Source organism: Ischnura elegans, chromosome 5, assembly GCF_921293095.1.
Source record: "Ischnura elegans chromosome 5, ioIscEleg1.1, whole genome shotgun sequence".
In the NCBI taxonomy this organism is placed as follows: Eukaryota; Metazoa; Arthropoda; class Insecta; order Odonata; family Coenagrionidae; genus Ischnura; species Ischnura elegans.
Window position 1 is genome coordinate 53,209,669 of NC_060250.1, and position 144,179 is coordinate 53,353,847.

Sequence of the window (144,179 nt, forward strand, 5' to 3'; positions counted from 1 at the left end):
TATAATGTGACGCAGAGCATAAATTTGTCGACCCAGCTCTCCGTTGTAGTTCTAAGAAATTTTTGCTTTTCACGAGCGCTACACATCAGAATTCACAGCGATAAAAATCTTCTAGAATTAACGAGACGTGTATTCTAGACACCACACAGGGTGAGGAGATTATATCTCAGCCATACATCTAATACTCGAATAGCACACAAGAGTTATGACAGATAGAGTTTCAGTTCCCCACATGGTTTTACGCGCTAGCAAATTTTCCGATGGTAAATCACACTCACTTCACGTCAAAGCCGACGAGAATTATAGCGACGACATGCTTACTACTCAATTCCTTAATTTCAAAGTTTTATTACTCACAGAGATATTTCATAAAGATATTCCGCAAGGTTTCACTCCCCAAAAAAGAAGTTTAAGCATTTTCAAGGCATTGCATTACTGAGAAATATCGGCCTCGGCGGCGGCGGTAAAGTCCTCGCCTGCCAAAGCAAAGGCCGTGGGTTCGAGTCCCGCCTGGATAGGTTATCCATAACGCGTGTGTTTGTGAACATCCTACGTTTTTGTTCGTTAGATTCACCCGTTGTAAAGGTCTTAAATGCTTTTTTTTTCGGGGCGATGGAGATAAATAAATTATTGCGTAGCAATTAATTGTAATTAATAAAATAAATAACAACCATAATACAGATTCGCATCGCTTGGAAAAAAATTCAAGATACTAGAAGGGGATATGACTGATCTTGACTCTGCTCGTCAGGCCCAACTCCGGATTGTTGATTAGATAGTGATGATTTGGTTGTGAGCATTAGGAATGAATCTACTTATGAAAGAGGATGTCTCTTTGTATGTCCGCTATGCATTTCCATATGGCTTCACGGATTTTAACCAGAGTTAGTATGTAGGTGAATCTCACACTATCAAAGTTCAAAGTGGTACTTCTGGTTACGTCCGACGCGTCCTTTGCGTCGTTTTCTCATTACCCTTTGTTACGTCACGTCATATAACTTCTGCGGTTGGACATTCTGTAATGGTAGGCACACCTTTTGACACGATCATTGAGAAAACATAACTTAAAGGACTCTCACTAAACTATTAATCTCGATGAAAACCTTTTTGCTGGGGTATGTGTACACACGACATTTTTGGTCCAAACAAGTATGGACACACACATCGATCAATAAGGGGTATAAAATGATCCTGTCCACGGTATACGGACATCGTTTTTTCCATTGTTTGCTGTTACATATGTATGCCATCATCATAACTGCTTTTTACCTTTCACTAAAAATCGTGTCATGTGACCACGACTTCAAAGTTACAAGCTTCTCACTTCTTTGGGTACTATCCTTCACGAGTAATTCCGGGTCATCTAGTATATTAATAATTTCCAAATCTCATTGCTCACAGGTTACGCTATAGACGAGCCGCAATGCATAATATTTTCATTATTAACTCTCTTACATTCATCTATTCGGAAAAATGTCTTTGAAATTCAAAAAATTATCAAGTGCGTTATAAATCTCGAACCCAGACTCGTGGTTTGCTGAATACTCAAGTAGAGACTTTGGTTGCATTAAAAATATCTTTAACCAATTTTTAACTCGAAGCTTCGTTGAATTCTAGACAAGTACTTACGATTTATCAAATTTAGAGGCGAGGGGTATTTATTAAGTAAAGCCCATATCAAATGTAATCTCCGATATCCCCGACTTTGCTAAATCACATTTATATCTCGAATACTTTACAAATATTGCTCACAGTGGCTCTGACCAGATATTTATACAATTATTTTGAAATTACTGCGGTTGGGTAGAACGCTTATACAAATTCCATGACACAATATAGTAAATAGTGGCTTAGTTTGATGGAAAAAGTAAAACTTCCAAATGTATTGAATAAATACAGAAACAATTTTAAATCGAAGTTTTCTTCCAAATTAGGTTCCATCGAGAAACCAAGTGAATAGTTTACATATTGGAAAGTAAAAGAAAGTAATTTTCTTTTTATCTAGCTCCTCCTTCCTTAGTTTCCATGTTTCCGCACCATAAAGCACTACGCTCCAGATCAGAATCTTCACTACCCTTTTCTTTAAAATGTTACATAGCGATCCTCTAATTGCTCCTTCCTGTTCATGAACGCCTCATCAGCTAACGCAATTCTCTTCTTGATGTTCTTACTGCTATACCCGTGTCCCTCCAATGTGCTCCCGAAGTTTTGAATTGTTCTAAGGTAGATAATAATCCCAGCGTTCATTGTAAGAGAGAACAATAGAGTTCGCTCCAATAATAAATACGAGATTATATTAATATTATTGCCATCATAGAGCAAATAACCAGAAATGTCGCTCGCCTCCTCCAAATATATACCATATACAGAGTGTACATGGCAAAATTAGCAGTGCTGGAGGGCACTTTCCGTAACTTTTTTTAGAAGTGAAATATTACTGTGTGTGTAATTATATTACAAGTCATTATTTTATTTTTTATAATAAAATAATAATTTTAATTTAAATATAATTTATTACAAAAGTTCTCGTTTTGGATATGAATTAAATAAATGTTATTTGACCTTGTCTTTTGTTATCCAGTGCCGAAACGGCGTTCCGGGGTGATACGGCACCACGACACCACTGCATATACCAATGGTGTAACTAGGAATATGCTTTGGGGGGATGAGATGGCCTGGGGTGGAAAATCTTTGAAATATGGCATGCCTAAATATACATTTTACATCATTTTGGCACTAAAAGTTTTAATTTAAGCAGATTCAGTTATTATATTTCAAAACTGGGCAATATTTTTAAATAACCTTTTTATTTCGCTGATGCTTTGGGTGGGTTCTAACCCCTCACCCCCCCACCCATAGTTGCATCACTGGCATATACCATAACAACATGAGTGATCGAGAGGAATGATGCATCCACTTAAATTTCCTCGACCAAGTTCAGCGAAAGTGAGTGAGGGTGATGTGGTAATGGTGAGGAGGTTGTGGATAAGTAGCGAGGAGGGTCTGAGCCGTTGGCACGTCCATTAGCGCTCCCTCCACCCACTCCCATCATCCCCATCCCCCCTGGGCCACTCATCCTCAAGGCACTCTCTCTCTCACCCCGTGGGAAACACCGCGGAACTCAAAGGAGGCGAGCGAGATGGATGAGGAGAGAGGACGCGAACGAGTAAATACACACAGCAGCGCTCAAGGTGGCCGAGGCCGTCATTGAAACCAGGGGTGGCAATAGAAACGAAAGTCAAAACCAGTAAAATTTCAATAGTTTCGTCCTCGGGAGCGAAATGTAAAAACGAAACGAAATGGATTCAAACCCGGGGAGATAAACTCAGGGTCGAAACGAAATCGGAGTCAAAACTACTTCGGGTAGAAACTAAACTAAAACTCAGGGACGAAACGAAACGTAGACAATCCTTCGCACAAGACGGACCACTTGCTTCACCTTCGGACAGTTTAGTTTCGATCCATACACCGAGTACGAAGCATGGTTGAATGAAGTAGAGGTTCAGCCTATCGCCATTAAATGCATGGGGCACTCATATATATTTACCACTAACAGGAGAACGGTGAACACAAACCAGCCATTCGATTCTTTAGTTCGATGTTTTAACCTCTCTACACGTATGTCAAACGCAACGGGTCGAAAGCATTCCCTCTTATTCCTCTCCGCTCAAATTCTGGGATAGAAACATAACTATGAACAGCGGATTTCCGATTAAATTTATTTCGTTCCTGGGAGTAAAGTTTGGTCCCGAATTGAAACTAAACTTCTTGGTGATTTTAAATATCGTGCGAGAACGAAACTAAACCTAGGCCTTGTATTTTTGTTTCCCTCCAGGTCGAAGTGAAACATTATCGTTTCACTTGCCATCCCTGATTGAAACCAAAGTAGTCGGTATTTTTAGTGAAAAGTGGATAAAAAAGGAAATTCCTGAAAATGAATGTAATTTATTAACATCCTCATGCTTTGTTAGCGTTGAATGCAATGGAAGTAATGTTTTCACCCAATATAAACAGCATGGAACAAAACCTTTCGTCGGAATTGGCTTCGGCTTTCCCATAATTTGAAAAAAAAGCAATGTGTAACCCAAAAATACTCGAAAGCAGGAGATAATTGCCCAGTCTAGTTTGATGTAAATTTGCAATGGGAGAAAACTTATTAGTCTGTGAGAGACTATGAGTGGTCCACGCATCCTTGCACACTGAACTGACATGGTTGAATGGAGAGTGCGTAATTGGCACATATAATCCACACACATACGTCCATTCATACAATCAGCAGCAGTTTACAAAGAAAGGAGCGCGAGATGAAACCGAGCGGCGTTTGCAACGAGTACGTGTGTGTGTGAGAGAGAGAGAGTGTACGAGGAGTGAGTTTGTTATGAAGCGTAGCGTCGCCGCGTAAGTAACCGCGGCTCCAAATTACCCGAATCGAAAATTGGCGTTGATTGGCGCTCGGGCTTCATGGGAGGGGTTGGTTGATGGGCATACGGTGCTGGGCCCGGCGTTCCTCCTCCTTCACTGTCGACTGCCCAACCCACTTCCCTCGCCGCAAATGGAATACAAATGAGACACCGCAACGCCGCCGCTAAAAACTAACAACCAGGGGTGAATAGGGGCCCTCGGCTGGGGATCGTGATGGGACCCTCCGGAAATGGATTTTTAACGCTATTCTGGTTCTAAAAAAAAACTAGACAAAATTTAACAAAATAGCAATTTTGTTAAAAAAAAAATACTGTAAAAAGTGAAAATGTCGCAGCTTATTAAATTTAATAATATAAATCTAAAAAAAACCTCTTCAAATAAACTTTTCGTTTAATCCTTTTAAAATAAAATCAGGTTCTCTTTACTCATCTGACTCCTTTGTTTTATATACTTTTATGTGACAGTTTTACTCTGAGTGTGTTGTAAATAAAGCAACTTATGAAAACGCAGAATTTTATACTAAAAAAAACTTCGCCTTAAGTATTCTGAGTCTCTTTTGTTTCACCGTTCATAGACGGCAACGGTGTAACAAAAGAGACTCACGACGGACTCAACAGAGTCTCACAAAGAGACTTAGACACGATAGACGTGAGCGATGTGGGGACCCTCGGATATCGCCGACCAGGCCACTCCGCCCCTGCTAAAAACACAGACTCTCTCACTCTTGGTACTGCGAGATCTTCAACCCAGACGAAATTACAAGTCCGATCCTCACGGTTCTAAGTGCCTCCTTCGGGAAGTGCAATGCATTCAGTAGGGAAGAAACCTTCAAGGTTTCACCCACAGCGATCAAGGAAGAATTATCTTGTACCAAAGGATAAATCGACTTCTTTTTCTTGACCTCAATTACTTAGTGATAATTAACTTCTTGGGGTATGGGTCTGATTGTGAGAATGATATGAAAAATTGTTTGCCAACGCATCGGTATACTTCTTATACCTTCTTCAGATGGCAAGAACGGAAATGGAAGACCTCGAATGAAATATATGGAACCGGTAAAGAAGGATGCGAAAGAGAAGAAATACGTTGGTGTGAAGAGATAAGCTGATAGGAGAATTAAGTGAAGAGCTGCATCAGACCGATCTTAGGATTGTTGACCAGTGATGATGATCTTCTTCAGGGCTATGAATGATACTGGTTACAATAAATTGATACACGAAGGCATGAAATATAGTAAAAATGTTTTCACTACAATAACATAAAAAAGAATCCGATAGAAATATATAAATATTATATACAAATATAGAAAGAATAACCAAAGGATGCAATTACAGGGCCTTTGTGACCATATTTGCCAAAGATTTCAACATTCTAACAGCTAAAATTGCAGCAATAACAGTCATGAATGGTTTTCCGCTCATATTTTTCCAGTTTTTCTCGGAACTATTATGAAAAATATCCCATAATGCCTACTAAGGAGAGCAAGACGACCAACTGCATTGGGGCAGCGGGCTACATAGTGAAGGACAACTGTTCCACTTTTATGCAGTTGCACTAATATGGGAACGATATTTCAAGAGTGTATCGGGACTAGTTCGACCTTTCCTATGTGAGTGAAGGAGAAATCGAAGCAAAGGCAATGAACACTAAAACAAGGAGACTAAAATTAAATATTAGCCCTCTCTAATTCAGAGCTAAATACTTCTGCGAGAAATCAAATTTAAGATTCCTCATTTCGAAAACTTGAAAATTTTTCACTCAATCATGATTATCGTTGCAGCTAATTTTTTCTTCATTAAACTTTACACCACAAAATAATACGTGGCTTAGATATTTCCTAGATAGAGCTGAAAATTTATAAAAATGTTGACGCTGGTTAGAATCAGCATTGGGTTATAATGGGTCATATAAAAGAAACCCTAAAACAAAAAAATGTAAACTATTAAAACTAAAATAAATTGGCTTACATGTCACCAGCATGTGATCAAAATAGCGGTCCACTGGACACGATATTTTTGAATTAGTAAACTGAAAATTACCATTACCAGAGTAGGATTTTTTTATCCCAATGAATATTTTCTTTAGGATTATTTTCTTTTATTGTTTTTTTTGTGTGCAAGTAGCCGCTTTTTATTGCACTGCACAAGATATTTTTTTATTAGTAAATTGAAAATTACTATTACTGGAGTAGGATTATTTTATCCCAAAGGATATTTTTTTGGATAATTTTCTTTAGTTAATTTTTTTGTGGGAAAGGAGACTCATTTTATCTTTTGATAAGTGGAGAAAGGTACATGTGATTTCGAACTCTAAGATATAGTGACGACATGAAGAGAAGAATCGTGTTTGAATACCAATTATCCAAGGAAAGAAAAATCATTTTCCTCGATGCATCCGCATTGCAATCGCTTCTTCAACTTCCCGATACAATCCCCATCTCCATCCCTTTCTTAATCGTACTCCACTCCCCTCGGCTCCACGTCCGTTAGCTGTTAAACGTTCCGACGGCGGCACGCGGCTGCATCACAGACGCAAAATGAATAAAACATCCGACTAATTGCGAGCCTGCAACACCGAAGAGATTTTATTTTTCTCATTTTTTTATATTTCAAATTGCATCATCAGCATCATCGGCGTTTCCTTTCCCTCAAACCCTTCTGTCTTCCTGACATTTTTCCCCGAATACGTGACCGAGCTTGCGGTCGTAAAAATCCTCTCAACTTGCAGTCCAGGCATGAGTCTCCGATATTTTATTTTCGGAGGAAAAAAGAACTTAAGACAGTCGCCCATTTACTACACTTCGTGCTCTCTCCGTGCGCAGTTTTCGTAATATTTATTCACAGCTTAAAAATAAAAAAATGCTACAAATTTGTCGACCACTCACATCCCATTCCATTAGATTTTCCGGAGCTTGCTTACGGAAATAACGGATATTAACGGTACCTACACGTCATGATTTGTAAGTGGTATCAAAGCTATTGGCTACGCCATCGTACATAAAAAAAACTCAAATGCATCCGCAACAACTAGTTTTTTATTTGAGCATTTGGTGCATTAATTACAATAATTTCTTTTAGATTAAGCTTTGAGTTTTAATTTTTTGTATCGCCAGAGCAGGCACAGATTCATCGTATTTGATAAGATGAATATAACAATAGATTATGTTAGTCTCTTAACCCGAACTTATAGAAGACACTGGGTTTAGGGAAGGTTTAGCGTAAGTGAAAAATATGATTTCAACTCAGACACTTCGTTTTAATGAACATCAGATCCGAAGAGTATTGTTGCTCAGAGAACATAAATAAATATATTTTATCGCCAAACAACGCACAGCTGAAAATTACAATTAACAACAGATTACTAAGTTATAGCGAAATGGATAGGACATGAGACTGATGTGAATAACATTGTGGTTTAGTTTGAAGTATACCGGGACTAGCCGCGGTGATAACTTTTACGGGAGTCACCCGCAATGCACAATCGTGCGAAAGATCCACACAGAAAAAATCATTCGCCTTGACCGGGATTCGAACCCGGATTTCGGCAACCTGATTATTTTAAGTTTCGAGAAATACCTAAAATAATTTGTGAATTTCGCCCAATACATTATATTTACAGTTTCTAATCTAATGCCATAAACTTTGCGCTTAAGTTTGCCAAATAATGCAAAATATATTTGCAATGAAACTGAAATTTCTTGAGTGCATAGCTTATGCTCTATTTCGGTATTATTTTTTTCATGATCGCTCCTGCATAGTTTCGACCAATTATTTTCCGATTCTTTTCTCACCAGTTTTGAAGTTTCAGCATACAGGGTTAACTCTTTATAACATTCATTTGCTTGAATGTCGTTAAATTCTTTTTAATTTCGTGTCCAATTCAGAGCTGTGAATAAAATTTTTCATAAAGCGAAGTTTAGGTACTATAAATTATTTAGGTGGAATCAAACTTTTGGAGAACAAACAGTCAGTATCACGTACAAGAGTTAATACAAGCAATAATAGCTACATGAATGTACTCTCCATTAAAAACAGGTGCAAAATAACCACGGTACCATCAAATATTAAATAGAAATGATACCCTAAATTTTCAATGAGAGGGTCGGAAATGTTCAATAAATTACAAATCATTAATAACAAACAGTGACTCTGAGGTAAGTTACCAGATTTCTCAGATTCACCACATGAATGCGGCGTCGCGGCAGGGCAGTAGCCCGCTTACTTACGACAGATGAGGCCATAAAATGTCAATGACCTACCTCTCTTTCGCTTTAAAAAAATTTCAGAATTTTATTCCACCGCTATTTCTATAAGTTCACTTAATGGATACTTCATTTATTACATATTTCATACAATATTATAACTCCAAATGTAACCGAAAACAATTCCACTCCTACAGAACATACTATCCAACTAATTAAACCCAAAAAAATTAACTTAAATTTGATAATTCATTATCATCATCACCGGTCAACAATCCTAAGATTGGTTTGACGCAGCTCTCCACTCAATTCTCCTATCCACTAAATTTTTCACACCTACGTACTTCTTCTCTTTCACATCCTTCTTTAGCTATTCCATATATTTGATTCGAGGTCTTCCTTTTCCGTCTTGATAATCATGCCTCATTATTTTCTCAGTTACAACTAATTGACGTTTAATACACAATTACATGCTGAAAAGAGTCTACTTTTAATAACCAGACAATTTCAAGATGGCGACTAAAATTTTCAACAAGCAAGACAAAATACGCGGCGGTAATGTTGCAGCCTCATCAGAAAATGTTTGCTCCACCTCCATCAGTATTGGCTGACATGATATTTTTCTGCGCTAGAAAAGAAACCGTGAGTATGATTCTCGACTTAAATGTCAGGAGTGTTAAGTGTAACGAAGCTCTTAACGGTACGGAAACGTGGACGCTGAGGAAGGAATACGAGAATAGCGAGATGCGTTCAAGACGTGGGAGTCAAGTGGGCACCCAGGATCAAAACTAAAGGGGGGCAAGCCGCGGACGTTCGAGTTGTAACACAGAAAAGGTAACAGAAACTAAAGTTTCAAGAAAATTATAGCAGCACTTAGTTTTTTTTAATTTGCTCAAAAATAAAATATTTTAATTTCGTGTTTTATACTAAAATCACTTTCTTTTTCGTTTTGAACTACATTTGCTTTTGCTTTTGGGGGGTCGGCAGCTGCCCCCTCTTGCCCCCCGCTGGGTGTGGTAAGGAATGGTGAAGTGGACGGAGAGGAAAAGGAGTGAAGAAGAGATAGATAGACATAGTGTGTTAAAGTTTCTGAATTATTAATCAAAAAACCTTGTAAATTTCACATAAATAATTTTAATAGCGGCCAGTTTCGTCTCTGTGCGAAATTGATCTAACAATAGCGATGTTTGACGATGACGACGACGACGAAGTATTTTGATTCAACATAACGCCGTGTAACATAATGTAAACAAGCCACCATGTTGTTTGTAAATAATTTAAAACTAACAATGGTAGTGAGGGACGGGGAGATTGTTGTGAACGGGAAAGGGGGAGTCGTGTATGGAGAGAAGGAGGAGGTAGACGTGTTATCAAGAAAGATCGGGAGAAAGACTAAAGTAGCGGTGTATTGAGAGAGCGGAGGAAGAGATACGGCAGAATTCGAGATCGGCAGGGAGAAGAAGAGAACGCAGAGAAAAGGAAGCGCTTACGAGAGGAGAAGAGAACGGGAGAAAAGGGATACGGCAGAACTCAAGATCCACACTGGTGCAGTTCATGGCGGTGGTTCAGTGAGTGGTAGTACGGATAATATAAATGGGATTGTGATAGTCATGGTGACTTTTTGATGTTGTTTTTTGCTCCCAAGTTTCAAAATATAGAGCTTGTTTTTTAATTATGCTGAAATTATTTGTTAAGTAGCGGATATTTAATAACGTTACAGCAGTTTCACGAAGTCACGCCTCAAACTATTCGTTTTTTTAGATGTGATGCGTTAGGGACAGTGGGATTGTATGGAGAAAAAACCATGCGATAGGTAGGAGACTAAAGACCGCGTCAGAGGTGTGTATTCCGCTAAACGGGGGAAGAAGAAAATATGATTAAGGGATGGAATCAAAGGGAGCAGGTCTTATTTAGATCAGGGGAAATCCAACGTGGGAGACGAGACAGGGCAGGATGATTAGCAAAACATTCCATGTTTATCAAATTTAACTGGAAGAATACATTTATAATAATATTGTAATAAATACTTGTAATTTACTACAATTATGACATTTATTACAATCTGGGTTTCAATGTTGCTACATCACCTTCAAAAAGACACTAGATCATCTGGAGGATGATATAGTTACATTGAAATCAATATCGTAATAAGTTTAATAATCGTGGAAAATTGGAAGTATTATTTTCAAAATGGAAAAATTCCACTCTATTACGCTTGAATCTCCGGAATTTATTTATAATATTTATTTGCGATAAGATTTTCTCAGACAGGAAAAACAGCTAAAATTGTTACTCGACAATTTTTAATACGTTTGCCTTGTACAAAAACCAAGCCAATGGGCACAAGCCAGAACAATGACCAGAAGACAATCCCTTCAGTCCTACAGGTCTACATTCACAGATTGCCTCGGAAAGGACAGTCCAAAGGAAAACACTGAGGACAAATGAATGCCTTAAATCGCAAGTGGCAACCATCCTCCATTGACAGAACTGAGTATTTCTACTAGTTCGAGCACTGCAGTCGCGAGGAAGGAGCCCAGTGGGATTGTTGCAGTGATCAGGAGTAGACACTGAGATCTATATTACCTTAAAAACGATAGAATATCCGTAGACGGCCGATAAAATATCGGACGTCCACATTCCAATAGTGAACAATGGGAAGGAATGGGAGCTTGCACACTGACAACCACGCACCGGTGGTAAAATGCAAGTTACCTGCCGGTCATTTCCACTGTGGATCACCGGCTCAACCACATAGCAACGTATCGTTTAACCGGCTAAAATCCGGCGTGTGTGCAAGCAGCGCTTCTACGGTAAAATATTGGCCGGTATTTTACCGGCCGTCAAAATCGGTATGTATGCCTAACAGTGCTGTTTTCGGGTAGATAAATCTAAATAAATGATTTGCGAACGTTCATTGTTAATTGTTGAATACTCCCGGCCGCAAAATACTATACACGAGAGTAAACTTAAAAGTAAAGTCTTTGAAGTCGCCGCATGAAGCACTAGACGCAATTCGCCAACACCATCGTGTTCCCTGGTTCCTTCATTACCACTCTAGGTCGCCGTCAAGCACTGTTGACCGCTCACTGTTGGCATAGCAGCCGTCTCCATGGAGCTTACCCTCACATCTCCGTCCACGTGTAAAATTCGGTCCGTCATAAAATTTTTGACTGGGTAAAGTTGACACCTATCGACACTGATCGCGAATTGGTTTATGTTTACCGCGAAAATGTATGGATGCTAAAAACGTTCGTAAATGGTGCCTCAAGTTCCTTTCCGGCCACGCAAATATCCACCACAGTTAGGTGGGTGCGCAAACAGCTCCCCGAGGACCATTATAGGCAGCCCGTGAAATGTGCGGAATAAGTTGTGCACCGTTTTGAAAAGGAAGGACCCTAGTAGCACCAAAAGGATTGCATCTAGATATCATAGTATACACTGTATACATATTATATCTGTATAAAATACATGCAAATGTCCTCTACCACGCAGATAATATCTAGATATTTTACGTATTATATTTGCTGCCATAATATGGATTTTATATAGATTAAATACGCAAAACTCATCGTAAATCTGCATATTATACATATCTTATGAATCGTAAATCTGTATATTATACATATACTGTCTGATGATCCCTGGTTACGCCGTAAGGATATTATTTGTATATTTTAAAGATTTATACATCAAGGACCATGGATCATCAGACATGTATAAAATATGTATAAAATACAGATTTGCAAATATCTATAACGATGTATTTCGAAATCTTAAAATTATACAGATATAATCTTTTTGTACTCCTAGGGGAGATGATATTTAGGATATTCAATGATCTCCACAAGTTGCTTTCCCTGAAGAAACACCAAGGGATCATCAGACAGTATATGTATAATATGAAGTTTGCGACGGATGACGAGGTGTGAAGGGAGGTCAACACCTATCTTCGCAACGCGGGCGGAAGCTGTCATGACGACGGAATTCAAAAGGCTATCGTACGAATGAGGATAGGCATCGAGCACCAGGGTGACTACACCAAAAAATAGCTGGAACCATGGCCTTTCCAACGATGTAACCAACAATGTAAATAAGTGTCACATTTAATGGCAAAAAGTTGAAGACCTTACTTTAAGTTTACCCTCGTAGATGCTGTTTTCGGGGAAAATGGATAATTAAAAAAATTGCAGAAGGTGTCAGAGGTTTGCATATCATTGTAGAACTGACTATATAGGAGTTAATGGTATTTGGTCATGTGAGCGGGAGAGAGAGTGAGAGAGACATGATTGTTATCGTTCATTGTTAATTGTTGAATATTCACCTAATTAAAAAGCCACATTGATGCCCTTTTCGGGAAAAATAGATAATTTTAAAAAAATTTAAGAGGAAGGCTGAGAATTGCATATCGCTGTAGGGGCTAGAAGAGAGTCAATTTATACGTGGGGGTGAGAAGCAAAGGGGTACAAGTTTTTTTTTCTTAACTTAGTACTTACGTAAATTAGGCAAAGAAAATATACGAGAATTTAGCAAAATGAATAGTTTGAGGCGTTACATCGTGAAATTGCTTCATGTTGAATTAAAAACCTTGTAGATATCACAAAAATAATATTACCATCGAGCAGTTAAGAATTGACGATGGCGCACAGCGACAAAACTGGTTTTTTATGTTGAAAATTACGTACTCAAGTGAAAAATGCAGTTTTTTTTAATTCAATAGGCATTTAGTAGCGCATTGGATTTTCCACTTGGTCTCAGCACAGAACGCAGACTCAGTCGTATCTCTAGACCACCAAGCATCAGTCATCACCATCATTAGTCAACAATCCTAAGATTGGTTTGACGCAACTCTCCATTCCTCTCTCCTATCCGCTACCCTTATCATAGCGACATATTTCTTCTCTCATACATCCTTTATAACCTGTCCTAAGTAACTCATTCGGGGCCGTCCCTTGCCCTTCTTCCCGTTCACCTGCCCTCCTACGATTGTCTTCATCAGGCCGTCATGCCTCATAATGTCGACAACTAAGTTGTTCCGTCTTCTGCTTAAGGTTTTTAGAAGACTTTTCTCTTTTCTCCCACTCTTCTTAGCAATTCCCCGTAACTTACCCTGTCAATCCATTTTATCTCCATCATCCTTCGGTAGCACCACGTTTCGAATGCTTCCACCCTTGACTTCTCTGCCAATGTCAACGTCAAAGCCTTGCTTCCCTAGAGAAACTCCAAATCGATGGCTAAGTTATAACAACACGTATCTCCAAAATAGCAACTTTTCAGGAGAGAAAGAAAAAAACGATTTATTTTTGTAATTGTATATAATTTTAATTGAGATTAAAAACCAAAATTACAGAAAGATGAAAAAAAGCTTGCACTTGCAAACAAAAAGTCGTTTTTTGCTTGAATTATATTGTTCATTAATAATATCATCAATATCATCCCGAAGCGGCCAAATTTTGAGATTCGTGTGGTTAGAACTTAACCATATATATGTAGCATCTGATGAATCGAGCATCTGCATATTTATTTTATCAATTTCTATACCCAACTCTGTTTAGAAAAAAACCTCACTTGTACCCAATGACTTTTCACCTCATATGATTTTTGGTATTCTGACAATGAAAGAGAGAGAGCGAAGAGGGAAGAGAGTAAACAAGTGTGCAGAGGGATTGTGGTAGAGATAGGAGGAGGAGGGGGAGGAGGGGTGAGTGAGTGGTGGAGTGGAGTGGGAAGGGTCCGGCTGGCGAGCGCGCGTCCGAACGGCAGTGATGGGGAGGGGGGGGGGGGAGAGTAGGAGGTGGGGTGGGGGGAAGAGGCGCATGCCGCAGCCCAGTCGTGATTGGTGCGCGCGTTGTCTGGGAACCCGGTGTCCCCTCGCTTTCTCACGGCCTCTCTCTACAACCTGCCCACACTCCCTCCCACTCCCCACACCAAGCAGCCTCGTGGACCGCCGCGTTCCGACGGCAGAGAGGAGGAAGAGAAAGGATCCTCCGTTGAAAGAACAAAAAGAGAAGAAAGCATCGCCACTCCTTCTCCCGACTAGTCACAAGGAGAAGAATGGGATAAGGGGACCAGTCGAACGGAAGGGATAATTTTTTTTATAAAAATCAAATGCAAATCAAAATATTTGTGTAGCCTATGAAATGCAACTGCATCCACTTCTAATTTATTTTTTACCGAACCATTTCACGCAGTTATAATCCAACAGCTGCGTGGAGTATAGAGAATGGCTCATTCAGTAATTCAAATTAAAGATAAGTTCCGGAATGTGACGTTAAAGATCAAAAGCTATAGAGATAAGGCCATAGGTGGATTTAGGGGCGTGAGGGGGGCACTTCCTCCCCCCCTAGACCCTAAATATGTAGATTAGATTTTTATACGGTTATCATTACGTTCGCTTTGTTTTGTATATTATGGAGCCTTGTTCATTTGATTTCATTTTATAACTTTATATTAAAATAAAGAGAATATTTCGCATAATAATTGTTGCAAGTTGTTTTTAATCTCACATATAAGAAAACCGTTTACCTTTCAGCCTCTGTACCCCCCAGAAAAAAATTCTGGACGCGACCTCGGATAAGGCGATATTTTTTTGAACTACGCAAGCCAGCATCGTGTAAACATCATGCATTCATCCAGTGGCACAGCGAGGGCGGGGTATGGGGGATAAACCCCCCCCCCCCCCCCCCCCAGGGCTCAGATAAATTTTAATGTTTAATCCATGTTACTTCTTTGGATCAGGATTACTTATAGAGTAGTGTTAGGATTTATCAAATATCCCTCAGAAAGCCGTAAAACTTACCATTTCGAACCATTATTCTTCAAATTTTTCTGGAGGAGAGTCCCCGCAACTCCTCCTTACCTTAGTGGGTATGCAATACCCCAATTCCCGTATGTATTAGTTGCGCCTAAACTATAGCTTGCGCCATCTACATCAACATACTACCCCGCAAGCCGCCTCAAAAGGCGAGTGGCGGGGATGTTAAGACTCGAGCAGTTTCTATTCAGGATAGTCATTCAGGATATAGTAACCAGTTCCCTCTCTTGTCTTCATCGCTCAGGGAGGAGTTTTGGAGTGTCCAGAGGCCTCATCCGGGATTTGAACCTTTGGGCATGTAGGCTTCGGCAGGATAGTCTACTCACAAGGCCATCACGCTCTCCTTTTGGTGTTCAAGGTAGTAACCATAAAATGTACGTCTCAAAAGGTGCAGTGAAGACATTATACACCCCCATGGAGAAAAAGGACATCAGTATAGTAAAAATAAAATTGAGTTAGCTTCTCGTTAAAGCATAGAAGACAGTTGAAGAGAGCAGGGGCGCAGCTAGGAATTAAGGCCGGGGGATGGGGGGGTTTCAGGTGCAACTGATACCGGTGTGTGTGGGGCTGTGGTATACCTACCAGGATAAGCGGTAGGTGCGAGATTAATAAATTGCGGAATTTGTAGATAAATGGTTCAAAATGGTGAGTTTTACGGCTTTCTGAGGGATATTTTATTTATCCTTACACTATTATATTAGTAATAGCAATCCAATTAAGTAAAATGGATTAAACTTAAGTATTTCTCTGAGCTCTGGGGGGGGGGGTTTATCCTCCAAAGTCCCCCCCTCGCTGCACCACTGGAAGAGAGTGCCCCATCTTAGGGTTTCAAGAAATTACCGACCCAGCGTTTGAATCTGAGTGCAGCGCTTCACGAGGCGGACACTTGGGACTAACAGAGACGAAGTTAAGGACGAGAAAAGACGAGATTTGGGCTTGGAGGAGGATACATATATAGGGCCCGGGGGGCGCACGCCCACCCCTTTAGGGTCTGCATTGCCTAACATTGCAGAACCACAATTGTAACTTTTTTACATCATAAATCATTGTCTTGTATATGTGTATTATCAGCTGAAATAACATTTTCTGAAATTTTACTTGTAACTTAATTATTTATCATTAGGTACGATAAAAGTAGATAAAGGTAGCTCAGGATATGTTTTGCGCCCCCCATTGAGTTTTTTTCTATCCACTCCTGGGATGGAGAGATTGAAATTGATGGAATGCAAAAGAAACGAACGTAATGGAGGAGGAAAGAAAACTAGTGGAAGGGAATGGGAGACAGAATGTTGGGCTGGAACTAGTAACAACAACAAAAGCGCAAATGACACCTAGTGCCATGTTGGGTAAGCTGGTAAGGGAAATGGAGGAAACAAGAATTACAGATGGAATGAAATTGATCAAGGCTTTCCAGTGAATTGAAAATAAATTTTTTTTAATTCAAAATGCGCTTTTTAAAGAAACGGTATAAAATGCACAAAAGAGTAATAAATGAGCTTTTCATCACTCGCAGAATAATGGGTAATTATGATCTGCACTGACAGCTCAAGCCGATCCGATAGTGGGAAGTGGTTTAAAAGTCAATTACAAGATTCCACGGATGAAACATGCGAAGCGAGGTAAGAAAAATCGTGTAGAAAGAAAGTACAACCTCGGAGCGGAGATAAACAGAGTTAATTCGAAAAATCCCTACACCTGCAAATACCTTAAGTAAGGGCGAAAATATCAGGTTTGGGACAGGGAAGAAAAGGATCAAATAAGGGTGCAAGACAGTGGCGTAACTAAGAATATGCTTCTGGGGGGATTGGATAGCCTGGGGTGGCGATAGCAATCCCAGGCAACCCATGACAATCTCAGGCAAAGTCCGGGAATATTTTTGGAAAACGACATGCCTGTAAATACATTTTACATTGTTTTGGCACTAAAGATTTATCTCTTAGCAGATGCAGTTATTACAGGCCTAAACTAAGACAATAGTTAAAAATATTTTTTTTTCTCCGTGGCCCCCCCCAGGCAACAGGGGGGAAATTTTTGGAAAACGACATGCGAGTATATACATTTTACATTGTTTTGCATTTTTTAGGCACTAAATATTTAACTTTAAGCAGATGCAGAAATTACGTGCCAAAACTAATATAAATAGTTTAAATTTTTTTTTCTCAGAGGCTTTGAGGGGGGGATCTATCCCTTCATCCCCCCACCATATTTACGCCACTGCCTCCAAGGAGTATCCTACAGCTTGTTGGCCTACCAATCCTCCTCCCCTCCTTTCCTCCTATCAACTTCGGGACAACTCATCCCGTCGGGTTAAAAGAATAAAAAAAAATATTTCGCCTCACCCCCTTCCTCACCACTAATCCCCCAACCCTTCACCCACTCTCCCGGCCTGGGTCCTTTCCGCCCCATCCCACGGCTCACGAATCACATCGCCTGCCACGCTCGTAACATAATACACGCAGCGCACGCACGAGGCGGCCCGCGTGTGGTATGGGGCGGGCGGGCGGGCCGTCGAATGGGAGGGAGTCGTGCGAGTGCGGTGGTGTGAGGGAGCGAGCCGGTATAAGGCGGTGGTGTGGGGGAGTCAAGGCTGCTGCCGTTGCCGCTGCTGCTGCCACCTCTGTGTGGAGGCTCACGCCACCACGGTTGCGGCCACAGTAACTCCCATCAATGAAAGCGGCCGAGGGCGCAAAGTGTCCCTCGTAAACGCCGCGGAAGAGGTGGGATAAAGCGTCCATCTGTTTTGCTAGCCTCTCCAATGCAAGGGTATTTACATGGAGCGAACGCATGTTCGCTGATGTGCAGTGGCTTAACTATTGTTGGGAGGGATAAGGGACGGGATGATAGATCCCCCCTAAAATTATTAAAAACTATTGTTATATTTTGATAGACAATAACTTCATCTGCAAAAGGTAAAATATCATTAATCAATATCATGTCTTGAGACGAGTCACTGCATACTGACCGGTGACTATCCCCCAGACCACCCGTTGCCTGGGGTAGGGTCGCCTACCCTCGCAACCTAACCTACCGCTAACCTATCCTCCCCCCAAAGTATGTTCCTAGTTACGCCACTGCTGATATGTATTCACCAGTCGCTGGAATCAGGGCCGGATTGAGGATTTGTGTGGTCCGAGTCCCATTTTGGTGGGAAGTCCACTGTTTCAAGGTTAGCAGTTTGTAACGTAGTAACTGAAAAAGCAAGTAACACAATTTGCAGCAATCTGTTTATTCACGTCAATGTTGACGTCTTCATGTTAACCAAAAACGAAAGCCAACTTCACTTCGAATTCCCTCAAATATGATGATTTTTTTCTGTACTTCCGATTTTTAGAGATTTACCTCTATATTGGCGGAAGGCTCATGCTTGGACAATCTGAACGTAAAATGACGTGGACGATCCCGTGTTGGCCGAATCAAATGGCCTAAAGACCGTTTCACACGGGGCACGTACTTGCACAATCTGACGTGTGTACGGAGGCGCAGGCAAAATTGCGTCGTGTAAAGCAGTAAATTGCGAGAACACATGCGGGAATGCGTGGACGTGAGATGGCAAAATATCCCGTTATAATTTCGTTCAAGCATTCGCACTATTCCACGCCATCTAAGAAATTATTGCAGTTCAAACTTGCGAAATTCCTTGCTCCGTGTAAATCGGCCTTAAGAGTCAGATTCCGTGCACGAAGCTCCGGTGGTAGCTTCCATCGGCGGTCGCGGCTTTTTCACTTTTGTCCTTCTGGTACTGGGTTGTTTGGGTTCCAGATTAAAAGCTTCAGGTGAGTAGCTCAGGGAGCGGACCCTTTGGCCCCCGCCTTTGATCCGGCCCTGGCCAGAATGTTAGTTCGACTCCGCGACGTGTCTAAAATGGTGTAGGTATAACGCGTGAACCTGTATTATGACATGAATTGCCATAAAAAGAAATTCCCGTTACTCAGGAATGTATCCCTGGACCTTTACATTTCCGGGCCACTACATAGACCTCTATGCTATCCTGGTTCTTTAATTTTCGTGGTAAATTAATTCTATTGACCAAACTACTATCTAGCAGTGTCAAATCCAGGTAAAATTGCCAACAAGAGTTAAAGAATCTGGATAGCGTAGTGGTCTGCACAGTGACTTAGAGAGCCTAGGATCCGTGGTTTGATCCCCGGCACTTTTTACATTTTTATATTGCGTATTTTTCGCCAAACTTTTGGCAACATTCAATTTTTGTGTTCATTCCAAGGACTTCTTTTAGTATAAAGTTATATTTTTGTTATTACAGGCTCGCAATACCATATTCGGATCACGTTTTGAAATAATTTCATGTCGTTGAGTATATAAAACGAACCGGTTTGAAGCTAATTGAATGTTAAAAAAAGGAATACGTCATTCATGGATAATTTCAGGTTTAAATGTATCATTTAAAGCTGAAAAATTATTTTCAGTTAGAAAAGCAAGCCTCAAATACGACGACCCAAATTCAGACCATCCCCTCCAGCAAAAGAGAAATTAAAGAGAAACATATGGGCACAGAAATGTTCTTTCATTATAAAATAGTTAAAAGTTGACATTTAAATTGAATATCGTTGAAAAGTGTGGTATGAAGAGTATATAATATTAAAATCAGAATTAAAGTTAGTTTTTTAAAAACCTAAACAACACAAAAAATCTAACGGCACAATACGTTATTTTTAACGCCAATGAAGCCTGAAGAGCGTGAAATTCAACACTGAAGGTGAAATCACACTGAAAGTCCCGCCGAAACGGAAGAAGACAATATTGCAGCACCGAGCGAACACTCTTCGAAAGCGCTAAATTTGACGCGGAGGGTGCTAAAAAAGCTGTTACAATGGAAACTACGGTGAAGGCGACTTGGAAAAATAAACAAAACCGAAAAGATGAAAAAAGGATGGGAAACGAAATGGAATTGGAGGGCAGAGAGAGCGGGGAAAGAGACGTGGTCAAATGCGGCACACTCGCTGTTAATGCGCCACTAACGCTGTCAAATGCGGCACTGTGTGGCGAATACGACCGCTGTATTGAAGAACGCGGGGTAGTCTAGTGCCAAGAAAGGGTAGCGCGGAGAATGGAGGAGTGTGGGTGGGGGGAAGAGCTAATGAATATGAGCGAGGGGGTGGGGGAACAGTTTAAGGGTAAGGCGTGCACAGCATGCTTAGCGACGACGTAAATAAGAGTTTTAAGAGGCGTGAGATATTGCGCGGAGAAGGGTTCACAAGTCATGATTCGGACGTGGCGACCCACGAATTCGTCCTCTCAACCCGCAGACGAGAGTCAATGTACACACTTACGCACTCACGAGAGAGCGACATGTGAGGTCGTATAATAATAAAATAAAATGTCATCGGAGCTTTGCCAAAGTCACTTTGAGCGGCGCGGCCACTAATATTACAAAAGAGGATCCTCAAATCGGCCTCACGTTTTTAACCAGCGCGTCTTTAAATGGGTTTACAAAAGTCGACACTATCGCCGCTGACGGACAAAGTGATCCGAGTTTCACGGGTAAATAAGGTATTATTAGGGTTGTCAACCGGAATTTATAAACATGAATATTGTGATATATCAAATTCATAATTTTTCCCAGTGGCGCAGCGAGGGGGGTTTTGGGGGATAAACCTCCCCCCTCACCCCCCCCCCCCCCCAGCGCTCGGAGAAATTTTTAAGTTTAATCCATTTTACTTATTTGGATCAGTATTATACAAACTTTATATTAAATATCATAAACAAACACATGTAGAAAGATTTCGTTATAATACTTATAAAAATATGGTAGGTATGATTTTTGACCAGCTTTCTTCTACTTCAGCCTGATGTGCGTCGTTTCCATTGAGGGTAAAGTAATAGAGGATGCCTTGAGCCGCAGGATATGTTGCCTAATTTCTACAAATGTACGGGAAGAAATGAACCAGTGAAATTTGAAATTACAACCAGGGATTATAGAAATTTACAGCAAAAGCTCGATGATCCCACCGACATTTCTAATAACGAAAGACTTCCCTTAGTTCCGTAAAAACTGGATCCAATCCCTACGCGCTTGAAAAAAGTTGGTTCTTAATAATGTGAGGTTCCAACAAAGTTAGTCAATTAGGCTCATAGATATTGTATTGTCTTGCACCGTACAAACAAATGCGTGAAATTTTTTACGTCTGGGACTTAAATTAAATTAAGAAATCCAGGCTTAGGAGAGGATTCCAAAATCATATAGGTAATTCTTGAATGAATACAATATTTGGTGATGTCAGCGGCGCGCCAAATATTATATATTTACATACATCAGCGTCAATTTTCACAAAGTGACCACATAAATTTCATGCTTAATCTTAAATTTAGTGACTGCCGTAATGTTTTGATAGTTTGCTTGACACGCATGATATTTAGATAATTAATTACAGAAGTCGATCTTTCTCTACTCGTCAAAAATGCAAAACTAAGACCTTGAAAAGTGGCAAAAAGTTTAAACTTTATCTAAAAATCGCGGAGGGAAATGGCTTATCTTTTTCTGTAGGACTAAAACCGCTAAAATCAAATCATTCGAAGGAGATTTCTTCATTAAACCCTTTCTCTACCTCCCTTTCCGCGTGTCTGTGAAGGTTTTTTTTTCTATTATTCTATCATGCACACTATATTTCGATTTATTTTTTTACGTTTAAATTTCATACCTGTTACTGCGTCACTGTAAAATGGCATAAATGCTGTACATGAGAAACTACTTAAATAAATCAATAAATTACGGAAACGGTCTGGTCGCGTGGCGTCGGACAAGGATGAGATAATATACCGTCCGAATTTTTTTTAACGAGGTCTACCCGGGATACGGCACGACCTTAAGGGATGGATGGACCACACTCGTGGGGTGCCTACCTTTCCGTGACCCTGCCTTCCTCTTTTCGAAAGAACCCCGTTCGCTCAAATATAAATACCACCCACGGCGCCTTGACTATGTGCCTGACCTCCAGACCGCCCGTCATCAGACGCCAACCCTTCAACCCACCACGCTCAACGGGATGGATATCCACCTAGGAAGGATAATAGGCACCTTTCGACCATCGATATGAATGTTTCACCCTTCAAGGTATAGTTTATGTAGAAGTGAAAGGGAAAATTAATTCACGAAAGGAGCAGCTTACACCAGGGTGGGCACTAGGGCGGATTGGAAGAATCTATTTTTTACTATGGAAATATGGCCCATCGAAAAAAAGTTCTGCACCTAACTAAAAAGAATCCAAAAAAATGCTGAACAATCAGGTCAACCACTGACTCTCCATGACCTTTCAAGGGGGAGGGTTATACTCTAAAAATGCGCTTTTTTGCGGAGAGAATAAATCACCATTTGGAAACAGCAAAGTTTTAATTCCATCAACGCCTACGAAATTTTTGACCATTTTTTTCTTATTTGCTCCGTATAGCACTTTTTTTTTTAACTTTTTTCCAAATTAAATGCGTGAAAATATTTTCCTAAGTTATTCCATAACTTAATCATGGCGGTAGGAAACTCACGTTATGGAGGAGTGTGACCGACCATAGGATCTGGCCTGAAGACTGCCTTCTAAGCATTAGAACGACGCCATCACCCGTTATACTCCGTTATACTTGGTCCATGTTTTTATTTGGCTACTCCGTGGAAACCTGGAAAGAGCAATATAGTTTCAAATATCTATTTCCAATATCAAGGACTTACTTATGTTCAAACTTTTAAGACGATCACAAACGATGGTACCAGACCATCTGAAACATTTTGGAATATAATACATAATTAAATCAAAATATTTTGGAATATAATACATAATTAAATCAAAATATTTTGGAATATAATACATAATTAAATCAAAATTCTGTTATAAATCCAAATTTTAACGAAAAAAGCGACCCAGTTTTCCATGAGCGAATATAATAATTAGGTCATCCATACAGGGGAGACCTGATCACATCGCCGCACAGAGATCCTGGTCACATCGTCTCTTCATTCCTATGTGGCAGCTAGACATTAACTGTGACAGCAGTAGAGATGCCTTGCGTAGAGGCATTCGAAATTTGGTAAAGAAGACGAAATGTATCCACCAGTGGGAAATTAAGTAATTCTACGAAGAGCGGGAGAAAAGAAAATTTTGATGACAACCATATGAAGAAGACGGAATGGTCACGTTGCGATACATAATGGCGTGATGCAGACATTCGTCGAGAGGCAAGTGGATGATTGACCAAAAACTTAGTATCGGATTCATGGGCGTACCCAGCGAGGGGCAGCTGCCCCCACCCTAGAAGGGAAAATCGCAAAAGTCTTTAAGCAAAATCAGTACTGAATTGAAACGAAGGCATTCAACAAATTTTCTTTACGGAAATAATCTCATGAATTAATAAATAATTTTCTTAAAATGTTGTTTTCATTCACCTTTTCCATGCTGAAATGTCACAACTTGGCTTGCCCCTCTCCTAGACCACGGCTTGTCCCCCCTAGTTATGATCCTGGGTACGTCCTTGATTGGATTCCTTATATAATGGAATGAGATGACATTAATCAATATTGTGATAAAAGGACTCCTCGACTTACGAACATGGCACGTTGGCCGTAGGTCAGATTAGTCGTAAGTCGGATATGACATACACAGCTCTACAAGGCAATATCCAGACGTTGCTGTGCCGACTGACGAAATTCGCTCGGTTAAGTACTAATCCTTTTTTCACATGGCCCTTTCATCCAAATATCACAAGAATATTATCACTAATAAATTTTTAAAAAATTGCGATAAAACCACTTCCCATAAAAATTTCGTGGAAGGAGCACGTTGTCGTAATGTGCGTGCGATTGAGGCATTTTCAGCAGGAAATTTCAGAAATGTTTCAAGACTTATTTTATTAAAAATTATTTTAATTTAAATAACATTAAAATGAAATTATTTCAATAAATACATTTTAGAGTTTCACTTTATTTAATAACAATAAAATTTATTTTAAAATTTGTGATCAAAATTATATTCCAACCTGTCCACCATTCGAACGTGTAATCTCAGCCAAAAATCTAAGGATCGCAAATCTCATGCCAAATTATTTCGGTCGACCGCTCGTGGGTGCCTTCTAGGGTGTTGTGGAGGAATCGTCGATTTTTTTCGATCAATCGATCTTTCGGTTCAAATTTCAATTTTTGCCGATAAGTAGTGCTTTTCGTGTCGATTAAAAATCGAAAGATCGAAAAATTGATTCAGATCGTCGTAAGCCGGACGTACGTACATCCTGTTTAGCCCGAGCCTAACTATGCCATGCTGGTCTGCCATGGTTCCCAGTTTCACGGTATTTTTGCGGGAACTAAATATTTTTTACCATTCGAGCACACAATTAGCGAGGGAAAATCGATTTCAATCAAATCGTCGATTTTTTCGATTAATCGATCTTTCGGTTTCAAAGTTCGATTTTTGTCGAAAAGTCGAGCTTTTCATTTCGATTGAAAATCGATTTTTAACCGACATTTTTTCCCCTCACTAGACACAATCTCGGCCAAAAATCAAACGATCACAAATCTCGTTTGCATTTTTTCCGGTCGACTGAACGTGGGTGGCTGCAAGTGTGTTGCGGAGGAATTATCGATTTTTTCGATTTACCGATATTTTGGTTCAAATTTCGAGTTTTGTCGACCAGTCGAGCTTTTCATTTCGACTAAAAATCGATTTTTAACCGACATTTTCCCTTCACCAGACACAATCTCGCCTAAAAATCAAGCGATTGCAAATCTCGTCCTTATTTTTTCCTTCCGACTGAACGTGGGTGGCTGCAGGAATGTTGCAGGTTAATTATCGATTTTTTCAGGTTATCGATATTTTGGTTCAAATTTCGATTTTATCCGAAAAATCGAGCGTTTAATTTCGATTTATATTCCAATTTTTAACCGACATTTTGCCATCTGTACCCGCAATATCGGCCAAACATCAAACGATCGCAATTCTCGTGCCAATTTTTGCGGCCTACCGCTCGTGGGTGGCTGCAAGGGTGTTGCGGACGGATCGAGAGAGTAATGGGGGAGGCGTCACGAGGCGTGGTCCACGCGCGGGAGACATAACATAACGTGGTGGCAGGTGCCGTGTGCGTTGAGGTGGGTGGCTTTTCCCATCTCCACACGACGAGGAAGGGGCGGGCCCAGAAAGAGTTGGGGGTGGTATCTCGGGAAAGGAAGAAAGAAAAAAAGACAAACACCCCCTTGGAGGGGGTGGAAATTACCATCCCATCGCTCCCAAAAAAAATAATAATAAAATAAATGTACCATCGGGACGGTCCATGCTTAAATATGCTCACGCACGTTTGGTCCATAATGGGCTGGTGTTATGCTGATGTGGTTATTTCGGCTGTACCGACGAGATGACGCCGCGAGGGATAATACGGAAAGGGGAAGAAAAATATATGTGCGGGGGTCAGTTTTGAGGGTTAGGAAGACTGGAGGTGGTCCAATGATTCTCCTCACAAACACGTACAAAAAAAAACGTGGGGTAAAATAAAATAACACGCCAACCACATTGACTGGTTTATAACGCCGTTCATTTCGTATAATTGGCGATTTAATTGCTTTCCATTCCTTCCCGACTCCAAAGTGTTCATCATTATCGCCCCCATTAGATCCTTAAGATAGCGATCTGAGAGAGAGGAAAATTATAGCTTTTACCCGTTTTAATCAATGAAGTTTTTTTTAGCATATGATACGCCAGGCGATATTCAAATGTTTATATTTTACCTCCATTAAAACTGCCACATCGAAGCAATATATAGATCAATCTTTTCAAAGGAAGCGTGTATACTTGTTCCACGAATTACTTAAATCAGTTCTCGAATTAGATGGTTATAATTACATTATTAAACATGGTGACCGATGTGGCAGTTTTAACAGCGAGGAAAGTTTACATTGATGTATTAAATCTGCATTAACAGTTCGAAAAAAATTAGTACGCACTAATTTCATGATAAAAGATTGATACCCCAAAATTCCAAAATAAAAGTGGAATTTATCGCATTGATTGGTGATAAGATTATAGTGATATAATATAGTCAAAAAAATGTACGAGACATGTATAAGTAATTGAAGGTTACATAATTGAACAACCAGAAGCTTAAATCTAAGAGAAAAAGCTTTCCCTATAGTTTTGACTTTCTTTTCAATGTTGCGAGCGTTAAACTTCACTAACGTCATGATGAATTGAGACAATACTATAAAAAATATTCAAAGAGAATTTACCAAGCTTCCATCAAATGAGCTCTATGACTGTACGCTATCAATGACGAAATTACAACACAAGATCACAACTATTAACATTATTACGGGTTTCAGTAAAGTTCACTCTAAGGACAATTTTTCTACGCCAATTCTTTATTTCATTCCTGTCCTGGAAATCGACGGTACATTCTGATTCGATAAGCTCAACCATTCTCATTCACGAATGAAGTGCGTGCTAAGTACTATGACGGTTGAAACACAGAATATGTTACTCTAGGGTTGAAATACTCAATTGTGAATTCTATACTAATGGGGAATTCCACTGAAAATGGATAGTTATGCGATAAAAAAATATCATCCACACAGAAAATTACAGTGAAAGCTGCTGTTCTCTGACCTGCGTTTTATTCTTGAAATTCCACTTTGCAAATTGAATACTTAATAATCTTGCGCTCCAAACGATCCATCGACATGTTTGCTGATCGAGACGTCAGTGGCCAGAAAACAGTACGTATTCGTCTGGCTGGTAGATTATTTGTCCGAGTTTTAGACTACCATCAGAATGTTCCCAGAATACGCTTTCGGAGTCAGCCATCGCGCAATACGTGCACCGTAAAATCTTTAAAGCATTCGCAACTGTTTTTAAAATACCCTTCAAGTTATGAATCAGTATCGTCGTAGCTGTTTGTTATGTTCGTTACTGTTTGTTATTGCCATGTAGTGGATCTGCTTACTCGCATTCTGACGTCAAAGGGCGTTCTTGTAGCGCGAAAGAAATGAGTAATTTCCCCGAACTTAGAAGCTCTGTAGCAACATGAATATTGAGAATTATCAAGTCATATTTTTCACACGTTAATAACATTAACTTATTAATTTACACATGTTAGAAAGTAACCATTTTAAGTTTATGAGAGCACCCCATTAGATTGGTATCCATTTTCTTTCCCATGAAGGGTTATAATAAAACAATCCTAAATATGTTATTCTTTTGAGAAATGAGACAGTGAGTGCATCATTCAGGCCCACGCAACCGCGATATGGAATCCATGAATAGTCCATTGAAACGCGCATTACCATTTATCACTTCCCTATCTCCTGGAACTTACAGTTCCCACCGCCAGGAAGCGCAACCTCCCAAGGCATCGAGAAGGAAGCATAAAATTTGTTGGGAATGCAGAAGAACGAATGATACTTTCAAAAGTGCTATCAACTGTGGTTTAAGAAATTAACTTAGCATTCTGATACCGAAATCCCACTTTCAGTGAATTACTATCTACGCAAAAATGGTACAACGCTTAACTTTAAGCATTCGTATAAAATCCTGCCGAAGCTCCATAGGATCGTGTAATATATCATTTTACTCATTGTTTATTCGACTACTACAGTGGATCATTAAATATTGTTTAAACGCAAATTTTTAGCTTCTGAAGGTCGAAAGATGGAAGAAATACACGCGAAAAACTATGAAAGCGGCGAACGGTCGTTTTCTTCATCTCGTCAAGGGCAAAATACTTTATTGGTGGATTTCATCGAATTTTTTATAGAAAGAATGATGTCTTCGCATTCAAAATAGAAATTTAAAATTAAATTTTACCCATTCTTTGATTTTTTAAATGGCCGAAAGGTAGATATCAATTTTCGAGGTGTAGAAAATAAAATTAATATCTATCGCAGTTTCGTATGCTATATGTAAAAAATATTTCGAAACTTTTCATGCGAGGAAATTTTTATATTATTCCCCTAACTTAAAATAAGCCAAAAAGACGAAATTCGTCGTTTTGGTGGGGTGCATTGCCACGGCTAAACAAATGCTTATAACTCAACGTTCTCCCTTTTTTGCGGCAATAGTAGTCTCTCATTTAGCTCATTATACTCACGAATATATAATTGGAAAGATAAAATCAACAAATTTTTGAAATAAGGAAGTAACGAGCAGTGTGTTACAATGCGTGTATTGACTGATAATTGCATAATGCTACATACCAATTTGATGATCATGAGGGGATAGAAATTGCATTTATATAAGCAATTTTACGCGAACACGAAATTAGTGTGTAAATTCAGAAGAGAGAGAATAGATGCATAAAAGCATAGATGCACCCTTTGTACATGCATGATACCAGGCAGCAAAATTATCATGCCATAATATTTTAGTTAAAACTATTCAAGAATTTTAATTTTTAATGCACCAATCCACAATTTAGCATTCAATTAACCTCCATATAATATTTTGATTCGAATGAGATATCTTTAACTTTTATAAGTTCCCAACCACAATTCTGTACGTGACTCTAGGCCATAGATAATGTATCTCCGCTGGTCAAGTGTATGTTAGAAATAACCAGGCAAAAAAGAAAAATCAGGCTCTACTTTCAACAATCGAATAGGTTATGCTACCGTGTTTTATTTCAAAAAGGTGCGTTGGTCGTGGACAAGAACCCTACAAGTAGAACCACAGTGAAAGATAACGCCCATTTCCATTGAAGAAAGAAGAAACATGCTGACTTATGAAAGTGTTCTGATCCATGACACCACCCGTGATATGATAAGATATATGTAGGAGGAGGGCTTCAAGGGACCTTACAGAGCTAATTAAAACGAAGTAGATGTAATGAAAACCTTCCACAAAAACAATACACGAATGTATCAACTGAAAAGGTGATCAGTGAAACGGTGCCAGAATCTATTATTTCGGGAAAACAAACATTCATTTCAAAACGTTCATGCATAAGATTCCGAGAGACGAGTGACAAAACGAGGCGTCTTGGTTGATATCACGCCCGCACGAAGACTTGAATGCCATCTGTGGAGTTCCGTTCAACGTTCCCTCTCGACCGCGGAGACGGATAGCTCTGGCAATGACCACGACCGTGGAGTTTCCCAGCCCACACACACTAACTACCTCCTTAAAAAAATTAAAAAAGAACAAAAAAACGATCGACACGCGCACTCCCCATCGGAAACATCCCCCTCCTCGCCTCCGCATGGTCAGCTACGCGTCGGCATCCACAAATATTCGGCATCGGCGGCGCCTTTCAAGGCAAGACAATATAAATAACGCGCTCCTGCGATTTTCCCCTCTCCACCAGCGAGATTATCGTGCGGACGCTCACGAACCACTCCTATGGAGCGAGATGACCACGCCATATGGCGCGGTGCAAGCGTTGCCAAAACTGAAGAAAATAACCACAAATAAAAGTCACGGAATTTGGCGTCCCTACCCAATGGCCACCGAGAAATCCACCGCTCTGCATGTATAGTTAATAACTTACTAGCTATTCGCATACCTTTCTTGTCATGTTTCGCTACGCTACGCTATCTACGCAACGCTACGCAACGCTATCTAGCAAATATAACTATTAGTAAGCAATAGAAAACGAAAAGTTAGCGTAGTAACTGATTCATGCATGAGTTATTCATGCATGAATCAGTTACTACGCTAACTTTTCGTTTTCTATTGCTTACTAATAGTTATATTTGCTAGATAGCACGTTCGTCCTCGGTGGCGGTGGAGTAAAGTCCTCAACTGCCAAACCGTAGGTCGTGGGTTTGAATCCCGCCTAGGTAAATTATCCCTATCCATGGCATCAGTGGCGTAACTAGGAATATACTTTGGGGGGATGGGATGGTCTAAGGTGGCGAGCCCCCCCCCCCCCAAACTACGTGGGGACCGGGAAAATTTTTGAAAAATGATATGCCCGAAATACATTTTGCATTATTTTGTCACATAAAATTTATCTTAAAGCAGATGCAGTTATTATTAGTCAAAACTATAAAATATCTTTAAATATTTTTTTTTGTTTCTCTGAGGCTTTGGGGGGGGGGATCTATCCCCCTCATCCCTCCCCATAGTTACGCCTCTGCATGGCATGGATGTGTCTGTTGTGCTTTGTAAATGTTGGAACCCCTGATGTAAGGCCGTTACGAGCTGTCCAAGGGAAAATCGGAAATGAACAAAATAATATAAAGTCATCTTAGCACTCTCGTAGTTTCCGGTCTGAACGCGTGCCATTGTCCTGTGTGCTCGACTTGTGTCCGGCAAGCGTGCGCGTGTCTAACTAAGGCTAGTCCTTTACCTAAGTAGCCTTTTCCCGTGACTTTTGGGGATTCCCCGGGCTTGCCATAATAGCTATCCTCAACCAAAGTTACTCAGAATCTTACGGGAGGGAATTATCTTCAGCTACGGATTAGAATTTCAAAGAAATTTTGTCTCGTTCAAAGAGTTTCTTTTAAGGACAATGATGGTTCAGCCTGGTGAAGGTTTCGAACGTTGAGGGAGAAATTGTGCGACTGCGTTATTATGAAATATTACCAAGGCCATGGAATTGCTGAATATTTCCAGTCACCAAATTTCCAGTCGTCCTGTGTGCTTGGCCAGTGTCTGGCAAGCGAGCGCGTGTCTGATTAAGGCTAGGATTAGTGCCGCATGCTTTGCGTTGAAACATCTCGTGCCACACACCCTGGTAGTGCCTTGAACGTACCTCGTTGATGAAGAAGTAGATGAAGAAAGATGTTTGCATCGAGAGCGGTATAAGTAATAAATTTCTGTGAGCTACTAGCGTTACTATTAGCGTATGGAGACGGTTTCCGTCAACTCTGATTAACTGTACGGAGAAATACGGATTAAAACATCTTCGCGGGTAAATTTACCATGATACTATTTTTGTTTCGAAGTTCATTTTTTTAAATCCAGGAATGACCGCGTTATGAAATCGATATCCTCGAGTTTCGAGTGGGAACAAAGTTAAATTCATATTTGGCGCCTTTAAAATGGCCAAAATCACAAAAAAAGCACAAAACTTCTATGCCCTAGTTCTAAATGAAGACTCTTTAGAGAAGAATGGAGAGAGCTAAGCTAAGAGAAATTTATTGTGTCAAATAGTAAAAAATCCAAAATCCTCTGATAAGAATAAAGCAATCTACGTTCACTAACATTGACTCATTTATGGTGCTAAAGCCCGAAGATAGACTTTGATAAGTGAGGTTAAGGTTTCTCAGGAGTTAATCCAAAAGATTTCCCTCGGTTTGTGCCCGGGACTTCACGATCATTAACCTAATGCTCTAATCACTACATATCTTTCCACCCATTTCTTTACCACACAAGGGCGTACCCAGGATAAAAACTAGTGGTGGACGAGCCGTGGTTGTTCAAGTAGTAACACAGAAAAAGTTAAGGAAACTAAAATTTCAAGAAAATTATGATAGTGCTTTACTAGTTTTTAAAAATTTTTGCTAAAAAATTATTTTCATTACACGTTTCATACCAATATGGCTTTTCTTGGATTTAAATAAATTATGTTCAAAACTTTTTTTTTACTACATTTACTTTTGCTTCTAGGGGGGGGGGGCAGCTTGCCCCCTTTCCCCCCGCTGGGTACGGCCATGTTACCACAGATAATCCATCCCAAGTCTCGCAGCATATCATTCGTTAAATATTACACAGGAGGGACGGGAGAAAACAGCCTCCCTCCAGCCTGTGGCTATCCACCCTGAATCTGGGATAGCCGGTTGGATTTAATGCTACATTCCACTGTAAGCACTGGTGAGAAGGGAAGGATGTGCCCGAAAGGACCTCGGAAATTATGTGGACGCATCGCGGGAGCGACTGGAGCCATCGCATTCCCACGTGGCACTGCACCAAAAACAGAAGAGGAAGAGAGAAAAGCAATCCTTAAAGCGGATGGAAGTCAGCCCCCCCAAGGTCCTAGGATGGAGATTGAAGGAAGGGTCGAAAAGGAAGACTGATACAAAGGGAAGGAATGAGAGACCGACACGAGTGTGCATATATATGTATACATATGTATAAATAAAGGAGCGAGGATCGGAGATTCCCTAACGGAGAAAATTCAAGTAGCCAGAATGGGAGGAGTGACGGTGGAGGGGAGGCGGTATGACAAAGAAGGGAAAGAAGAGAGAAACATGGATTGATAGTGGTTAGGCAGCTTGAGCGCAGAGCGCAATCACAGCATCGGTTAGTGGGAGCTTTTATCACGTGCAGAAATTTCATTTTTCTTGGTTAAATATGGAGTAAAAGTAGATTGCAACGGCAAACATCAGGAAATTTCTCGTAGACGAAGACACAATAGGCCTTCTAAGACATTATATGCCGCGAAATTCCTTCTTAACGCACTGCATTTATTGAATGTCGTCGGTAATAGTGGTACATTGAAAAGCGGATGACAACATGAAACATTATCTTTTAATGCTTTTAGTTGTAAGAAGACGCTTCAAAATTTATTGGTTAAAATTTATTGCTTTCATTGTATGCGTCACTCTTTTTGTGTTCTGAGGTGCCATACAAGTCGTATACAACGACGTTAATTGCTCCTGTATAGCTTCCAATTGGAGGAGATATGCCTAGCAAAATGATGACTAGCGCTCGAACGGAAGAACTCTCAACCAATGGAGTATTGCAGACGTATGGGTCTTATTCGGTGGAGACGGTTCAGTAATCGGAGCTCTTTCTATATAGATACTGTACAAGGTGAAAACACGTATTAAGACACATTCCGTCTGAAAATACGAAAGATGGGGTATTTAGGAAAACTTCCCCAGCTTGTAGCACATAAGTGTCCATTAAATTACAGTACGTCTCCTTGTTGATTTCGCACTGTACCCATATCTACCATTCTTCACCAAGCCGTATATACTTGCCTCACCATTTACAGGAAATAGCGACGACTATGGTGAACTAGATAAGTAATTCCTACCTGGAGTGCAACGAGACGGTTAAGGCCAATGACTCACAATACACAAAACTAGCTGTCTTTGCAGTAAAGCAGATAAATGCTATCGCTGGCCAAGTTTGCAGCTTTTTTACGAACAAGAGTTGGCTCAGCTATTCACGAGTCTTATGGATACTCACCAAGAGGACTAATACGTCTATGGCCTGAAGCGACATAGCGCCACAAACGTATGAGAGTACCTTTTGGGATATGATCCGGGAAGGAACATCACTTCCTTCGGGGTACTGCCGCTAACAACGTCCTTTATTAGGTGGTTCCACGTCTGGCTTCGACTACGCGTTTCAAAGCAAGCATACGACTGAAGCTGCTCTGATACACGAAAGATACTGTTATCATAGACGATACACTTTTTAAAAGAAAATACATGAAATATTTTATGCCTATAAATCCAAAAAAATGACCACAGTCCAAAGTTAATTTTTTTCTGTTGAGAAATAAAACCGTTGCACAGTTCCTACCCCGATGATGCGTTTTCATTTCTAAAACGACCTATTGATTTATAGTGACTCCGTAGTTATTTTTTTGAAACTCCGACGTTGTATAATTACGATGGATTTTGTTTTATATTGCACCTTATAAAAAGTTTTTCGTTAAAATGTTAGAGATACACCAATTGTAGTAAAATTGTCTCTGAGGGAAGGCCAAATAGCAACATTTGTCATAGGAGTCACAAATAATAGGATATATATATAAAGAAGTATGAAAAAGTGTAACGAAGAAAAGGGGAATAAAGGGAACTGTGGGCTACCATACGCTTTAGAAGAAGGGAGGAAGGCCAGTAAGGAAGATAAATAGATAAGTATTAAGGGTAGATAAAGACTAATACAAGGAAATAGCAAATCAGGATATGAAGGAACTACGTACCTTGGGAGAGAGATAATAGAGGGTTGCATCACTCTGATTTATAGATTTCAATATTGCGAATAAATGAAGGATAAAGCACGTTTTCAGCGTCAGTTTGCAGAATACTATGAGAAGGATAAACGTGTTTCAGAACTTCAACTAAAATTAGAGTTACTACATTTTAGAATAAAATAAAATTACTTTGTTCTATTTCACACTTTATTTTAAGTAGCACGACGAAATATAGCAATAGACGAAATTTCAGCATCTCATGCTATCAACCTGATGATAGCATGAGATGCTGAAACCCGGGTCGTGCTATTTAAAGTAAAGTGTGGAATAGAACAAAGTAATTTTATTTTATTCTATGATGAAGCAGTTCCACAAAGTAACGCCTGAGTCCGTGTCTTATATTACTACATTTGTTGGACATATTTCAATCTGAGACGGGACAAATTAGCATCTGATGAGTGATGAAGATGCAGTGGCTGCACCACCTCTATCACGATCCTTTTTTTGATGCTTCCCCTCCGTCCACCCCTATCCCTCCCCCCATCCCAATGCATCCACTCCGTTTCCTAAATAGGGTGCATTCGCCGGCCCCACGGACGCGCAACCACGAGAACCAGATCCCACGGCGGTCTCTCGAGTCGTGGGCATCCGCCTCTCCGCGCAACAGACAGAAAAACAACCAGTGGAAAAAAACACGGGAAACGAATCACCTCAACCCATTTCAATCGAATATATACATTAAATAAGTACCAGTAGGTGTGTAAGGAGCGGATCTCGGGCGGATATTTTTGGGGGAGCAGGAGGATCCCTGTCCCCCCGACAAAAATGGTAATTCGTCCGAAAGAAAGGATGAGACCTCTCTGTATATTAGTACTTTGAAAACAAGGACATTTAAAGTTTAAATAAATTTCAATATTTGATAGTACTTAAAATGTTCTTTTCAGAGGCTAATTTAAACTAATTTTCCAGAAACACTTAGAAGTAATGGAATATCCCCAGGATCACTTACGGGTGTTCCAATGCCCCTAAACCTCATGCAGGGTACATCTAAGCATCGTTGGATGCGGAGGCGACTCAACCATCGGTTGCAGATGTCTCTGATACGGAGGGAGCCTCGATGACTGTCTTGGAGACTGCCCTGTGCCCATAGACCAACAAAACGGGGTAATCGTTCTCCCCCCAAGCACGAAGCGATGAGGAAGGTGGTGGATCCCGAGAATGCCGTGGATGACCAAGCCTCGAGCGTCGTCATTGACTCTCACTTTGTCGAGAATTCCTAACATGTCTTCTCCTCCAGTGTTTTCGATAGTTCTGATATTGACAGCGACGACTCTGTAAACTGTGTACCCGATAAGATAATGAAAAAAGCCGTGAAGTAAATTCATGACGGGACCGATATCGTGTCCTATCTACAATCTTCTATCATTGATCCCCGGGAATTATATAGATAGCTTAAATTGGAGACTTGTTTTTTGAGTAAAAAAGCACGATCTAAAAAAACGATACATTCATCTTAAGCTGCGTCTGCGCCAGGAGTTTCCGGTGCAGATATCCAAATAGTTTCTTTTGCCTCTGTTGATTATCATTCTACTCACTAAAAATCTGAAGACTTTTTATAATTCCTTTTAATGATTTGTAACTCTTTTTCGTTGGACTTGAACATTTTAATTTTGACCTTACTACTTATTGAAATCTCAGTTTGTATATACTTCTTACTATCTATTTAACATATTTTAACCAAATCGTCTGTTTTAACATTTGCATGCACTAAATTTTCATTTCTTTATTTATTTATCAAATGTGGTGAGTCCCGTGGTTCCGACTCAAAGGAGGCTGCCTTAAATGACATAGGTGGATGAAAGGAGTCTCTCCACACCGTAGCAGCCTCCTGACTTGACCGTTCATCCTGGCATCACATATTTTGGACTTATCGGCATACGTGCCAATACAATGCTCAATAGCATCATCTTATGTAAAAGAGCCCAGGCCCAGGGGAAGAGGGGGCCGGATTGTGGCCTCATCTGGGCCTGGTAAAATAAACCAAAAGTCAAGTCAAGTCTAAATGTACATTCTATCCCGCAAGTCGCCTGAAAAGGCGTGTGGCAGAGGGTGTTAGGACACCAGTCGTCTACGTATAAAAAGCAAATACTCAAACAAAAATATGACTAGCATTTATTAGAGTCCTTAATGGTTCGGGGGAACAACGACTTCTCATATCTATCTGTTCGGCAATATATCTCTCCTAATTTATCGCTTCTGTCGGATCTGGAAATATAGTGCGGCTCTAAGATGATATTCTCCACGTCGCACCTAAATATATCCATTTTCAGTTGTTCAAACAATCCAAGTCAAGCGCGTAACTTCTGAGTCTCTCCGACTCCCAGCCTAATTGGCTTAACATCTGGGTAAAGCGGTCTGTACGCCCGTAGCGGTTTATGACGAATTGTATTTTCTAATAGGTAATATGGTAATTTTTATGGTGGCTCTTCAGTGCAAGTTTTTATTTTGCCATCTCAATAAACACAGATGCTTGAAAAATCCATCATAAAGTCAGTTCTCAACGCTGTCGTATACTCGCTGAAAGGTATAGCATACCACCCAGCCATGACCTCAATCAGGCTGACCTGAGGCACCTGAAGGATTCAGTATCGGCGTTTTCTCCAACACTTTGTAAAATATGCAGCACAGTTTAAAAAGCATAGAGTTACTCCTAATTTTGTTCCCATTTTCAAATGTAACACATTCATCAAAATATATTGGGTTAAGAAAAATTTGCTGATATCACGAGGTACCAAGCTTAAGAATTTTTGAAAGATGTGAAAGTAAGTCCATAATTTAACAATTAGAAGAGGCAAGATAAAATTCTTATATTTAAAGTTTGGAGCTTTCGATTTAAGCTCCATCATCTAAGGACCGCAACAACTAATTTTCTAATTTTCAAGGCCACAAGTGAATCGGCAGACACTTCGCCCACTTTTTCTGCGATTGTATCAGGTATTAAAATTGAAAAATCCTTAAGGATTAAGGTTCAAATATAAACGATCACATTTCGTACTAACCTACGCATTATTAATACTGATTTCTTCTGCCAGATTATTACAGCCTCGTTATTATTACAGCAAAAAAAGTAATTCCGCTTGACGGAAGGTAAACTTAAACGATTTGAAAGCACAGACTCCAAATCATAAAGAAAAAGCTATCTATTTCGCCCACACGTGTTAAGCACAAGTATGGAATCGAACGAACGCATAACCACCTGAGTAAATCGATGAAGAGCGCCCACGAGCCGGGGCAACAGTTATCGAAAAGCTCATTATTTGCTGACTTTGGTCGTGGCGTAATGCTGCGTCACGCGCCAAAGAAAAACCGTCGAGCACAGAAATTCGACTCCGCGCACATCATTCACTTCCGCAAAATCCAAGCGTGGGTCTTCTGTCAGCTGAGCACTTAGAACTTCCCAAATGTGAAGAACTGAAGGCCAATGGAAACGTATCGCTTAAATTCCTCGGCTGGCTAACAAAAGGTCGAGAGTTCGAGTCCCGCCTGGGTAGGTTGCCCCTATCCACGGCATGGTTGCGCGCACGCGTCTTATTATTAAGTTTGTTGAACACCCCGATTTAAAATGGCCAATATATCGATGGCTAGGTTTTAACAACACGTATCTCGGCCGGTTTGAGATGGGTATCTTAAACAAAGTGTAATAGCATTAAAAAAATAAAATGCAAGCACGGAACTACTCTTTATTCGCAAATGAATGCTTCTTTTTCAGTTTTATGAACTTTTGGTTTTTAATTTTAGTGTGCAGGTAAATAAATTAATCGTTTTTTCCTCTCCTGAAAATTTGCTATTTTTAAGATACGTGTTGTTAGAACTTAGCCATCGAATTGCTGTATTCGATGGTATGAGAATCATCATAATTAGCCAACAATCCTAAGACTGGTTTGACGCAGCTCTCCATTCCTCTCTCCTATCCGCTAGCCTTTTCATAGCGACGTCTTTCTTCTCTTTTATATCCTGTATAACCTGTCCTATGCAATTCATTCGGGTCCATCCCTTGCCCTTCTTCCCTTCAACCTATACTTCCAACGATTGTCTTCATCAGGCCATAATGCCTCAAAATGCGGCCAACTAAGTTGTCCCGTCTTCCGCTTAAGGATTTTAGGAGAATTCTCTTTTCTACCACTCTTCTTAGCACTTACTCGTTACTTACACGGTCAATCCATTTTATCTTCATCATTAAGTAATAAAATGATTCTTGAGTCAGTTGGCCTAACGAACAAATTGAGGTGAGAAAACGTTTCCGGTTTAATTTATAATCATTTATTGACTGATTACTTGTAGAGAATCCTAAGTTATATTTTTAATGAGTGGATAGTACAAACGCTTTCTAGCAACGACAGCAATGAAAGTGGCCTTTATTTATGACGTTTCAAATATTCTTTCTAGGAGAAGAAAACCTAATTCCATTCCGTGGTTAGCCGTGGAAAATAATTTTTTTAAATATACCACTCCGTCATCAAAGTTCCTGATTTTATATGGCAACAGTAACGAGACTCATAATACTAGATGATAGGCCCTTGCTGTCAATCCAAGATGTCAATGCGAAGGGGAAGAAGAGTGTGAGGCAGCCATATGAGAACCTGTCACAGTAAGAAGGAAATTTACCTTTTAAAACCCTTTGAGCCAAGCGAATTACTTACGCAACAACAACTTGCAGCAAGTGTGTACGGCAGCCATAAAGGCCGTTTTACACGGGGCACTTCATTGCGTAACCTGACGAACGCACGAGGGCGCAATCAAAAATGCGTCGTGTTAAGCGGTGAATTTCTAGAACACATGCGAGAATGTGTGGTTGGGAGACGGGAAAATTGCCCCTGTTCTAATTTCGTTAATTCATTCGCGCAATCCCACGCAATTCCGTGCCCCGTGAAAAACTGCCTTAAGAATACCTGCGTCAGAGGAGACGATTTGTTTTGGCTAAAAAAAAGCTTCCGAGTTGAAGAAAGCAAAACAGCTTCACCGAGGTCTCACAATGATGGAGATTCTGAAGAACTTTTACATTGAAAGAACGTTTTTACCCAAGCACAATTTATAGCAAGTGTTTATGGCAGCCATTAGAATACCTACGACAGGAAGAACCAATTGTTTGGCTAAAAAACGTTTCCAAGGAGACCAAAATAATGATAGTACGAAATGAAAATTTTCTTTTATAAAAAATACAAAGTTTCTGTCACGAGTATACGCTAGTAGAGTTTCAAAAATTTATAATTGCAAAAAAGGAGAATATCAAGTTTTAAGGGATTACAACAACCTTACTTCCAGCATGGAATGGTTCATATGTACCTACCAAAGCCATGAAGAATTTGAATTTTCAAATAATACGTTCTTAATTTCCTACCTACTTCATCTGCCTCCTCTTTCTATTTTAGCTCCTTCTTCTTCTATTAGTAAATTTTTATTCAATTAACTTTTCAATTATCTCTGATGTAAGTAAATTTGTCACGACTCTCTATAAGTGTCTTTCCTTTAAATGATCGCAGCGCTGCCATGTTAGAATATTGCATTGCCATCTGGTTCTGAGTTATCCTGAAAATTTCACCTTGATAGATATTCGGAATTTAAGTTAAAATTGAGTTACAAGATTTAACCCGGATGAGAAGACAAACGACCAAGCGAGTTTTTAAAAACGTTATAAAATAGGCGAGGCTAGCCAGCAAGTAGTGCCTCGTTCAGATTATGATTGTTCCAGCGATCGTTGGAACTATGGTGCATTCACACCACGATGGTGAAACCTGTGCTGCTGGGACAACTCCATGCAAAAAAAGGAGCGAAGGAAGCTTCTCAAACTTTTCGTCTTTCTCTTGTCGCTTCCTCTTCCGGTTTCGCAGCGCCTAGCCATCATAAAGTGGCAACGTTCGGAACTACGTGTACTATTGTCCGGACATGCGTTCACACCACTAGTTCTGCCAACTATCGTTAGGACGATCGCTCGAACAATCGTAATCCGAACGGGGCATGCGAAGAGCGGAAATCAAAGGCAGTCGCCTCAAGAGGAAGGGCCCGCGGGACCGTGGGTTGCGTCTTGCGACGATTAGCATGTCTCCCTCCGAATGGCGGGAAGACACGGAGAAGGAGACCGCGGCCGGGGCGCGGGATAATCATCGCGAGGGGTGAAGCGGATCTCTCCAGGGAGGTGGGGTAGGCCCTTGGGGATGAGCCGTCGCCACCTGTTTGGGGCCCACACTCGGAATAATAAAAGGCGAGGAGGGGGTGCAATCAAGGACTCGGCTGGACGCGGCCCAGTTGTCCGCCCTACCCACATACCACGAATAGACCCCTGCAGCTACGCATACACTCACGAATAGCAGGTATTCACGATCCCTCGCCATTTCTTCGACCAATACGCTTGAACACATATGCCTCTTTCCAAGTTTCTAGTCTGATGGCGCGTGATTGTCTACATCTACATACTACCATGCGAGCCACCTCCAGGGTGTTTGGCAAGGGGTGATTAATTCACCTGCATACCTGTGGATTCCCACAAGAACATCACACGGTCATAAAAATGTTACGCACACCATCAAAACATTCCAAATACCACTTCCACATTCATGCTATGACAAAAATAGCCAAATACTCATTAAGGAAGTCTTGAGGCAAATAACCAAATACATAGGTATATAGCACTACAAAAATCCATTAACTCTTAAACATTGCCACAGGTAGCTATTGCGTTTGGTACTTCTGATATATCTTTACTTCATTACTGAGCAGGTGGTTGCAAAAAATTAAAAAGGTTTTCGATGTGGCGAGCAGATTTTCAAATTTGTTGGCAAAAAATCCATCAATTTTATACCCTGAAAGATACTTAATTTAATGTTCAGAGATGGAAAAAAATTGGATTTCACGGACGGAATTTTAATCTTGGATGCCTTCCAGGTTGAACTGATTAGATGTCATATTTTCACGCCTCGAGAGTATATTGATAAAAACATGGGAAAAATTATAGTGCAGATGATGCGGCTATTGTGGAGATTCATTTATTTTTCACGCCTTAATATCTGGGATTTTTCCAGGCACATGAAACCTTTGCTTCAAATAACGTCCCCATCCTCCGGCGAAACCCATATCAGAGGCAATTTTCCAGTGGAATTTTAACTAGATGGACACGAAATATAATAAACCTTTGTCATTTTCAAGTGCTTCATTCAAAATGTATTTTCTACCAAAGAGGATAAGCTGGTATTCCCTAAGGTGGTCCAAGTTTTCAGAAACGTTTCCACTTCGTAGACGGTTTAAAAACAAAAAAACCATCATCGCGAATCCTCGAGATAACAAGGTGAAAAGCGAAGTGGAAAATTTCCCCGTAGGTGTATTCCAAGAAGATTAAATGGATTGACTCTCCTTCGGAGTAATATTCTCTGTGCGGTTGGAAGGCTTGAATAACGAGATCCAGCATCAAATTTTAAAGACCCTAATACGCCGGGGTATCACTTTTCATAACAACAAGCACCACATAAAATTAACAGCAAGAGAATTGAATTAGAAAAGGAGGCATACGTGAATAGGAAAGAGCGAAATATTAGATCATTGCGCTAGAGATCAAGGAAATGACCAGAGAAGAGGATGATCTGGAGTGTAGCGCTATACGGTGCGGAAACATGAAGACTTAGGATAAAAGGACGAGAAAAGACAGGAAGCCTTCAAGATGTGTGTATGGAGAAGGTGAAGAGAAAGTAGACCGAGAGGAAGAGAAGCGATTAAATGCTGCGCATGGTGGGCGAGGAGAGGAAACTACAAGACAAGATGTGGAGGAGAGAGGATTGGATGGATGGCACAGTGAGCGGGGAGGGGAATTTGAAGTTCGTGGCAGAAGGAAGAATGTTAGGTAAGCAAGGAAAGGAAGATAATAAAATTTATTGATAGAACAGATATCTACCGATTTGATCGATAGATTTTTCTTCCTCATAGGAAAATCTACTAAAATTGGTAGCATATTAATTGCGTAAGCTTGGTTTCGCTGATGGTAGGACCTGCCCGCCTTGTGACGGTGCAGGACTCCTCGTCCCCTCCCTTTCTTCCCCGTCCTTCCCCTGGAGGCGTCGTCGGGCTCTCATCGCGGCGGCGCCTCCTTTCCTTGTTCCTTCCCGTCCTTCCCCTTCTGGTGGCAGAGGAGAAAAGCTGATCGCTTATAGTCCCTGCTCCAGGAGTGTATCCCGCGAGCCCGCCCTAAGGGTTTCGTTCCCACTGATAGAGCAGATATATTACCATTATTTTGAATTGAAAAGAGAGGTAGAACCAGAGCAAGTTGAGCTAACCTGCTTAACGCACCATGTAAATCTACGTTAACCAATGGGGTACTTAAATAAATTATGACCATCTGTCCATATCACACTGGAAGATTTATGTTTTTAGTTCCCTGAAAAATCAAAACCTAGACCGTAGCCTAACCGTGCGTCTTTAGCGGTTTCTACGCTAATCCATTATTAATCCATACCCTGAAGTTTTTGTTTTAATCATGCTATCAGTGAATGCAATGATTGGACAAAATAAAGGTCCAAGCATCAAAATTTGTTCATGAGGAGTCAGATGGAGCTAGAACTAGACCCGCAGCCAAGCAATGCAAGACTACTACCTCAAAATCATGCCGTCAATGATCTCCTTAGGTGTGTAAACACTTAATCGTCAGTGGCCCATGCTGGGACCAACAACCTTTCAGATTGTATTCAAGGGCGTTTCTGTTAACTATAAAGTCGCAAAATTGCCGCTTTGGCATATTACGATAAAAATACGAAATGATAAAGCAACCAATTTAAAAATTGAGCATTAGATCTTCACAAAATTAATTCCATAGTTAACTCTCAATAAATTTATGACGCAACCAAGTTCCAAATACGTTAGCTGAAGCGGTTATAAATTCGTCCCAAACTACGTAAATTGCTGAGCGAAAGTAATTCGTTGACTTCAACTGAATTATTTTCTGAAAATATAGGTGGCGTCTTAAATGAGCGAAAATCTTCGGCTTAAAGAATGGCTATAAGACAATATATTTTCTAAGTTAAACTGCTATTGTAATTTACCTTTCGGAAGATAAGTAAAAAGTGTGACTTTAAAGGCCCATCTTGGTGTTGAGACGAATCACCACAATGGTAAACTGTGTCTACATATACGAGGTACCGTGCAAGCCACCAAATGTATGTATGTGTAGCACGAGGTGATTCATAATTTATTTCTTCAGCAGCAGCTTAAACGAGTGAAATAATCCCAGAAACTGTTCATTCCTCTCTCTCATTCACATGCCGACTTAATCTCTTAACAATACTTCAATATCCGAAGTATACTTCTTGTCCGTAGAATGGTTAGGATAAAAATCTAATCCTTACCATTTTTATTAGATTAATGCGTTAAATGGTCAAATCGATCGATCGATTATCCTGGTAATAGTATTTTAAGTCAATAATGTCTATGCTCCATGCTTCAAATTACGATTTTAAGGGATTAATTCTAAAAAATAAAACTTGATAAATTGACCGCAGTTACCGAGCCTCAGGGTCCCGCGTCGCGTAGCACAGACTTGACGCGCGATTAAAAAATCGCTATCATTTCTTTGGTCGCAAACTTTTTTCTAAGATGTCTTCGCAGTATTGTCAATAACCTTGACCTCATACTGTTATGTAAATTTCCCGAGTAACGTATTTCGAAAACGAAAAATTATGTCTACTTTATTATGGAATTTGAATTCCACGCGAAAAATGGGTACGCCATTTTCTATTGTGAAACCATGAAGATTTGAACCAAAATCTTTAAAACTCATAGACCATACAGCCAAATAATCTGTTCAAAGGAATATTGTGTTTTTTATTCCATAAAAATTATAACACCGCAACACCACCTGATTATTTAAAAAATGGTCATATTTGAGCTACTGTATCTCAGCAACGGATCAACGATAAGTAAAATGGAATACAAATCCACAATCAGCAATCATTTATGAGTATTTACGCTAAGTTTTAAGTCCCTATCTAAAAAAAGCCATTTTGGACTTTTGTTCGGATTTTTCCAATTTCGGACCACTGTGCGGCGTTTTGATTTAAGTAAAGAACCACGAATACTACAAAAGAGGATCCTCAAGTACGCCTCTAAATGTCTTGTCACCCGCTGCGCATTTAAATGGGTTTCCAAAAGTCGCCACCCGCGTCGCTGATGGACAAACTGATCCGAGTTTCGCGGGGAAATAAAATTTAATTAGGGGTATCAACCGAAATTTACATTCATGATGATGTGATTTATCACATTCATATACCTTCAATGACAGTCCTCGCTTTTGCATAGACCAAAGTAAGACATAGGCCATACAAAGACGTAGACATAGACCATACTTCAAACTTCATACTTTGCAAAGACATAGACCATACTTCAAAGTATTGGAAAAAGTGGATCGCATCGCATTCATAACCGCGCTGCGGACATTCTCGAAAGTCGATTAAAATACGTCCGAAGTGGCAGCAGAAATTCGACTTCTATGGGATGGATTTGGGCCTCCTCTATACAGTCCCATTGTAAAGAAATTGCGGCATGTGCTAGAGCAGTGCAGCTATTACGGTGCAAAAGCCTCACTCACCCCCGTGGTCGAAATAAGCTGGTTCCCCGAGGGAAGATGGGGGAAGGCCGAGCCGAGAGGCGAATGGAGGGAAAAGCCCCCGCCCCGCTCATTTCCACATCCGAATACAATCAACATAAAAATCTCCCGTGTCGTACGCCTTCCGACGCCCTCGGGGCGTGGCTGTCTCTCTCCTCCCGCTAATTTGCCGCTCCGAAGCCTCCCCGGGGACCACTTAGCGGACTCCGACTCATCCCACTTCTCAGCTACCATCCTTACCCGTCCACCAAACTCCTGTTCATCGGCCACCGCTGAAGGGTTCCGGAGGTAGCTCCCGATTAAGCCTATCTATAAATCAGAGAAGGAGACTTTTGGGAGCAGTAGTGGTTTGTCCGTGGTGGCGGCCCTCAGGGCGGTGATATCCTCCGTGGAGCTTGGCCCTTACGAGAAGCCAATGATTTCCATCCCTGTCCTCGCTTCTCAACATTAGTTTCCTATCCGTTCTCCTCCCCGTCGTGCCATAAATCCTCCCTCCCTTTCCGTCGTATTCCGGCCCTCAAACGCGTTACTCCTGAAAGATTCATAGAGTCCGGGGATGGAATTTAAAATGATTGAAAATTCTGGCGCCTGTTGAGAGATATATGCTCTCATATTTTTTTTCTACCTGGCGAGTATAACGTTTCGATTCGTGGGTTCGATCTTGAGATATTCAGTAGGGGATGCTTACCGATTTTTGTGCCGGAAAGGAGAAATTATGGAGCTGCGCAATGCAAATCGTGTGCTGTTCATAGTTTCTATACGTAGAATAACACCTAAAGCATTCGCTTGAACATCTGCCCTTCTACTCCTATGGACGTTTTCGAGTTTTCTCACGTTTTCATAATGAAATGTTAATGCGATAGCCGACTCTCGGAAATCGACTTTTCATGGCAATGTCTATCCATTAACAAGCAATATAATTCAAAGTCTAGGAACTGTATTTGCCAATCTAGGAACTACGACAATTGACAGTAGCGGACATACATCCGTCCTGTGGCTACGCAGTAATAATCTTCAAGTACATTGATTTACTGGGGAAAAGTAGTTACCCAATCATTTATTATGAAATTATACCAAAAAAGTGGATATCAACCACTTACCACACTTTTAAAGGAACCGTATGATCGAGGAACATCAACCTTTTTCTTAAATTTATCTCTTGCGGGGAGAGCCATGATGTTTCTTCAGATGCCTCATTCCACTCGTTTATACCCTTGTTTCTGACCGATAACTTCAGAATATTAATTTCCGGCTTCTTGCACGCATTTCAACTTTCGACCATCATTTGCATGTGTCACGGTGGGTTCAGCTTTTCATGTAGACAATTTCTCCTTCGACTTTAAAAGAAATATTAACTAAGCATTTGGTTTTCCGATGACAGCCATCGATATCGTAGTCAGTGGGCATGTTCATGATATTTGTACGAACTCTCGGTTTACGAAATAGTCAGTTACGAATTGTCTAGTCACCAATTGTTGCGGGTACGAGATGTCGTGGTTAAGAGCAGTCCATTAACGAAATAGTCAGTATCGAATTGCCTGATTACCAATTGTCGGGGTTACGAACTGTCTAATAATGAAATAGTCTGTCACGTGAACTATCTGGTCACCAATTGTCGCGGATAAGAGATGTCGTGGTTACAAACTGTCCATTTACGGAATAGTCAGTTACGAATTGTCTATTTACCAATTGTCGTAGTTACGAGATGTAGTGGTTACGAACTGTTTGTTTGCGAGATGTTGGTTACGAAATAGCAGCATACTGACATGATACCAGGGATCTATAGCACTCCACCTCTGAATTCAACCGCTACCGCCTTCTACTATCCAGGTTCTTACTGTTGGCGGGATCTTTTCGCCCGAATCCACTCCTCCCTGCTCCCGTTCTCACCCCATTACGCCGAATGATCCTTCCGCCTTCCCAACGTTTTCCAATCGGCCCGGCCACCTATTCTCCCTAGAGCTATAGTGACTCCCAGGGTGTGTTAGCCGGCCCTGAGGGGTCAGCACAGGGCCACTCCGACCACGCCCCCTCTGTTGGACTACCGAAATTTTCCCTCCGTTCCAAGATAATATTCGGGCTGCGGTTTTTTCTTAACTGGATCCTCCCGAAAAAAACCTTCCAAAATTCTTCAAATGCTAATGCGTTTTATACCCTTTGTCACGCAATTTACACTCGCGGGATGAATTATATTTTTTCCTCAGAATTTCCCTGGGGGTTTTAATGGTTTTTTTCATCAGTTAAGGTTAAGGTGGTGGGTTTCGTATTTTTTTTACATCCGCGTCCGCCGGCGACCAAAATAAAATTGAATCGATACATCGGTCTGTAGGTAGGGTTTTCTCTTTACGTGGGCGAGATGGAAACTTATACCCTTCTACGATACATTTTTTTATTGCGCACCGCCGCCACCTTTGAATTTATATTCCTCCCATTCAACTATCTCCTACCGTTTTGGGAAAGGAGGGGGTGGACGTTCATAGGAAATCGACATCCCTGACAGAATGGATACCCTTGGGGTCGTTTCTTTTTTCAACCCATGCCGACACGAAGGGGTTGAATTATGCGTTTCCATGACTCCAAGTAGCCAGACTACCTATTCCTGCCCAATGAATATGAGTTCCCATGAGTCCAATGATAGAAAAAAAACATTTCCAACTCTCAGGAGAATGGAAAAGGCTAAGCATTTTTTTAGAACCTAGAACTCAATTAGATTCCATTTTTTTAAATTGGTGTTATGCTTCTTGTTAAGGGGGAAAACATTTCATTAGACCATCTGCATTTTCATTACGATTTCGTGTTCAGAGCGATGATGCTTTCCTTTTTCTTCTCATAAAAATGGCGTGTTACTCACCGAACTAATATTCAAGGATGTGTTTCTATCTTTCCCATCATTCTACATGCTGTCCATTAATACTCACTTGCTCTCAAGTAAAACTTATACGACACAGGGCACAAGATGACCATGATATTCGTAGTATTTATTTCATTTTTGGATATTCATTCCCCAGTAATAATAAAGTTTCTTATATTTATGACGCGCTATGTAGACTCTGCGTTACAATGAAGCGCGGGATAATTATCTCTAATGAACATCTGAAATTGAATAAACAGAAGTTTCACAAACGACATCAATGTTAATTATAAGTGCATCCTCTAGTGAGCTGAGTCTAGAGTAACACCTTCAACAGGAATAACGCGCTCCAAACATAATCAAATCCATGAAATAATAGAGGTAATAATTATTCAATATTCACAAATAAATGATAGCGTGATATTTCCTGCTTAAAAATAGTTTAAAACTTAATAATAAGTATTTATTTAAATATTTCTTCGCCTTATTTTTTTCATTTAATCAATTCATTTTATTTAAATGGAACGAATGTTTACTGGTGAACCACTGGCAATAGCATATAACAGAATGATAGCATACTCATCCTATGTAATGTGCAAAATACTTTTTACGACGGAAAGGCGAACAAAATAAATTTTAAATGTATTTTATTTAAAAATAATGGAAATCAAGGTCGGTTGGTACTAGCCTTGAAACGCTAGTTTGCAGGGCGGTTGCCATCGCCAATTCACTCGCCTGATCTTCTGCCCGGAAGAGCTTCGTCTATTAAATCTGTATCAGATGAAATAAAGAACGCGGTAAATGCGAATGCATGTAACATAACGAACGTAATATTTTTCTGTGATGAGGACCTTGAAGAAAAATTCAGCAACAAGTGGAATTTATGGACCTATCAGCCATAACGCATAATTTATTTTTTACTATTTTTAAATTTATTTTCATACCACCGAAAATACCTCGTGTTGGTCTTTACAAATTTGGCCATTTTGTTCCTTAATAACGAAGAAAAGTAAATTTTTTTTCAATTGGTGTCCACTCCAGCCAAGCAACCTTTTCACAGCCCGTTTCTTTAAGCTCTTACGTAATGACACTCTCATCATCTCTCTCCCATTCATGAACATTTCCCTTGCTAAACTATGCTTTTCTTGCTGTCTTTGCTGCAGCTTACAGATTGCTTAGTCTGTTTTTCTCGAATGTACTGCCCAAATAGTTGAACCGCTCGACCTATTCATGTTTTCGCAACCGCCTTTTTAAATCTTATGCACGCACGTTAAACACGTATACGTTAACTATGCGGGAAAGCCAATCGTAAACAGGGATTTATGAAAAATTCCCTCCACTCAAATTCCTACATACATATCCCATTAACTATTGCGGTGGAATACATAGTGGGAGAGAACCATGGTAATCCTTATACATGGTTCATGTCTTCTGTGGCCATGAGGCTGCTAACAGTGAGGTAATACTAACAAAATGCGGAGAATAGAGTAGGAATCGACCCACGTGATCGACATTCCCACGGGCACGCCCCCTTTTGCTAGTGACCGGCATGACGTGGTCTAATGCGTCGTTGGGGAATGGGAGGGCAAGCAGGTGCGTCGGAAGACGTTTGGCAGGGTGGTGGGCGGGGCAGAGAATGTCAGCGGAATCCCCGCTCTTTGCAGCCCATCTCGACTGGGTGACGCACGCGGGCAAATGTCATTTCCCGTCCCACTCCGATCGCCACGGTCACTCCCCACGGACAACCCATCGCCTCCGCCCGCCACGTCCACGCGTGGCTCTCGGGGTAAATATGAAAAAGAGGGCTCGAGACGGCTGCGCAAAGCCTAGTCAAATATTGAAAAACCAACCTCAGTATAACCATGAGAAATGAGAGAAGTTATCAAGGGATATAAAAAAATATATTTAAGAATAACGAAAGTACTTTGCATTTTTCCACATAAAAAAATTATTTTAACAGAGTCGACATGTTTCACCGCACTGCGACATTATCAAGACTAACCAAAAAAAGTTAACCATTCCAGAATAAATAGACACTTGTACACTCACATTAAGTTAAAAAAACAGAAACAGACATTTTGAAAAAGAATCCTTCCTACTAGAGGAATAAAGGAGTGGAACTACCTACCTGAAGTTATTTTTAAGATCTTCCCCAAAAAAGCGAAAATTTTTAGGAATAAGTGTTCATCATTTATTGGTTAATTACATAGTGGTTTATTAGGGAGGGTGTGAAATGGGGTTAATAATGTCAAGGTTCACTTGCCAGTTGTACGATATTAGATTTATTGTATTCATGGAATGTTTGGAATTGGGTTATTGGGGCCATAGTTCAATTGTTAGTTGTATGATAAGAATTAATGAATTATTATATTTTTTTTGCTATAACAATCTTTTCTGTTTCTAATTTAGTTGTTAGATTCGTAAATTTGTTATTCATGTATGCAAATCAATAGGGTGGTTTCCTATTATTTTTTTATTGCCTTAATCGAAAGATTATTACTCCTGGAGTACGTATTTCACACTTTTAGATTTTTAAATGATAATATCTATTTTTCGCGATTAAATGAAAAGTGAAAATTTTCAAGCGCGCGAAAACGCGACGCGTTAGTAGGAATGATGGGAAATCTCTCCGTACGTCGTATTTCTGGTTCCCCCTCCGCCCGGTGAGGTGACCTTGAGGCGAGGCTTAGCGCTGATACGTCGCAGGCTGCCAGCGGGTAGCCTAGTGCCCTGCCGCCTGGTAGCGCTTGGCTTAAATAAGGATTATTAATACCTTATCAAATGAGGAAAACTTTCCGACCTTAGCCAGTTTTAATAAGTGATTATTAAGACATGTTTCCCTGAGCTCTGCGCCTCATGCATGCATTGGTAACCTCAGACGATGTATAACTCCTATCTTCTCCTATAGAAACTAGGTCCCTGTGACGTCACGTGGAGTGGCATCGCATGGGCGCCAATCTGGCCCTTTTCAAATGAGGATAAAAATGGACCATTGCCATTCGTCTAAACCGGCATTTATAAAACGAAATAATTTGTATATTATGAATACACTAATGGTGGGTAACGAATCGCAATTATTGCCTTTTGTTTTCTTTGATGAAGGAAACTACCCTATTCCTGTCACCTAGTAATTGCCTACTTGAAGCAATACGTTATGATAATAATAATAATAATAATAATAAATTAAATAGTAAAAATAAGAGAAGTTAGGAGTGGAAGGTGGGGTGGAAAGAGAAAATTATAATTGTCCTATCCTTATTTTAAAGGGAGGGGAAGAGTAAGGATACCGTTAAAAATTAGGATAGGATACTTTCTCCTTCTTTCCTAACTTCGACTCCAAACTTCTATTTTTTGTGAGAGCGCAAGTGCCCATTTATTCAGTAATGGTTAACTTTTTTTGGTTAGTCTTGATAATGCTGCAGTGCAGTGAAACGTGTCGACTCTGTTAAAATAAACTTTTAATGTGGAAAAGTGCAAAGTACTATTCTTTATTCTTGCAGCGGAAACGAGACTCCACGGCGGGCTCGCGGGGATACGCTTCTGGGCCGAGGTCTGTAATCGCTAGCTTTTCACCTCAGCACCACAGAAGGGGGAGGACAAGGTAGGGAAAAGGAAGGAGGCGCCGCCGCGACAGGAGCCCGACAACGCCTCTTGGGTAGGATATGATTGGAAGGATAATGAGGAGGAATCCCGCACCGTCACAGAGGCGGGCGGGTCCTACTACTAGCGAAACCATAATTAAATGTTTCTACAGAAAGGAAAAAATTTCCTACGAGAAAGGAAATTTCTACGATTTTCCGTAGATTGATAATGCTGCAGTGCAGTGAAACATGCCGACTCTGTTAAAATAAATTTTTATGTGGAAAAGTGCAAAGTACTATTCTTTATTCTTACAATGGATCCTCACAAAGCATCTGCTTCTTCAATTAAATTTAAAAATATATTTTATTAAAACCTTCATACTTTGTCCATGATAAAACACAAATGGTTATTTCCACACTATTTAATTCAGCACTCAACGACCGATCGTCGTTTCAACACTTTGTGTCATTTTCAAGGCCAAAGTGTTTAAGCCATGGTCGGTCGTTGAGTTTTGAATTAAATAGTGTGGAAATTACCATTTGTGTTTTATCATAGATATAGCAAACTTCCAAAAAATCAAGCCTGCAACGATTTCATACTTGATACTTTGATTCGCTTATTACGCTAATTTTACGTTTTCTATTACTTAATACTAGTTTTATTTGCGTAGTAGCATGTTCGTCTCCTGTACTCTCCTAGCTTCTGGTCTGACCGTATTTCGCTGTCCTATGTGCTTGGCCTGGGTCCGACAAGCGAGCGCGTGTCTAATAAAGGCTAGGATGAGTGCCTCATGCCCAGTGTGGAATCACCATGTGCCACTCACCCTGGTGGTGGCTTACACGGCATCAGGCATCACGGCATAGTTTTCCTTCATGAGCACTAAAGGAGATAGTAATAAAATTTCCAATCGAAATAAACAGATTAATAGAGGTTATCGTTGCAAGTGGCCTATCTGACCCATCAGGAGTATAATTTAATCTCGGATTTTGCCATTTCAATCTTCGTCGCAACCTCATACGCCAATAATCCCTCTTTTTAACATTTAAACTTAGGGGTAGCTCGCGCAGTTAGCTTTTGACAGGTGACCCTGATGGGAGGTAGAAATGAAAATATTTTTCAATATTTAACTTAATAAATAATGAGAATAGCTATTCAATATTTCACACCGTTCAACTTATGAAATAGAGCCATCTAAGTAAATAAATTTTGAATCTAAAAATTTGAAAATACAAAATTGTTTTATAATAAGAAAGGTGAATACATGAAATAAAAGGTGAATTTCCTAGAAATGGAACAGAAATATTACAGAATTACTTTTATTCGCACAGTATTTTTCAATAGACCATAAACATTAAGGCAAGGTTTGGGCTGAATGTGAAATAGAATTAAAATTTTGAAACATTTCCTAGCACAGTATGTATACACAACGTGAAGTGAATATTTTCCGACTTCAGTGAAAAGTAGTATTTACTTCGTATCCCCGGCGGAGAATTCACCTCCATTAAGTTCAGGTCCCCCATCACGAAGTTTTATCAAACTAGAAAACAGTTTAGATGTCAAACTCATCTCAAACCCAGCCGTTTTTTAATAGAATGTGACTGCCGCAACATCTCATTTATAGGAAGAAAATTTAAGACCGAACTTTTCAGATATATATCGGCAATTATATTTTTAACGAGAACTTATAATTCAGATTATCCAACTACAGCGCTGTTTCCTTGGCATAAAATGTTTTCCCATGAGTTGAACATGGAACGCAGAAAAGTGTAATTTATTCCCATATTTTAAACGAATTCTCGATATAAATCTCCAATTATGTCAAATATTTTTTTTTTAGCTTATTAACATGAGAATTTTATGTCACTACAGTTGGTATACGGCCACAGTTTTTCTACAGTTCGAGGAAATTCTGGGAGATTCTAGATACAAATCACGAATATTACAACAGGGGATCCTCAAGTCGGTCTCTAAATATGATGTCAACCACCGCGCATTTAAATAGGTTTACAAAAGTCGCCAATCGTGTCGCTGACGGACAAATTGATCCGAATTCTACGGGGAAATTAGGGATATTAACAGACATTTGCCAACATAATAATGTGATATATCAAATCCATAACCTTTCAATGCCATTCCTTGCAATTACAAACACCATAATGCTAAGTATTGGAAAAAAGTGGATCGCATTGCACTTATCGCCGCACTGTGGACACAATAGAAAACCGATTAAAATGCGACCGAAGTGGAAACAGAAATCAGTCTTCTATGGGATGGAATAGGACCTACTCTATGCAGTGCCCTTGATACAAATCTTCAAGTATTTTAAATAATTTTCTTTAAACAAATAAACATGTGAATTTTAGACCACTACAGTTGGCATAAGGCCACATTTTTTTCTACAGTTCATGGAGGATTATAATATGTATTTGATTTCACGGCTAACCAATATATATAAGGGCAGCGCGAGGATATAGGCGGTGAATTAGAGTAGGAGGTGGGTTAGACAGAGCCATGGGCGTCTGTGGTAGGCGTCAGATGTCGGCGAATGAGTAGGCCACCACCGCGCGAGTAGGCTGCGGGACGGTTGCGGGGGAATTGAAGTGAAAAGGCAGTTGCAAAATGAGATAAGGCGCGCGGTTCAATTGCATGCGATGAAAGGGGAATGTTCGGTTGACGCTCGCTGGACTGAGTTAATTTTTTCATTCCGTCGAAGGGCGCCGAAAATGGAGATCTGTTTGAACCACTCTTTATACAGAGTGCTAAGCAACGCACCTAGTTAACACCTTCCGTAGCTTAGTGATCTACGAGTTGACCTGGCATCAGTAGAATCGCTATTCCATCAAGCCAAATCCCAGACACCTCTCCAATGAAAAAGTAAGCTAAATTGGTGATTTGAATGCTCGAGTTTGTTTTTCCATTCCAGAATATTAGGAATTATTTAGATATCTATGTATGGAAATGGAAATTTGCCAAACTTGGTGAAATTTTTTAATCAAAGAATCATAAGGCAGTCAAAATGATGGGAACATGAGAAAAGAATGAACGCGGGTAAAAAAGGAACAACTTGTAGGAGAAACCGAAAAGAAAAAGAGGAGTACCAAAGAATATCAAGAACGAGGGGGTGCACAACGCAATCAGGGTGCAAGAATGCAAGAGGATACAGGATAGCACAAAGGGACTTTGAGGAAAGAAATCTGAAGACGTCGGGCGAAGTAAAAAACCGATATTATATACTTTATCGAAAGATGTCAGTAAATAAACTTTAAGTTACTGTTGAATAAGCGTACAAATAAAAATATATTGAAAATATCGTGTAATAAAAATGACCAGCATTGTGCCACTAAGCGTTGTGATTTAGGAAAAATAACAGGCTGTGTGCGGCAAAAAGAACTCGTAATAGCCAGAGAAACTTACACTTCAAAGTAACCTTTACTCAATCAATACTTATGCATCAAAAGATTCCTAAATCATTGATTTATGGTAGCATAAATGAACAAATTACATCACAGCCTACGCTTTGAGACATACTGCAGTGTTGGCAATAGAATAGTTTCCTTCATAAAAGAAAACGAAAGGCATTCATTGCGATTCGTTACCCACCATTAGTGTATTCATAATATACTAATTATTTGGAAATCTCAGTTTAGGCGAATGGCAATGGTCAATTTTAACCGCATTTGAAAAAGGCCAGATTGGCGCCCATGCGATGCCACTCTACGAGACGTCACAGGGACCCAGCTGCTAAACGAGTAGATAGGAGTTATACATCGTCTGAGATTACTAATACATGCATGAGACCCAGAGCTCAGGGAAACATGCCTTAATAATCACCTATTAAAACTGCGTATGGTCAGAAAGTTTCCTTCGTTTGATAAGGTATTAACAATCCATAATTAAGCCAAGCGCTACCTGCTAGCAGGGTACTCTGCTACCTGCTAGCAGCTTGCATCAGCAGCCTGCGCCTATCGGCGCACATGTCCTCGCCCCAAGGTCACCTCACTTTGCGGCAGCGGGAACCAGAATGGCGTCACACGGGCTTTTCCCGGCATTCATACTTAGCCGTCCCGTTTTCGCGCGCTTGAAATTTTTCACTTTTCATTTAATCGCGAAAAATAGATATCGTCATTTAAAATCTAAAAGTGTGAAATGCGTACTCCAGGAGTAATAATCTTTCGATTTAGGCAATAAAAAAATAAAAGGAAACCACCCTATAATAGCTCACTCTGATAGGTTTTTCTGGAACACCTGTCAATCCTTTAACTTTAAGCTCTGGACAAAAACGACTCCCAATCCTTCCAAAATACCTATTTTATCGGAGATTCGATTTAAATAATAAATGAGAGCATCCATGTCAAATTCCATGCATCAAAATAAATCCTTTATCTCACGATTCCGAGCAACATCTCATCAAAACTGAAACTGATCACAAGAGACTTCCAATCAAAAATTATCTAAATTGTAGGACCACGCAGAGAGGGGGCGTTCCAAAAGAAAACGTAGGCAAGTTTGCATCGATTATAAAGCGCTAGACTTAAATACGGCCTAGAATCGAAATGGAATTCGAAACTGATCTATCCTGCCATTAAGTTCCGAATTCATTTCGGGAGATCTCGAAATCAGTCGTATTTCCTCGGGGGTGTTTCTGTTTCCACTTGTGTGCATCAACAATTCCAAACTTGAGCCACAATATATGGTCACAGCGGTGGAAATCGAATGTAAATTTCTCGGCATTCAATGGCGTGAAAAGCAGAGAAAATCATTAAACCCCTTTTGAGCACCTGATAATACAAAATATTCCGATTCACTCCCGAGGAGATTCAAATTATTCATCCTCGAATGATACAAGTTTTAACAGCCGGGAGCACTTCGGCAGTAAAAACGAAATCCGGGAGGCAGGTTTTATTAGATACGCTTCCATTTCTCTCACGGCCGCTTGCCTACCGTGCTATTCCGCCGGACGGCCGGTCACGACATCCGACAGAAAATGAAGCTTTTCCTCAAAGAAGGGCCCCAGGGTAAGGAATCCGAGGGTGAGAAATGAGGCCCTTTGAAAAATGAAATAGAATTATTTCCCCAGAGGCCTGTGAGGTACCTCAAAACACCATCACGTAAGCGCTTCGTGTCATGTGCTACCGAATAATGCTGGGAGAACTCGGTGACTGTATCGATGAAAAAATGCAGAGATACTTCCCAGGAAAATGGTTAGAAGACGATAGTGTAGGACTGCGTTTTCCGCGTGTATGTGCCACTGCTGCGACAACATGAATACGAAATATTTTTATCTTAAGGCTTAATAAACGCCTAGAATCAAGCTCTATCAAATCATAATACGATTCAATTCGAAGGTAAGGAGAAATTCTTTGATACAAAGTTTCAAACTATTCAAATATTGGAATTAATTCTTCTTTTGGTCCATAAATAACTATTAGGCACAGTAGTAATGTAAATAATGATCTTATTAATCTCAAATTATACAAGTTGTTGTCTCTTTGACTGATTGATCTTTTCCTGTAACTAATCGACAACTGTTGACCCTCGATAAACCCTTTTACTTATTTCTTTTAATTTAAATTATTAATTTATTAATTCATTAACTTCAACATCAAGTCTACACATAACGCTAAAAATACAGATGGGAAATTGAATCTCTCTTACGGGCAATTCCTTTAACCTCTGTTGAAAACGTTTCAACCGCAACTCAGCATACAAAATGGCGATACACATCTTTTCATCAATAGAGTAGGTAGAAATCATGAGACCTCCAAGAAAGAGCTGGCAGAGTAGTGAAGTCTTAGGCAGTTAATATTTCGCCAAAGTTCATTAAATAGGTTGATCATCAAAAGATAATTTCCCTAGTAACTAAATAAATCATTTATATTTCCTTTTTCTACATCATGATTTATTAAAACCAACCACGGTTTCTTGAAGTGGTGACATCATTGCAATTAAGGATAATGCCACCATACGACAAATTCGGATACGGTTTTAGTAAATGTTTGAGGGTAAAAAGCGCAATAGAAATAATTTCAAAATGTACTACGCTTAAGGAATTTTACGAAGACGCCCATGAAACGGTTGCCTGTAAAAATCCATTTAGCCAAAGCCATTAAGTTCTCTTTGGTTAACCATAAAGGCATTAAATTAAAGAAGCTGAGATTTAATGCTATGGATCGGAATGAAAATAGCTATCGTACCATAACGTAGACGTAATACTTGCGGAGAAAGGTATCGTAAATCTTCCAAATGAGCCCAAGTAGCTACCAGTTGATTCCCTAAGGATCCACTTATAAATTCAGGCCTGAAAAAGAAAATAAAAATACCTAGTCGGATCGAGACGGACACCAATAAATCCTCGCAAGAAAAAGAAGAATCTTCTAAGACTCCTAACAATGACCAATGAATAAATGAGTGGATCCACTCGAAGAAATAAAACGGTCTACCCACGTAAATCCGAGACCGGAAATCAACCGGAGTTGTGGGACGACTTGGAGAGCCCCTTTCCGGTCAAGCCGACTCATATTCGGGTGTTTTGGTTCTCCCAGAACGTTCCTATTAGACTCCCACCAACCCATCGCATTGACACCCCCAGATAAAGTCGCCAGCGAATAAATAATTATTTGGATCGACTCGAATGATGCCGATAATAAATTCCGCCTCCGTTTCCACGTATTTCCCAGTCCAGAGACTATATAGAGGGGAGCGCGGTCATTAGCATACGCCTCCGAGCTTCCAATCCAGCGAAGAGAGGCATAAGTGAAGAGAGGAAGAGAATAAACTCGGTGCGTTTCTTCGACCTACGTCGCCGCGCGCTCAACGCCATAGCACGCCCACCGCACCGACCGCGGGTCTCTCGGCGAGGAGAGACTCAACGCCTCCTTACCACATCTCTTTCGACCGAGATGGGCAGCGCAAGTTCGTGGGCTGCAAGATCGCCTCGTCTATCTCCTCATCGTCCTCGGGAAGAATCAAATGTACCGAGAAGGGTTGGTGAAGGAAAAATACTCGTGAATGTTATGAACTGATTTGATGGAACTGTTATAACATGATGAATTGCCAAATAAAATTTAGTTTCCCACTGTTCATACGCATTCAGTATGACAGCTGGTATGTATCACAGACGAAAACTTTTGACTGAAACTCACAGAAACACACACTTTGTCGGCCTCGGTGGCGGCGAGGATAAGTCCTAACTTGGCATACCGGAGGTCGCGGGTTCGAATCCCGCCGGGATAGGTTTCCCCTTCCAGGACATGGGTGTGAGTGATCGCCTGTTATTGATTGCTTAAACTCCCGATGTAAAAGCCACTTTGTGCTGTTTTCGGGAGCAATCGAGATAAATAAAAAAAGAAAAAATGTCGTCCAGTCGTCTGTTTTGCTGTTCTCAAAAATGAAAATTGTATTTCATTCAAAAATACATAAAGGCTACACGGACTCACAGATAATTCTAAATATTTATGCATATAACTCAAGCATACATATATAATACATACACAAATAATAATACTAACCCTTCCAGCGTTTAATTTGGGAATACTGAGTTCACCAAGGATTCGACCCAGAGACCAGTAGTGTCTCACTCAGTAGGTAGAGGTGGGTTAAACTGTTCATTTTTATGAACCGTTCACTTTGATCCTGTTCAGTAAAAATAACAGTTCAAAATATCAGTTCATAGTGAACAGGTAGGGTCATTCGGTAGAAAATATTGTTTATCATGCGTTTAGAGTACATGAATGCTTAGTAACTAAATAAAACCAAGTCCAAAGACTTTCTGACTTACTGACAGCAGGCAATAACACTCGCTAAATTTACAGCATATCACAGCTCCAAATCTTAGCACCGGATTGTGCCTTTAAAGCTAAGTTTTTGATACATTCAGACCTAATATTTTCCCTCCGTGGCCGGGTCTCCATTCGTCTCGTTAAAAGTCTTGGGTTCTAATTACACCGGAGTAATTTTGGGCGGACATGCATAAAAATCAATGGACTGGATTTTTGTGGACATCCGTTGTGCACATTTGTGATTCCTAATTTGTAGGATGCAATTAGGATGTTTTCAGGATAGTTCAAAACATTTAAAATAGAATAAAGTTATTACTGCAAATTTAACAATGGGTAATGAATTTGAACAAGAATATTGAGATATCACAAAAAAACATAAGCTCAACTCTTCCGCAAAAAACTGGTGTGACCAGGAACTTTTCAAAAAGAACCATTTCCAAACCCCTTGTGACAATCCTTTATACGCCAGAAGTCAAAACGATACATATTCCGGTAGTTACCTATTTTCACCACTCTCATATATTTTTAAAGTTACTATGATAAGGACGATAACTATCTTTAGAACTCAATTTAAGGGGTGGTTTTTTTTAGATAGTTTAGCAATTTTGATTTGATTTTAAAAATCATTGAGTAGCATATTAAAAAATTTCTGAGAATTTATTCGTCTTAGATATCTCACTTCTTCATTCTAAATACTCATTTTGTAAATTTTTAATTAATCGAAAGTATTCAATTGGACATGATAAATATTAAAATTTATTCATTTTCTTACTAATTTTCACTAAGATAGCCAATAGTTATTCATCCTAAATATAACCAAGTCAAGTTTAATTATAAGTATCAACTTTCTTTACAATTAATAATGAAGTTAGCACGGGAATTTTGAGTTTAAAAATTTACTATCAGAAGAGCACTCACATTTCCCTTAAATTTTCAGGCACAGTTTTGTTGTAAGGAATGGCTTATTTTTAGGGAAAGATCAGAATACAGGTACGAGAAATAACATAAATAGAGCAAGAGGTTCATAACTGCTGGGATGGTAATTAAGGGCAAATAATTGGTAGTCTGCACTTGCTAAAAAAGAGAAGTGAAATTCAGAACTCTTGCCTAAAGAAGAAATGAGAAAAAACTACGGTAATAGCTAAGGTTAAAAAAAAAAACTTAAAAAATGCTACGTAACAGTTACTAAGATAAAATAGGGAAAACTAAGTGGGAATTTATTGGAATATACAGAAAAAAACCAGCACTCCGGAAACTATTAGAAAAATATGAGGCTGAAGAATTTGGCTGACTTTGAATCAGTCAAATTTAAAAAAACAGCCAAAATCTTCACAAAACGAATTCCTGCTTAGTGAAAGAGCAAAGTAAGTGAAAAAACTGACAAAGAATCAGGAGGGATGATGAAATGAACTCTCATTAAGGGAAAAAACGGCATTATGAGCGCTGAAAACAGCATTCCTTTCTCCTAATTGATTAATTCGATGACGCCGAACGAAGTATCGATATCATAGCCCGTGGATGGACCACAAATGCCAGAAGAAGGTTATATCTACTTATAAAAAAGAGAGAGAATGGAATGTTATCAATGTCCAGTCTGAGTTCCAGTCTGATTCCATTCTCCCCTTACAATTTACTTTATTCCGTAAGTATTACAAATACAGAAATTAGGGTTCCTTTAACAATTTTAGCCCTTAGTTGATAATTTTTCAATAGTTTCATACAGAATGGTGCGTTTTAATTATTTAAGCTAACAAAACTTTCAAAAAATAAAAAAATACACTTTGACAAAAGAATGAAATTAAATAGACTTATCAGGAAAATAAACATGAATTAGACTTTTCAGAAAATTAAAATAAAATAAATTCTTAAATAAACATTTGATCTTCGTCTTCTTTCTTCTCTTCACTCTTGCTTTACAAGATTTAGGGAAGTCTTCTTCTTCTACAAGGAGAAAGTTAGAAGGAGAGGACCGTAGTGGGTGCGCGTGGCTGCCGCGGGACCACGGAAACGAAGGGAAGACGAGGTGATGGTGGAAAGGAGAGGGCCGTCAGGAGGGGTAGGGGAAGCGGTGGCCGCGGGGGAATCAGGTGCGAGAGTGACTGACTGCTGGAGCGGACTTGGGTGTTGGACGGGCGAGACGCGATCGGAGGGGAGGTTGGTATTGGAGGGGAGAGTGGAATGGGGGTGAACGTAACCTGTCGACATATGCAACCCACATCACTTTCAAGTACAGCGGGTTTCTGCGATCCCAGTTTCCTTCCTGCATCGATTAGTTGAGAAACATCGGCCCGGATGAATAAAAGTGAGCAAATGCTTATGCTCAAGGAATTTGGAGCATTTGCTTCAGTTTGTAAGTACAAAAAACAGAATCATGCGTTGATTCTAGGGCCCGACCCATAATTATGTACCCGCGCAATGACGGAAAGGCTAATGTTAAGCATAGATAGCAGAAATAAGTTGTGAAATACATGCTAAACTTCCATTTGTAGACGAGGAAGTTGTTGCACAGCACAGAAAGTCGTTCTATAGCGAGCGCTCTGAGTGAAAAATGTTGAGCAAAAGGTATTTAAACTGAATCATTTGCTCTGGAGTATAAGGTAGTGCAAAAACGAATTCCCACACCTATCCGTTCGGCTAAATATATGTTTCTTAACCAATTCCCTACTAAAGAGGAAAATATGCGTCTGGGCGTTTCTTGACCCGGGAGACGAAAGCCGCAAATTTTCGTCGGAGATTTTCCCACGCAGGCGAATGAATGCAGATACCAAAGCCATGACAAATGGGGCAAATTCTTTTGCTCAAAGCAAATGCTTATGCTCTAATCTTATGCTCATGAGCATTTGCTCAACTTTTATTCATCCGGTCTCTCGTTATAAAGTCTGATCTACACTTCATAGTGAACTACTCTAATGAACCGGATGTTGCAAGAATTCCATTTCCCAAAATATGTGTAAATGTGAAGCTGTGAGACGTCTCAGAATAGTCAAACTACGCTTCGAAAGCTGTACTTTTCCATTTTGAAAATGAGTAAACTTCCTCTTCCACTTTGTAATAAACACCCTTGTTTCATCTTTTCTATATAACCGCACGGTAGATTCGCAGTGGGATGAGTGATAAGTCACTCGTCAGCGGTCAGGCAGTCATAGTGGTTCATAAATTAGCCATCAGTGGGAGCCACCGGCCCGTGCTACCGAAGCCCCTCGATATCAGCATATGCCATAACCAAGCGGCTCCTCTCCTCCCCGAGACATTGGTAGTATCTTAAATTTTGGCTATTTAAAAGGGTACAAATCAATTACTCAATATTTGTTCATTGAATCGATTGGTTAGGATTTTAAATGGGAATAAGATTTGGGTAAAGACTTTTAATATTTGTGTGTAATCATTCGGTTCCTAAAACCAAGGGCAGGAAACCGCTTTAAAATACGACCTACAACATCGGTTCGGGCCGCACGACGTTACAATAGTGCACTGCTACATCAGCGGCTCAGGAATCACGTCTCACCACTACCATCGACACAGAAGTGTCCAAAGATAGCTACTGCGCATTGTGATGGCATAGAATAATGTTATTTGGAGGACTGAAAGCTAGGGTCATTTGCGCCGAGAGATAAGGAAGGAAGGATGGTGAGAAATCCGGCGTTGGCATCAGCACGCTCTTAACGTAAGGCGCCAATGGGACCATAGTTAAACGTCCCATCCTACGGTTGAAGTGTTGGCCTAGAAATTTTCTCCGCACAACACTCACGCAGCGATATCATTCTAAAGTAGCCTCTGCAAAGTCTCTACTGCACTGAGATTTAGACCCTAGTGAGTGGGGTGGGATGTAAAAAATCTAGCCACCATTTTAAGATTAAAAAGATTAAGCAGTTTGGAAGGGCAATAATGTCATCTCCTCTTCTTTGCGAGAATTTTTAACCATGTTTTACTTAAACCTTGATCCCTAACGATTAATAAAGTAAATATTCGTAGCCTGTGTAATTACATCAACAACTAATTGTGATATGTCCATTCCCAACGACTCCTACTTCGCTCAAATACTTCATTTTTGCTGATAGATAGAATCAAGACACCAACAATACCAGCTTTCTTTGCAGTTCTTTACGATCGCTATCCTTACGTTCGAGACGAGAATAAATGCCTGATTACTCGAAACTTAAACACGTACGAGTTTATTTCTGACTGCATGAACGATTTTTGTGGACCGAAGATTAGCATGTACGAAAATATTAATCTAATTAGAGCAGATTCTACTTTCTGTTCATACATCCGCACAAGTTGAGTGATTAAACCGTGGATTTTGGCGTCCATTTTCTTATTCATGCAATCAAACATTAACTCGTGCGTGTTTACGTATGGTGTAAACATGACTTATCCGTCAGCTTCGATGAGTGAACCCAGCTTCACGGATAATACAACACTACGTGAGTGATTCAAGTAATGGTCTGGGTGAAATTACAGATTAAAATTAACTACAAAACAATTTGGAAAAAGGGAAAAAGTTAATCCAATAAATACATAGAGCTATATGTTATCGGAATTCCGAAATTTCGTCTTCTCCTTGACTCAGAGAGGCCGGAGCGAGAGGGTTTTTGGACCGTTTAATGTGAGTTTTCTCTGTTTGAATATTATTCGTAGGTGCTGTTGCGGAATTTTTGTCTTGTTTGTATTTCCTCTGAAGACGAGTGCGCGCAATCAAACTAAGCACCGTTATAAGTGATTATTACCCTCCACTCACTTTGACAGTCGTAAATTATTTCCAACACTTTCCCCCTCAGGCATTTACAGATAAAACTTTCAATCAAAGAATATTTGATCAATCATTGCTTTATATCAAAAAGTAAATGAAGTTGCAGGAAAATAAACGCATATTCTTTCTCGGGTTTAATTCCTCAGTAGTATCAGGACCAATCCCAATTCCTCCAATCCCCCTTTACGCTCAGCTTTGAATCATTGCTGTGCTCATCTTTTTGAGATGAAGTGCCATAGAAAAGTCTTTACAGTGAGCCATTGGTGATTGAGGTCTTCTCCTAGGTCATCAATCATATTTTCGACGAGTCTTCCATTTCCGTAATATATCTATTAGCCTTCATAGTGTCTAGAATTCGGCACCTTACTGCTATAAGCAATTGATTTCTTCCGTAAAATCTCCAACCTTGCGACATACCGGATTCAAACCCCAACCGCTGGCTAATAGTAGTACTTGAATGGTAACAAAAACTGAACTACCCATAATTTCATTGCTTTCTGTCCTGAGCAAAGCCATACAAAGCCTGTATTATTTGTTTCTGTCTCCTATCACGAGGCAGAAACACAAACCGGCGCATAGCAGAAGCTGCGCTTCATTCAGTAAATGCGGGTGAATGTGAAGCAAAATCATAATTATGTAACGCTCAAAGCACCTGGTCTCTGCACTTCCTAGTAGGAATTATGCAATTATAATTTTTTAATGATACAAGAACCTAGTCGAATGTTTAATGATACAGCCAACGGATATACGAGACGAGGTAAAATAAATATTGAGAAGATGAACGAAAGATGTGGCCACACTGAAGAAGCAAAATGAAAGAGATACCATCAGATATTGTTTCAAGTGAAAGCCCATTGGACTCACGCCGCAAGTCGCAAACTTATAATAATTGAATGATGCTACAAAGGTAATAAGAGAGTGGTAGACATAATGCTGTAATAGACAACTAAAAAAGACTGAGTAGTGGCAATATATAGGAATTATAATCCAGCTAAATCATAGAAGAAAATATGCTTGTGCAAGATACGGACGTAAACAATAGTATTTAGTGCAGTTGGTGTATCTTTGCCATTAGTACCTACCCTGCCTGTTATTAAACTAAAGGATAATGCGATGTATGACAAAATCCTCAAATCAGAAAGTGCGATCGATGCGCAGCAGGTATTATTCCGGTGCGATCCTTGGGATTAACCATTTTCTGAGATAATGATACGCAGCAATTACCCGGAAAAATACCCTCTAACCTGAAAACTCTTATCTCTTTCACGCTCTGTGAATCTAAGCAATTTATCATGTGCAATCATCTCACTCTTGTTCACTGTTATAATGTTCGATAATCGACCACACTGTAGGTGTATGAAAATACGATTCACTCATAATACATACTGTCCAGTAGAAAAAAATCTGGGATGATAGTTGGCAGCTACTGTAGGAGCTAATGCCGTGGGAGTTATCCAGAGTAATCATTTATACATATGGTTTGTGGGCGATGAAGTTAAAGCGACCATTACGAGAAAGGAGAAAGCGAGGATAAAATTATATGCCCGCACTCCGCCTACTCATCACATACAGGCTTTTTATGGCTTCGATGAGGACACAAAGGAATGACATTATGGAATGTTTAATTTTTTGTAACCAATCAAGTACTACCATTAGCCAACGGCTGGGATTTGAATCCGCAACGTCGCAAGGTTGGAAATTTTGCAGAGGAAATCAATTACTTATAGCAGTTAGGTGCCGAGCTCCAGACGCTATGAAAGCTAATAGATATATTACGGAAATGGAAGACCCATCGAAAATATGATTGATGACCTAGGAAAGGGGCTAAATCATCAATGGCTCCCGGTAAGTACTTTTCAATGTCACTTCATCTCAGAAAAATGAGCACAGCATTGCTGAGCGTAAAGAGGGATTCGAGAATGAATAGACATTCTTAGGAAGAAGACTGCTTTTTAAAGTGCCAGACGAAATTTTAGAATTCTCAGGCACGGATTTTTTTCCTTGTTTCAGAATGAGGTTTATCATTTATTACAATCAGTAATCATTGAGAAAATAGGGTACATTTCTTATGAAAAAGATTATAAATGTGTTAATCTACTGCAGAGAGGCTAGGACAGGATATTATTACTCTAATATAATAAAATAACGACTATTACATTAATGAAACGACCTTAGTTAAACATAACGTTAACCATAGGCATACTGATCTTTGAGAACTAAAACAGAATCAAAAACGCTCAGATATTAAATCTTCAAACATTGCGTGTCAGTTAATAACACATCCATACATATTTGCTGAAAAATTAAACATTAACTGATGACTTCCTGAATATTAACATTAATCAATAAATTCATTAGGTGCTAATTTCTAATACATTCAGATGTTAAGTACTGAACATTATCCCCTCATTCAATATGAACTGAACTTTAAATAACCTTGAAAATAGTGGATAGTATCAATTAGTAGCAGATGCTATCAATTTACATAACGATGGAAAACCCAACTGGAAATGATAATAATCCAAATACATATTTATTGCAAACCCTAAATGTAACATTACATGCGCCCAACGTTTTTCATTTTGGTCGTAAATATTGCCATATAGTATGCCACCATTTTAGTAACAATTCATATCGAGACTCAGATATGAACAGAGAAATTTGTTTTCTTCTTTTTAGTTGGCGAGAAAAACGTTGTTTTTAATTTTTTATTTATAATATTATTTGCATCCTTTTAGTGTTAATTTCTTTTCTTCTTCCTTTCTCTCTCTTCCCTTATGCCACTATCACTCAACTAGCTAACAATTTATAGTTTTGAATTGACTAAAACAAGTTATTTCACTTTATTTTTTTTATTTAAGTTCTATAAAAATTGATTTTTTAATAATATTTTTCTGAAAAATGCTCATATGTTGCACAGCATTCAACATGCCACACAAAAAATTCGCTGAAATCAGAGTCCTCTAGATTGCTCTCTCAACACTACTCTCAACTTCGTAGTTATTATATGGCAATATAGAGGACTCTGAATCCGCGTGCTGGTGGTATTACCACTCTCTTAAAGTAAGGTCTTATGCCTGACACCGGTGGAAGACAATTTTTTTTAAATACTTAGCTCGCGATGGAGCTGATTCATTCCACATTGGCTCAAAATTCCACCATTTTATATAGCATACGATGAAGAAAGAAAGAGTAGGAGTAGGTAAACCGCATTCAATACAATACATAGATTACTGAAAACCGAATAAATAAGGTAATTTCAACGTGAGGGAATGACGAGAGGCTGGATATATTAACAAAATGTCTCATTTAACCCAGATAAATCTAAATGAAAAACCCCTGATAAAAATCTTCTTAACAAGGTTCAAGCATTCTCATGACTCTTCTACACGTCGCTGCATCGGTGAGTCCTGGTTCTTATTAAAACCACGTAAGCATTCATAAAATGAATTTGACCTATAACTATTGTATCCCGTTACGTCCGAAAAAGGGTAGTTTCCTTCATCAAAGAAAACGAAAGGCATTCATTGCGATTCATTACCCACCATAAGTGCATTAACAATATACAAATTATTTGGTTTTGGAAATCCCAGTTCAGACGAATGGCAATGGTCAATTTTAGCCTCTTTTGAATAAGATCTGTTTGGCGCCCATGCGATGCCACTCCACATGAAGTCACAGGGACCTAGACGAGGAGTCAGGAGTTTTACATCGTCTGAGATTACCAGTGCATGCATGTGGCACAGAGCTCAACCATTTCTTAATAATCACCTATTAAAATTGCCTATGATGGGAAAATTATCTTCCTTTGATAGGGTATTAATAACCCTAATTTAATGCAAGTGCTATCAACTAGCAGGGTACTTAACACTTCCGCCATACTCGGCAGCAAGCAGCCTGCATCATAGCGGCGTTCATAGCCTCGCACCCAGGTAGCCTCACACAGCAGCAACCAGACGTCACACGGGCTTTTCCCAGCATTCATACTAAGCCGTCGCGTTTTCGCGCTCTTGAAAATTTTCACTTCTCATTTTATCGCGAAAAATAGATATCGTCATTTAAAAAGCTAAAAGCGTGAAATACGAGCTCCAGGAGTAATAATCTTTTGATTAAGGCATAAAATATAATAGGAAACCACCCTAGTGGCCGAAATCCGAGAGACCTACAGAATTGCCGGACATTTCATAATTAAAACACAAAGTGAACTGTATCGAAAAAGATAACTAGCCTCCACGATAGCACTGAGTGACTTACCCCAGCCCGCCAGGCGATAGGCTCCACGGTCAGGCGTCTTGAATATTACGATGATGCCTGTTAGTCGGTGCGTCAGTGAATGAGGCTGGTTTCGAAGCCTTATGGGCCCAGGAAAGCATTAGATAACGAAAAAATATTCCGACAGGTGTCGTGGTTAGTGGTAAATCCATTACTGCCCTCTTTAGGCCATAAAAGAAAATCCACTACAGGGCGCGAATATCAAACATCTATAGTTTTATTAATAACATCATTAAAACAAATTTTTCAAATCTTACTTCCTTTATTTCCTTAAAAGTTTCAGGAAAATTCAGTTTTTTTCAATTACGTTCTACATCAAATAGTAGTTTTATCAGATAATTAAGTCATCGAGCAAAATGAATATTAGAACCTTGTCAAACTTAATCAGCGATGTGGTGATATTCCCACCCTCTTATAGTAAGGTCTTAAAGAGGAAACCGGCGAAGGGCAATAAAAAAGTGCGTACATTAAAAAAAGGAGCTAATTTATTAATCATTGGCTCAAAATGTCATCTGGTTACGTAGCATACGATTGAGTTTAGTACCCGAGACTTCATGAAGCAAATGAGTAGGAGTAGCTACCTCACAGCTGCGATAATACTTACAACTCTTCATCATCCACACATTCGGGATTTTCTCTCGTGTTTTTATTCGCTCTGCATTCCTCAGGAATTCTCTCTTTTATATAACTGCCTTTACCTTGTCTTTTGAAAAAAACGCACTTTGTTTCAAATTATTGCGGCCCCTTCATACCAGTGCTCACCATGAAATTCTCTCCACACATCCCTCTAAGTTCACCTCAGCATTCTTTCCACCGTTTCATCACCGCTAGAATCCCCCATCGCTTTGAAAGTATTTTCGCTTTCATTCATCAAGATCCGTTTAAAATAATCACGGGGCTTTAGAACTAAAAAGGCAACGTTTTATTAAACAGTGTATGATATAGCCCAAAAAAAGAATTTTTCACATATTAGCAGTGTAGAGATTCCACAGAGGACAAAATAACATTGCGGTGAACAAATTTCTTACTAACTCTGACATGAACGTATTTGACTAAATGTAATTTTTAACAACCCATCTTCAAACAGTAAGTGGAGTTTGATTCATAATTCCGTAAGCCCTATTCCAGCATATGGTTCCGCGACAAACTCAAAGCCTGGGCAGAAGATGTTCGCGGCATCTCTGGCTACACTGTAGACATCAAACATTAAAAAGCACGATGGAAGTATGTTATATATTGTATCTAAGAGATCTAATCTGTTTACTATTTACTGTGTTGAGTTGAAGTAAAATAATATTGCCCTTTGCGTTGTGTGAAGTTATTAGTAAAATAATTAAAGAATCAGTGGGAGTTTCAACAGGTCATGGACCCAGGCACCTATATTCACCGAACGCTTAGGTTCCAATGAAAACGTAAAAATATAGAAGAAAGAAAAAAGACAATATTGGCGATAAAAAACACTAAAAGAAGATTGTAAAAAAAATAACGCACTCGGCAACAATGACAGAAAATCTATCAAACATTGAAATACTAAAAGGAGCTGAAACTTTCGAATTGTGGAAGTTACAAATACGAATATTCTTCCGAGCAAGTGGCCTACTGGACGTGGTCGACGGAATTCAACGTCTGGCTGATGTGAAAGATGAAAAAGACGTACGTCACTGGAAGATGTTGGACGCCAAGTCACAGAAGTATATAATAACGACTATTGATAAAAAGATAATGGTGCATATTATGTCTTGTGTTACTGCCCATGATATGTTTAAAACCCTGACGAATATATACGAACGTGATACAGAGCAACAGAAGTGTAATTTACCGCAACAGTTCTACAATTTCCGTTTCGAGAAGAGTGCCGACATAATGACAAATATTTCCAACATCCAATCAATAGTTCATAAACTTAAAATGCTGCAGCAAAATATTGATGAAACCATGTTAATAACGAAGATACTTAGAGTGCTGCCCGCTGATTATCAAAACTTCAGCACCGCGTGGGAGTCTACCGCGAAAGAAGAAAGAACAATTGAAAACTTCATAGCGAGATTGGCGGCAGAGTAACAAAAATTTAAAAGCTCTAACGATGAAGTAATACAGAACTCAGCATTAAGAGCGGAAACGAAATACTCAAGGAACCAAAATAAATGTAATAGCAAACCATTGTTTTGCAGTATTTGTAAGAAAAATAATCACGAAGAAAAGAATAGTTATTTCCGAGAAAGATCGAAATATCAAAAACTGTGTCATCACTGCAAGAGACCGGGACATTTTATTAAGCAATGCCGTTTCCTGAAGGATGATGAAAGGAAAGCTAAAACAAGCAAAAATGCATTCATCAGTTCTACTGCATTTTTCAATGAACGAGTAAATGAAGAAATTTGGTACTTAGACAGCGGAGCCAGCGAACACATGTGCAATGAAATTGGAATATTTAAGGAATACCAAGAGATTAGTGAGCCTAAGAAAATAAAAATTGGAGACGGATCAACGCTGGACGCGGTTGGTTGCGGGACGGTGAAACTTCTGGCGAACAACGGTGAAGAATGGATGGAAACAATCCTTGAAAATGTCTTGTATGTGCCTGAACTTAAAACTAACCTTTTTTCTATGGGAATAGCCCTTGATGCGGGATACAAACTGGAGTCTGATGATAAGAAATGCGTATTGAAGAACATGAACAATAAAATCTGTGCACAAGCAATTCGATCCGGTAAATTGTACGTAATGGATTTTCGAACAACCAGGCAATCAACTGCTGAGTTATATTTGGCAAAGAAATCCGAAACTTTGCAGGAGTGACATAATAGATTTTGTCATCAAAACTTCACCTTAGTGGAAAGAGTTTTAGAAGAAAAGAAAATTCCATTTATAGAAAACAACCTCAAGTTTTGCAGTTCCTGTGTAGAAGGGAAATATGCAAAAAGAAAATTCACTCCAAGCAGCAGTAGCTCTAAAAGCATATGTGAATTAATACATGCAGACCTATGTGGACCGATGGAGACAGAGTCGATTGGAGGAAGCAAGTATTTTCTGTTATTGAAAGATGACCTAGCACACTTCAAAGTAGTATATTTTCTCAGAAACAAAAGCGAAGTGAAAGAAAAGCTGAAAGTTTTTACAAAATACGTAAAAAATCAGACTGGAAAAGGGATTAAAATTTTTAGAAGTGACAATGGATCTGAGTTTGTAAATAAGGAAGTAAGAAAAATATTTTAAGGTGAGGGCATTTGTCATCAAAAATCTGTGCCCTACAATCCTGAGCAAAATGGGAAAGCTGAACGAGAGATGAGAACTTTGGTAGAATCAGCTAGAACAATGTAGTTGAATAAGAAACCGAGCAAAGAATTTTGGGCCGAAGCAGTTAATACTGCAGTGTATGTGATCAATAGAACTGGAACAAGCTCAATAAAAGGCAAAACTCCTTATGAGTTATGGTTCGGTAAACCTTTTGGAAATTTTGAAAAGCTCAGAGTTTTTCGATCAGAAGTCTATGCTCATGTGCCATCTCAGAAGAGACAAAAGTGGGATGCCAAAGGCAAAAAAGGGATGTTTGCGGGATATGAAGATTGTTCAAAAGGAGTAAGAGTATTTCTTATGGATAAAAGAACAGTTGAGGTAGTTAGAGATGTAGTCTTCATTCCTGGAATTCAAAATAACAGCAAGGAAGAGAGAGAAATTAAAAAGACCATAAAAAGAGTAAAGGTGGAAAATCAAGATGAAGAAGATATAGTACAAGAAACAGAAGGTGTAACAGCTGGAAGAGAAGAAGAAGATGAAGATTACACTACAATCTTAGAGACAGAAATAAACTTAAAGAACCAGATAACTTGAAGGAATATCAATGTAAAATGGCTTTAATATCGTATAATGAAGCTGTAACTGGACAGGAAAAAGATAAATGGATAGAAGCAATTGAAGATGAAAAATCATCGTTGATGAAAAATGAAACATGGAAATATGTCAGTCCTCAAGATGCCAAAGGGAAGAAAATTTTAAGCAGTAAATGGGTATTCAAAATTAAAGAAGACGGGAGATACAAGGCTAGATTAGTAGTTAGAGGCTGCGAGCAAGAGAGAGGAATTGACTATGAAGAAACCTTCAGCCCAGTGGTGAATACAACATCACTGAGGATACTGTTTGCCATTGCAGCTAAAAGTAATTACAAAATGAAGGCATTTGATATTAAAACAGCTTTCCTTTATGGAGAACTAGAAGAAGAAATTTACATGCATGTGCCAGAGGATTTTAGTGTCAAAATAAAATTTGTCGTTTAGAAAAATCCTTATATGGATTAAAACAAGCACCCTTGAAATGGAATCAAAGGTTGAAGAAGTTTTTACTGAACAGAGGGCTTTTTCAGTTGAAATCAGAGCAGTGTGTATTCAGAAATGAGAACAGAACTCTGTATTTAGCTGTGTATGTAGATGATGGGATCATGATAGGAGAAAATTAATCTGATTTAGACGATTTATTAGATAGTTTGGGAAAGGAGTTTTAAACAAAGACAAGAAATAATCCAAAGGTTTTAATTGGCATAGAGGTAACAAAAACTAAGGACTCTATTTTCCTATCTCAGAAGGGGTTTACAGATTATATATTAGATAAATTCGAGATGAAAAATACCAAGGGAGCTGATACACCTCTTCAAATTGGGAAAAGAATTGATGAGCACAAAGAAAGGGATAAAAGTGTTCTCAAGTTTCCTTACAGAGAAGTGGTTGGTAGTCTTTTATATTTGACGAATAAAACAAGAGCTGACATGACTTTTGCAGTCAACTATGAAAGCAGAAGTCTAGAAAATCCAACAAAAACAGACATTGAAAATGTAAAAAGAACATTGAAGTACTTAAAGAATACAGAGAACCTGGGTATTCGGTACAAAAGAAGATCAAACTTGACTCTGACTGCTTATACTGACTCTGACTATGCAGGTGACTTAAAGACTAGGAAGAGCACAAGTGGATACGTCCTGAAGTTCTGTGGAGGTCCAGTAGCCTGGTGGTCACGTAAACAACCAATTGTGGCTCTCTCCACTACAGAGGCAGAATATATTGCAGCAGCTGACTGTGTGAAGGAAGTCATATATGCAAAAACAGTTATTGAAGAATTGGTTGGTAAAGAATTGAGTGTAAGTTTACATATGGATAATCAAAGCACTATTCGACTAATTGAGACCGGACAGCTTAATAGACGAAGCAAGCACATTGATGTAAGATATCATTTCATTTCTGAAAAGGTATCACAAAAAGTAGTGACTTTAAATTACTGTCCAACACAATATCAGTTAGCTGATATATTTACCAAGCCCCTCAATAGTATCAAGTTTCATGCACATAAAAACTTATTACTGTCAAGTAATTGAAGGAATTTTAATTTTTGCTAAAAGGTAAATGTGAGATTAATTTTTGCTGTATAATGATTATTATTATATGAATTAATTCTGTGATGTAATTTTCAAGAAAAGTTTTATGGTGTTGAATGATGTAATTTGTTTTCTGTGGTTTCTAAAGAAAAAAATTAAGAGAGAGTGTTAAATATGGTATCTAAGAGATCTAATCTGTTTACTATTTACTGTGTTGAGTTGAAGTAAAATAATATTGTCCTGTGCGTTGTGTGAAGTTATTAGTAAAATACTTAAAGAATCAGTGGAAGTTTCAACAGATTCCACAAAATAGAAAAGAACTATTCATCCAGGAAAGAACATCGGCAAAATACATATAATAAATACGTGCGGCTTTTGGCGAATCAGCTAATACCTTTAGACTTTAAATAAATACACGGTGACGTAAAATATTGTTTTCATTACTTATATTGTCATCAAAAATGATTTCTCGTATAATCGTAAAGATAGAGAGGCGATTCAGCTCATTTATTCCATAATTATCAAAATAAAAATAACATTGGACACTGCGCAACATCCTTCAAAATCAGTATCCGCCGTAAAAATATGGTGATCTTAAATGGTATTTACCACTCACACAACATGATAATCCTCAAAACAAACAAATATTTCATCCACCCTCCTCTACGTGGACAGAACTCAGCTCACTACAATGGAATATAGCATAGGGAATAAACTTAGCGCACATTCTACCGCAGGCCAGCAGACGGCAAATCTGGCGCGGCAACAATACTTTCGTTTACCTTGGCAACCAGAAAACGTAGCCGTACGGTGACATTTTATCAATTGGATTTTCCAAGCGATAGAGAGCGGATGCGATAGCATATTGTGGTGTTTTAAACGAAGTTTACACGCACTGTTTACAGTATCAAAAAGCTACAGTGAGTAATACATCAATCACTTGAGTAGCAGAGGAAGAAAATAGTCATCTTGCAGGCGTTTGCAGTCAGCAACAGCCGGCGGAGTTCCGTCTTCGGCCAGCAGAGTTCGAAAAGAACTCGTGCAAATACGAGATTCCATTTATATCCTGCAGTTTAATCTCATTATCGATTCCATTCAGTGGATTTGGAGTTGATACAAAACAGCAGATCTCGCCATCCATATTTTCCGGCTTGTACATCATGGAACGGATTTTAAAGAGATGTGCATCGAGCATCTCTGGAGGTGTGATGGGTAACAGCCTGGAGGAGAGGCTGGATAAAGAGTATATCGTCCACCTGGAGCATATTCAACCGAATTTGATTAAAATTCCCAACGAGCTTCGAACCCAGGCAGAAAAATGGTTGATTTATCTAGTCGGAGTGACTCCCAAGACCCTGGACGAAAAGGAGAGGCGAAACATCCACCTGTCCGTTCTCCTCAATGACATGGCAATCGGAACACTCACGGGGATATACAAGCTCACGAATCCCCCAAGGTCAGGGGAGCCAATGCCTCCGTATCCGAAAATGTACTTCGACGACACCGAGGAGAAATTGCTGGCCGAGGAATTCGTTGAAGAAGACCTGAGCGACGATTTGCGCTCAGAACTCAACGAAGCGGAAGGTGATGGTGCAATTTCGGCCAAAGGAGAACGTGTTCAACACCATCCAGTGACACAAACTCCTGTGGTCGCTAATGAAACCTCGCCTGGTGACAAAAACCGTCTTCCCATGACGGATGATGAGAAAAGAGAAGGACACAACCATAGAAGTGGTAACACCGTCGTTCGCATAGATGCCGAAATTGATGGAGCAAATTCGGCCAAAAGAGGACGTGTTCAAGACCATCCAGAAACTTTGGATAAGGGAAAGGCTCACAAAAATGGGAAACTTATGGGAGATGTCGCAAATGAAGGCACTTATTACGACAAGTATCGATATCATCCATCTGAGAGTAAAATCATTGGAAGGAAAAATGCAACTAGTGTCGAGAATCATTCCTTGCATGGGAACAGTAACGGTATTAATGCACACCACTTCTCTCCACAGCAATTTTATAACTTGGAATATTCTGTTATGCCGCCTAAGAAACAAATACTGTACCATAACATTCAAACGGGATGCAATGACGCTTTCGGCCATGGTGAAGATGATTCATTAAAGCCAATGTATATCCCATCAGAACCCGTTGACGCCAACAACCTTCCTCATATGTTGGCTAAAGACGATAGAAAGAAATGGGACAATAGAATGGACCGCGAGAAACAATGTCAACATACCGAAGGTGATTATATCAATAAAAACTTCATTCCATCACAAAAAACCAGAGCCTCCTACCATACTCTTGAGCCGGCTGAGCGGATGGAATACAGGACCCACAGAATGGATCGCAAGAACCCTCATCTCCACAACGAAGGTGTCTTTATAAACGAAAACAACGTTCCATCAACACAACGTAGAGCCTTCCACGATCCTTATGAGCCAGATGAGCAGATAAAATTCTGTAGCCACGGATTGGACGCGAAGAATAATCGTTTCAAAGTTGAATATGACTTCAGGCATCCATGCCAACATGGACCCACAGAAATACGGGAACAACGGAAAGGTGCGATGCCTGGTGTCAGGTTTGCAACTTATATACCACCACCGAGGCGACCCGCACAAAATCTGGGAATCTCACAAATGCCGTTGGATTATCTCCTGGAGCTAGTGGACCGGGCTTGGAGAGGCGAGGATATTGAGGAAGTTGAGATACTCCTGGAAAAAGTTTACGAGGATATGAGGGAGGAGCCAGAAAATGAATGGCTGTGGGAACAGCCCGACCCCCTAATAATAAGAGAGGCCCTACTACACAGGTTGACGCAGACAATCATCAACGAAATGAGGCGACAGGAGCATAAAGAGCTCCACCCGCAACAGACGACCCCTTCCCGCCAATACTTCGGCCAGATTTCACCTGGATGCAAGTGTTCCTGCCGCTCTAACTACCAAATGCATTCATCACAAAATGTAAGTACATAATTCAAATTATATTAAAATACCTTTGCCGAGGGTAAAGGGTTTTTTACATACTAAATATGCACAAGAGCGGGAATCGATTTCTCTTCTTGAGGCCGATATTGAAACGGCGAAAATCTAGATGCCGCGGTGGATCTGATAGGCTGCCTATGCTATTTTTTCATGCTGTTTCTTTCGTATGGGATAAGTATTTACATGAATCTCACGAACAATGAAATCCACTTCTATGAGTCTTTTGCATGTCTTAACCTTCTTCTAATCATAGGCCAAGAATAAGTATTGTTCATTTATTAAATTTTCAATATTTGTGTGAATACTCCACATAAAAAGAAAATAGATCACAAAAACATGTGAATGACCCCATTCAAAACTTAATTCTATAAGCACATAAAAAGGCGTAGCCAAAACGATAAGTTTGGGGGGCACGAACAGAGGGGGTAAGGGGGGTTTAACTCTCCTCTGTGAAATATATGAGGACTTTTATCTCTAGTAATCGCATTTTATGCTATTTTGACACTTAAAATTACACAATTAATCGTTCCTCGGAAAGTTGTTTGTCTAAAACATACTGGTGGAGTACAATGAGTTTGAGGGTTTTAGGTGAACTCTTCGAGGGATACAACGCACCGGGGCCGGGAACCAAGCCAGTAGCTAAATCGCCCAGACACCCGGGGAGGGGAAGGAAGGGAAGGAAAAAGGATAGAGGTGCCGCCGCGATGGGAGCCCGCCGACAACTCTGGGAACGGATAGGTTCGGAAGGGCCGGGACGAGGAAAAAACACCCCAACGCTATAGAAGCGAAGGAGGCCCTACTATTAGCGAAATCAAGCATAAGCAATTAATGTTCTTGCGATTCTAGTGGATTTTCCTATGAGGAAGAAAAATCCATCGATCGAATCGCTAGATATTGGTGGAGAACAATAAATTTGTCTTATAGGTCAATATTGTTCTGCTTGAATGAATTGTCTTAGGGGGTGCGTGTCCCCCCGCGCCCCCCTGGTTAAGCCACTGACCTCTTTTGATATCAGCTACACATTATCCATAACGAACGCTTCCTTTTTCATCGCAGATGACTCGTATGGATTACGGCAATGCATGGGAAGGAGGAGAAAGAACACATCATTCCCGCACCCATTGCCGTAAACACAACAAACCATCCATGGAGGAAACGAACCAGTCACAACGCAGAACTGGACATCTGGAAGGAATGGTTGCTGATGAAACTCAGCCGCGAGGAAGACAGCGAAGAGGTATAGCAGATATGGCTGCCAATCTGCAAGACTACGAAGAAATGGAACGCGATTTGAAAATTCTCGAGAAGAAGAGGGAATCTATGATAACGGCATACAATGAAGGGCTGAAGAAAATATCCAACCCAAATGTTCCACTCCAAAGTGTATGGATGCCACTTCGCAGTGAACTGGATGACATCACGCGCGAGATAAATATGTTAAAATTACAACTATCTCAATTGGATCAATATCATGGAATGGATATCAAAGAAGATATTCACTCTTGTCAACCTGTGATTGTACAAAAACCTGTGATTGTGACACAAACTCATGTCGTCGCTAGTGAAACCTCGCCTGGTGACAAAATCCGTCTTCCCATGCCGAATGAAAAGGAAAGAGAAGGACACGACCATAGAAGGGGTAACACCAACGTACGCCCAGATGCCGAAGGTGAGGTAAAAAATTCAATCTATTCCAAACCCGTGAATAGTGGAACATTTAATCATTCTGACGTGCCAACTGAACAGGAAACAAAAGGTAGGAATGAGGGTAATTGTCGCAAAAGTGTGGGCCACAAAGAAAAAGATAATTTGATTAAGGGAAAAAGCCTAGAAGAGGAAACAAATTACATTAATACTCGTGTCAGCGTTGAATATGAGGTGGTTAATTCTCAGCATTCCCCGCTAAAAAATCCTGGCGCTACATATCATTCTTGCGTGCCTACAGAACGAAAGACCGAAACTTTGGATAAGGGAAAGAATCACAAAAATGGGAAACTTATGGGAAGTGTCGAAAATGACGGCATTTATTACGGAAACTGTCGAGATCTTCCATCTGATAGTAAAATAATTGGAATGAAAAACGCAACTGGTGTCGAGAATCATTACTTACATGGGAACGGTAACGGTATTAATGCACACCACTTCTCACCAAAGCAATTTCATGATTTGGAATATTCTGTTATGCCGCCTAAGAAACAAATACTGTGCCATAACATTCAAACGGGATGCAATGAAGATTTCGGCCATGGTGAAGGTGATTCATTAAAGCCAATATATATCCCATCAGAACCCGTTGACGCCAGCAACCTTCCTTATATGTTGGCTGAAGACGATAGAAAGAAATGGGACAATAGAATGGACCGCGAGAAACCATGTCAACATACCGAAGGTGATAATATCAATAAAAACTTCATTCCATCACAAAAAACCAGAGCCTCCTACCATACTCTTGAGCCGGCTGAGCGGATGGGATATAGGACCCACAGAATGGATCGCAAGAACCCTCATCTCCACAACGAAGGTGTCTTTATAAACGAAAACAACGTTCCATCGACACAACGTAGAGCCTTCCACGATCCTTATGAGCCAGCTGAGCAGATAAAATTCTGTAGCCAAGGATTGGACGCGAAGAATAATCGCTTCAAAGTTGAATATGACTTCAGGCATCCATGCCAACATGGACCCTCAGAAATACGGGAACAACGGAAAGGTGCGATCCCTGGTGTCAGGTTTGCAACTTACACACCACCACCTAGGCGACCCGCACAAAATCTGGGAATCTCACAAATGCCGTTGGATTATCTCCTGGAGCTAGTGGACCGGGCTTGGAGAGGCGAGGATATTGAGGAAGTGGAGATACTCCTGGAAAGCGTTTACGAGGATATGAGGCAGGAGCCAGAAAACGAATGGCTGTGGGAACAGCCCGACCCCCTAATAATAAGAGAGGCCCTACTACACAGGTTGACGCATATAATAATCAACGAAATGAGGCGACAGGAGCATAAAGAGCTCCATCCGCAACAGACGACCCCTTCCCGCCAATACTTCGGCCAGACTTCACCTGGATGCAAGTGTTCCTGCCGCTCTAACTACCAAATGCATTCATCCCAAAATGTAAGTACATAATTCAAATTATATTAAAATACCTTTGCCGAGGGTAAAGGGTTTGTTTCCTCTGAATAACATACTAAATATGCACAAGAGGGGGAATAGATTTCTGTTCTTAAGCCGATTTTGAAACGGTGAAAATCTAGATGCCGCGGTGGATAACGAACATTACTCTCCACTTCTATGAATCTTTCCCATGTCTTAACCTCCTTCCAATCGTAGGCCATGAATTGTTCATTTATTAATTATTTATTATCATTATTGTAGGAATTGTTCATTTATTAAATTTTCAATATTTGAGAGAATACTCCACATAAAAAGAAAATACATCACAAAAACATTTGAATTACCCCATTCAAAACTTATTCCCAAAAGCACATTAAAAGGCGTAGCCAAAACAATAAGTTTGAGGGGCACGTACAGGGTGGGATAATGGGGTTGAAACCTCCTCTGGGGAATATATGGAGACTTTTATCTCTAGTAATCGCATTTTATGCTATTTTGACACTTAAAATTGCACATTTAATCGGTCGTCGGGAAGTTGTTTGGCAAAAACATATTGGTGGAGTAGAATAAATTTGTTTTATAGGTTAATAGTTTTCAGCTTAAATGAATTGTCTTACGGAATGCGTGTCCCCCTGTGCCCCCCCTCTACGCCGTTGACCACTAAGTATCAGTTCAACATTATCCATAAACAACGCTTCCTTTTTCATCGCAGATGACTCGTATGGATTACGCGGATGCTTGGGAATTAGGAGATAGAACACGTCATTCCCGCACCCATTGCCGTAAGCACAACAAACCATCCATGGAGGAAACGAACCAGTCCCAACGCAAAACTGGACATCTGCGAGGAATGGTAGCTGGTAAAATTCAGCCGCGAGGAAGACAGCGGAGATGTACAGCAAATATGGCCACCTATCTGCAAGAGTACGAAGAAATGGAACGCGATTTGAAAATTCTCGAGAAGAAGAGGGAATCTATGATAACGGCATATAATGAAGGGCTGCAGAAACTATCCAACCCAAATGTTCCACTCCAAAGTGTATGGATGCCACTTCGCAGCGAACTGGATGACATCACGCGCGAGATAAATATGTTAAAATTACAACTATCTATATTGGATCAATATTATGGAATGGATATCAAAAAAGATATTCACTCTCGTCAACCTGTGAGACAATATTACTAGTTTCACTGTCATCATGTAACAATAGGTGGTCAAGTTCGAAATTATATTCCTTTACTCTTTGTAAAATGAAAAATTTTAGTTGCCACGCACCCTGATCATACAATGGCATTAAAAAATTTTGTAAGAGCATTAGGTCATTCATGATGAACTCTACTAGCTCAAAAAATATTTCTCGAACGCTTTCATTTTGCGGTTTTTTCAATTTTTTGTGTAAATGTGATTTTTTCCTGCATGGCCATATTGTTCTACACATTATGATGCATGTCACCAAAGGCATCGTCACAATGTCACCATGGCATGCCAAATTCCAAATTATATTTCCTTGGATATACTTTGGGATGCATTAAAATTTGATGACGTTTTTGGCTATCTAATTGTATTGCATTATATTATTTTACCCTTATTCTCCCATTGATCTCCATAGATTATATATTCCGCTGAATTTTATTATTTTTAATGACATCCACTGCGCGTTATTTTTTTTAATGGCCCAAAGCTCTTTGCCAATTATTTTTCAAGTTTTGAAGTGTTCAATTAGTGCCACTTTAAATCTCTATCCACGATTAATTAAGCCAGAATGACGCGACAAATATTCATGAACCAGTTCAGGGATGCCGCAAATGACGGCACAAATTATGGCTCTCGGACGTAGTCATTTTCAGTTGTCATCATAGCCCCTATTTCCATCATTTTTTCCCTTTGAGTTACCCATCATTGGACACTTACGTGGAATAAGCAGCAACCAATTAAAGTACGACAACGATAAGGAGGCCTTAAACGACAGAGTGACGTAGAGAATGATGGTTTACGCAATATTTCCTCAAGGGGTCTGCATAGAGAAGGCCCAATGTCATTCCATAAAAGGCTGATTTCTGAGGCCACTGCGGACGCATTTTAATCTGTTTTCAAGAATGTCCGCGGCTCTGTGGTGTGTGTAACGCGATCCTCTTTCATCCAATATTTTGCAGTACAAAGTTTGTCATTGCGAGGAACAGCATTGAAAAATAACGATTTTGACAGATCATATCATCATGGGCGTACCCAGCGGGGGAAGGTCCAGTACAGGGAAGCTGCCCTCCCCCCCCCCCCTCATATAAGTAAATGTAAATTTAGTTCAAAACGAAATTTTTTTAATCAAATATTCTTCAGGAAATCCAAGAAAAGTGATATTAGTGCAGGGGAATGGAATTTTTACAATTCTAAAATGTTATTTTCGGCTAAGCTGGTTGCACAGCGGAACCGTGATTATTGACAATAATTTTTCCTTGGGAAAAGATATTCGAGGCATATTTTCACGAAGCCATCCCATAATGATAGAAAAAAGGTTTACTGTGAACGTTTGCGATAGTGTATTTTAGCGTAACAACCGAATATTTCACCAAATAGTTAGCATTTACTCTTAAGGGATTATCAATGTTTTTGTCAAAGTAGGCTATCCTACCCAAGCACCCCCATTCCTGCCACATTCCGCTCCACGCTCGAAACCAGTGGTTCCCCCTCCAGTATATTTACCTACAACCTCCTTGGCGACAACACATTTAGAGGATTATGAGGATCCTCTTTTAATATTCGTGCTTTCCCCAGTCAAAGAAAATCATAAATGAAATGCGTGAATGCGTGAACTGAAGTACTCTGGATCGCCACCGGATCAGGAACTGCATTACTGCCGACGTTTCGATGTCCAACTCTGCCATCGTCCCATGGCCTATTGGCGCTAGCTTTCACTCAATAGCCCTGAGGACTATGGCCGAGTCGGACATCGAAACGTCGGCAGTAATGCAGTTGCTGACACAGTGGCGATCCCGAGAACACTTCACGGAATCTATTCGCTGGGAAGGCACCAAATCATAGCTGAAATTATGACTGGATGATATTATGTACGACGTCACGCGCAGAATAAATATGATATGAAAGCATCAATCTCAAATGGATAAATATTATGGAATCGATATCCAAAATATTATTCACTCAAGTCAACCAGTGAGGCAATATTATGAGTTTCGATGTTCTTATGTCGCAATAGGTGATCAAGTCCCAAAATATATTCTCTATAGTATTCCACTCCGGGGGGCGGCTAGGAATGATGGCTGGGGGGATTAGGTGCAACTAATACCAAGGTATGTGGAGGTATAGTATACCCACCAGGATAAGCGTTAGGTGCGAGATTAATAAATTGCGCAATTTTAAGATAAATGGTTTAAAATGGTGAGTTTACGGCTTTCGGAGGGATATTATATTATTTCGTTCACTATTCTATATTTATATCAATTCAATTAAGTAAAATGGATTAAAATTAAAAACTTCTATGATCTCTGGGGAGGGGGGGGTCAATCCCCAAAACCCCTCCCTCTGGCTACGCCTCTGATTCTGCTCAACTTTGTGGAAGTTCAATCTAGGATATGAAAAGAAAACTGTATTTATCCACCAATTATTTCTCGCGGTACAACTAGTATCGACGCATCGGCGTCTTCATCAAGCACCTAATGATGATGAATGTACCTGATGAAGATGCCGCCCCGTCGAAACTAGTTGTACCGCGGAAATGAATTGGCGGAAAAATACATACTTTCCTTTTCATTGCCCAGACTCAAACATGGGCCAAACATCACGAGCTATGAAATGCAAAATGAAGGAACATACAAGGGCCACCAAGAATACACAATATCACCTATACGCCATCGTCGAGGCTGTATGGGAAGGACCAACGCAAAAGGCTTCGAAAATGCTTTACTCATTGCTAAAGAGAAGTATTACTATCCACGACCCATGCGAGAGGCTATCTAAGTAGACAAAAAACACCTAATTTCAAAAGGGAGGAAAGCTAATCATTCTCCAACGCCTGGATGAAACTCGTCCACAAACCGACCAGTTAACAGGCACCTGCCCAAAACCAAGGATTAATTAAGAAGAGAAAAAACTTCCATTCGACACTTCAAGCCTGAAGACGCGTGCTGCAATGCCAATGAAACTGTCATGGCGAAAATAAATGGACGCGGAGGATCACCCGAAAGCCAAGCTGCGAGTAAACTCCGTTGTATTCCACACAATATTTAATAAAAGACTCGACCGGTTTCAACCGTTTCAGGTCATTACCTTATGTCAGGTCAGTATTATGATTCATTTTTTTTCAATTACTCAATACTTCAAATAGGAGTTGCATCAGATACTAAATTATCGACCAAAATGATAATTGGAATCTTGTCACAATCAATCCGCGCAGAGTCCTCTAGATTGCTCTCTCAACACTACTCTCTCATCATGTCAACTTCGTAGTTATCATATGGCAATATAGAGGACTCTGGCTGAAATGTGATTGCCGCGCCACCGGTTGCAAAATGAGGAATTAATTTTCCATATAAAATTAATTTTGTAATTATTTTTTTTATCTAGCCAGAATTATGACAGAAAGCATATAAATATGCATGGTCATCAAGGTATGAGCTAGATATAAAGTTTCAATGCTCTAGCTAGTCGTTAAGTGTCTTAAAATTGAGTTACAAAATTCCACCGTAACAAACAGACAGACACGAAAGTAAGTTAAGAAAAACGTAAAAACAGAATGGTTCAGACCTCAATCTCGGGAGCTGTCCTTAAATATTCTATAATATTAAATCTGTTTAAAATTTTCGGAGAAGATTATTTTAAAGCAGAACTTCCAAAAAAAAATAGACGCCGAATCCGAGATAGGTAACCTCCAATTTAAATATGTAAGTTTCATACGCCAATGGCTATGAGCGACCATCATATTAAATCGTCCATCAAAAAATCTCCGGCTCCTTGCTCATGAGTTTTCTCTCAGCTCACGGCATTCATTCAATGATGTTGACTCATATCAATTTTTATAGAAATTGCTTTAAAAATCTTTCCTTTAAAGAACACTTGTGATAAGAAAAGACAATGTGTTACCTCCCAATTATATCATAGATAAGGTTGCCGATATGTAAATTACAATCTTCTATCTCATATGTATTCCTCGTGCATTTCAATCCGTTTGATAAAATTATAATGCAACCGAATAATGCAGAAAAATTAACTAGTGAACATTTATAGTCAACTCAATCCCAAACACAATAAATAGTCAATGAGGTATTTGTATTGTTCTTTGAGGTAGGTTAAACAGTTCATTTTGACGAATAGTTCAGTTTCATCATACTCGGTAAAAAAAGAAAAGTTCTGAATATCAGTGATAGTCAGGAATTATTATCTATATTAGGTTCTAAAGGCTCATGGCGACTTACGCTCCACCGCAATCCCCAGCTTGAAAGAACGATGAAGGTTGATGCTGTTCCTATACTTTACTATAACACCCGATTAATTAATCAATTCGAAAGCCCACTCCTTATCTCTCCAAATAACTAAGGTAACTATAAATAAATAATATGGAGAGGAAATAATATTTTCCATATTACTTCCCCTCCCATTCAGTCCCTTCTTGAACGACCGATGAGCGGTTCAATACTTCCTCATGCATAACATAATTTTCTTTAAACCGCAGAGTGATTTGGTCGATGCGTTTAACCCATTATAACGCAAGGTACTAAGCAACATCAAAATTATATGATTTTTCAGATCCATTTAGGAAATATCTAAGCTACGTAGTATTTCTTTTGAGTTTATTTTAATGAGGAAATATTTTGTTGCCATGATCAATATGATTGAGGTAAATCATCATGAGGTAGTTCATTATGAGTGAGGTAAAAAATTGACTAACGTAAATCCTACGGTGTCCGTAAAATACCTTGTTACAGTGTCACAGTACTTACCAACGTCACATAAAATTATTAAAATGGAACATAATTTAGGCCGAATTTTATTCTCTTCATGCCTTGCAACAAACTCTTTCCCAAATTTTCTCAAATCAGAACTTACTCTAGGCCAGCATTTTCTGTGATTTACTGTTATTTTTATTTCCCTTCGGGCTTACTATTATTTATAAGTATACACTTCTATCTGAGGCAACAAAAATATTTTCTCAATTTAATGTAAATAATAACTTTAAACGTAGTATTTTTTAACATGAAAAAAGAGTTTAAGGCTTGAGGGTTTTTTGTGTGATTTAAGAGAAGTAATCAAAATATCATTCCACGGAAATGTCGAGAAATAAAATATGACATAAAATAAAATTAACTTGACCATCAAAGTTACTTCTTCATTACTCTGAAAATAACGTGTGCATATTTCGGTTGATTCTCTCGCCGAGTAGGAAGTCCTACCCCTCTGTTGTCAAAATTACAATTCAATAATGCAGAAATAGACTTGAGGAGTAATTTGTGGATAACTGCACCCAATCAATGGATCAGTTGGAGAAACTGAAAAGATTGAGACTATTTTATTCAATTCCGCCCTCGGTAGTCATTATAATCACCACTGTTGTTCCACTTTACATGTATATAAAAACTACGACGACAGAATAGCATACTTAATTTTCGATCCTTATTTGCAACGGAATCCGAAATATAATTTTCAAGCCATCTGGAAAATATGTGCTTAGTTCTCTACAGGATGATATACACTTAAAATAGAAAGGCTATGTACAGGAAACTAAATTCGTGAAATTATTTTTCACATTCGACCTGGATAAGAAAAAAACGTAGTTTACGGCACCGCTAATAGATAGAGAGATCACCATTGAAAAGTACTGCGTGGGGATAAACCGATATTTTCAGAGGCTAGAATCAGGAAGTTCCAATTATCACGCATTAGCCATACCATTTGGGATTGCGCCCCACAAAACTTTACGACCCACGCAGGCACACTAAGGACACACAACGACCTTACACCGCACAAAGCATAACATTCCTCATCCACGTACAAACGAGATAAGTAAACACCACTAAAATTGCTTGAAACGTAGGAACCAAAGATAAAAGATTGAAGCAAAAGGGGTAGCAGAATCTACCTGCAACTGAAAATAGACGCAAATATAGTGCATTAATAAAAAATAGCGATTATATTTTTATCAGTCGGTCCACACAGTTTGTATTTCCTTCAGTTTTCAACGGCATTCTTTTAGCAGCCGTTTAAAATACTTAATACTATAGTCATAAGATCATGAGGTGGAAAAGTTGTAACTTAAATAAAAAACTATGAATATTTATTAACCTTGCTTCTCAGCCAAAAGAAGAAATTTTTTGTACGAAAATGGTAAAGTGAACATTAAATTTTCTCTTATTGTTGCGAAACTGAACAAAAATAAAAAAATTTCACATTCAAGTTATTTTACGACAAATTAAATTTATTTATATATTTATGTAGCGCGTATACGAAATGGAACTAACGGATATTATTAGAATTGGTTGGAGTGAAATTTTTAAGTAGAAAAAATTGGGTCCTGTCGAGCAGTAATGAAACTATCTTATGAAGTGATTCATTTAAACGTCAAGAAAGTGATTGCGCACCTCCCTAAAGAATGACCAATAACTACATGTTCCGGTGTATTAAATTAAGAAGAAATCAATCTTTGTCAAGGCGTATGCAGGATCATTCCTCCCCGTATAGGGCAGATGATAAAATACGACAGGCCTCAAGGACTAGAGAGAGATTAAGGATTCGGGCCTCGCAGGTGAGCCTGGGGAGAAAAATTTATTCTTAACGACTGATGGGTTTCCCTTCGAAGGGGCACCGATCAACTGAATAGCAATCAATGGAATAGAAGAGGACCATTCTCTAATGTTTGGCATTCTTTAAAAATAGAACTTAGAAACTGTTTGGGTCACTGACACGCGAACCTCTCCCACTTCTATTTAGCATCTTATTGGCTTAGGCTTCCCTTGAAACTCTTTGTTCTCATGGCAAGAAAGACCGCTTCCAAGTTTAAACTTATTTGCATGTGGAATGTGCATAGCTCTAAAGAGTCAGACAGTGAGGCGTTAAAGTCTCCGGAGAGATTTCAACGTCCGCGTCTCAAAGACGGTCCCACAGAAAGAGGACGTTGTCGCGCGAACGCTAATGGGAGTGCAGGCCACCGAAAGAGGGGGGCACCAGGGAGGAGAAAGGTATCTCTAATAAGGATTAGAAAAGGGCATTGGTGATAATTGATTTAGAAATACCCGTTCCTCGACAACCTGTCATTTGCAGAGTGGGTATATACAAAAAAAAGGCCGTGGCAGAAATGGCCGATATATATACAACCGAAAGCAATTACTGCGTACCGAACCAAAAATGAGATCATGAACCTCCAAGAATATACTCAGTATTAAAAGGATAAGTATTCAATATTTAATCTTAGTTTTGCGCTTCTAAATCACTGAATTACAATCTGCCATCGTCGGTGACCAATTAACGCCGTATTGTCGAACGGCGTGGACGCCGTTGCTCGCCGAAAAATATCACCGGACGCCGCTGCCATCGAATTTTTACCACATACGCACAGGTCTTATCGCAACCTAAAAATAAATGTTAACACTTTCAATCGTTCCAACAGGAGCAGGGGTGAAATGAACCACGTCTTTTATTACTCCATATACATAGATGACAAAACGACATCTTAAATCTTCCATTCCGAAATCAGAAGGAACAGAAAGAACTCTGAATTGTGCCATTATCCCTTATAAACGAGCAGAAGGACACTCCTCAAAACGATCTCAATTGAGAAAGAGAGGGAAAAAAGGACGAGTTCGTCGCGATGAGTGGCCCACCTGCGACTCCTCCTATCCAAAGAAAGAAGCTGGAATTACACGACAGCGAATATACATTTGAACGCGTCATCTCAAATTATCCGGTTCCAAATGTGAATCCTCACCCTTCGGACCACGACGTGGGAGGAGTGCTTGGGGACAGCTGGGCACTTGCCACGAGAGGAGAGATGGGAGTCATCGGAGGAACAAGAGAAGAAGGCGACTTCGAGGGTGTGGTCGAGAACAAGGCTCTTGATTGTGTCGACCTCCCGACCGCATGGGAAGACTCTCTTCTTCAACCTGCGTGAGAGTGGAATGCGGAAACACGGGGTCGCCAACCATTTGGGACATTCAACGCTCTGGCTCAACATTTCGACAAAATTACTCCAAAGGGAGCATGCCAATGGCCAATGGCCGAGGACAAGAAGACACCACACAGCAAGTGGGCACTTCGGGAAACTGGCGTTCCGTTGCCATCATAAAAATTTCCCTCGGGTCTCAGGGAAAAAAAGAGAGAGAAATCAAATCGATACATTCGGCTTTCACTTGGCGAAAATTCTTGCAAAACAGCCCCTGTAAATTTTCAAAGAAATTTTCATTTGGTACGACGCATTTCGACGCTAAGACTGAGACTCACGCAATGACCTCAGAGCAAGCAAATCAGCCATATTAAATTCACATTAATTAAAAAGGTAACTTGAAATGCTAACAAAGCCATAAAAATTGGCCACACAGTCCAGCCTCACATAGTGCATAAAAAAAAGCAGGCTTCAAAAACACACTTCTACGAAGAACCTCAACGCCAAAAGGCTGCCTTTGCAGTAACGCCAATGAATATTTGCCAGAATTTCTGCAGCAAATAGGCCAAAACTAATAAAAATATTGGATATATTACTCATGATTTCATGACTATTTAAATTTTTTATACTAATTGCCTATATCACAAGATAGCTTGGGAGTTAAAGTTTTTTGATGAAGGTTAATAATGCCCAAGCTAGAATGCACTTTGAAGTTAATATACTATTGATTCATCACTCCCGGATCATCATTACACAAATTTGACGGGAATAACAGCTTGCATAACACGCGCGTAGGGAGAACTTAAGTAAAATATTCTCAGCCATTGTTGCCTTTTAGAAGCAAAATTATTTTCATGATTGAGCATACAATTTCAATGATTTAAATGACATATCCATATTACTAAAAGAAGTGGGGCTAACAAGGTCTAAAACAAATGAGGGAAGCTTTACAATATATAGATATATCGAATAAAATAGTCTCCATATGATAGCTGTGGTGGAACAGTTATTATATATAGCCACCCTATGCCTTAATGGGATGACAGGTGTTCATATTTACGACTTGCCTGAGCATATTTATCAATTTTAAATGCCGAGAGGAAAACACAAGCATTATATAACAAATTAAATTTCACTTATTCTAAACACGGTAGCTGTGATTTGAATCAAAAGTGATTTACTCAGTCGCTCGATTTATGAGCTTAACCTTGGCTCAATTAATGGATTCAAAAATTTACTTCAGACCATATTTCATGCGTGGCATGCCCAAAAGCAAGCCTCCTCATTGAAACGCCAATGGCTCATTTAAAAGTAAAAACGACGGGAACATGATACATACTCTGGAATATATGATTATCTATAGGGAAAATCGTCTTCAGCAAGGGAAGGGCATACAGAAATTTAATGCGGACACTATCGCCGTATCCACATTGAGTTTCGTCCCACCATAAAAGAATAAATAAGTGGAGAACAGTGAGTACTGGCCATCACGATAACAGCAAAATTTATAGCGTAACTAACGCCACTGAATATTTATCAATCAAAATTTGAACTACTGGCATACATAAACGCACATCCCTTAATCACTGCGACTTAAACTAGCTAATACTTTGTTGATACCTCAAATTGGTTTTGCTCTTTGGTTATGCCAAATATATCAAAATTATCCAAACGACAAAAAATTCAAAATTGTTTTTACATTATATCTGCGATGTTGTATATTACGACCACATTACCCCATATTAACAAAAATTAAAAATTCTAAAAATTGAACGGCGAAGAAAATGGCAAATGGGTGTATTTATGTATAAAATCTTAAAATCTGAAACCCCTTCATATATGTTTCAACCATATCTGAACAATTTTGCCAAAAAACAAGGACAACTAGAAGCAAAAATTAATTAATAATACCGAGTCACCAGACGCACCGCGTGTTCCGCAGCACTTAACCTACCTACCATAGGAAACGACTTACCGTTTAATTGTAGAATACGTAATGGCAGATCGGGTGCGGTGAGAAAGTGATCATGTCCTAGGCTAGCTATAAGGGTATATCCTAGACTAGGAGATCAAAAAACTTTCTAAGTCGTCATTATGTTTCTAGAATACTAGTTTTCTATGACGTCTGCCGTATGCCAAAATACCCGCAAAAAATCTCCAAGACCGGCCGAATATCTTATTTTATTGACGCAATATTTATTTAAAACTTAATTTTTGTTGAGTTTAAGAGAGTTGAGATTAAAATTTGTAATTTAAAAAATTTTCAAGGCAAAAAACGTTTCGTAGTGTTGACTTTTGTCCCAATTTTCACACCTCTCGAGCATAAAATAATTTCATTTGAGTACCGAGGAATGGTTTTCGTATTTAAGATACAGGCAAAGGTAGACAAGAGCTCACTTCATATGACCTAAGCCGGCCTCGGTGGCGGCGGGGTAACGTCCTCGCCTGCCAAACAATAGGTCGCGGGTTCGAGTCCCGCCTGGGTAGGTTACCTCATTCCAAGGCATGGTTGTTCGTGTGTGTTTACTTGTTAAAGTTGTTGGAAACCCCTATGTAAAATGGCCAATATGAGCTGTATTCGGTGGTTTGAAGATAAATAAATAAAATTTTCAAAAAACGAGGGCAAAAGTATTTTACGTAACGAAAAGGGAGTAAGAGTGTTGCTTCCGCCTATTTCACACCTGTCTTACCAAACCGTCCGTCTCCGGTTCAGGGGATGCAGTGGATGCTCCTCTCACACTGACGTCGCGATTCGATTCCTTCCGCACGTGGGAGTCGCGGGGCGCGCGTGTTTAAGTGCCGCCGGCGACGCCGGCCCCCGCGCACGCCCAGCCGCCCGCTCGGGCCCCCGGCGAGTGGGAGAGCGGCTGTAGGTGTGCATACAACAGGTGGCGATGCCCAGCGGACGGCCCTTAAAAAGGTCGAGACGGCGTGTCTGGTGGGAGGATGGGCGGACGAAACACTTATATAAAGTGGGAAGAGGAGATAAGGTAGGTGGAAGCTATGGAGGGAAACGAAGACGTTGAGGGCCGTGGGAGCATAGCGCATGGATGATTGATAGTGGCCGGCCGGTTAGTGGAAACGTACATTTAGAATCTTTAAATCGATATAAATGCCATAAGTAAAATTAAATTATTTGGGTAAGCAGGAAATAAGTAAAATTAACAATTGAGCGTAAAATATGACAATATTATTTAAAGAAATGCAGAAAGAGGTGCAATTAAAAGGTTAATTTTAAATAGATTTATTTATTATAATATTAGGCACGATTAAAAGGTTTTAATAATCTACTAACATATCGTTTTGGTTGGATTATGTTTACTTACGCCGCTACTTTTTTACATAAAGCGATGCGGGATACGATCAATAACTACCATCATCGGGAGTAAAATATTGTAATATTTACGTAATAATCTACGCATGAAGATGAAAATCATTCATAGAAAACCGCGTCGCTTTTAACAAAAAAAGAAGTGGTATAGGTAAAATCTATCCAACCAAGAAACCTTTCAACGGAATACTACACAATTAAAAAGGAGTTAGTGAATTCTGTTCAAATATATCCTTAGCATATGGATGGCGATTTATTCTCGTCATTTTTTACCGAGCGTTCCGGACCGATGACAAAGTTTCTCTTCATTTAAGCGCGTTAACTTACACAATTTAAAGAATACTATATTTGCTTGTAAGTACGATTTCAGTTGCTGTTCGATATTTGTGTGAATGGATATATCGTAATTTTTGGTTCGTCGTTCCTCCACATTTATATACTCCGGTACGCAAGGTGTTCAAAAAATACATGAGCATACATAACGTTAAACAAATAACCTAGCTTTAATCCTCACTAAACCACTCATTCAGGTTTTCTACCCGAAGTAACCCACATTTATTGTCATGGGAAAAAACCCTCTGTACCGGAAACCGATAAGTGGTAACCGCTGACCTTTGGCTTTCTGAACCACTCCGCAGACCACTAAGTTTTTCAAGTGCGCGGAAAAGTGAAAGCATACCACTACTCGGAGGAATGTTGATAAAACACAAGGGACCATCCAACGGATTTCCCCGAATGGCAAAGTACACAAATATTTATCTGATTCTAACGTATACCACCCGCGATTAACAATTTGAGTGCTAATTTAAAAGCCTTACTGAAAAATCCGGGGCATTTTTACTGTATTCATAAATTGCTTTCGGGCATTAGCAGAAAATTTATATTTATTACGAAAAATAATTCACTAAAGCAGAAACTTTGTTTTCATTTAAGAAATGATTTAAATGAAATTCTTTGCTGATTTTGAAATACTTCATTTCACTATGAAAACATGCTGTTTTTGAAAAATAAATAAAGTTGAAATAGATGATCAACAGTCATTAAATACATTATATTTTTTAATATGTTCAATATGAGCTATTTTATACAAGGAAATAGTAAAAAATTTTGTTTTAGTTGTAATACTACGTACAAGGCAATCTTCAAGGATATTACTAAGGCGTAATATTATTCCCGTGGTACACAAAGTATTAAAAAAAAAACAAATATCTTTTTGGAATTATTCCTCAATTACCTACTCCCATCGTCACAATGAGCATCTTTCAGAAACTCCCACGAATCAAACGAGTCTATTACTCTAATTTACTAAATTGTATACACTCTAAAATCCGTAAAAATGAATGAGTATAATTTATTTTGAATAATATTTACCTTAAGTTAGTAGAATAATGCTGGCGTAGTTACAATCAAGTACTACAATATAATGAATTAAGAAAGGATCACTTGAACATATTTTTTCGTATGGGTGACCAAAAACTAGCCGCCATTAATACCAGTTATTATTTTAAATTTTCCGCGGATACTCAAATAACGCGAAAGTTCTCCCTATAGTAATGCGCGCGAGAGAACTCTTTTGTATCCATCAAAACTGAATAACTTCATTTAAAGGCCGTTTTACATAGGACAATGAATTGCGCAGGTTAGAACTGCATTAATTTCTAAAACGGAGTGGAATTGCGCGAATGCATGAACGAAATTAGGACAGGGGCTATTTTTCCATCTCACGTCCACGCATTCTCGCCTGTGTTCTAGCTATTCACCGCTTTACACAACGCAATTTTGACTGCGCCTTCATACTCACGTAAGATTGTGCAAGTACGTGCACCGTGTAAAACGGCCTTAAAATATATTTGTTTCCGTCGAAAGTTAATAATTTTATTTGAGACTTATAAGTTCAACAGCCTAGATGCTCGTCACTTCTGGAATTAGTTTAATGGTTGAATGAACGCGCATAAGGAAAGACTCAGTCAGACCCGCTGAAGTCATTCTAGAGCTAACGACCGATGAACCGAAGAGGAATTTGAGTAGGAAGGAAATCATGGCCTCTCGATGCCGCTGCTTTCGACCCATCACATCAAATTTACACCGCAGATGGTGCACGAACGTCGTGGGTGTGACTACTTCGACGAATTAAGGAAGCGAGCAAGAGGTCGAAATTAAACGTGTTCATAAAATAAAGTACCTTTAAAATTTGGTGGAAAGCTTTCCCTTGAACTGTCACTAAGCCGGTGCTTGTAATTGAATACTATCTTACCAATAAGGGCTAATTAACTATAAATAAAATAACGGTTTTATAATGTCTGATAATCGCTAAAGGTAGGATACGGCCTTAAATTTAGCTACAGATGGTTGAACGTTCTAGTTAGCTTCGGTATAAGATCGGACTTCAAGCTAACCAGAACTTTCAGTTATCACCAGGCAATGTTGAAGCATGTATCATCCTTTGGTTAGCGCAAACCAGACATCATAAAAATCGTCTTTGAGTTTAGAAAAATGACCACCATATTTGGGAAAGGTAAAGGTACTCGGACCCGAGTATTACAGGGGTCGCACGGATGACCAATAACTTAGATTATTCACATCTTTATACATAATTTTTATAACCAAGAAATATACATTCTTAAAATATTTACACCTTGTAATGAATAAAATATTTTTCCATGCAAATAAAAAATATTGCAGTCATCATTCAATAAAAACCCATCCTTGCATGCGCTGATTCACACCATGTAAGAATACTGATTTGCCCACCAAATGAGTCAATCTGAAGATTGGCTCCCAGTGGTAAGGGTAGAACTCACCTTAGATCACACACAGACTTAGTTCTATACGATAGCGTGTGATACCACAGTTTTAGGGTAGGGGCCACTCCCTTTCCCTAAGCATCATTTATATCTATATAGCACTTTGCGAACGACCAATAGGATGTATGGCAGGGGTGAGCATTTCCACCACACACTCGGAGAATTATATATATGGAAACTCTAAAGGCTTCCCCAAGGATTTGAACCACGGACCCTTCGGTCAGAAGCTAAATGCTCAAGCCAGTAGGAGCTCACCATTATGATGACTAAAGTGCCAAAACATCGGCAAAAAGAGAGAAATAAAGAGGAAAGTAAGGCAAACATCTCCACGGTTGTGAGTGAGAAAATCTCTCACGAAAGGGAGACAAGGAAGATCTTGAATAAGCATGGCTTGGAGAAAACCTTTGCAGAATTATTTTTCTGCAGAGTCAAAAGGTTCCCCGAGAATTTGAACTAGGAACCTCACCATAGGATGTTAATTGCTCAAACAAAGGCTTCTAAGCTCACCATAATTTTATTTATCTCTATTTTTCTTTGTTTAACTCAATTACCCCAAAAACAGCACAATGAGGTCTTTGCATCGGTAGTCTTAACAATCAACAACAGACGATTAAACACACAACCATGTCCTGGAAGGGGCAACATATCCAGGCGGGACTCGAACCACGACCAACGAGAGAGACAATTGAATTGTGATTGAATACTATCTTACCCAATAAGGGCTAATTAACTATAAGTAAAATGACGGTTTTATAATGTCTGATAAGCGCTAAACTTCGGACAATACAAAATTTTATTATTCTACGTTACAAGTTTATCAGACATTATAAAACCATTATTTAAAATTTCGTATTATCCTACGTTCAGCGCTTATCAGACATTATAAAACCGTTATTTTACTTATAGTTAATTAGCCCTTATTGGGTAAGATAGTATTCAATTGCCTCTCTCGGTGGTCGTGCTCGAACCCGCGACCTTCAGTATAGTAGGCGAGGACTTATCTCCACCGCCACGGAGGCCGACAAAAGAATAACGATGACGAAAGAACCAAAACACCGGTAAAACGTGGGAACTAGAAGAAAGTAAGGAAAACATTACCACAGTTGTGAGCGAGAAAATCTCACACGAAAGAGAGAGAAGGAAAATCTTGAATAAGGACGGCTTAGCGAAAACCTTAGGACGAGAGGCCATCCTATAGTCACTCACGCACGCCATGCTGTTGGTACCTCGAACGACATATGCGTTGCGACCTACTCAACGCAAAGAATAGGACTGAGGAGACAAGTAGTAGGAACTACAAGAGGTCCCCAACCATCACTCGCACAATCCTTAAGCAGCAGTCCATCCTGTGAAGACGGAAGGAGAAGCAGGAGTACGACGTGATCTTTGAGGCGGAAGAGAAGAAGAAGCAGAGGATTCCAGAAAAAAGAAAGAAAGAAACGAGGGTGGGAAACACAAAAGGAGCTGAGGCGTGCGGCGAGAAAGGTGGTATTGGCACGGGGATATCGGCCGGAGGATGGGAAGGAGAGAATCGGGGGACATCGGATGCTGACAGCGCAGCTTCGCCTTATCAGCGTCCCGAATCTCCGTCCGGGAAAAAAGATGGGAGGGAGGCTTTGCGAAAGGCTTGCAGAAAGGCCTGGCGGATTTTGTGGGTGGAAGAGAGAGATTCTTGGGGGAAAAGATGGAGAAAACGGGTCGAGGCGCGGTGGTGGAGTGGGAGAGGGATGCGAGAATCCATGAGGCATGAAGAGGGGACGGACAGGTACGAAGGGGACGGTGGCCCCGTGAGCGCCCCTTGGTACACCGCACGAGAAGACACTTCGTGGAACGGAGGAGAGGGAGTCAACGACGAAGGGATGGAATGCGGGTGTGTATAAGGGCATGGACGGATTTAGGGGGGGAGCAAGTGCCGCCCCCCCCCCCAGAATTAAAAAAAAGGACATGATTTTTAATACTGTTATCATTACGTTCGTTTTATTTTATGCATTACGGAGCGTCAATCATTTAATTTAATATTAAATACTTTTACGTCAAAATAAACAGAATATTTTCTGCAGCAATTGTTATATTTTGATTTTAAAACCAAAAATGAGAATACCTGTCTGAGCAGTTTGCCCCCCCATAGAAAAATGGATACCCCCCTTGGATACGCTACTGTACAAGGGGTCCAGTACGGAGGGGATAGCTCTTTTTCCCTCATTCCTTGACCTATTTTTACAAATATTCATCGAAAGCTCTTGGTTTTTAATGCAAAATTCGTATGTTGAAAATGATGTTTCCTAGGATTCATTGTTATTACGAGGGTAAGTCAATTATTATCCACAATGTAGTTATAAAACTTTATAAACATGATACTACAATACTGCCTACGGATTTTACGTAAAACTCGTCGGAAAAACCGTGACTAATTTGCAGAAAATTCCACGAGCCACTTCATCAATTTACTAGTCTGTCTGGGAGAATCATTTCAATCAGAAAGAAAAACTCTGCGTATTAATCAAAGGCAAAGGCAATAAAATTACTAAATATTTTACCACTGTCTCAAACTCTTTCGACATTCAATGTTACTAGATCGCAATAATCTTAAATAACACTGCGCCAACCTCACGAACGATCTAAGAACAGGACACACTGCTTAAAGTTATACACACACACCATAGTTCCGCTACACATCGCTACAAATAACTTTTTTCCTCTGAATTTATTCACAGCGGCTTTCCTTTGTGAAATCCTTGTACGAACGTAACTGGAAGATACCCTCCTAGAAAAAGATAACGGTAGATACCTAGTTAGATAGGCTTCTGGCCTTGAGCGGTTGGTTCCATGGGTTAGAAAACAGCCAGGAACTAACTCTTCCACTATTTTACTGATCTAGTGACGTTTACGACCACAGCGGGTCTATCGTGTGTCCTTTCCAGATGTTCTACCTACTAAACTACAGACGGCAGAGTAATAAGTCTATCGACAAGGACGCCTAACATATGTACAGTGGGCTGTGGAGTAATATTTCCGACGTCTCAGCTTCTATTGGGAAAACAATAATTTCCCCAGAGGTTGGTCAAACCTTTAGTTATCCCGCAACCATCTTGCCGCTACTACAAGAAAAGAGATACATTCTCGAATTAAGGTTTTCTTTAAAAAAAAAACTTCTATTTTTCATCGAACTGAACCTCAGAAGTCCAGTTTAAAATAGTTAGAAATTTTTAAACGGAATTTATCGACAGTCAATAAGCTTAACACATCATAGGGACAAAATAAAACAAAACGAAGTAAACATAAGTTCAATAATATAACGCGAATTGCATGAGAAAATTCCCACGCTTTGATACTTGGTAACAAAAATATGTTAGCACATGGCTGTTTTCGCACAAAGATATATTTTTGAAACAGGGAGCGCCACCAAGATAAAAAAATATCCCCATAAAAAGTAAAGATACGAAAATATGAGGGAAAGTATGAATTACGATTTGAGTACGTCAGCCCACAATTTGCCGGCAAACTATGAGAGAGATAGATGACGATTTTTTATGATTACCCCCCTGTATAGAACGAATGACACCTGAAACTTAGTCAAGAATGCTCCCATTGTGGGAATAGAAACGGAGGCATACTGAAGGAACGGCAGATGCATGAAAAATTGCGGTGAATCAATTAACGAGTTATGTAATAACGCTAAAGCTTCGACACCGATGAAGTAATCAACCGTAAGCATATACCTCATGTGAAATCAAAACTAGGGTGAGGGCATGTGTTAAAGGCTTAGTTTTTTCATTGACATCACCTAATAAAAAATATTTGAATAACTAGCACTGAGTATCAAATTGAGACATACAATCATCACGCGGAGGTGCTACTTATTCTTCTTAAAATTCGTTGAGAAAATAAAGTAATATCTGTGACGACATAAAACGACGATCATTATGGTAGTGTTTGCTTCCATATCTTCTCAGAAAAATATCAGGAATGAATATGTGACGTATTCGTAAATAGTAGGGAAAATTAAGAATGGGAACTGTGGTGTCCGCTTTATGAACCTATCTTTATCAATTTTGAAACATAAAGCTTACCTTAATAACAGACAAGTACTGCGTTTCCATTCTTATAACCTTCTCAGCCATTAGTGTCAAGGTCTTCCGGTTGTTTAGCTAGCCACTGGAGTATTATCAGCATGCCCAGAAGATTGAAACCTTTCAAAAAATTCACCACAGCTATTCCCAGTGAACACCGAACACCTTGAACATCAAGTCCGTGTATTTCTAGAGATGTAGATTTAAAAAACTGCTAACAGAGCAACCAGCCTCGAGAAAATATGATCCTCACAAATAAAGAAAAATCTTTCCTCGCCTTTCATAAAACGCACGAAGAGGGAGATGAAAAAAAAACTTCTGAGCCATAAAAAAGGAAAATGGTAAACGTAACCATGGGTAATGTAAATCAAAGATAACCTCATTCTGGGAAAAAGGCTGAGAATGGGGATTAGGGACGAGGCTGGAAGATGTGGAATAAGAGAAGATAAGAGAGGGGATGTTTAGGTGAGGAAAGTGAGATTTCTTCCACGAGAATCCCGAAGAAAACTTTGAAGGCGTCCGCGGAGAGGTAGGTAGAGGATACGGAGATAAGGAGCAAAGGAGATGGTACGCAGGAGATAGAACAGGTAAGCCACGTGGGGGAACCTCGATAGACACCGACGATAAACTCTCCAAAGCCGATATCACTTCGGCATCTCGACAGTAGTTGACCATTGTGCGACCCGAAAATGGGATTGAAATGTTGTCGCCAAACGGGAAATATGGTCAATTTCAACCCCCTTAAACAAGCTCGCGTCCGTGCGAAAAAGGAAAGATAAACCCTTGAATGGAGATATCGTCTCAAAGACGATAACGGCGCAAAAAGGCAATTCCAAAGTTGTGTTAGACCATGTGAACATCACATAACAGGCCGAGCACACAAAGGTTACAATGAAGATGGTGTTTTGAGGCCAGATTCCTAATATTACGAACATATTGTCCAAGAAAGAGCTCCTAAACCCTTTTAAAGTAAAGGAGATGAAGGATGGAATGCCGATTATGGGACAGTGTAGGTAGATATCGAATTGATTTTCGAGAAAAAACTACCAATGAAGGTTTAACGAGAGGTCACTACGGCCTCGATGAGTTTCTGAACAAACAAGTCATTATTATGACATTTACCTATTGATTAGGACAGGATGAATATCTAGCAGAAAGGGTATTTACAGTAGAGAATTTATAAGAGATTGTAGCCAAGAACAGCAAATTCAAAATATTTTCAATTTGCAATGGTCCGCAACAGCAGCCTTCGGGCCACAAGTGGTTCGAACAACCCATGAATATTATTTACCTACTTCTTTGCATAACTAAGTGCAAATCTAGATGAATTTTTTTTAATTAATTAGTTCTGCTCACGTATCTTCATAGAAATATTAACCTAAGAGCCAGCTGATCTCTAAGTATGCGATTAAAGTAGGAAGTAAAGTCGCTGTTGAACACCGTAACAGAAAAATATGCATTTTTAATAGTAATCCTAATCTCTTCTCAAGAAAAAATGGATGTATATCTGCATGAGAATTTCCAAACTGAAAATGTTTCGAAACTACTTTCAATTAGTTATCTATACCCCGACATTAAACTTGAAAAAATTAAACCCTTTGCACCCAGACAATGACGGGAACCAGAATTAGAAAATATGATACGATCTAGTATCTACTTGCGTCCCCCAAATCTATTCCAATTTGCGCATGCTACCCGCACACCTGAAACAGTTTCAATTACTCTTGAAAAAAAGGATATCCCGCAGATAAAATTCGGACTCACTCAAAATACGGACACGCACATCACTCGAGATGCTATTTTCAAATTCCAATTACAGAACAGAATTTGAACTCAATCATTTTTTTCAAAATTTCAAGCTGAGATTGTGACGAAATTCAATTTTTCGGAACTTTTCACTGCCTATTTATGTTATCATTAAATCTTAGCTGGAGAACATAACCTTGCCACTCTTGAATTCCACCCAGGAACATGGTCGAATCAATGGTAGATGTCTGACGCCACGCTTGAATGAGTCAGCTGTCATACCGATTCCACGGCGGTTGGTTACTTATCGTGAAACTGCCTCCAATACGTACGATAACTTCCGAATTTACATACATCGCTTCCTAAATTACTCGAGCATGAAGTGGAAAATTACGCTAACTTCTGTAAATTTATTTTTGACAGCCGCTTCATCATCACGAAGAGGAAAAAATAAATATAAATAATAAATATGACTAAGACTTAAAGCATTTTTTTAACAGTACGATATTTCGACGATAGATTCAGATATTAAGGCATCGTAACAACCGTCGCTGAAATTCAGAATTGTCCAAGGGTAACGTAATGCAGTCGAACATGGAGTCTTTCAGGACTGTTACTGAACTAATAGCGGTAAAAAATGTGAAATATTCACGCAGTATCAGCATTAGCCTGATCTAAATTATTTTCAAAAGGCATATTATATCGTAAATACATAAACGAGAGCCACTTCAAAAGCGATTATTTTATTACCCGAGAAGAGTAATTTTTATAAGGAAGCTGAGCCAAGCAGTCTTACACAGTGATGTAACTTCTCAGAGAATTGAAAAACGCAGTTACAAAATTTTTTATTGATGTGTCCCATTAAAAAACATCCACCGTTAAAATTCCAAATTAATATGAAATTTATATCACTGCTGTCTACGCGACACGGTACCTCATTAACTCCACATAATACCTGACGCAACCCAATTGCGAAATACTGGAATCGTCACGACTTCCACGCATCTCTTTTAGTTATTCAGGGACTCCACGAAAGCATTCCTGTCCGACTGATTAAGTCTTTTATAACTTTAATTTAATTTAATCAGCATACGCATCATTTATTTTCTTATCGATTACCACATAAGTGACACAACTGAAAAAGATATCCCTCGGTAAGACAAGATGACGACTATAACGTTTTTTTCATCGAATCTAGTTTTAAATTCCACAAATATCGATCGATTTCTTTTTCGACACACAGATGCTTCCATTTCCCCTTTATTAATTTGGCTTATCATGGACAGCTCTGAGCACACGATCAATCACCGAAATTTTATTAGCTGTCGTCTCTAATTCCGTCCTAGCAACCAAATGTTGTAAGGCAAATAAAATCTGTGCCAAGAAGACTTAAAAGTCGTCTCATAAAGGTTTATGGAAGATAGCCAGGGGAAGAAAAAATCTGAATAGAAAGCATATCAAGGCAACAGCATACGAGCAAAGGTTTAAATTATGCGTGATTCACTAATACGAGCTTTTAGAGAATTTCGTAAAGTGATATGAGAGAAAGCCGCGGAGCACAAGTAGGAAATGATGAAAAAGATATCGATAATACGAGCAGAAGAAATGAAATAATAACCACCTTAACAATTACTGATTAATGCTGATTGGCCGGGCCACCAAAGAGAATAAATCACCATAGAGCGATTTTTAGTATCCACAGAAAGGGTATAGAGATTTTACCGATAATAACCTCAAAAACCTAAGTACCACTCCAGAAATGATAAAAAAGAAAAACTAGGTAAAGAATCAACTAATGATAAACACAAATAGTAAATACTGTCTCATTAACAATACGAATTATGTATTAACGAAATTTATCATATTTTTCCATTTTTTAAACAATTTAAAAAGCAATTAGTAGGGGAAATCAAACCTGCCAACGAAGGATAAAATGTTTGAATAAATATAAACAAACAAAATTATCGACAACCTTACACTTTACACCGAACAGAAACGTATGATTACGGCGATGACCATGGCTATGCATAATGATAGAAATATATGAGATTCAAGACATAATTTCATCTCTAAACCACCGAAGATGTATCCCCAAGTTTCTGCTGCGTTCTTTGACACATCCACCACATCCAGAGACCCAGACACTTTTACTCCGGGAAACGGGGAGTGGGTGCTCCAAACAGCCATCCCTTCCGATATCCTTTATGCATTACCCTCGGCCTCTCAACAAAACCTGGTGACCCTCGTCCATCAGAAGAAGTGGATGGGTGGAGTAAAAAAAAAGATACGAGAAAAAGAGGTGGAATGGTGTGCGAGGTAGATCTCTCCACTGATGACTATCTCTTCAAAAGACTATTCTTATCTTATCTCCGAAATCTTTTCCTTTCCTCAGGGAGCCGAAGGGTCTTAAAGAGGAGGGACAGTTGAGCCGATGGCCTTTGTGTTCCCCGGCAAAGGGGCGGCAGAAGGGGGGCAGGGCAAAGTGGGTGCCGGATTGAGGAGGTTGGTGCGGGGGAGAGGAGAAGGAGGAGGCTGTAAGAGTGCGCAGAAGCGCACGACTGGCTCACGCACGCACGTGGACAAACACGCGGCCGATGAGCAATCTCCGCCATCGATTTCACACGGTTAGAATCGATTGTGGAACTCGAATAACGATATCGCTCGAATATACTGCCGGCTTCGAAATAATGTGCCGCTGTGCTTGGCAGATTTATACCGGGGCTTGAGTGTATGCTTTAATAATGAAACTGCTTTCGGGGAAACGTTAAAAGGTCATTTTGTCGATAATTAAAAGAAATATAGCTTACATCTTTGGTCTTAAATATCAGTCAAAGTCCAGCGTTATACCCCGATGTAAAAAAATGAGTGCTCGCTTAACAAATTCAAATTATTTACATTTTTAGCATTTTTCGTGCTAACTTGAAAAATGTCTAAAATTCGCTGTAGATGCCTTGTTTGTAGCTGTAGTAGAGATGATATGTCTCTACCCAGTTAGTACTTACGTATAAAAAGTATCTTACTGCACTACGGCGTTTGATTAAAGTTAGAGCGATTCATAGAATTGTCGTTGTGTACTGAATTGGTTGCGATTTTTTTTTAAAGGCGATGCCACAAATTTTCCCTCCGATATTTTTCGAGGATAGAGCAATGCATAGGAAAAATAATATATATTTTGTCAAAACATTTTTCGGGGTTGTTTTGAGTGTAAGGGCAATGAATCTTCGTCTGAAAATTCATGCAAGCAGGTCAAAATTCGTGGCGGAGAAAAGAATTATAGATTTCCTTTTAAGAAATTTTCATTGAAAGGCTGTACCTATATTACACAATGCAATACCTCCACTGCACAATCACTCACCGAATCAAATCCGCTCATCTAGTACCACTAGGGCTACTAGATGAGCGGATTTTATTCGGTGGGCGATTGTTGAGCGTTTGTGCTGTGGAGTTATCGAATGGTATCTATTGGTAGACACGCACAATTTCACAAATGTATGTTTTCATTTTTATGTTAACATAAGAAATCACAATTTTCCCGACTGTGCAGTCTTTCAACTATCTTGTGAACATTTGTGACATTCTGCAAATGGTATTTTCATTACTAATACGGGTCATTAAATAGGCCGAATTTGAAAGGAGTCAGGGAGGATAGGATTGAGTATGCTACTCTTTTGCATTGATTTGAAGTGACATGACCCATTTTCTTAATAGCAATAACAACCGTTGCATAATGCAAAAAGGGACGAGGTCACGTCGATGTTAGAAACTGATCAACTTAGGCACTGTGAATGCGTATTACTTAACCCATTATAACCCAATGTTGCTCCTGACCAACATCAGAAATGTATATATTTTCTGCTCTATTTAAGAAATATGTACACTACGCATTACTTTATGGTGTAAATTGTAATGGCGAAATGTGTGGCTGGCACAATAATAATGATTGAGGGCAAAATTTTCGTGTTTTCAAAATGAAAAATCTAGAAATTTGATTTCTCCCAGAAGCAGCTCTGGGTTACAAAGTGTTAAGGGTGTGGCTTAGTCCGGGATAAAGTTCAGTGCGTCCATAAACGGTGATTTTTTGGAATCCAGAATGCCGATACACGATGTTCAAATTTTGTTCCTCGCATGTCGCTTTAATTTTATGATAAAATACGGACCAAATTGAATAGACGTAACTCAACACCCACTGAATATCGGCGATTCTTAATATTCACCAGCCGGAGTCACCAATAACTGAGCAATCAAGGACAGGGAATAGTAACTTTCATTGTAATTCAATATAAAATGATATCCATAATCTCCACTGACATAAGGCTTCAACTAACCTAACCATGAAACAAATCTAGGCGTGCCTAGTAGAATGGAAGATAAATATATCAAGCCATTTCCATTGTCCATGCAAAGGCAAAGAACTCTGATGCACGGAAAAGCGTAATAATAGCGAAATATGTACAGTTACACCGACGATACAGATACCAAGAGCGGATTTAACAGTGTATTGCGACATATACCTCTCATTCCTGCAAAATCTCATCGAAAGTTGAACAATTGTCATAAAATAGCTACATATATTTTACATCAAGTATAATGTATTATGAATCACACCACTGGGCTGTGACTTTTAGTTTCAGTGGATGATACCAGAAATTCATTGCGGTGCCACTTCCTGTACCATTATAGTCTATAAAAAGCTATCTTTATCTTTTACTCACAATGAGAGAGATCTCCAATAAAGAGACAATAGCAAGTAACGATACAAAAAAGAGAAATAAAACTAAATTATCCGTAGGAAAGTGAAAACTTGTGGGCCATGACGGGACAATTTTCCGGTTCGGAATAACAATTTTATGTCATTCCTTTGACCATTGTTTCGCGCCATTATTTTTCTCCCTACTATGGCTCTTTGTGAACCCACCGAGGAGACAGCTAGAGAAAGACACTACTAGTCTATGACACAAAATCTCAGTTGAAAAATAGCACTCCGGAGTGAGAGGGGCAATAAAACTAGACGCCTCAATCCTTTCACCGCTGATTACCCTCTTCTTAGACCGTCGATCATCGGTGTAATGACTTCAGCCTTATCGGAGAACGGCACTGGGAGCTGGAAATATGCCTCTCCCCTTCCAAAGTCCTCGTCGCCGGGAGATGTAATTCTATTGTGTGCATCCCAAATGGCGGAAGTCATGCCTCCGCACTGCGCCGGAATGGAGTCGAGGACCGCGCAGCGAGCGGGCATTAAGTTATTGCGCCGTTCTTAAGCGGCAATGAGCACTCGAAATCGCTTCGTAATTTATGGTTCTCTCGGTCTCCGATTGCTCAACCACCCAGTGGAAAGAAACTGTTCGAAATGGAGATATGAGTTTTTTTTCGAGAACAGTTGAGGGATCGCGAATGACCAATGCATTCATACATAGTAGAACAGACACTGAAAGGGCAAGGAATTCAGGTCTTACCTAGGGCGCCCAAGGGTGGCAAATTACCGATTAAATATCCCTAAAAATTCTATTTTATTAAATTTAATTTTTACAACAGAGCCAATACTGAAAAAGAATTTCTTCGTTGAAAAAGGGGTACTGAATTGCTACTCCTACGACTTTATTACCCATCAATAGCAGGTTTCGAATGATTTGATACATTCATAAAGTAATAAAAATACTTCTTTATTGAAATCATTATATATGTGGACAACTAACAATTCTGTGTCATTAATTTTAATTTTTACAGTGAAGCTGATACTTAAAAACAATTTCTTCATTGAAAAAAAAGGTACATATTGCATTGCCGCCCCGAGTAGTTTTTATTTTCAAGCATGAGTAGTAGGTGTCGATTAATTTGTAACCTCCTAACAGCAATAATAAAATAATGATTAATTTTCAACTGAAATTTGGAGCCATTATCTCAGCGGATAGATAGACCTATCTTCTAATTGGGCATAATCTGAAAATTACCATAAAATATTAAATCATTTTGGTAAAAAAATCGATTTCCATTAATATCCAGAAGATATTTTGGCAACAATATTTTGATTTTTGGCTACTATTGGCTAATTTTCAATTCTCGGTCTCCGATAGATCAACCCCGTGGGAAGAAATGATTGCAGATAAAGAGAACAGCGCTTTTTGGAGAAGTCTTCAGGGACCGCGAATGTATTCGTACGAAGTGGTACACACTTTGATAAAGCAATGAATTCCCTGTTAGGTCAACAAATGGAACGAGTCATAGCCATCAAAGAGCAGGCATCGCGAATGGCAGAAAGGGCAGCAAATTTCCATTAAATATCCCTGAAAATTATCTTTCATTGGATTAAATTTTTACAATGAAGCGAATACTGAAAAAGATTCTTTAAGTGAGAAAAAAAGTTAATTACCGTTCCCAGTAGTTCTAAAGCATCAATAGAAGGTTTAGATCAAATTTTGTAACAATGCCATTTACCTAATAGCATTTTTTTCATGTTAATGCAGTAATAAAAAGACGAAAGGTAAATCTACCGAAATTGTAACTTATACTGAAATTAACCACTCTACCATGTCGCCTTTTCCAGACACTGACTGTTAAGGCCTGGTTACTCGAGATATTAACACGTACTAGTTATTTTTTGGACTTATGAAAACGAGAATGAACGCCTTAATGCACCGTGTAACCAACCGAATTGTGAGAATATACGATCAGAAAAAGGAACTGATTTGATCCATGCAATCGTTCATGTTCCGTTTTGGGCCACCAAAATCAATCATTCATTGATAAATTAACTTGTACGAGTTAATTTTAACGCGTAACCAGTATTTTATGAGCGGCATTGTGGAAAGAAAATGTATGAATGAATGAGAGGTAGCATAATAGCCGTAGTCAATCAACAAGTGTTTTCACATCGACGTTAACCCACGCCACCCAACCTTGAACCAGAATTGGAACTTACTGCCATCCTCACAACAAAATGCAACTATGAGCGTTCATTCTGGATATTACTGTCGGTCACTAAAATATAAATTAGCGGCTCTCACAACGATTCTTGCATTACCTCCTTATGGCTGACTGACTCTTTATCTACATACTACCCTACAAGGCGCTTCAAAAGGCGTGATGCGGGGGACATCAAAACAACTGCCGTTAACAAATACAAAAGAAATGGTCGTACGAAATTACACCTGATATTTTTAAAGTCCTTTATTTTTCTGAGATGGAAATAGTGAGCAATGTTAGAGGGTAGAATGTTTGGTAAACGAGGTAAACGAACGAAGAGAATAAGACTATTAGATAAAATAAAATGGAGTTGGCTTTATTGTAAAGAGAGGAGGGAATTTTACCAAGGGAAGGGAGGATGGCAGAGTACTTCTCAGGTACTCCACGGAAACCTACCATAATCGGAAGAATACTTTAATAATGATACTGTCCCTAGGAAAAACAAATTCCCATACCTATCCGTTCGGCAAAATATTTCTCTGAATTTATCGTTCCCAAACTGTTAGCTGCGCCAGCACCCTTAAAGACGAAAGAACCGGTCATCACTCAGAGGCAAAGGATGAGCGTATTGGAAATGGAGCATAGCAGAATAATAGTAATAAAAAAAAACCTTTCCAATGCATAAATAAGTTTTCTCCCATCTACCAGTGGCGCCGACTCCATGGGGCCTGAGGGGGCCCGAGCCCCCTCAAAAATTCGTTATGGGTGTGAGGAAAAATGTGTCAGGCTTGTCGATTTTCCCCGGAGTGTCCAGATATCGAGATTAAAGTCATCAGGGTTCTAATGTTGATCATATGACTCTTTTAAAATGCTTAAATCTTATAAAATTTCCCGGGGCAGGATCCCTGGTTCGGGCCCCCCCAATATTTTTTCTAAGTCGGCACCCCTGCCATCTACTATCCTCCCAGCATCCCACAGCGTGATGATTCAAGGCGTTTATATTGGCACGCATTGTGACCAAGTTAGCCGTTCATTCTGGCTATTGATAAGGCAGTGGCTAACACAACCGAGGGAAGAAATTAGTGGCTCTTGCAACGGTTTCTGCATTACCTTCTTATGGATGACCTATTCATCCTCATAAAACCCCCCAGGCCACCTAAACAGGCCTGTGGCATGTGGCTGTGTGTTATAACACCATCCGTAGAAAAATAAAAAAGGAGATGCTCTAACGAAATTGCGCCTAGACTTTCTTAAAACCCTTTATTGTTCGGGCAGGGGATGTTAAAACCAGTATTAAGGGTTAGAGTTAGGTAAACAAGGGTGAGGAAGGAAGATAGTAGGATTTTTAGATATAATATAAGGGCCTCATAGTGAATTGAAGTGGGAAGTCCATGAAGAGAGAGTAGACTACCAGTAAACTTCTTAAATACTCCACAGAAACCTACCTACTTAGTTGGTAGAACACTTTAATAATAATAATTTTCAGAGGACAAACGAATTTCAATACCTATCTGTTATGCAAAATATCTCTCTTAATTATTCGTTTCGAAACTCTTAGCTATTACAAACCCTTAATTACGAAATAAACTGTCATCAGTAAGTGGCAAACGATGCGCTGATTGGAAAAGGAGCAAATCGGAAGAATAGCAAACGAGAAAACCTTTCCTGAGCATCAATAAGTTTTCTTGCATCCATTATCCTGCCAGCATCCCCCAGCGTGAGGAGTAGAGGCGCACGAGGCGTCGTACTTTTATATTGGCACGCATTGTCAGCAGGTGAGTCGAGTTTTTTTTTCTCTACTTCTTCACCACAGCTTGCCTTCACCCGCCACACTTTTATGGGCCGCATCTCCTCCGCTCGCAATTGTTTCCCGGTCGCTAAGGGCCCAAACAGCCTCCCCCCGCCCAGTCCACCCCTTAATCCGATCGTCAAAGGCCCCCGATGGACCGGGGCGGCTGTAAATCAAAGTGATTGATGAGGACCGGTCGGAAACGTTTTCAGCGGAGCCTTTCACGAAAGTTCCGAGTAGGATTGTGAGGAAGGTGCGTTCGGGTTGGATGGGGAACATAAAAATTGAAATGAGCCAATCCCATCGTATTCCTGCATCAGAAACTTTTGATTCCCATTTCACAGGGGCCATAGTGAAAATAATTACGCATTAAATCATGCGAGATAGCAGTCCGTGAAAATTATTAACCTTCATTTAAAAATTGAAAAACAATGAAACAGCAATTTAAAAAGCAAACAAAGTGACGATGCCATAGTAATGATGGATTCAGTTTCCGGAAATACTGTCCGAGTGTTTTTAAGTTTTTCTAATTCCATAATTTAAGGTCAGGTGATGGACATTACTTCTAATTTTTAAATTAATGTAAAATTTCATATGAATGCGTAGAATTATAGCAAAACTTCAATACCATCTTCAAAAACATTAATGGAAAAAATGAAATGTGCTGATGGCATTAATTGCCTCATTGTCAACAAGATACTTCACGAAGTACCTTTGATAACAACCCAAATTAATTTGATATGACTAAGTACTATTTACAAGTTAGCTCCAAACTATTAGGTGTTTATAAATCTCCAGATTTTAAGGTGAAGCATTAAAGTTCTTATTTATTACATCCGTTCTGCAAAACATAGCAGTGATTTTGCTTTCTGTAATTCATAACGCTCTTCACGCGAATGTTTATTTTTCTATAAACCAGCCTAATTAAAGGAGATATGAAATGTGAAAAAAGTTAGCCAAGTATCATCTACTTAACTGAAATGCAGCCATAACGTTCTGAGAAATACCATAACGAGAATAAAACACAAAATCTAAGCTACATTTATTAGCATTTAGGATTAAGCTACAAAAGCCAACTCAATTTTTTCCCCGAGAATTTTCTGCTATTTCTTCCCATAAAACAATCCTAACTGAAGAGTTTATGAGTTTTTATCGATTATCAAGTCAGGTAAATACAATTCTACCCGAATACTGGCATTACTTATCATGTTTCCACGCAAAGAAAAGCTACCATGAGAAAAACTTGGACAATTTACGTCTATGCCAAATAAATCACATTTTTCAAATTCATTCTAAACTAAAATTGAATAAACTAACACAGTCTACCTTTCTCAGTACTTCTTGATGGTTTGCCGGCAATAAATAGGAGCAGAAACCGTCCAATTGACAAATTTGAAATGTTAGCAAATCTCAAGTCATTTTCCTCAATTAAACTTGAATACTGCTACGATGTAGCGTGATTTTTACTTAAAGAAATACTCATCATCGTCATCAGTCAACAATCCCACGATTTTTTTGACCCAACTCTCTATTCCTCTCTCCTGTTCGCCAGCCTTTTCATAGCGACGTATTTCTTCTCTTTTACATCCTTTACAACCTGTCCCATGTAACTCAGTCGAGGTCGTCCCTTGGCCTCCTTCCCTTCCACCTGTCCTTCTCCTGTTGTTTTCATCAGGCCAACATGACTCAAAATATGGCCCAGTATGGTGTCCCGTCTTCTGCTTAAGATTTTTAAATCAATTTTTCATGCATGCAAGATGAGAAAATGCATTTTTAGGTGAAGAAAACCTCTGCATGTTGTGTCTCGAATGCAAAAAAGGAAAAGTTAACACAAAACTTTCGAGCAAAAAATAATGGTCAGGGTACGAGTACCTCAAAGGTAAATAAAATATCTGGAGAATGAAGGAAGTATGCCGTTCGTGAATGAAATTATTTTATTTATGGGATACCGCTTTAAAAGCCCTAGTTACTAAACTTCCGTACTAAAAAAATGTAACGGTATAATGAGAGCAGCTACTCTCACGTATAGCTAGCGCGATACTCTTCAAATTGCCGTTTTGGTCGTTTTCCAAGACATCCTTCCCTTCCACCTGTCCTTCTACTATTGTTTTCATCAGGCCATCATGCCCATGGGCGTAACCAGCGGGGGACAGCGGGGGACAGCAGGGGGCAGCTACCCCTCCCCTAAGAAGAAAAAATAAATTTAGTTCAAAACAACAACAAAAAATAGTTTTCAACGATTTTTCTGTAAACACAAGAAAGGGATATTATTATAATACATGTAAATTTTAGATAAAAATATTTTTCCGATAAATAATTTTCAGAACTAATGAAGCTCCTTTATAATTCTCATGAAATTTTGGTTTCCTTACCCTTTTCTGTCCTACAACTTGAACGACGGCTTACCCCCTCTAGTTTTGATCCTATGTACGCCCTTGTTCATGCCTCATATAATGTGGCCAACTAAGTTGTCCGTCTTTTCCCTTAAGACCATAAGAAACACTATACCGTGAATAACACAATATGTAATGTAACTCGGATTGCGAGCCCTATATTGGAGTAGAAAATCTTCTTTAAGTAAGCAGTGTGGCAACTAGGCGAAATGGATTGAATTGGCACAAAAAAATCTAAAAAGGCGAGGAGGAGGAAAATATTCGGGGAAAGAATCCTCGGTTCACCCTCCCTTGGCTTGCCCTCTCCATCTCCTTTTCCTTCTCTTTAAAACAGGCCCAAAGAAGGGGAGCAAGGGGATATCACATCCACACATCTCCAGGTCTACGCTCTCATGGACGGGGCTGACTGTTATCCAGGAAAGAGGAAGACCCTCTCCATTGAGTCGTAATGGGCGGAAGAAGGTAATTTGTGCATATTCCATTGCCTCAATTACATCCCGGAACTCAACTGTACGTAATTCTCTCCTTATGTTAAGCTTTAGAAAAGATAATAAAGCAGTCGAAGCACATGGAGGCCAAAACAGGTCGTATAGATAACGGTTACTGCGAATTTACTGTGCATGCAAAAAATTTAACCGATTTTAAATTTACAACCGATAAATCACCTTAAATTTCTTGTCTAAGCAGTATGTTGATGACGGATGATTTTAAAAACAAAAAAATGCTTAATAAAGGTGAACTAATATAAGATTACTATGTAAATTAGAACAAAATACCCGAATTTTTTATCAGCCATACAATTTACTGATATTATGCAGCTGATCATTCTCTCAAAAGATCATTTTTTAAATCAATGATTACTGCAAGGGATATAAGAAAAGAAAAACCGAAGTCTCGGTTGGAATCTTGAAAGTCTTCCAGAGATAATGGCAAGTAGTAGTTTTCATTGCATATTAAAGAAGAAAGTACAGTGAGGTAGGTGAACGGTCCGGGGTGATCCACATTATGTTGTTCAATATAAACCCAGCTCAACCAGCTTTTTTGTAAAATGTAAATTTCCGGCCCTGCAGGATACCAGCACAGAAAAGATGCAAATGGAATATTTTCTTTGAGCCCTTATTCGTTACTCATAATTTAATAACTCGCGTGGCGATTATTGTTATTTATATTGTATTTCACCAACAGCTAGTTTATGAATTTTTCCTCCCTTAAAAATCCACGAGGTATTTATTCAAAGGTACGAATAATACCTAAATTCCTAAAAAATTCCTAAATTGTAAAGGCAAAGAAAAAATTTCGGGTTACACATTTACAAATCGATCTTTAGAAAAACACGCATGAGAGCATTAATCCATAGTAGTGAAAGGGTTTTTGAGCTACGTCGCCGCGTCATTTATTGGGTGACCCCAACGTTTCCCAGACGATGCAGATCGCTTTATCACATGAGAATACCCAGCGAGGGGCAGGAGGGGGCAGCTGCCCCCCCAGAAGCAAAAATCGCAAATGCCTTCAAGGAAAATAATATTTTTTCAAGCAAATAATTTTAAAAACTAATAAAGATCTGTTACAGCTTCCTTAAAATGTTGATTTCATTCATATTTTCCGTTCCTTAATCTTACCTACAACTTGAACAACCATGGATTGCCCCCCCCCCCCCCAGTTTTCATCCTGGGTACGCCCTTGCTTCATCAAGAGAAACATATTCCCTTGATTAAGCGACCGGCATCAGCAGGGAAACTTTGGGGGCACCCAAAAATTGACGCATTGCTTAAAAAGTTTTAATCAACCTTGACGAACACCCACGAATATTTTAACGAAGAATTGTGAATCCATTGTTCATGATTAAAAATGAACGCGTAAACAGCTTTAGCAGTGCAGAAAGGATTCTCAGGTATTCCACCGGGTAATTGGCTCGATGTCTCCCGACGTTTCGAAGAACGACTTGCTCTTCATCCTCAGGGGATCTCCTGAATCTTCATTTCAAAGTATCCCCTGAGCATGAAGAACAAATCATTCTTCGAAACGCCGGGAGACTTGGAGCCAATTACCCGGTGGAAAACACGAAAATCCTTTCAATGGTTTCCGGCACAACTTTCTGGAAGTTGAAGTTCACAAATGAGAAAACGACTTCGTTTTCTTCCACGGATTTATTTTCATGGTACAACATATTTTGACCTCAAGAGATTGAAACATGTTGCACCATGAAATTAAATCCGTGAAAGATAACGAAATCGCAGAAAAGTTTCCCATGGAGGCATGGAAAACATCAACCGGTGTTATCCTTGGTACAACAATATTTTTATGGTACAACATATTTTAACCTTAAGAGGTTGAAACATGTTGCGCCATGAAAATAAATTCGTGAAAGAAAACGAAATCGCAGAAAAGTTCCCCATGGAGACATGGAATACATCAACCGGTGGAAAACCCGAGAAACTTTTCTGCGCCTGATACGCCCGGAAAACCTAAGATCATGGGAAACGAAATCGTTTTTTCATTCTCGAAAAACCTTTCTGCACTTGACACGCGGGGAAAATCTTGCATCATCTTTTTGAGCATAAAATTAAAATCAAGCGTGATGAAAACACACATTTAAGCCCGTATGACACTTGCCAATTTATTGGCCAATCCATTGGATATTGGATTGTGGACCCACTGACACACACCAATTTCTAGCCCAATCTCCGTTTCACAATATTGGGCACAATTTCTTGGCCAATCTAGATTTTAGAACGGGTTCTATTTTCTCGAGGCCAATCTCCAATCAGAACTCAGTCTTGTCGACTCCTAGTGGCCAAATCTAGAAGCTCGTTGCAAAACATTTCACCTCGGAATTTTAATATCATATATAAAAACTTTACAAGCATAGCAACCCATGAAATAGCTCAAATAATTAATGTGTACTTTGAGAGAATATAAATTCACAAACATCAACTGTCTAAAGTGGGTAATTCGGAAATAACATTTCGGATATTTAATGAATAAAAACGTCGTGATTCTCCTCGATTGCGTCTATATTTTGTTTAAATTACAATTATTAAACTATTTTTCATGATTTGAGCGCTAAAGTTTCGGGTGAAAGTCCCAATTGATGACACAAACTCTGTTTATTCGATGAACATATTCCAGCCAAAACGAGCCGCTACGTTATCTTGGCTCACCTATGAGATCACAATATTTCCTATCTCTCATCATTCAAGGAACTCACCCGAATGAAATTTCGAGCAATTCGAGAATATCTTTGCAGCCCCTCGAAATATTTATTAAATTTACAATTATTATGCCACCTCCCATTCTGTAGCTCATTGGCAATCAATCTGCGTCTTGAGATGCTCTTTTGGCATTTTGTGTTATGTGGCGTTCTCTAGTGGGGTATTAGAACACTATAACGGCCAATATTGGTGTAAATATTGGTACGTGTCATACGATGCCTAAAGCCCAATATTTTAACCAATATTGCGCCCCGATATATTGGCCAATAAATTGGCAAGTGTCATACGGGCTTAAGTCATTCCGACTCCCTCACCAGACGGAGAGATAGAAGAATACCCGAGGCGGCTTTGAAACGAAGCAGTCTCACACACGAACGGTCGTGTCCCTCGCACCCACGCACGCCCAGTCGCCGGGTCGCGTGGTGCAAGCGGGCCTGAGCGGGCCATGGGATCGACACTGAAAAAAAGGGCGGAAGAAGAGGTTCATTTCTAGAGGGAAGGCGATAGGTGGTAAAAAAAAAGATGAGGGAGGATTTCCTTCGGTGGGGGGGTTGAAATTGGAGAAGGCGTATGGCAGGGTGTGCATGCAACCCCTGAGAGTGGAACAGGGTCGGCAGAGTAAGTTTTTTTCTCCACTCGGGATGGTGCTAGGGGGGTTAAAACGCACCCCAACCCGACCGCCAGCCGCGAAAAAAAGCACTGTCATGCCTCTTCTTCAACAGGCTTCCTCGAGAGGGAAAGGGAAGGGTGGGAAGAATATGAGGGACGACCCAGAGGCACAGCCTGACTGGTGGTTGGTCTATTATAGGCTTCCCATTTTGGAAACCTCGGTTCAAATACCGACAGAGGTGATCCCTTAGCCGTGGTATCCCTATCTGCACGTGGTGAAAACCTCAAAAGTGCAAGAGTGTAAACGAAGCACCTGATATGGCAGAAAAAAATTAAACAAAAGCTAAAGACAGAGTTGAAGCAAGGCACCTTCAAAATCTTGAACTCATTTCAGGGGCGCATTGAAGCAGGAGCGAGGGACCCCGGAGTTTTTAGCGTTTTAACTGGGAGAGGCGGATGAATTATGCTATTTGGGAAGCAGGATATCTAGCGATGGGAGAAAGACATTATCAGCCTAATAGCTCAGGCGAAGAGAGTATAGAGATAAGAGAGTATGGAGTTCCATCAAAAGTAAGATCTACTAACCGCGGGAAAGTTAACCATAGAGGTAAGGAATCAGTTTATCAGAACTCACACTTAGAGAAAGCATAATCAATGCAAAAATTCATGCATTGATAAGATTGATCACGAAAGAAAGGCGTTTACGAACAAACGAAGGAAGAACCTACAACAACTTTTTGTACGATAACATAAGAAAAAAGAACTAAACATTTTCCACAAAAATTTCGATAACACAGTCAATGAATAATCTAAAGGAAATATTTTTTAGACGTCAATTGACGCATTGAGATACGAACCGTTCAAAAATTCCAAGAGCAATAAAAATTCCCGTGAGTTCATAAATAATAGATCCTTCGAAGCTTCTTTAAAAAAAAAGTTTTCTCTGTCTTGAATCCTTACAGTTAACCCAAACAAAGCATAAGACGATGATAAAATCAAGAGCGGAACAGCACAAAAATGTTGCCTCGTAACAGCGTAGTTTTTTGCCACAGAAATTCCATAGTAGGAATAGGTGTTGAAGGAAGCGAAAGGGTAGACTGATCAACGATAGGCAGGACCGTCCATAAACTGTAAAATTCCCAGTCCCACCGCATCATGGAACGCGGGCTCACTATCCTGAAAAACAGCTTACGACGTTGGTCGCTACACAGAATTGCCCCAAATAGAAAATAGGGTCACCATTAAAGCAAAAGCAAGAATAATGCCTCAAAACCCGTATCTCCAACTAAGAATTCACTACTGAACTAGGAGGCTACCTTGAACTTTGTAGAGAAGTAAAGATCTTCAATTTTAAGACCGATATAAATGAATAACTTTCTCCCATGGTCGGCAAAATAAAGATATATATTTCAGCATTATGTAACCGATGTGTGAAACGAAGTGCGTATTTTCAATTTACTGAGCTATACGAGTACGGGAGGCAATTGCTCTACATTATACTTTCGATAAATATTTCTACATACACACACGCACAACTTTCTCGGAAAGTCAGCATCTGGCTGTCCGCTCATTTTCTATAATTCCAGAATTGTCCAGAATTTGAAAGCCAAGGAAGGAAATTAAGGAAAAACTGCCAATTCCAAGCGTTATAAGAAATTTGAGACACAAAATAAATTATGAAGAAAGACTTCAAAAACCGAAATAAAAGTATCTAAAAATCGTCATGCATTTGAACCTTCAAAATAATATTAAATTACCAAAGTTAAAAAGAACCATGGGCTCCCTTTCGTGCAATTTCTTAAGGCCGTTTTACACGGGTCACGGAATTGCGCAGGTTATAACTGAATTAATTTCTAAAATGGCATGGTATTTTGCGAATGCATGAACGAAATTTTAGCAGGGGCTACTTTGCCATCTCACCTCCAGGCATCCTCGCACATGCTCTAGCAATTCACCGCTTTCCACGACGCAATTTTTGACTGCATCCTTCGTACACACGTCAGATTGTGCAAGTACGTGCCCCGTATAAAACGGCCTTTGGAGGTGTAACTGGTCGCAAACCTGACGGCAATCGAGTGATATGGGTTCGAATACCAGTTTAGCAAAGTTATTTTTTCATGGCGACTTTCATCAATGGTTTCATCAAAACCCGTGCGCGTGACTACCAACAGAGGCATATTTCCCATTCATTTTAAAGTTTTGAATAAGTATACGTCATGAAAAGAGACCGGTCCAGCGGAAAGGAGTCCTCTCCCTCTCTACGGAAAGCCAAAGGGAACGGATTATCGAGTGAGGTATGAGGAGGGTTAGGAACGGCACTTGAGGGGTCGAACTTAGTGGTCCTTTCGAAGGGCCACTTGGAAGAGCGGGGAGGCTGCGCACACTACCGGGAGAGAGTGCATGAGGAGGAGGATGCATCAAGAACGGGTTCCTTCTGAAGGTCCCACCAATTTTTTTTCTCAACTCGACCACAACCGAGAGACCGGAAGCTGAAAAAAATTGAAGAGTGAAAAAGGACGAAAAAAAACGGAATCTCTATCTCTCACAACAACGCGTCGAGGTTCGAAATGCCCCGTGCGTGTGAAAACAAGCTCGCAGGTGAACGGTTTGTGTGCGTACCTCCCCCCCCTCTTCCTTTCTATACCTTCTTCTCTCTCACGAGACCCAACTCCCACTACCACACTCAAACAAGTGAAAGGAAAAATAAGGGGGTGGCGGTGCGCAGGCTGATGGGAAGGTTGTACTAAGGTAGGCATGTAATGGGAGAGCTTCGGGAGCTGGCGAGGGTGTTATTTTTTCAGAGGTACAAGTTGGAAGTTGATGGAATGCAAGCAAAATGCCCGCTCAACCCTCCAACGTTTTCAACGGGTTATTCATTCGTAAAAAATAATAAAAAAAGTATTCGTTGAGGGAGGAAATTCTCACAAGGTGCTCCTAATTTTTTTGAGAACGCGAGACCGCTCTCATCGCCTTTCAAAACTTGAGAGTAATGGCCTCACTCAAAGGTACTAGCCCGTCGTTGATCTGGACGAAGGAACGGGACACAGGATGAAGAATATAGCAAGGAAAAAAACTACCCTCGAGATATTTTTAACCGTCACGCCTCAATACAACTCCAAGAAATATCATGTAATCAGCAAACAGTATTATTATTAAAATATTCTACCGATTAAGGTTTCCATGGAGTATTTAAGAAGCATTTTGGAAGTCTACCCTTCCTTCATGTACTTTCCTTTACTTTGATGAGGGAAGTAAATGAAGGAAGCTGCCATAAGCAATTTTTACGGCTCAAAAGATTAGAATATTTGTCATTTCACCGGAGGTTGACGAGACTCCGACCAAACTGATCATTGCAAATTTTAACACTTTGGCAAGCGTTTAGCCTGAAACTTACACGTTCCTAGATGCAAAATTTAATAAATGAGTCAATAACGTAACTTATAAGAAAAAAAAAGTAATAAAACAATAGACATTTCTGTTTCAGTATTTGGGCCAAGACTGAGCTAACATTGGAATTTTTATAGGGGAAATAAATTTATTATTTCGCAGTATTGAACATTATTATTTCGTTCACTGAATACCCGCGCGCGTCCTCAAGGAATCAGCGCCACCGTTCTCACAGAATATATTTAAGAAGACATTTTCTAAGGTAAGATACCGGTGGAGAAGAAAATTACAGTCGTTTTACCGATATTCAGAAAGGGAAACAGATATGGCCCAGGGAACTGTCGACCAATGTAATTAAATAATTAACATCGATTATAGGCTTGGTTCTCGAATGTAGCGTCGTTAGCAATACCATGTTTTACCTGGGCACTGGACAGTCGTAACTTCTTACATGGATTTCAGCACGGCTTTAGAACATGAAACCAACGCCTTCCTCAAAACAAAAACTAAATGGAAGGAGGTTAACATGTTTGTGGAAAGAAAAACCAAGGTACTAATAACAATGGAATGTTCACTACTAGTATCCAGACCAAAACATAGCTAAAATAATAAAATTTTATTGGTAAAATAAAGGTTCCCTGAATCCGGAGCGTAACCTTTTATAGGTAAAAAATAGAAATCGATAGAATAAAAGAAATATCCTAACGCATTGTAAAGAAACAGCGATAACTTGAAGTGTAATACGAGGGTTGATGGAATGCAAGCAAAAACCCTCTCATAATTCTGTTTTCAATGGATCATTCATTCGAAAAAAGGATGACAATGGGGAAATTCTGACAAGGTGCTCCTAATTTTCTATGGAAACGCACACCTTTTACCGTCTCTCATAACTTGGACGCAATGGCCACACCTAAAGGTTCTAGTCTTTAGCGTAGAGGATGCTGCACTGAATGAAAACCGGGAGAATGGAAAAAAATTTTCCTTTTTCAATATTTTTTTTACCTCAATGCTTCATATTGAGCCCTATGCGGAAAATTTTCAGTGTTTTGAATATATAAAAACATTTTTTTATATTCAGAGTGTGAAAAGATTAGCTCAACGAGTACTGAAACACATATATGAACATACGCACTACTTACACATACCAATGCCAATAGTTACTGTGCAACTGGTGTGGGCGTACGCGTTCAGGGCTTTTTTCACCGAAAACAGCACGTATTGGCCATATAAATCTGGGTTATTAAATAATTAGCAATTACACGAACAGGAACAACTATGCCCTGGATAGGGACAACCTACTTAGGCGGAACTCGAAACCGCGACCTCTTGCTAGACAGGCGAGAACTTTGTCCCGCAGCTATCGAAGCTGGCGATTATAATCAACCATTGCCACTTCAGTACCTACTAGCTATGTTTGTCATTTACATCAGTATGAGAGCTAAAGTTAGCTGAACTTCTATATAACTCTGCTATAGGTAAAATGAAAATCGGTACTACTCCCAAATCAGGCGCGTAGCTTTTTTAGAGGTAGAATGTAAGATTTGATGGAATAGAAGCAATTTTAACGAACTCAGAGCGTTAATCGTCTTTCAACATTTAGAAATAATGGCCGTACCCTACTATACCGTAGTATCGAGGTTCTGCCATAAACACAGAGTGAAAACCTAGAAAAAATACTTCTGTTGATATATTATTTACATTATGCCTTACTTTAAATACTTATTAAGTAAAAGTATGGTCTTGAACATACATGAAAAACAATTTTTACGCTGTTACAACGACAATAAATTCGTACTTCCACCCGATGAAGCTTCACTTGTTAGACGTAACTGGTCGCAATATGTACGTATAAAAATATCAGTGAAATTTTCACAAAGTTGCTTTCACATTTAATATCGCCTAAGTTAATTCGGAAAATATTGAGTTCAGCCAGCGATTTTTCAATTGATAGAAGTTGTAATGCAACTGGTGGGAAAATATGCCACGAAAAATTTTTCATTACCAGTACTTACGCCGAAGTTGAGCTGAGAGAGTAGAAATTAAGTACCACTTATAAATAACAAGGACAGAATTATAATACACTGACTGGTATCTATGTATACAAAAGAGGATATCTGTTTGTTTGTCCACTATGCGTTTCCCTAAGGCTGCATGGATTGCAACCAAAGTTAATACATACATGAATCTTATGCTCCCGGACCCCGTAATATTACTTTCAATTGCGTCGCGTCGTTTTTGCATTGACGTTTGTTACGTCACATCATACAACTTCTGCGGTGTGGCATCCTGCCAGATAGACTCGCCTCTTTACACGGTCAAAGAGTAAACCTAAAAATCCTATATTATCATTAAATCCAAGTTATAGGTTTCCTTGTTCTCAGGGTACTATCCTTCCCGAGCGACGCCGGATGGCCTGCTTGTAATCAATAACAAACCAAATGCATTCCAGTGCTAGTAGCTTGGCCAAAATTAAGCAGTACTTCGAGCATTTTTCAAGGGAGGAAATTATGGCTTCAGATTTCCTGGTTCCTTCTTTTTTCAAAATAGTAAATCATATCTTTACAGGCGCTAAGTCGGGGGTGTGTTTGTGAGGACCCATGAGAAGTCCATCCCCCCAACATCCTATCCCACAACGGGTTGTGCGTCACAGAAAGGATTCAGCGAAGGAAGAATTCTCACAAGGTGCTCCTAAAATTTTTTTCTCCGGGGCACGACAAATGTATACCGTTCATCGCCTTTCAAAACTTCGAAGTTATGACCACTCCCAAAGATAGTTTTTTATATCTCTTAGGTTTTTGCGCAGGAAGTATTTTCATGGGGCAGGCATGCTCTGAATGAAGACAGTTCGAACGGGAAAATACCGTGGCCGACCATTCCCTCTCTATATTCGCTGCACCAATTTTTTCCCGATACCTATTTATTCTCATTTTTAGCACTCAAAAAGAAATCTTTTAAGGTTGAAATAATAAATAGAAAAATAATTTAAAGGAAAATAATTTCATAGCTGTGGAAAATTTTCAGAACAAAAATACAATAGAAAAAATTAAGGCAGGAGAGATAGGAGAGATTTAGTCGTAGACTAAGCATCCCAGAATCGATTTTATCTACATCTTCATGTTACCCCGGAACCCCCATCAATAGGTGTGTGGCAGGGGGTGTTAGGACACCAGCTGTTTAAAAATAAAAAGGAAATAACCTCATGAATTTCTGCCAAGTATTTATCGAAGTCCTCTTATACTCGGGGGATAAACGAATTCCCACGTCTATTCGTTCGGAAAACTGGGATTACATTAACGCTCTAAGCAAGCAATAAATACGGACAGTACTGTTTCAGTACCAGCGGTTGAAAACAAAACGTTAACGTAATTAAGTAGTTATTAAATTAGAATGTACTTTTTCCCTAGCCGCTCGCATCAAGACCATTCCAATATAAATTATAATTCTCTACGCATGAATTTAAGCTATAAATATCCTAAATATTTTTCAGTACTCCAGGTAGTAATAAAAATCATAAAGGAATTTAAGTTCAATACTGCCAGAATAAATGTATTTTTCTCGACCTTGTCATATTTCCCTGAGTCAACTACGTAGAGAGAAAACTTGTTATTTTAAGCATATTTTTTTATCGTTTAACACCAGATTGAGCCCAAAATTGGAAGAGAATACATGATTGCATAAAAATAGTTTCCGCTTGTTCACTGATATAGACATTTTTTGCTCAGTTCACGAGGGAAACGTGTACCTACTGCCCATCAGCAGCCTCTCGCGTTTTCTTTTCAATTATGAGTAATAATTTAGAGTTACATTTTAGGGGATTAAACGGATTATAATTTCATCTCTCTTGAAATTATCAGTCAAATCATGCGTGACTCTGAGCTCATCTCCTCACAATATATGACGCAGCAGTATGCCCGTATCAACACGGGAAAAGTTTTTATAGAACCATCGCCGAGACAAATCGATCACTTGAGCACGATTGAAAACGAATAGTTGCAGAAATTTCCAGTGACAACACTCATTTTTAATAAATTTGTTATGAATAAATAAAGGGATGGAAATTTGTTGCATGACTGAAATACATACAAAAAAGTAGGCATCAAAGACTTTCTTCATAACCATAGGTAACTTATTTTTATTTTAATCTTCATTGCCCCGAAAACAGCTTATTAAAGCCTTAACAGTGGGGGAATATAACGTGTAGCAACTTAAGATTATCACACACAACCATGCCCTGGATAGGGACCACCTAAAACCCAGAGAGGACTCAAACCCGCGGCCTCCGGTCTGGCAGGCGAGGACTTTACCCTATCGCCAACTAGGACAGCGATATTTGTGGTTGAAACCAAAATAAGTGCCCGATACAGCAGAGCACGCATCGTTGTTAGAGGAGAAAAGAAACTTAATTTCATTAAGATGGAAATTGATGGCAAAAATATTTTACAAATTCTTTTTTACGTAACATTTCGCTACGAGGTTCAAGATATTCCTTTAAAACATATAGGCATTACCAATATGATTTTGTAAAAATCCTAGTTACATTCACATTCGTCCTGGAAATCTAATCACATTCATCCTGGATTATCTATTAAGTGGCTCTTCATTACTTCTTCATCGTAACCGTTTATTGTTAAAAATTAATGCGCAAAGATAATTTAGTACTTCATTTATGAAAGTATACAAAAACGAGATAACCTTAGCGTAACAGAGCAACGATTTCACAACTACCGTACACAGGTCTCTATCACTCTAATGCCAAGCTCGGCTCAACACTATGAGCTATGAACACAAGGAGTGTTATCCAGAGAGTAAGTTATCTCCAACGTAATCGTGTTTTGAGATATTTTTATTCATGTAAAGCTGTCAAGGAAAGGTCAAGCAGGAAATTTACGGAAATCATCAGGTAGGGAAAGAAATATTTTTAAAAATCTCGTCCAGGAATATTATTGCGATCGCGCGCCATAACTTTTCATAAGAAAGGTTTCCTGGGATGAGTAAATCGCAAAACATAACAAAGGCGACAGGAAAAAGGTAGACGTAATAAAACATGCAACATATAGTCAAAGGAGAATCATCCATTTCAGAACCCAACCCACTCATAGAACGAGATTTTATCTAGCCTAGAGGACCATATCCTTTGAAGACGCCGATCCACAGCCAGAAAACTACAATCATCATCTTTAGACCGGCTAAATCTCTAGACATTACACTGGATTAAAACTAAAAAATCAAGAATTGTAAAGTTAAAAAAATTAAACTCGTTTAGAAACAAACCAGGAAAAATTAGGGTGAACCATTCCATACGTATCAATTTGAATTTTTACATGCTTAAGAAACAAATTTTAAAAAGAGAGTAAAGGAAAAATACTAGACAAACTAAAAGGCTGAAATTGAGTCAATTTAAACGCCAAGTGGAGCATTTCAAGTTGATGAGCTGAGCAAGTACATTTACACGTTACAACTCATATAATATACAAACAATGTAATAAAATAAACAATACACGTAAGAGCAATATGGTTAAGTGAAGTGAAGTAAGTCCGTCAAAATTCTCGTTTGTTCTTGCGGCTTTGCTGCAGCCATTCGAAATTCAATAGCGAGTAAATCAACTATCGCAATAATTTCTACCGATTTATTTACTGATACATCAAAATATCAATCATTCCAATCATTTTTATTGATTAATTACCCTAACAGCATAATAATAACATAGCAGTAAATATATTCATTAACCTTGATTTTCTCCGAAAGAATTAATAAAATATGGGTGACCCAAAACTAACTCATGCAAATACGAAAGACTTATACGTGTATCACAATGAAATATATTTATATTTCACTATTCAGCACTCATTAAAAAACAATAAAAATAAATACCAATAAAAAGCATTTACATAATAATTAAAATACATTTTATCTAAATTGATGAGATCGTCTTATCAAACACAGTGAAACCTGTTTTTAGCGGTCACCAAAGCGATCGCAGAAGATTGCTTGCTTAGAGAAGTGATCGCTGAATAGAAATAACAAACGTAAGGTGTCCAGGATAAAAGAATTGTAAAATGAGTCATTAGTTCATTTTATACATACAAATGACATGGCTATCTGGAAATAGTTTTAAAATTTTAAGTTTACATATTGATTAGTCTGCCTTTATGTCAGGTAATGCTGATTGCAGGCAATAGAGGAGCGTCAAACTCTATTTTCAATACGAGGTATTTAGACGCTATTTAAAACATATTCTGCGCTATTTAAGAAGAGAGAAACTCACGAAGGATAATCGAAAGTATTTTGTGGAATCAAAGTTCGGGGACTGCTTGCTTAAGGAATGCTCACATTGGCCGGAACAAATATGATCTTTTACCGATGATAAGAGGTTAAATGTAAATACGTAACCGATAAGAGGGGCATAAATGGGAATTAAGTTCATTGACGGGGAAAAGCGACTCAGAAAATATGTGCCCTTCTATTCAACTGTACAGTAAGACAAAAACTTTTATGTTCTAAAAAAAAAATAGATAAAAATTTTGCCATCATAAGCATAAATGACTATGAAATGAGAAGCGAGGAACTTCCTCAACTCCTCTCCTAATATTTGAATTCTCTTCAAATCTCTCCGAAGGAAGTAAACATCAAATTTTCAACTTTTTGTACCACCGTTCCTCACTTTTTCGGACCATTTACCCTATCCTAAGGCTTTTATTCACTTACGATTAGCCCTCGAGCCTTTACATGCATCATTATCGCCAAGGAGATAGGAGTGAATTCAGAAAAAAATTAATGGATTATACGCACTAAGACATGAGCTTCGCGCATCAAAAGTAAGAAAAACTCCAGCCACACCCAAGATAAAACGACCTCGGGCTGTTTCCTCGGATCCATTATCTGAAAACATCACATTTCGGTTTTTAAAGCGAGCAATCACACGCCTTCAAAAAGCTTTTTCACCCCCAGCCTCCTCCTGGTTAGTTTGTGCTCTCGAGAACGTAATGAAAAACCTCTTATGACGTCTCTCTTACGTGGCAGCCCCCTTAGGCAGTGAAATGATGCTATAGCCACGGAAAGCGGAGCCAATTGCGAGCGCTCGCGAACCTCGGAATGAAGCGATTTCAGCACAAGAGGATAAGAAGAGGAGAGAAAAAAACGACCACCATCATCTTACTGCCGGCCGCGGACCTTAGTTACAGCACCCAGCACGCTCGGCTCCACCTACAAAAACACGCCCTTCCACGATATTTTCCGCAACCTTGGCCGCAGACAAGAGATGAAAGTGGGGGATCAGAGCCTCGCGAACACAATGGTTTCTCTTCACTGCGTTCATATAGCCCGAGGATCCCTCCCGGTCCTTTATTACGACTTACCATCATCTCAATATTATGTGAGGAAGCCTACAGCCTTGGTATCATTGAGAGGCGTACTGCAAGTTGAGTATTTTAATTCGACAGAAGAAAATGGCCATAGAATACTATTACTATCTTATGCCTCATCTCGACTGGGATATCTGGAGCAAGATAAACTTAACATAAAATCTTCGTGATGAATGATTTGGTGCTTTCCCGGCGTATATTGCTGTAAAGTCTTCTCGGGAAATCAGCCGGGTCAAGATGGCCACTGCTGCCAACGTTTCGAATGGCTTCGCCCTGAATACTGTGGCAGAAAAGGCCATCAAAACGTTGGAAGTAATGTCCAACTCGGCCCGGATGATATCCCTAGAACACTCCATCAGAACTATCTTCATATCATTCTATGGATCGTCTACATTTTTGGCACATTTGTTAAGATTACCAATGACGAAAGTACACTACTTGAAAACCCAAACTATTATTTTCTTCAATGTAAATGCAGAATACAAAGAATGTAAGAGAACAATAAAATCCTCGAAATGTTTCTTTCTCGGTACATGATGTCACTAATGGATTTTTCCATCATCTTCAGGAGAGCCACCAGAAGATAACCTGAAGACGATGACAGATGCAGCCATCGAAACGTCGGCCTAAAATGAACTCACCCGGTGGAAAACCCGAAAAGACTTCATCATCATTATTGTTATTTACCCCATAACCTCTGCTAAACGCACAGACTGAAGAATAAAACTGTCAACAGGCAAAAGTATGTGTGACTAGTATTCTGTGACAGAAAAACGCAGAAAGCTCTAAGACTTGAAGATTTTTGTGGACACACTATAGTTCGATCCCTCTCGCGACTACCACTTGAGCGAGTTTTTGAATCCTCCGAGCAGAGCAAAGCGAGAGGATATTTCCATGACCACTCTGCGGGACACTATTCCATGATTAAATATGAACCCATTAATCCGGTCACCTATGGTTCGACCTAGTATTAGAGCGGGTAGATGCGTTTCAAAAAAAGCTCTGAAGCTCACTGTAGGCCTCTAATTTCGCATCAAAGCTGGTCATTGGAGAAACATGACTTTTTACTAATTTCACCCTGGAAGTATTCTACACAGTTCTCAAGACAGTGATTTTAAATTACAGCTATATTATCTCATGAGCTTTAAAGCCCAACGAAAATAAAACAACCATGAGTAATACTTAGTTATTTTCCTCACATCCTATTCTCATCGCACAGACAACTCAAAACAAGCAAAATTGGTGTTATATGATATGGAAAAAAATAGAAACTCTTAAGGCTTAAAGATTTTTTTGGACACACTGTAGTTCAATATTATAAGTATTACTGTTATTTTCTCCACAAGCTTTACTCAACGCATAATCTTAAGTCTAGAACTCCCAACAAACAAAATTAGGGTTTTGTGACGCAGAAAAAAGTAGAAAACTCTAAAGGATTAAATATTTCTGTGGACCCACTATGCTTCGATCCCTCTAGCGAGTTCATTAATCTTATTTCGTCCTCAGACAACTACTCTTCTTCTACCATCCCTCCCAGCAAAAAGACGAAGGTATTAAATTACTGTAATGCATTCTCATGAGCTGTAAAACCCAACAAAAATAAATCGGTACTAGTATTTCTGCTATTATCAAGTGCAGATCCAGGATTTTTTCCGGGGTGGAGGGGGTACCAGGGCCGAACAGGTAAACGGTCTCCTCATATTTATTTATTATAGTATTCTACCGATTAAGGTAGGTTTTCATGGAGTATTCAAAAAGTGAGCTGGGAGCCTCCATTTCCTTCCAGCACTACCTTCTTTAATTCACTGTAAGGCCTACTCTCTTTCAATCTATCTAAAAATCCTATTCTTTTCCTTCCCCTCCCTCGTTTCCCTAACATTCTACCCTCTAACACCATTTTCAACATCCCTTCACCGCTAAGCACTAACTCCATCCCTACCTTCTGTCTCCTCCCTATCTCATCTAAAAGCTGCCTCTCCTCGCCAACCATATCCAGCACTTCGTCATTCCTTTTCCTCTCCGTCCATTTCACCCTCTCCATTCTTCTCCATACCCACATCTCGAATGCCTCCAATCTTCTCTTGTCCTCTTTCCTCAGTGTCCACGTTTCCGCACCGAAGAGAGCTACACTCCAGATCAAACTCTTCACTAACCTTTTCTTTAAACTCTCACACAACGATCCTCTCAGAAGCTCCTTCCTGTTCATCCTCATATTTATTTGGGATTAAAAACTACATGCAACAAGTACCTTCTCTACGAAATATACTCTTTGATTTTAATGTTAAAGTCTTTGATATGTAAATATGTATAACTTTTATACTAAATGTAAAATTTATTAACATTTGTATTCAACATTACGCCTTTTTTAGCGTCTGGGGGGGAGACACGTCCCCCGTCCCCCCCTGAATCCGCCTATGGCTATTATACTCACGCCCAGACTCAAGCATAGAACTCTCAACATGCAAAACTAGTGTTCTGTGACACAGAAACAAGTAGAAAACTCTGAGTCTTAAATATTTCTGTGGACTCACGACAATAGGGTGGTTTCCTATTATTATTTTATTGCCTAAATTGAAAGATTATTACTCCTTGAGTACGCATTTCACGCTTTCAGATTTTTAATGACGATATCTATTTTTCGCGATAAATTGAAAAGTGAAAATTTTCAAGCGCGCAAAAACGCGACGGCTAAGTATGAAAGCTGGGAAAAGCTCGTGTGACGTTATTTTGGTTCCCGCTGCCACAAAGTGAGGTGACCTTGGGGCGAGGATATGTGAGCCGCTGCGATGCAGGCTGTTAGCAGTAGCAGGTAGCGCTTGGCTTAAATAATCATTATTAATACCTTATCAAACGAAGGAAACTTTCCGACCATAGGCAGTTTTATTAGGTGATTATTAAGACATGTTTCCCTTAACTCTGTGCCTCATGCATGCAATGGTAATCTCAGACGATGTTAAACTCCTATCTACTCGTACAGAAACTAGGTCCCTGTGACGTCACGTGGAGTGGCATCGCATGGGCGCGAATCTGGTCTTTTTCAAATGCGGTTAAAATTGACCATTGCCATTCGTCTAAACTGAGAATTCCAAAACCAAATAATTTGTATATTATGAATACACTAATGGTGGGTAACGAATCGCAATCAATGCCTTTCGTTTTCTTTGATGAAGGAAACTACCCTATTCGATCCCCCTCGCGATTATTACTTGTGCGAATCCCTTTGGTCTTCAGACAACTACCCTCCCGCATCACCACCACCTTCCCTTCCAGCAAATGACGAGCAGAGAAAAGCGAGAGGGAATCTCCACGACCACTCTGCGGGACACTACCACCACAGGACGGACTCCTTTCTCCTCTCCCAGTCCACCCACCAACCTCCTATCCTCACGCCTTATCTCCATTCCCCGATCTACCTTCAGCCTTTCTTTTCCCCCGGTCGGGGGAGCCGCAAAAAAACCCATCCCTCCTTTCCTACCTTTTCGTTTTATTTTTCACCTCTCCCTCCTTATCGCGGATGCCAATCTATTAAAAAGGAAAAGGCCTTCATCCTCTTCCCCCGTGCTGATTCGTGTGGCCGAGGATACGGGGAGTCCAATCGTGCCGTACGCGAGTGTGGAGTGAGGGATGGGGCGAGCAAAGAGATGAAGTGAAACGCGGGCCGAGACGTAGAGGGAGATGGAAGTAGGGAGGCCTCCTTTTGTCGCGGAGGTAGACCACGAGTATGAGGGAAGCGGAGGATGCTCCTGAAGACGATGGAGCATTGTTGTGTGGGGCTTACGTCGTGAAAGGAGATGACGTTGCAAACAAATGAAAGTGCAGCGGCAGGAACGTAACCAGGGGGAGAGGTTCGGGGGTTTTAGGCCCCCAGAAGTTTTATACCTCGTGGTGCCCAAACGCGGTATATTTACTGATGAGATAACAAGCCCTGGGGAATGTAACTTTTGACGCTCTGACTCTTAATTACCCTCGCGGGTATGCAATACGCCCAAACCCCTAAATATTAGTTGCGCCTAAACCCCCCATCAAGCCTTAATTCTTAGCTGCGCCTTTGATGCTAATAACTAAGGATGGATTTCACTTTCATCATTATGCCAACGAAACTTAGTAGTCTTGGTGAATCAAAAGTACGGTTTTCCGATACGTGAGAATTGACAAAAAAACCAGGTGTACTACTAGCTGAAATATTCATCTCACTTAAACTAAATCTGACGAGAGGCATGCTTAAAATTTATATCAATTTGCACCTCACATTTTTTTATTTTTGCGAAGTTTCTAACAGGGATCGCGAGACATGCGTAAAGAATGGAAAGCCAAGTAGCGAGGGCATAACCGGATACTATGACCTACGTTCCAATTTTCTTGATATTTATTTTATCCTGGGTATTTTCATGCTTATCCTATGATAATATCGCAAGCCAAACCGTTTTTCTGAATATTTCAATCACAGCCCTGAGGACGATGGCCGAGTCGGACATCGAAACGTCGGCAGTTATGCAGTTCCTGACCCGGTGGCGATCCCGAGAACTCTTCGCTAAGTTCGGTCTAGTTTTACCTCATCATCCTGGATAGTTGGAAGTCGAAGGTATAATTTGGTCTATGGTAATCAACAACAAGCGGGTGAGGATTTCTGTAACTATGACGGGGTCAATTAAAATTTACTAATGAAAGGAGATAGGAAAAATGAATATATATTTAGGAATAAATAATTTTGTATAGGAATAAGGCATCTTTGAAAGATTGTCTGCCGTGTAAGGGTTTTTAATTTGCAAGGGATAGAAGATACGACGTGCTGTAATCAGAAAGTAATATTCCTACTTTATGATTATTAAATTTGAGAAATTTATTTCTGACACGTTCAAGCCGGACTGAGTCTGTAAAGGGTAGTTTCCATCATCAAAGAAAACGATAGGCATTGATTGCGATTCGTTACCCACCATTAGTGTATTCTTAATATACAAATTATTTGGCTTTAAAAATCCCAGTTTAGACGAATGTTAATGGTCAATTTTAACCTCTTTTGAAAAAGGCCATATTGGCGCCCATGTGGTGCTACTCCACGTGACATCACAGGGGCCCAAAATGCTATACGAGCAGTCGGGAGTTTTACATCGTCTGAGATTACCAATGCATGCATGAGACACAAGTCTCAGGGAAACATCTCTTAATAATCACTTAGTAAACTTGCCTATGGTCGGAGAGTTTCCTTCGCTTGATAGGGTATTAACCATCCTTATTTAAGCCTAGGGCTACCTGCTAGCAGGGTACTCTACGCTACCTCCATGCTCGGCAGCAAGCAGCCTGCATCGTAGCGGCTTTCATAGCCTCGCACCCAGGGGGCCTCACACAGCAGCAGCCACGTTTTTAAACGCCAAGATTTTAAACGGGCTTTTCCCAGCATTCATACTAAGCAGGCACGTTTTCGCGCGATTGAATATTTTCACCTTTCATGTAATCGCGAAAAATAGACATCGTCATTCAAAAACCTAAAAGCGTGAAATATGTACTACAGTAGTAATAATCTTTCGATTTAGGCAATAAAAAACAATAGGAAACCAACCTACTGTAATAAGGTGACCAGTTAACAACATAGTATATTCTAATTTGGAACGTACCAGAGCGATGTATCAACTCTCTGAGAATGTCAACCGATATCGCTGCGTCAAACCCATATCGGGATTGTTGACTCATGATGATGAAAAACATCCAATCAGACCTTACACCCAAGCATTTGTGAATATCCATGCATCTTTGGCTAGCATATAATATAGAGCGCATCTCATGTCTCGAAATAAAAATTCCGGTTAGAGTGACGGCCACTGATTGACCACATCAATACCACGACCGCGATCCCTCGGTTAGCAAGGTGCTTGGCTGTCGAGCCGCTAAGCGGCACGGCGTGGCCGGAACGAATCGGGGGAATTTTCGCATTAAAGACTTGAATAAGCAGCACAAAAAAGGAGAGATGCAGCGAAGATGACGTTTTTTTCTGTTTTGGACGGCCGTGAATAAAAATAACTGCAACTTTTCGTTCGATCAGCAACAAATTTTCGTCCCTATTTCTAAAGACTCCCGCGTGATAAAAAGAAATTCTCAAGGCCAAGATTGTGATCAATTAGATAGGCCGCAGGTGAGAAAAGTTTACTGAACGTCAGCGTTAACTTGAATTTCTATTTCGCACTCGACACCTCACTTCAAATCGCTTTAAAAACTCTATTCTGACAAAAAATTTAATTTTTGTGTCTTTCATACAAACATATTTTAAACATTTGCAATTTTTATCACACCTTACGAATGTCCCAAAGACGGCATAATATTTTTATTCAGCAATGATCAATCCATCGTTTGACCCTTCGTCCCATCGTTTGACGCAGTAATAAGTGTCTATATTTATAAATTCCAAATTGGGCGTGAAATCGTGTCCAATGTAGTGAAAAGGATATTGGAACAGAAATTGGTGTGTGTCGGTTGGACTGCGATCCACTTTTCCAATGGATTGGCCAATAAATTGGGAAGTTTCACACGGGCTTAAGGAAATTATAATAATAATAAAATTGACGAACGCAAGGGCGTAAAACGTAAATATGAAAATAAAAGATAGGGATGAAAAGAAGTCAATATTATTCATTAAAAAAACTACCGATAACGACCTTTCCACGTCACTATCAAGAGGTACAGAGCAAATAGCGTATTCTATAATAAACAATTAGTGGAATATAAAATATTTTATTTTTAAATATATCACGGGGAACACTATTTTCAAGTTGAGGGTGTGAAAAGGTTGTGTTCTTTTAAATGCCAGGCTCACCTGTACAACTTGAAAAGGTCGAAAAATGTAGATTTTTTAATGAATACTATTTGGAATGTAACAAAGTTTATTTTTTCATATATTTGTCTCCATTTCAGGAAGTCAACTCTCAAACCACTTAGTTGATAATATTCGCCATTCACTTTTGTTACAAGGTTAATGAAACCCTCCTCCCCAACGCTGAAATAGAGAAATATTGCATGCCTGAGGCTTAGCCCGGGGTGAGCTCTACCCTCAACAACCCAAACCAACCCTCGGGTTGAGGCATGTAGCGAGTGAGCTGGGTGCAAGCAAGAAAAATAGAACTGTGAGCGTGCCACACCGAATGTAGGCGAGGAGTTTGGCAAATAATCTAAACACGCGATCGCCGCAAAATGGCATCACAGGCAATGAATACATCCACATTCCTTCCGCGCAGACACACTCTCCAGGTAGGCGCATATTAGAAGCAGCGGGAGGAAGAGGAGGACGTCTGGATACGGGAAAAGGGACGTCTACATGAGGAGTCTATATCAGCGAGGGAGCATCTGTACGGCCCACTGCTCGATAGGGATCGGTTGAGAAAGTCGGCAGAGAAGGGACGCACTCGGGCCGGGATAACCAAGTTTGCGGAACAAATAACGGAGTTGCATTACCTATTGTGCCACCCGTAGGGAAATAACGTCCAGTCTCCCCTTGAGTGGACGGGTAAAAAGACGTCAAAAAGCAGATTAGATAAAGTCAAGATCGTTGTCAGATTGGGAAGCAAGAGGAGCAGGATTATTCTCCCAAAAAATATCATTGAGCATCATAAGGATACATTATTTTCATGCCGAAATGATGTCTTCATTTTTAGGGGTATCGAGATATGAATTTAGTATGTATATTAACGGATCTAAAAACTTAAACGCAATTCCATGGCGCGTGAGGTATATTAATAGTATAACTTTTTTTATATCGCTTTTCCTTTCTTGCAATGAAAGAACAAATATAACTTTCAAACATGAAATATTCTTCAAATTCTTTTACACTTCTATCATAACATTTTTTTATCCTCCCTGTTGCTTTTTTCGAGGTGAAAATGTTCTCTTACAGGTATTCTTTTCTTACACTGTTCACATTCATTTTTTTACAAGATTGATGAAAAAAGAATTCTATAAAATTCATCATCGTAGCGTGAAGGTAAATCGGTATTAACCAGTTCATCGTAATTCGCCTAATCCAAATATTCTCTAACATTTCTCTTTGTCGTAATATACGTATTATAGTTCAAATCAAATACTTACTTGAAATTTCGTTCTTTTCAAATAAGAGCACACCCATTCATGCATTCTCTTTGGAATGTAAGGTATAAACATTTATAGCACCAAGATTAACCACAACAAGGTTAATAATAAACCAAAGATAAACTTATTAAAACTAGCTTGTAAGTTACTGATAACCGATAGGAGGTAGCCTTGTAGACTGAATTATTCTCATTCTGACAATAGGAATGAACATCAAGCCCAGCTTCCTTCCTTTCTTTTAATTTATGGAGCTGATGTCTCAAATTTCCGACCTAAATTAAACTATACACGCTTCTAAATAGAGACATAAATATGAATTGGAGATCAACATACCATCATCGGGAACTGTCACAGGCACCTCCGAAATTCAACTAGGGCTCATAGTTCCTGGTAAAAGATTACCCAACAGTATTCGTATCCTATTGTTTCATCACAATGAAACAATCTTTGCGGGAATTCCCTTGGCGAAATGCTCTGGACATGTAACCCCCGAGTGAGGAGTAAGTCTGAAAAAAGAAAACGCAATCGTTAGACTACAGCAAGGCAACTCTGAGAAATGACTTGTAAAAGTTGAAACCGGTCGAGTTAATAACGGCTGCTTGTATCTTAACAAACACAAATTTATTCACGGAAACAAAAATATGGCTCAATAAAAGTTAATATATAAACAAATGAAGGCTGCGCGGTTCGTCAAAAACTGCTACGAGCGTACAGACAGCGTTACCCCGATGTTAAGCGGATTAGGCTGGGAGTCGCTGGAGAATCCGAGGCTGCGCGTAGGCTTTTGCCTGAACAATTGAGAATGTATATAGCGACATAGGGAACATATTACTAGAGCCCCGCTATATATCCAGATCCGACAGAAACTGTAAATTAAGAGAGATGTTTTGCCGAACGTATGGATATGGGAATTCGTTTTCCCCAAACCATAAAGGACTTTAATAAATGCTAGTCGTGATTTCCTTAGAGCACTTCCTTTGTATATGTAAACGGCTAGTGTCCTAAAACCCCCTGCCACACGCCTTTTAGGCGGCTTGCAGGATATTATGTAGATGTAGGCGAACATGGAGGTAAAAACATAATACAGAAGCAAAATCAGGACGTGAGGAAAATTGAATCTCAAAATGATATTGACGAGAAACAAGTCCAACATCTATTCAGAAACTCACAAGATAAATCATAATTAATAGGTTTCACGTGAATAGGCTCAGATAAATTTATCCGCGCTGATTATTTTATTATAACTGATTATTTTACGAGCAGTCCTTGAACTTCGACCTGGAGACACCTGGTGGAATCCCGGGAAAGCTGTCGTTGACCTATGACAACCAACTTATAGCGGTGAAAACTAGGAAGATGGAGAGATCCAAAAATACCTATACGATGAAGTAGCGTGAATCAACCATTTATTTCTGTTAATTACAACCAATCATGCTTTTAAAAACCTTTTTGAGATGCCTTTAGCCATGTAATATAGTTATCATAAGAAGACATATGATGCAAAAAATGTATATGCAAGTGCTTTTTATAGACATAGATATCTGGCAATGACAGTAATGGCAAGAATGACCACTGATAAAATAACTGCCTAAATGCCACCAGGTTTTGCTGCAATATCTCTTTGGACATTAGCGTTACCCTTCTACGTGTGAAACCAGCCTCAAAAGGAATAAAGTATGTGAGGAATGAGCTGCGAGGGACGTCGATTGATTCACGGAAATCATAATCAATTATCCTCTCCTTTAAAAAATGTCAATGAATACATATACGATCAGAAGAACATCAGAGGGATTGAAAATCTATCGTTTCGGCTTCAAACGCTTCAGGGTTCAAGAGAGCAGCGGGGCGTGGTGAAAGAAACTATGCTGACGGCCGAGTTGCCTGTCGACGAGCCGAAAAGTAGTGGCGCTCCATCCATCTATCACGGATATCGCTCGATCGTGGACGAAACCTCCGAGAAACTTCGCCGATTTGTACCTCATTACGGCACCGGGAGACGCGCAATTACAGTCGGGCTAAATCGGCAAAACCGCTGGAATAAAAAATAAATAATGGCTACATGCACGTTCCGCGAAGGAGACCCCTTCTATGGATTTACGACTGTCAGGGTGGAAAAGATGGGACGAAAGAAAGGATAACTTCACCCCCAAAGGGAAGGATGGGGAGACAGGGGTGTAGTGGAGTCACGCATCGAAATCACCTAACCATGGCTCTCGCACAAGACGTCCGTGGATACCACGGAGAAGGAACACTGGATGAAATTGCTTCGTTACATCGTTTCCCAACGTCACACTCATAGGAAGCAATAAATTACGGGCGTGCCTAAAGCTCGGGATCCATCGGTGGTCGGCGGAGTTATTAATCTTCTTCGCCTACCGGGTCGTGAGACGCCTCCGACGCTTGAGAGAGTAATCTTCGGGCACATAATAGCATTGCTGAGTCACGAAATGTTCCTTTCGGAAGGTGGGACGCTCGGGTGTATCGCAACCCATTCTCCCGGGCATGGGTTTTCAGAGACCGCGGCGCGTAAACGAAATGATTTCCCTCTCGGGATTTTGAAATAAAAAAACGAGTGCATTTTTAAAAGATGCCAAAGAGATTGTTCAATTTTGTATCAATCACGCATATACAGGGTATTTTAGGAGGAATCTGTGATACTTCGTGTGGTGAAGTCAACTTTTTCCGGAGAGACATCTACATAATACCCTGCGATCCACCTCTAGGGAGTTTGGCAGAGGTTGATCAATCACCAGCATGCAGCATGCAATAAGATTCCCACACGCACATCACAAATATCGTAGAGCAGCCCACCGAATGATAAAAAAAGATATCTCTATTGAATATAATCAATCAATTTGTGTTTTTTTAATAAATGCAACAAACTGAAGCATAGATTAACGTATTTACACTGAAAATACGCATTTTGAACAATCTCACGTGATATACACCAAAGGATGAAGTTCGCATTGAAAAAATCTGCAGTACCTTGAATCTCACGTGAGATTAGAGGGAGGGGGTTCAGCCAAATCTCACGGAATATCACTGAGGGGGGAGAGGGGGTTCAAAAATCGCCAAAATCACCTCATGTAATTAACGGATCTGGATGGAGGCAGCAAACAGAAATATCATAAAGTCACCTTTCTCCGAATTGATATCATGGAAGAGCATAACGGATAGTAACCAAAGATATCGTAATGCCCTCTAATTTTGATTATTAGCCCACAAAACATGTTTCGATTGCACTGTAATCATCATCAGGTACATAATCATCAGTACCTAATAATGATTGCGAGGAAATCGAAAAACGTGATGTGAGCTGCTGTATAAAATTAGTGGTAGGAACGATATATTTGTTTATCATTCTTCAGGAGGTAGTAGGGCAATTTTAAGCATTTCTTTGTCCATAAACATTGGGTCGCAACTCCTGAGTTACTGAGCTATGACGACGCAAACATTTTTTGGGGTGCATTTGTAGTTACCATGAAAACGGATTTTTTTGGGTACCCAGCTTTTTCGATATTTTATTTTATACTCTGAATTTTTGAGTGCATAGAATAATTAAGGTTGGGCGAAAATGTGAGATTAAAATTTTCTGAAAGAATCTCACCATAGCGATCGTAGCTGCTATAGACGCTAAGCTCAGATACCCTAAAAAATACGTTATTTCAAAAACATTGAAAATTTTCGTTCTCTAAGAAATTTAATCGCGCTTCCTCAATACACAATATATGGTAACGTTGCATTTAAAGTGGTTGTACCGAAAATTCAATCAAATACGATTTAGTTTATGAACATTAACGACAATAAATGAAATTAAGGTCAAAAAATGGTTGGTAAAATTAAGGTGAAAACCAAAAGAAACCGTGTAATCATTTATGTGATGCAATATATTATGCTGTTTATTGAAAGCTTCATAAATATTTTCATGTAAGTAAATAATAATTATGTCAATGATGTACAAAATTTTAGAAATGAATGCACTCACGAAAATCAACATATTATTGGGCATAATGCACTTAATTTTTCATCATTTTTGGCTCCCATCTCGAAGAAAACTATACATCCTAGACACCATTTACATATCCTAGTTTACCACGTATCTCCCTGATTATTCTATTTGATGTTACTGGACACCCATAGAGACGCTATTATTAAGGATCCTTTTTCTTTAGGAACCATTTTCAGATAATAATTTTAGTCAGTGGTCATCTATTGACCTAATGTCACCCATAATTCAACTTCATACCTCCTTGATCATTGAAGATTTCCGTGTCGACCACACCTCAGAAAACACTCAAGAGAAGGCCGTCTTCACAGGTGTCACTCAGCAAGAGCTTTAGGAGGACGTGTCCAACTAAGACTCGCTCATCAATCAGAGAACTCTCCCGACCATTTCGGGACAAGAAGACGAGCTACACTGGCTGGATGCCGGGGAAGATACACTCCACCTCATAACCACGCAAAACAACCAGAGACTTACCCATTTTAAGAGTCCTCGAGGAGAGCCAAGTCACCGCTGAGGGCGCAAGGAAAGTCTCTGAGGGCTCTTGAGCGAATTTCGATGACTTTAGAGCAAATAGACCCTCCTCTAGGGTAAAATGCTATTAACCACATCATCCCACCCTGAATTAGGGAAACTGTGAAGCCTTCTTCACAAAAGATCAAGTAAATAGAAAGCTCTAAAGACTTCAACTAAAAGATTACAAAATGACCTTCGGATTGTACTTCACGGAGAACTACTAAAATTAACGAGCATTCCTAGGTATTTTATTTAAATAATTATTATATGTCATCACCATAAAGGCCTTAGTCATGATGATCTGATGAAGATAGTACGCGAGGGACAAGTAGATGGGCAAGAAATATAAGGTGTGAAAAGATTAGCTGATTAGCCAAAAGAGTATTGAGTGGAGAGCTGCGTCAAACCAATCTTAGGATCATTGACCAGTGATAATAACGATGATGATTATGATGGTTTACTTAAATACGTCAATTAAAAATTCATTTGCTTTCATTGTGACGCTAGCGTCAATGAAGAGAAAATATCCGTTGATTTTCGAACATTTATCACTTTGGCAAGTATTATAGAAAAGCGACATGTTAAAAAAAATTAAACATAAACCCCGCACGTCACTAATTTCCCAATGAATTATTAACAAATTAATGATGAGACCGAAGTCTAAAAACCGCAGCTTCAATGGTTTGAAAAGTTTAGGACTAATATTTGACTAATAATGGAATAAGTGCTGAAAATATATTAAGTTCAAGTCAACTGGAATTGAATATTTATCTGACGAGATAGACAGCTGTACCCATTAATCCCCAGCGTTGCGTAAACGCAACATTATTGAATTGAAATTATTATAAAAAACCTTTGCTTCAGGATAATTTTTTCTCAGGGTTTCTGAATTCCTGAAATACCATGCGCTCTTTTTCAGTTATTTTTGGAAAAATATTCATTAAAATAATAATTTTTATTTTACTTCGAAATTTGCCTATTTCGAAGCGCTGAAGTACTACAAACTGTAAATATTTTTTTACAAAGATTTATTGGGCGATCTTGCTAGAGGTAATGTTTTCTCTGAGTTCTAAGCTTCTTTATTCATCATGTTTATTTTTGTCACGAACTTTCATCGCTACTGGTATAAATATGGTTGTTGTAAATAATGTTGCGTTTACGCAACGATGGGAATTCTCTGGTAGACCAGAGGGCTTGTCTCAAAGCATAACGAAAATCGTCAATATGGCTTTTAATCGACAACGTAGTCTTTTGGAGGCAGTTTAGATGCATTTGTGGCACTCACAGGTTGTGAGTTTGCATAGTAAAGGGTGAATGGTATCTTGAATTCCAACATGGCCATCGGTACGAATTTTACATCGAACACTCTGGTACTTCGTGGAGTCAAACTGTTGCGCGCACAAGTGGAACCGATGCAGGGCAATGTCATTCCCATGTCGCTGAGTGAAAGGATTACTTCGTTGACGTTAAATTCAGCTTCAGATGCATTCATTTTCAGAGATGGTAGAATGAGAGGGTGAGAAACCTATTAGTTGAAGCAGGATTGTGATGGAAGGTGGAGCGTTCCTCTAGTCGCTCATTGGAATTTTCTCCGTGCAATCCTGAGTTACCTATTTTTTCTTCTATCGCTTAGGTGATGCAAGGCTAATAATCTAGCTCCAGTTGGGTTCGTATCAGTGACATTGTCCTCTGAAATGCATCTTTAATTCTCATCCAGTAATTATATCAATCATACCGCAGTAGTTTTTGCTCGTCTTTTTGCTAAATAACTTATTCAGGGGTTTCCTTCAGATTTAAAATTGAAGAAAATATCATTCGTTATTTCTACGCCTCAGGCGTATACTTTATAAGAAGCGTCAAGAAGGTAACTGAAGAATATAAATTGACAGGAGAGGCGATTTATAATATTTTCTTAACTTTGGAACTACAATGGGGATTACATCTTCTCAGTATTTCGAATATTGGAGGAGGTGCTGCAAGGTAAATCATATTTTACTCAAGCAGTATCAAAAGGAAAATCGTCCAGTAAACGCGCACGCCCTAAAGATACGCCGTACAGATCTAAAGATGCACAGAACAAACAGCGGTTCATCTAAATGTGAAAAAATAGAATCTACCTCCGTAGGAGTCCCGAATTTCTGTGTGAAAAAGGGAATAGAAACACTTATTACTCAGTATGGAGGACACTCACCAATTGAGCTCCGTCACTTATTTCTCAGTGGAAAATTAATTGAATTAATTTTGAGCTACTCAATAATTACGCTGAGGAGATAAATAACCATACATTTACTCAGAGTGAGGCAGATATAAAAATAATTGGAATGGTAATGTTATCGGGGTATCATGTATTACCACGCACTAAGTTGTACTGGACAAGCCAAGAGGAGATGTCTGTCGCAATTGTGAGGCAATTTATGACGAGGATTTGGTTTGATGAATTAAATAAATATCGACAGCTCTCCAATAATTCTCAACTACACAAAGTGATACATTTTTAAAAGTTGGACTTTTTCTCAATAGACTTAACCAAAATTCCATTCAGTTAGGAATTTTCCCAACAAATGGTTTCATATTTCAGGTAGCACGCAGCTAAAATGTTCATTCGTGGGGAACAATTTAGAGTAGGTTATACATTGTGGTGTCTGACCTCATCTACAGGCTATCTCAATCAATTTTTGCCATATGGTGAGGCGGAACTTGAAAGTAATATGCCTAGGATTTGTAAGTTCACTAGAAGAAAGGGTTGTAATAAATTTGCTGAATTTTTTTGTTAGTCTCCGAAAATTCTTGCCAAGTATTTTGATAATTTCTTCATCAGTTACAATCTATTAGCAACTCTTAAGTGATAACTGTTATTTTTCAACCGGAAAAGCAAGAGGAAATCGAACGGAAAACTGCGCACTCATGTCTTCGAGAGATTTGATAAAAAACCTAACGGGGATTTCTACTATTCGTTTGACAGGTCAAAAAATATTCTCTTAGTGCGATGGCAGGATAACTCTGTCATCGCTGTTGCTTTAAATTATGGGAATATGGTACCCATAGTAAGGACAAAAAGATATTCCCGGAGATTCCCTTAGAAAATCGAAATATCATCAACGATTACAATCAGGGAATGGGAGGGGTAGATTTTCTCGATAATTATGTTGTATGTTACCGTATCCACTTTATGAGCAAAAAATGGAGGTGACCTCTATTCCAAAAAGGGGTTGACAGTGCAGTGGTGAATCCGTGGTGATTTTACGCCTAAGTCACGGGCCAAGCAATTCCTCAGTTAGAATTTCGGTCCAAGATCGTAAAACTTTACTGAGACTAGAAATAGTTTCCAATACAATGGCTGATGACATTTGGCATAAAAATTGGTGTCCACCTTAGGAAAAATAACATGTATGTGGGGTTAACCGCAGCATGCCCGTCAAGGGAGAATACGGCATTTCATCCGCAGGCTACATATAATTCCCGGCGAAGATGTCAAATTTGCAAATCAAGGATAATTATGTAGTTCAAAGCGCCACGTTTAATTCCGAGCAGCATATTATTGAACATTACATCAGAAAAGACGATGAAAAATAAAATATGCAACCTAATTTTTCAAAATGTTTTTTGCTTTTATTTTCCGGAGTTTTCCCAGCGTTGCGTAAACGCAACATTATGCAAATCATATATTATGCTGAAGATATTAATTTTGTCCGAAAATTAATCTTAATTAGGCCATAATTAACCGTAAAATACGAAATAACCGGAGTTAAAAGCCCTATGTGCAGTCTGGGGAATAATGGGTTAAAATCGCGGCATTCATCGGGATTTAGATTAGCCAGTAGAACTTAGCCAGTAGTACCATGGTAAACTGATATTGCCAATGTACTTTTTATATTGTATACATCACGTTGTATTGCTATAAATTACTAGCTGTCACGGACGTTGGACCGGCCTCCTTGTGGAATAACCGAATTCGTAACATCACTGATATAACGCCATTTGAAATACCGAAATAACTAGGATTTTTGGATGAGGGTGTTAGAAGATTTCGCACGGGATTAGAACCCGAAGTCCTTGAGGCCAAGCACTTCACCCACTAGGCTCTACAACTACGCTCCCCCTTTCGGTCATACATCCAAATATTTTGGGGCATTACCCATTTACTTTCATTAACATATCATTCTTCCGTTCTTTATTTCATTTTATTTATTTATTTCCATACTGCCGAAAACAGCTCCATACGGCCTTTTACACCGGGGTTATTAACATGCCAACATTTTAACTGTAACACAAATAACCATGCCCTGGATAGAGGTAACTGATCCAGGCGTGACTCGAACTCGCGTCCTCCTGCTTGGCAGGTGAGGACTTTACCTCGCCGCCACCGAGGCCGGCAACGGATACCACGAAGTTAGGAACGAACATTGAAAAAAGTAAAATTATTTCAGCAAATTATTATCCCTTTATCAACCCTATATCGATACCAACGGTTTAACGCAATTTCTGCTCTTCCCTGTATCCTGAATTCCGGGCCGTGCTAGCGTGCTACTCGATCTGAATGAGGGCACTCGATTATTTGTTTCGGAAGAGGGGGAAAATGTCAACGAATCGGGAAGACGTAATACATTAGCAAATTTCATATTTTTAAGCCAAAAAAGGCTCTTCCTTTGTCGCTTAATCTGTTCAATTGTAGCCTTATTTGCCTCTTTGGCCGCATATTTCAGTTCGAGAGTTGCAATGAGGATACTGTACTTATGTTAGATTACAACAAACGAACATGAATACCTTGAATTGCAATTCTCAACTTCTTTCACAATTTGATGAAACAACTAGTTCCAGTACCCTGTATCGTCTATGATAATGATATTGTATCGAAACTAGTCGTCTTCTAATTTTTCATAGAAATATTTCAATTCAATTAACAGTGAGTAGATAATGGAACTATACCACCACATCGACCTTAAACCCATAAGTTAAAGGCGAAAAAAGAAAGTGAATAGTTAACCAACTCTATATATTTAATTTCCACCTCAAAATGAAAAATCGGCGGGAAAAAGAAGAGATTATGATTGAAACTCGAACCGATTATATTAAAGTAGCGACTTGGAGATAGGGTTTAGTACGTAGTTCATACAGCCATGAAACACACAATGGCTAATTTGCCCTGACGATGTTATCTCAAAGTACCCTGAGCATTCTACGGGCAACAGTATCAACTCTAAATAAGGGCAAAGTGTACCCAAGCTCTCAGACGGCTCAAACCCTATCATTCGGATCGTTTGAGGTAGAGAAGACGGACATCACCAAGTTCCGAAGGTGGCCACAGGAGTCGCTACCTGCAAG